Source organism: Megascapheus bottae, chromosome 2, assembly GCF_031878675.1.
Source record: "Megascapheus bottae isolate mThoBot1 chromosome 2, mThoBot2.hap1, whole genome shotgun sequence".
Lineage (NCBI taxonomy): Eukaryota > Metazoa > Chordata > Mammalia > Rodentia > Geomyidae > Megascapheus > Megascapheus bottae.
Window position 1 is genome coordinate 96557873 of NC_143510.1, and position 138200 is coordinate 96696072.

Genomic DNA, 138200 nt, shown 5'->3' on the forward strand with positions numbered 1-138200 from the left:
CAGACAGAGATGTCACTGTGAGCTTGCCCTTGTACAATTAATGATTGCGAATAAAAAACACTTAAGAAAAACCCAATCTTGTGGAAGATAAATGCCAAATGACACTGACAAAAATATCCGAGCAGTGTTCGTAAGAAAAGAGAAAGAACAGAAAGGCAAACCCAGCAGCCCCACAGGCTTTTCCGGGGAGGCAATCGCTTCCCTCCACCTTCTGGAGGGGAAGGGGTGCCGGCCGGCCTCGCGGGCAGGGCCCCTCCACCATGAGGCGGAAAAGGTGAAGTCAGGCCGGCCGAGGGAGGGGTGAGAGCGCACAGTTGTTGTGACTGAGCATTTTCAATGTCTCAGTGGCACCGGTGTCCCTCGGGACAGGCTCCCTTCCAGGACCCCGGTGCGCTCGTGCAGGGGGGAGGAGGGAAGATGCCTGGCGGATGTCAGGGAGGGGCCCGCCAGGGCTTCCAGCCCAGGCCATGTTCCATCAGCGGACAGCACTCAAAGGTGCTGGAAAAACTCAGGAGAGAGGCCCAACAGGAGAAGAAGGACACCCCAGGAGAGGAGGGCGGGCAGTGGGCCACCAGAATGGACGCCAGGGAGCACCCGGTCCCAGAACCAAGCTTCTGCGTTCACCCCACCCCACATAGACTCTTAGGCAGCTGTGCCCTGGCCTGGTCTCACTGAGGCCACTGGCCTCTCTGGCTTCTGTGTGGTCCTCCTCCTGGTCCTCCCCTCTCCCCAGCCTCCCATGCCCTCAGACAGGGCCTCCCCACCCAATGCAACCACCCCTTCTCCTGTCCTCAGCACTGGAGCCACATTACCTCCCTCTGGAAGCTTCTAGCTGCCTCCTGCACAGGGCCTTTGTCCAGGCGGAGTGAAAGACTTCCTTGATCCCTCCCCTCTGGGCTTCTACCTCGCAAGGGGTGGCAACCTGTCACGTTCTCAGGAAACAGGCGCCTCCCTCTGTAGCCCCCACTGCGGCCAGGTGCCACTCTCACAGCAGGTCTGTGAAGGCAGGTGCTGCCGCCGGGACCAGCGGTGTCCCCGACGACAGAGCCTGGCCCAACCCCGGGTGCACACAGACTGAACGGATGATGAGTGGTAGACTGGAGGAGGCTCCGGGGACAGCCACCAGGTCCCTGCACGCAGTCAGTCCACCGGGGGTGAGGTAGCAGGGGATGGTCCAGACGCATGGACAGAGCAGGGATGGGCTTCCAAGGACAGCCTGGAGTCCCCCCAGAGCCAGGCCAACAGCACCAGGATGGACAGCTGCCCTGGAGCGGGGGTCACAGCAATATAAAATCCAGACTCCTTCTCTCAAACTACCAAGAAACACTAATTCTGAAGCTTGAAAAAAAAATCACAGCCTCACCTACTGTCTTTCAAACTCAAATTGGAGTGTTTTAACATAAAACAATAAAGATCTAGAAAAATGTAAAGAACTCAATAATTACAGGAGGTTGCTAAATATAAAATTCATGAAATTACCCAGGCACAGTAACTCACGCCTCTAATACCAGCTGCCAGGGAAATGGAGAATGGAAATAGAGGATCTAGGCAACCTAGCCAAAAAGCTATTTCCAATCAAAGCAATAAGTAGATTGGAGGAACATGTACCAAACAGTAAACAACAAAGAACAGATAACTATTATGCACAAAGAACTCACAACAATCCACAGAAAAAAACATAGGTGATAAGCTAACCAGAAAGTGCAAAACAAACAAGCTATAAAATAGGAGGTCAGGGACTGGGAGTTTGGCCTCGTGGTAGAGTGCTTGCTTAGCATGTACGAAGACCCAGGTTTGATTCCTCAGTACCACATACATAGAAAGAAGCCAGAAGTGGTGCTGAGGCTCAAGTGGTAGAGCTCTAGCCTTGAGGAAGCCCAAGGACCGTGCTCAGGCCCTGAGTTCAAGGTCCAGGACTGGCAAATAATAATAATAATAATAATAGGAACTCAAAATGACCATGGGTCAAAAGCATCCAAAATGGGAGGCTAGTGTGATCACACAGGGTCCATGTCACCATCATCAGCTGTGACCTCTACACTGCACTGTGACCTCACCAGGTCAACGTCACCATCACTAGCTGTGACCCCACAGCTGGGCATGACCTCACACTGTCAATGTCAACCGCAGCCGCCTGTGACCTCCCAGGCATGTGGCCTCATGCTTGTCCCCCTGTGCTGGGAACCAAACAGCTGTTACCATGACATCCAGAAACTATAAGTTTCTGTAAACTGAAAGACCTTAGTAACTGTAAGACTCTGTCTGTAAGTTGAAAGAATCACTTATTGTTCCTACTCCCCCTTCCGTGACGACCTAACCGCAATATTCTGTAAGCAAAAAGAACTTGATTCATGTATCCTGTTTGGCAGAACAGTTTGACCACCTCCTGACCCCCTCCCCAGGTTTGTTTCAGGTACATGTTGTATAGAGATGGTTACTAAGCAATATCACCAGGCAACCTGCTTGCGTCAGTTACCTTTCTGCTAAACGTATTTATTCTGCTGTGCAAAAATAAAGATTGAGACCTTGATCAGAATACTGTCTAGGTGTCCCTCCTTGTGTCTGTGTGTCGCTCTCATTCAGGTCTGCTCCTCCTCGAGCTCTAGTTGACTACCCTGCAGGCCGGGGCACTCCTGGCAGGTCCTGCTTCTTCTCCACAAGGTTTTCAACTGCACCACCAGTCCTGACCACCCCCACACACACAGCTCCCGGTGACCTCCCAGACCCTGTCCCAGGCCCCGCCAGGACCCTCCGCTCTCCATGACATCAGAGGGTGAATGTGGGCCCCTGCGTGGGACAGGACCTCGTCAAGAAGAGCGCCGTCTGTCCTGGGTGAGGAAGAGCGCCGTCTGTCCTGGGTGAATGTGGGCCCCTGCGTGGGACAGGACCTCGTCAGGAAGAGCGCCGTCTGTCCTGGCGCTCGGGGCCTGGTGCACCCCTTGCTCCCCCACCGAGGGAAGATTCCCAGGGTCAAGGCCACAACACACCTGCTACCACCCCCTAGGGCTACAGCCTGGGGCCGGAAGGTCTGCTGGGTGAGGTCTCTGGGAGCCCGAGGCCTGGGGCAGCCTCTGTCCTCTGCACAGGCCTGGAGCTTGAGCCCGACCAGGGCCTCCAAGGCCATCTTGCTCGGAGGAGCCCTGCTGTAAGCCTCCTGCCCAGGACGTTGAGTGCTCTGCGCCTCTCCTTCCGGTTCACCACGTTGTAAGGCCAGTGACCTGCACAGGTGACAGCACAGGTGACGGCAAGGGGGAGGGCTGGGGGGGACCCGGGCCGCAGGCAGGGTGGGCGGGGATGGGCCGGGCGGGATGGGGGGCCGGGCGTCAGGCGGGGTGGGGGGAGGAGGGGAGGGCCGGGCCTCCTTGTGAGGTGCTTTCCTCGTGGACCTTGGGTTGTGGGAGTCATTTCTGTGCTCAGGAGTCAGTGTGTGAGGCCGGGAGTGTGGCCTAGTGGTAGAGTGCTTGCCTGGCAGGCGCGGAGACCTGGTACCACATACACAGAAAAGACGGAGTGCTGCTGAGGCTCGAGTGGTAGAAAACCCAAGGACAGGCCCTGAGCTCAAGCCCCAGGACTGGCAAACCAAAATAAATAAATGGATAAAAAAGAACAGAGAAAATCTAACCTGCTCCCATTTTCTTGATGGTCGACTCAGTCATTCTTTTTTGTGTGTGTCCTAGTTTCCATGCTTACCTGACACATCCTGCCAATTGCTGGATTGAGTTTTCTTTATTCTGTTTTCTCCTACATTTAGTTTCTAAGGGTATCCTAATCCTTAAAATTAGGTTACCTATATGTTTAAAACAGTACATTGCTCATTATTTTAAAAACTGGAAGGAATGCAGAAGCAAAAGAAAGTATTCAAATGTTCCAAATTAGGCCGGGAGTTTGGCCTAGTGGTAGAGTGCTTGCCTGTTGGGAGCCAGAGTGGAATCAAACTGTACCTTGATTTGCATCAGACAATTGCTTTATTGTCTTATTGTTTTCTGACCTTATTCTGTTTAAATGACCTGAGATTTACCATATGAATGTAACACCTGGAAGTTCCCTGGGTTTCAAGAAGGGAGAGAAGCCTGGAGTTGAGAATAAACAGGGCTGCAGTTTTTACCTGGGCTGCAGACCTCCCGGACCAGATGTGTTTGTCTCTCTTCTATTTTTTCCAGTCCCTGCCCCCTATTTCAGGAACCCCAATTTGCTGCCGGTAGGCCCCGGAACTTGCCTAGCATGCACGAAGACCTGGGATTGATTCCTCGGTACCACATACGTGGAAAAAACCCAGAAGTGGTGCTGAGGCTCAAGTGGTAGAGCTCTAGCCTTGAGAAAGTCCAAGGACAGTGCTCAGGCCCTGAGCTCAAGCCCAGGACTGGCACCGCCCCCCCACCAAAAAAAAAAAAAAGGAGTTTCCCTCTGTGCCAGCTCAGGAGTCCACAGCACCAGCTTTAATCACCTCACACACAGCGAGGCCTCAGCATTGCTGCCCTGCCACGGAGCAAGAACAAGGCAGGAAGCCTCCCCTTCCCAAGAGCAGAGCCACGGGGCTGGGAGCCAGATGAGGGCAGGGAGGCAGAAGGGAGAGGATCCTCGGAGTGCAGGGCACAGCCAGGCAACAGAGAGGGCACCTGGTCCTGCCCAGGCTGGCCAGGGCCCTGGCTCTGTAGGGAAGACCTCGCCGTGTCCAGAGATCAAGGCAAGCTCTGGAGCAGAGCCCAGGGACAGCGCCAGACCCCAGCCCGCTCCTCTGTGCCCACCACCTGAGCACCGGCACAGGCAGCTGTCCACACTCACCCCGGCCTCCTCCAATCACCCCCATCTCCCCGTCCTCCCTCACCCCACCCTCATCACTGTCCACCTGCTGAGCCTTGTCACGGGAAGCTGTTCTGAGGACCTGAGCCCGGATGAGCGGCGGCCTGCACAGAGCTCACCACCAACAGTCAGGCCTAGCAGCAAGGAATTGAAAGCTGTTCTTTGCAACGCCTGATCCCTGGCCACAGAAGCCATCAGACGTGGCTGGAACAGGGATGGCCATACAGACCCTTACGCCTTCCGTGCTGTGCCCAAGGGGGGACAGCAGGGAGGTCAAGGCCCAGGGAGAAAGGGGTGATGGGAGCCAGGGTGGGGCGGTGTAGAACTGACCTCCACCTCACTCCTGGGAGACCCTGGCCCCCCCCCAGCCCCCTCCTGCCCATTGCAGAAGGCTGTGGGCACAGCCAGAACCATGGGGCCTCATGAACAGCCCATCCTCCGGGCAGGAAGCAGCCTGCCACAGAGGCACAGGAGGAAGGGAAGGAGAGCCTGCAAGGGATGCTGCACTGGGAAAATGCCTGGGTTCCAGTGATGATTCCATTTCTGATCCACAGACCAGACTGAGCGGGGCTGCCTCCACCTGCCTGCCTGCCGCCTGCTCCCTCCAAAGCCCCGTCTCCACAGCTCTGCCCACCGGTGTTGCCAGGGCTCTGACTTGCATCCATGCCAGGCCCGGCCTTGGCTGAGAGTGACCTGACCTCTGCTGGTGAGCTCGCTCTGCCAGGGAGGCACACGAGTGCGCTGGGCCCAGGCCAGGAAGAGCTTCCTAGAGGGAGAGGCAGCCCCAGAGCAGGGGCTGAAGGGGTCCAGGGGAGAAGGTGAAAGATCCCAGGTCAGAACCATAGTGCTGTCATCTTAAAAGTTTAACTCATGCTTTTGCTAACTAAGGAAAGGTGGCAAGTTGGCCATAGATTAAGGGAGCTGGCAAGCAACTTGTTCACTCACACCTCAAAGCAGTGATGCTGTGAAGTGCAGGGGAGAGGCTGACAGTCAGGGTTTACACAGTCTCCTCAAAGGCAAATGTCACAGATTTACACCCATCAGGTGGTCGGATGAGATAAGATGGGGGTTGGGGAGCTTCCCAGGCTGGTGGAAACCAGCGGGAAGTTCTCAGACACCGGGTCCCATTCAACTGTCAGAGAGTAGTTTTATGGTTTGGGAAACTAATGTTATACAATGCTATACGTGCAGTCTAATTTTGACACCAAATAGGCTAGTTCCTGGAGCTTATGGACACCTGTGGAAACGGTGGTTGACTAGGGATCAGAAGTTCCTGTTTGTGCAGCCACTGGGTCCTTGGGGATTTTTATTCTGCTTACTGATGGGGAATAATTTTGGGTCTGGGGGTAGTTATTTTTCATCTCCATACCCTGGGCAGCTTAATGGACAACAAGACGGTTGCTGCTTCAGAATGAGGGCGCTTTTTAATAGTTTGTAAGCACGCCTTACTAATACCCGTACCTCTCATAACTGGGCAGGAACTTGTGTAAAACCCGACCCTGCCCCTTCCCCATGGTAGTAGTTTTTACAAGCTTAGCCCACGTCCTGCTTGTTCTGTTATCTGTAACGTCCCGTTTGCTCTGCTATCTGTAATCAACAACTAGCCGGCAGTAGCACCATCCAGGCCTTGAAAGGAGCTAATTCTATAACAGGACAAGGGACATTTTCCCCAGGACCCGGGCCCATTGGAATGTGCTACTCAGAGCGAAGACCCTGCTAACCCATATAGTTAAGGAGCAGACTTCTGTGCCTGACCAAGCTGTTTCTGGCCTCTGTAAACCCCGCCATGTAACACTTTCCCTGGGAGGTTGCTTGGAAGACCCCTCCTCCTCCTCGAGGCCTGGGATTAGGGCAAAGGGCAACTGCCCATGGCCTGTTATCTGAATCCTGCAGCTAACCAGCATCCTGGGCCACCTTGAAAAGAATAAACAACTAAACAACATGTGTTAACTAAATTAGGGTTGTTTTCCCATACCAGGGGCCGGAGATGTGTAACTCAGCACGTACACTCTATTGTACTCTATCTAAATGATAATTGGTCAAAATGTATAATTTGTTTCACAAGGATTGGCTGCCTGCGTGCAGACCTTGCTGTAATACTTTAAACTTATTGGCTGTAAAAGCGCGGACTCTGCTATAACGGACTGTAGAACTGTATAAAAAGTCACTCCCGAGACAGATCGGGGCTCTCGGCCACTGACTCGAACCTCACGGATCTCGAGGTCACGTGTACCTGAGAAGCCCGAGCATATGCCCGAATAAAATCCTCTTGCCTATTGCATCCAGTGGTCCCTGTGTGCGTCCTTGGGTGCGGGTCTCCGCGGGTCTTTCATTTGGAGGTTCCACCGAGATTCCACCGAGAACCCCATCCCAATGACCACCGGTCCCACCGGGAGGTAAGGCCGGCCATTGTCTCTGTCGTCTTGTCTGCCTGCTTGTTGTCTGTGTCTGTTCTTGTTCTATGTTGCGTGGGTTTGTAGACCACGTGGGGACGGAGTCCCCTGGTTTGTACTATTACGCGTAATAGCTTTGTATTTGGGCAGCTTGAGAAGGAGCTGACGAGCTCAGACTTCTCCCCTGCCACCCTGGGAGACGTCCCAGGGACTTGGGGGGGTCCGATTTTTCGGAGCCCCGAGTGGATCGGACTTTTGCCCTTCCTCAGCCGTCTGACTCTGCTTGTGATTTGGCGCCAAAGTCGAGCGGCGCATTTGGTGACCGGTCTGTTTGTCTTGTTCAGTGTTGTAGCTATTTGTTATTTGTTTTATTCAGAATCCAGAATGGGACAGTCTGTGACTGCTGCCATGCATGCCATCAAAAGTTGGGGTACTTAAAGGTCTCTGCTTCTGTCTTGTTTTGTGAGGTGTTTTTTTGTTGTATGGTTTTGTTTTCAAAATTGGTACCAGTCTTAAATATGGATCCTTGCAATTTTTGTGTGTGTATTTCTGGGCAGTTGTAACAAGCCCTGGAAAAATAAATCACAGCTAAGTTGCCATGTAAAAAGTTTTGTTTTAAACCTGGTTCTCATCTGCAAGAGTAAAATTGGCAAAGCTCTCTTGACACAAACTTCCAGAAAAATGAACGGCCGATATTAATTTTGCGCGCTTTAAGATCTTTGAGTATGAATGTGTGAATGAGTGAGTGAACATGTTCAAGGTTAAATTGTCAGCATGCTGTATAAAACAATGGATAAATTATACTTGAAACAAAAAGGCAATTGGGTAAATCTAAGTCTAAACTTCAAGAAAGTTATTAGGTTAAAATGTTTTACAATGTCTCAAAGGGTTATTGCATTGTTTTAAAGAGAAACTGGTAAAAAGTATTTTTCTAAAGTAGAAAAAGTATTTTCTAAATGAAATTTGCATTAAAAATAATTTGATATTGAAATGCATAGAGCTGTTTACATTGTAAACATTGTATCCTGTTTAGCCCAGAGGTATTAGGGAATTTGGAATCTATTTCCTTAAGTTGAAATTTGGAGATAAATATTAGGAATTAAAATGTAAATTTATTTATTAATGTCAGAGACCTTACCTATCTTTCAAAACTGTCTAGGTAATCGAATGCTAAGAGAAAGGATGGGAAAACTTAGGATAGTCCTGTGTGACCATCTTTGGGGGTGAGAGGTGAACTGGCAAAGGTGCAGCTCTGGGTAAATAAGCTGGAATGAAGGCTGTTCCCTTAACCTGGTCAGGTGTACTGAGATCCACATCTTCGCTCTTTTTCTTTGCAGACTAACACTGAAAATCTGATGGTAAAATCTGGGTAATATGATTAGCATTTTAAAAGGAATGAATGTTTAAAAGTTTATCTCTGTATGATTTGGGTTCATGCTACTGGATTGCAATTGGACGTATTTTAGAAAGAAAAGGAAACTAAGTCCAGATTTAGACCTTTGGTGCAATGATGATGTTTACAGTTCTTGCATTGAGGAAAAACTTATTTGAGTTTAAACTGTTGCTGGAGTTTTAGGCAGTAACCTAAACTGCAAAAAAAAAAAAAAAAAAAAAAAAAAAAGCCTCTCCAAAAAGGAAACCTGGAAGCAAAGGGAGTGCCTTGACCCCTAGGGGATCTGGGGGCAAAGGGAGTTCCTTGAGCCCTTAAAGATTTTTCAAATGCAAATAAAGGCTAAAGTGTTAATTGTTTAAGCAAATATCAGTAAAAGTTTTAAAGAACATTGGAAATGGGTTTCTGAACAAAGTTTGAAATTGAAGTTGTCCTAAATGTTTGTTTCAAGAAAAAAGAAAACAAGAAAAATCAGGACTACCAAAATGGTTGCTTAATTGCTATTTCAGCTTATTCTTGTAAGTTACTCTATAGCAATCTGCAGCAGGCCCATGGAGAAGGACAGCAGATCCTCATTCAGATGTAAATTTGGCCCTCACCAAGTTCCAGGTAAGATCATGCTTAGAGACTATTTCTGAGTTGACCACCTTGTTGCTTCTAATTGGAGTAAAGTGGCCTTTGTAGGACTCATTGATCTGAAAGCCACAGTTTTGAGCCAGCCCAGGCAAAGCAAAGTCCCTGTGAGACTGTGGTGTCCAATCTGTCAGAGTGCTATTGAGAGTTGCTTGGAGCTCGAAGTGGCAGAGTGCTAGCTCTGAGCTGAAAAGCTGGGGGACAGCACTCAAGCACCAGGCCCGGGACTCACAGTGGCAGAGTGCAAGCCTTGAGCTGCAGAGCTGAGGAGCGGCACTCAGGCCCTGAGTTTGGGACTTAAAAGTGGCAGGGTGCTAGCCTTGAGCTGGAGAGCTGAGAGACAGCACCCAGACCCTGAGTTCAAGTCCAGCAACCAACAAAGTGAAATGCCAATGGGACATTTATTCCTGTGTGGAGAGACACTACTGGGACAATGAAGCATCCAGATGCAGTAGGCCACAGCTTGGATGGCAGAGATGGTGTCAGATCCTGGCCATTCAAAATTAATCAGAGCCGGGAGGTCATAGAATAGTTTGTAAGCATGCCTTACTAATGCCCATGCCTTTCATACCTGGGCATGAACTTGTCATCATCTGTGATAGAGGATAGTTTAAAGTCCTAACTGAGTGAAGTTTGATTTGACACCAGCCACAAATTTAGGGTGGATCTGAGGCTTGTGTCCCTATTATCTGTTTAGATCTGGCAACTGAAGCATAGTTAGAGTCGCAGGGATTAAGTTCCCCAGACAATCAGGAAAATGCCTTTGCAAATGGGTGCTAAGTAAGCTACACTGTTGCAGCCAAAGAAAAAGTTTGTGCAGTTGTTAAATGCTTTACATGACCTCCAATTTGGAGTAGAATATCACTCCTGATATGTAATCTTGGCAACCTCTTGGTAAAATAGGCTAAGTTTTTAGGGTCCCTGGCTAGGTATAGAGACAACGCCCCTGAGTCAGCCTGAAGAAGTTATAGAAGACGGATCGTCGCCCATCAATCCTCTTTAGATAAAGGGACCAAAAGTTGTTTCTTAAAAATTAAGACAGCATAAGTTAGAGGCATGGAGAAAAATAGTAACAAATGTGCAAGAGTGGAGACTGCACTTGTGGGGAATGGCTACAGTTTCGAGTCTTCTGTGCTTGTCTAGAGAATCCTAGCCTTGTTTAATCTGGTTACTAAAAGTTGTCACCCTGGTATTACTTTGGATTCTCAACCCTATACTGTCTTAAAAACCAACGGGTGCCAGCCTGCAAAAATGAGTGTGCTCGGGTAAAGCAACTAGGAAAGCATTGGGAGAATTCACCAGAGTCAGGTCTTAGGTTAAGCTTCTTTAGAAATTTTGCAGGCGACCCAGCAGGAGGTGTGACATTCCATTGGAGCTGCTGTGCTGCCGGATTCAACCACCACCTCACAGTTGTTTCCTGAGAGGACTGGAACTAAACTCTTGGTGATGGGACATTCTATCTGTGCTAAGTTCAAAGTCCTCTAGATTTTTGCAGCCATTATGGTGACTGGATGACTGAAGGGAATTTTCTATCCAGTGCTGAACAGTCTAGACATGGGAGGTGCTAAATGTGAATGAGGGCTATAGTCAGGTAAAGGAGAGAAAAAAGTTTAGTAAATAAAACCTTTGGAAAGAATTGAGAAAACAGAAGAATAGTCTATGGAAAAGGGGGGATCTGGAAAGCATTGTCTTATGTTTGCCCTACAAAAAGGGAAAAAGACAAATCCTAGAAAGTTCCTGTATATAGTACATGGTATGAGCATGTCTTGAGAATGGAGCTTACAAGTAAAATTGGCATGTAATTGAGTCAACCATAATACAAACCGGGTTAGGATTGCTATACTGATGTGGAACCATTCTTTGTGCCCATCTGAGGAATTGCTGTGCTTGGATGTATATTTCCTAGTTGTGAGGGCTTTCTTGGGTGCAGAACTAGGAGGGCACGCTCTATGCCCCTCCAAACCAGAGAATGCTGTCTACCCGAATCTGATAACAATTGTTGCCCCCCGACCATGTGTTATCTCAGCTGGTACTGCTAACCATGACTCAATCCAGTCCTTCCAGGCCTTATGGAGACCCACAAAAATTGCCATCATGCACTGTCCCAGTCATCGAAAAGGGATTAACGTGGTGACCAGAGAAAATATTTGGCCGATCGAGGAGCCAAGATGATTCTGTCTCTGTCCCTACCCCCCATTTGTTCAGATCAGGTGACTGGGTGCTCATCTGGAGACACAATCCTAAGACTCTGAAACCATGGTGGAAAGGGCCCCACGTGGTGTTGCGACAGAGTCACCACCTGGGTCCATTACTCGCAAGCCAGACTAGCAGATCCCTTTGCCCTGAAAGAAGATTATCGTGGAGCTAACTAGAAGGCCAGCAGTAATGGTAATCCACATCTCCCCTGAAACCTTGCAGGAGAACTTCGGAATCCCTGGGATAGGACTCGTGCTCACCGCTCTACAAGAATCATTGACCTCCCTATCAGAAGTAGTGTTACAAAACAGGCGTGGGCTAGACTTACTGTTCATGAAAGAGGGAGGATTATGTGCAGCCCTAAAAGAAGAATGCTGTTTTTATGCTGACCATTCGGGGGTAGTAAGGGAATCCATGAATAGACTGCAGGAGTGCCTTAGAGAAAGGCAGAGAGAGAAAGAAGCCCAAGGATGGTTCGAAAGCTGGTTTAATAGATCGCCCTGGCTCACTACCTTGTTGTCGTCCATCACAGGCCCACTTATCATCCTGTTATTATCTTAAACAGACTAGTACAATTCGTTAAGGATCGTCTGTCTGTTGTTCAGACTATGGTCTTAACCCAGCAATACCAACTACTCAAACAAGCGGAACCTCAGACAGATTTACTTGAGGGACAGGGCAAATGGATATAGGATTTTATCCATGATAAAGAAAGAGGGAGGAATGAAAGATCCCAGGTCAGAACCATAGTGCTGTCATCTTAAAAGTTTAACTCATGCTTTTGCTAACTAAGGAACGGTGGCAAGTTGGCCATAGATTAAGGGAGCTGGCAAGCAACTTGTTCACTCACACCTCAAAGCAGTGATGCTGTGAAGTGCAGGGGAGAGGCTGACAGTCAGTGTTTACACAGTCTCCTCAAAGGCAAATGTCACAGATTTACACCCATCAGGTGGTCGGATGAGATAAGATGGGGGTTGGGGAGCTTCCCAGGCTGGTGGAAACCAGCGGGAAGTTCTCAGACACCGGGTCCCATTCAACTGTCAGAGAGTAGTTTTATGGTTTGGGAAATTAATGCTATACAATGCTATACGTGCAGTCTAATTTTGACACCAAATAGGTTGGTTCCTGGAGCTTATGGACACCTGTGTAAACGATGGTTGACTAGGGATCAGAAGTTCCTGTTTGCGCAGCCTCTGGGTCCTTGGGGATTTTTATTCTGCTTACTGATGGGGAATAATTTTGGGTCTGGGGGTAGTTATTTTTCATCTCCATACCCTGGGCAGCTTAATGGACAACAAGACGGTTGCTGCTTCAGAATGAGGGCGCTTTTTAATAGTTTGTAAGCACGCCTTACTAATACCCGTACCTCTCATAACTGGGCAGGAACTTGTGTAAAACCCGACCCTGCCCCTTCCCCATGGTAGTAGTTTTTACAAGCTTAGCCCACGTCCTGCTTGTTCTGTTATCTGTAACGTCCCGTTTGCTCTGCTATCTGTAATCAACAACTAGCCGGCAGTAGCACCATCCAGGCCTTGAAAGGAGCTAATTCTATAACAGGACAAGGGACATTTTCCCCAGGACCCGGGCCCATTGGAATGTGCTACTCAGAGCGAAGACCCTGCTAACCCATATAGTTAAGGAGCAGACTTCTGTGCCTGACCAAGCTGTTTCTGGCCTCTGTAAACCCCGCCATGTAACACTTTCCCTGGGAGGTTGCTTGGAAGACCCCTCCTCCTCCTCGAGGCCTGGGATTAGGGCAAAGGGCAACTGCCCATGGCCTGTTATCTGAATCCTGCAGCTAACCAGCATCCTGGGCCACCTTGAAAAGAATAAACAACTAAACAACATGTGTTAACTAAATTAGGGTTGTTTTCCCATACCAGGGGCCGGAGATGTGTAACTCAGCACGTACACTCTATTGTACTCTATCTAAATGATAATTGGTCAAAATGTATAATTTGTTTCACAAGGATTGGCTGCCTGCGTGCAGACCTTGCTGTAATACTTTAAACTTATTGGCTGTAAAAGCGCGGACTCTGCTATAACGGACTGTAGAACTGTATAAAAAGTCACTCCCGAGACAGATCGGGGCTCTCGGCCACTGACCCGAACCTCACGGATCTCGAGGTCACGTGTACCTGAGAAGCCCGAGCATATGCCCGAATACAATCCTCTTGCCTATTGCATCCAGTGGTCCCTGTGTGCGTCCTTGGGTGGGGGTCTCAGCGGGTCTTTCAAAGGGAGCTGCAGGGGGCGGGGGAGGAAGACGAGAGCAGGGCACTGTCCCCAGCAAGCCCAAGCCCAACACCGCTGTATTTCCAGGACACCCCAAAGTCAAGCCTCCACCCCCACCCCATCCCGACCGTGGGGAGGACCTGAGACCCCCAGAAGAGGAGGTCTGAGATGTGCGGGGGAGGGGAGAGGCACTCAAGCAAGAGGAGGAGGGCCAGCGATGCCAGGACAGCCGGGGGAGGGCGCGCCATCCTGGGCTTCACCAGCCCCGTGGCCCATGCCTGGGGAAAGCCAGCAGAAACCTACCCACCTGGTCACTGACGTCCAGACAGTGGACACACCCTGTGTTGAGCATGGGGGTAGGGGCATGGCCAGCAGGGAACCCAGATCCCTACTGAAGGCAGCATGGGTGGAAGGGCCCCGGGATGCACTGTCCTCACTGGGCCACTTGGAACTCCCTCGAGACCAGTGTCCTGGGGCCATCACCACTCACCTAACCTGTTACTCTACCAGCAAACCCCCAAGCCTCTGGCTCTCCCCCCCCCCCCCCCGCCTGGGGCCCACAGCCCGGAAGCCCTCCACAGGTAGCACAAGGCCACGCATGGCTTGGAAGGAGACCATGGAGGCGGCAGTGGGGTGGGCAGAGCCCCCTCCTGGGGCCTGTCAGGGGAGGAAGCCCCACTGGGCCTCCATTCCACAGACAGAGGATAGGACTTGCTGACCCCAGGACTGCCCCTCCAGCGTGCAGGTCCCCACCCCGGAGACCACATGAACCTTGGCCCTGCAGACCACACCCCTCCCAACAGGGTGCTTGGTCCTCAGCCCATCCCGGAGACAGGCCTGGCACTGGGCCGCCAACACTGGGGATAGCTTGCAGCTGTGTCTCCCTCGACCAGCAGCTGCCACCAAGCCTGGCTGTATCCCCTTCCAAAATGGAAATATGAGGAACTGTGTTGGCAAATTCAACTTTATTTCATAAAACACAGGACGGGGCCAACTGCAAGGGAGCTGGCTTCGGAACAGACCTGAGTTGCAGATTCGAGAAACCAGGTTTGCGCTCAGCTGCAAACACCATTTAGAGAAAATGTCTTGTTTTGCAAAAAGCTGTGTGTTGTGTTGACAAATCTCTTCACCTCAGGTTCTGGAAGGATTTCCAACTCCTGATGTGTGTGGTGGCTGCTGGAGGCAGGTGGAGACCCTCCTTGTCCCTCCCTGGCCCCACCTCCTCTCATCAGGGCCAGGCTGGGATGGGACAGGTCACACAGCTCCAGGCACCCTGCGGTCCATCTCAATAGAAGCCGGAGGCAGCAGTGAGTGCCTGCCATCCCAGCGACCAGAGAAAGCCTAGAACAGGCAGATGATGGTCCAGGGCACACACAGCCAGAGGCGGCGCCCGTCCACAAAACCAGGGTTGGAATTATATGGCTCACTGGTAGAGCCTGTCTAGCAAGCACAAGGCCCTGAGTTCAAGACTTACGGAGGGCCGGGAGTTTGGCCTTGTGGTAGAGAGCTTGCCTAGCATGCACGAAGACCCAGGTTCGATTCCTCGGTACCACATACATAGAAAAAAAGCCAGAAGTGGTGCTGAGGCTCAAGTGGTAGAGCTCTAGCCTTGAGAAAGTCCAAGGACAGTGCTCAGGCCCTGAGCTCAAGCCCAGGACCGGCAAAAAAAAAAAAAAAAAATTCTCCTGTTTGCGATTTCTAATTACCACTGTGCTGCTGGAATTGTACTCTGGATGCTTTCTGGCCTTGTACTACTTTCCCGAGATCTGCAGCACAGAGCTCCATTGTGTGTGCTCAGGATGTGGTCAGACTGGCTTAGCTGCAGTGTATCACCGCCCATCGCTGTACCTCACTCCAGCAATGGTGCACGGAAGGCTCCAGCCAGCTTTGTGGAGAGGTCACCTGGTCTCCAGTCCCACCAGGCTCTGGGTCACACGTTTTGAGATTCTGTTGCTAGATGCACATATGTTCATAATGGTTAGTTTTCATCAGGAAATATCCTTCTTTATCCCTAGTAGCATTTTTTTAAGTCGTAAAGGTTTTTCTTCCTGATACTTATTTCTATCAGAACTGTAGCTTTCTTATGGTTGCTGTTTTCATAGTACACAATTTTTGTATCTTTACTCTAAAGGCCATGTCTGTAAATGGCATGTGGTTGCACCCTAATCCAATCTCAGATGAGTTTGTCTGTTTGGACAAAGATACATGCCTGCATTTTATTTATTTCCTGTATTTCTCCAAGTACTTTTTTTGTTTGGGTTTTAGGAGTACTGAGATTTGAACTCAGGACCTCCAACTTCTCATCTCTGGGTCACACTACATCTACTTGGTCCCTGTCTTTCTCAGTGTCTACAGTCCTGTTCATGGTGGCAATGCTTTTTTCCTCTCACTTGTGCTGTTTGAACTCTGGATACTTTCTAGGGTGGCTTAAAATCCTTTAGTGTTTCTTTTTCACCGTTAAGTTTTTTGGTCTGAGGTTCACCATATATGTCGTACCACATCAGGGTTTCTATCTCAGCTTTTTATTGACTTCATCCAGAGACATGTTGAGTATTTTTATAATAGCTACTTTGAAGTCTCTGCAGCTGCACCTAGTGTATAGCTCACACTCTTGTCTCTACTTGTGCTGAAAACTGGGCATTGTACCTCATTTCTGTACCCTGGTCATCTCCTAGCCTTCCAGGGCTCGCTTTGTTGTTTGGGGTTCTGACCTGACGACTTGATGTGGTCTGTTTCCTCTGCCTGTGAGGTCTTTGGCCTCACTGCGGGTGGGCTCAGCCCTGGGACGGCAGTGGCTGCCTCTGGCTCTTCCCCTCACCTATCCAGCTGGCACTGCACCCTGGGGCATAAACTGCTCGGCAGGCTGACCCCTTTGGATGGGGGTGGTCTCTGAGGTGCTCAGGGTTTGCGCTGGCCCAGGGCATCCACCCCTGCTGTGAACCAGAGATTAGACACTCTCAGGCCACTCAGAATTCAGCTTAATCACACTGGATTTCAGGTCAAGTCCACTCCTTTGGGGGGCGCTGTGGAGTCATTTTCTGTAGTTGGATCTAGAGAGTCCCCCCAAAGCTCCTGTTGAAGACTAAGTCGCTACCCTGAGGCTGCATTGGGAGGGCAGGGGCAGGGGAGGAGAGGACAGGGGCCCTGGGTGCCCTGGGCCCAGGAAGTGGTTTCTCTCCCCCGTCCCGGGCCGTCTTGGGCTGGGCGCACAGGGGATGGACCGCAGTCCTTTGGTTGACCAGGAGGTGCCGGAGCCAGCTGGCAGCAAACCAGGATTCTGACTTTAGGGGTGAAGACTGGGAAGACAAGAAAAAGATGGGGTCGGGAGGACTACAGCCCAAGTCAGCAGCCAAGACTCCAGCCTAAGGCTGTGCCTCGTTTATTTCAAGTTCCAACCTTCAATACCTTTCTTAAAACCAGGACACTGCCAGGGGTTACATTCGTACAAAACAGCAATCAAGTCTCAAATAGGTTAAATGAGAAGCGATTGACACAGCCCAAAGTTGTCAAGATAACAGCTTACTTCCCTGTGTACTCAATTGTGCAGGTCCAAGGTCACTGACCCCACAGTTGGCAGCCGCCCCCCCCACCCCTCCCCAAGACCCAGCTTCCCCCCCAGCTCTCCAGGCCTCCTTCCCGCCTGGCCTCCCAGGATAAGGTCACCCTGGCAGCATGGAGGCCACAGCAGACTGTGGGGAGGGCGGGGCTGAGCAGAGGGAGGGGCTGAGGAGACTGGGGCTGAGGGGAGGGAGAGGAGGGGCAGAGCTGAGGGGGCAGGGCTGGCAGGCTCCTCCACAGCCCCCCCTGGGTGGTCCCCAGCAAGGATGGAAGGGCCCTGCCCAGGGACAGAGTGGGGGAGTGGGGGTCATGGAGCCCCCCCTCCCCGTGACCCTCCTGACTCCTCCCCCGGGCCAGCGCTCCCCACAGGACCCTCGCATTTCCACATCAGCTACTCACCAGACAAAAGTGCACCAGTCCAAAAGTGCCACCTGCCACACAAGGCCTTGCCTGCCTCGCGTGACCGCTGTGCGTGACTGCTGCACCCACCCCCAACACAGGGGCAATCTGCGTGCAGCCTGCGGTGTGCACAGGCAGCAGACAGCTGCGGGGTCTCCTGGGCAGTCCTGGGCGGCCCAGCCTGAAGCCACCATGGAGAGCTGGGTGGTGACAAACATGCCCCACTGGGGCCCAATGGGGCTGCTCCCGGGCCAGACAGACCTCCCAGCAAAGGCGGGCCCCACATGGACTGCACCTCCTCCTCCCGGCCTGCAGCTCAACTGTGCTTTGGCATGTCTGTCGTGGGAGTGCGTGGGCCAGGGCCCCGGGCTTGGCATGCCGAGGGTGCTGGAGGTGGCCTGCCTGGGAGGTTGGGGTTCCATGATGGGGGTACAAGTGCAGAGGACTGTAATCCTAGCTGCTCTGGAGGCTGAGGTCTGAGGATCGCTGCTCAATGCCAGCCCGGGGTAGCTGTCCATGAGACTCTTACCTCCAATTAAGCAGTAGAAAACGGGAAATGCACTGTGGCTCACGGAGTAGGGTGGTAGCCTTGAGCTGAAGAGCTCAGAGACAGTGTCCAGGACCAGAGTTCAAGCCCCACAACCCACCAAAAAAAAAAAAGAGCAGAGGACCCTTCCCCATGAAGCCCTGCATGTTTAAGTGAAGGAGGCAGTGTTACATGATCTGTGGCTGCACACACCTACATGCACAAGTACACGCGCAGGAACACCAACACTTGCAGTGACATGACTAGGAATGCTGCAGGCACACGTGTGAGCACACACACTCGGTATCTAACACACATCTCCTCACTCATCACACACGTGCACAAACGTCTGCACGTCCTCGCACCCCAATGTGCATGCTGCATGCACACAACTGTCTACCCATGTGCTCCCACTCCCCCCACATGTGCATACTGCATGTACACAAACCTTTACACGTCCCCACTCCCTGCACACATGCACACTGCATGCACACACGTTCTCACTCATCCCACATACGCACACACGTACACATGTATACACATGAAGGTTTAAGAACACAGAGCCCGACGGCACAGTCTTCACTGAAATAACAAGCATCTCTGGGTGGCACAGCATTATCTCCCTTTACAATCTTAGGTCTTAAATATTTGATAATTCAAGCAGCAGCCAAGCCGGCTCTAGTCGCTCATGCCTGTGACACTGAGATCTGAGGATTGTGGTTTGTAGCCCGCCCACCACACCCAGGTCCTGAGTTCAAGTCCCAGTACTGGCACATGCGTGCACGCACACACAAGCAGCAGCTGAGCTCTGTGCAGATACCGTGACTTCATCCTCCTAAAGAATGGCGAGCACACAGGGAGAAAGGGCGCAAGATCTGAGACAACCAGCTGCATTTCTCTATGGCAGAAGCCAGGAGTCCTCCAGGCCTCCTCCAGGCTGTCAGAACCCCACCGTCCCAAGACCCTGCTGGTGATCCAGCCAAGCCCCTGCTCTGTGCAGGGCCACGGTCTCAGGGTGCTGCACTGGGCAACCAGTCTGTGCTAACAGGAGCCAAGACAGGCACCTAGGGCTGCAGCCAAGGGCCAAGAGCGCTGCCTGGCGAGGCCCAGGGTTGCGAGGGACCTACCACCCTGAACCGCCCGAGACCAGCTCCAATGCTGCCAAGATGGCACCAAGGGCCCACACCTGTGTGGGGCATCAGAGACAGGGCCACAGCACAGCCATGGGTTTACAGGTACTGATGGTGGCCACGGTTGTAGCAATACCAGACTCCAGTCCCAGACTGCACCCATTGGCAAGCCCTCCCCACAGCCAAGCTCCCTCTGCTTGTGCAGCCAGCGGAGGCCAGGGGCAGCTAGGAAGGGGCTCCCCGGGAAACGGTGACTAGAGGCCTGAATGCCCTTCTACCCTGCCCACAGCACTAGGATGGCGGACCCAGGCCACTGCTCCTCCACCTGCCCCAGCCCTGAGCAGCCAGCCTTCCTTAGTGAGGGGCAGCAGGTACCCAACCTGCTGAAAGGAGACCAGAGCTAGGAAGAGGCAGGGGCCAGACACTGGACAAAAGCTACTAAAGGAAGACTTTATTTTCAAGTTTCTATGGAGATATTACAAACAATGTAGACTTTAAAAGAACACTTAAATATTGTAAGTAACCATAGCTCTAAAATGAGAATACTGTTAGGCAAAATAATCTGCAGGGCAGTTTTTCCAGTGGAGCTGTGTCCCCTGCCTGGCCCTGCCCCGTGTCCACTGTGCCCTCCCCGTCCCTCCCTGCCCCGCCTCCTAGTCCTGTAGGAATGAAAGGGCCACACCATCCAAATCTTCACTTTATTTTTAATATAAAAAAATGCAAATTTGGAAACCCACCCTGCTTTCTCCCCTAACATAATGCTTTACCTCTTAAAAATAAAAATAAAGTACTAATTCTATATACATCACATGTACCATACAAAAATGTATCCAAAGTTCTATTGCTACCAAAGTGTTCTAAATTAAAACAAGTTACAGAAAGCCCCTCATTGTAAACAAGATTACAAGTTACAAAATCAAAGTACTCACAGGCCAGTTGTGTAACTAACCGCCCAACACGTTCCGCTCCCAACTGAGTTGGATTTTTATGTGCTGTATAAAAATGCATATCAATATACTTTTGCAAATTTATTTTTCATTATAAAGCAAATGAGTACACTTCTACAATAAATAATCTGCTGGGAGGCACGCCCGAGGGGTTGGGGTGGAGCCGGAGCCTGGGGCAGACAGGACAGGGAGCCGTGGCCTGCCTGGCGCAGCTGGCGGAGTGTTTTTGGTGATTTGCAAGTGATGCACACAGCGTTAAGTTTTTATTCTCCTCTTTGCACAAAGTACCATTCAAAATAATGTCATTTTCTTTCTTAAAATACACATTTGTCATTGCAAATTTACATCCCGTCTTATTAAATAAGTGGCACTCTGTGCAAAGAGTATGATTTACAAAATTATTAAACATTCAAAGGTCTTTAAAAAAAAAAAAAAAGCTACAGGTCCAAGACAGTGAGGCCGTGGCACAACCAGGACGCCTGCCATGGAGCCAGGATGCCCCACCCCACCCCACCCCACCCACAGCGCCTGCCGCTCGGCCAGGACACCCGGCCCCTCCCACAGCGCCAAGATGAGATGGTCTCATAGAAAACTTGGAAATGAAACCTCCCCCTCCCCGGGGAAAAAGAATTACAGAACTACAGCTATAAAATCAGAATAAGTTAAGTTTTGAACAATATACAACATGTACAGCGTATCGACACTATGGACAAGGCTCAGGGCTGGCACGGAGCCACCTCAGTCGATGTCACTGAGGTCACTGGCTGGCTCCCCGTGGACTCGGCTCAGGTGGTTCATGGCGCGGTCGAAGGCGACCCGCACAGCCTTCCGGATGCTCGAGTTCCTCCCTTCCATCATCTTTAGCTTGTCGATGGTCTCATCAATACCCAGGGGAACCATTTTGGACTTGGGAAGCCACTGCCTTTTTAGACAAGAAAAATGGAAGAAGTAAGCACAGCGGGCCCAGCTGCCCCTCCGACCCACACAGGCAGGAGCTCGGCAACACTGTGGCTGACAGACCTGGCTGGTGGGGGCCCTGCAGCAGAGCAGGAGGGTGTGCGCTGCCTCCCCTCCGTCTCTCTGCAAACCAAAACTCCTGAGCAGCCACACGGGGCAGGCACAGAAACCAAACCTATGCCCTGTTTGTAGCACAGGCCAAGGTGGGTGGGGGAGACCCTAGGATAAGGGGATAAGCCCCAGGAAGCCCCCGCTCTGGGTCGAGGGGAGCAGCTGCCAGGAGCAATAGGACAGGTGAGAAGAAGGTGCCCAGTGCAGGTGCAGACAGGACTACTCTAGGGCCACAGGGGAAGGCCCACGTCCAGTAGGACTGACTAGGGCCACAGGGAGAGGCCCACGCCCAACAGGACTGACTCTAGGGCCACAGGGAGAGGCCCACGTCCAGCATGACAGCTCCTCTTGGCAGCACAAATCATCAAAGACAGTCAGTGTGCCCACTCTGAATCAGGGTATACTGGGGCCTCAAATGCAGAGCATCTGGGCTGGGCTAGGAGGAAATAAGAGCAGATTCTGGGGACAGGGGGTCCCTGAGTCCTGGCAAAGCACCGGACTCCAGGCCGGTGGGGCACTTTGGTGGCTTGAACAGGAATGAGGGAAAACAGCCTGGACCAGCTAGCTAGGACTTCACTGTCAGGAGAAGACCACCAGGGGGCAGCACAGCTCCCGCAGCAGCCCCTGAGTGCCGCTGCCCTTCTCAGCCCCCACCCAGACATGAGTCATGCAAGTACCCAGAGGCAGTGCAAACCACATCACCCTCGGCCCATAGCAGGGACCCTCAGAGGCCCAGGCAACACACTCACCAACTTCTCTTATTATCAAAGAACAGGACGAGAAACAGCTTCTCCTCAGATTTGGTCTGCATGTGGTCCCCGATCTTCAGCACATCCAGGGGCGGGGCGGGGATGGTGACACCATTGTGGTGGCCAGGCACTCGTGGCATCTTGGGGTCGATGATCTGCAGAGGACAGGCTCCAGTCACGCCAAGCACTCTCAACCCCCACGCACACGCCCCACCAACCAGCCACTCGCACACTGCCTCACTGTCCCCTGAGTGTGGGGAGGCGACGGAGCACAGGCAGGGCCCAGGGCCCCACTCACCAGTGCCGGGTAGGAAGGGTAGCCGCTGCACTTGGCCCACACCACTTTCAGAGGCTCCAGAGCAGAGGCAGCGGCGTCCGTGGAGATCCACATGCTGCTCTGCCCCACTTCTGGGAAAGAGACCCGGGAGGGGAACCATCAGCAGGAGAGCCGCGGTGCTCCCATGAGGCACAGCGCAGCAGCATGGGGCCCGGCCTCTCCAGCCTCCTGGAGCAACTGCCGCCACCGCCACCGCTACCACCACGGCACCACCACCACACCACCGCCACCACCACCGCCGCAGCTACCAAACCACCACCACCACCCACCACCACCAAACCACCACCAAATCAGCACCGCTGCCGCCACCACACCAGGAGGCCTGCAGGGAGGAGGCAGATGGCCACCCCGCTGCCCGTGCGGTGGGGACCAGGGTCCACCCTCTGGCTCTGCCTGAGGCCTGTCCACAGCCCACGTGTCCCCAAACAACTGGGAGAATCTCATGTCCTCCCAGGTCAAGGCCTGTGTCCGACACCAGCCCCTAACACCTGAGCCCCTCCTTCAAAGCCCCTTTAATGCCCTCCAGACACGTCTTGCGCACAGAAAAGCTGAATCCCAACCAGCACCCTGGCTCCGCCAAACAGCCAGCACGGGTTCTGAGCTTCGTTTCCCTGTGCACACCACCCCACACTACAGCCCCAGGGCCCACCATCTCCAAAGTCCAGACTCGCCACACCAGCGGTGGGGTGCCCAGCCGAGCTCCGCCCCTCTTCAAAGCAGCAAAACCCTGTGATCCATGCCCTCTCCTGACCCAGTGGCCTGGCTTCCCCCAACCACTCACACTCACACACTCTCCCTCTTCAGGTCTCTGCCCTGACACTCCACCCATCACAGCTGCCTCACAGAGCCCCAGAGACTCAGCAGTGAGTGCCCAATGACCTGAAGCGACCCTGCCTGCAACGTGATGACGGGGACGACACCCCATCCTCGAGGTGCTCCCACAACCCCACACTACCAGGTAGGTATCTGAAAGCCCCGCGCTGACTCACCAGCTGCAATCCTGGCCGCTTTGGCATAGTTCCCGTTTTCGATACAGGAGATGAGCTCACTTCGATCCTCCAGCGTGTGCCTTCGCACAAGAGCGGGCTTTCCACGCCCGCACTTCGGTGCACTGAAACTTTAGAACCAACAGAGCAGTCAGAGAGTGAGGCTGCACTGTGGACATCCCTGCCTGGTCCTTCACCCCACCAGCAGGCGCTGCACACTGCCCATGGCTGCCACCCACCAGGCTGGGCTTGAAGGGGCAACGCCCACGAGGACAGGCCTGCGGGAGGCTGCCCGTGCCAGCCCGGAGTGACTTCCACAAAGCAGTCAGGGCTGCACTGACGACCCCCTCACCGAAAGCAAGATGTGCGAAGAACAACACTCAAGCACAGCTTCTAAAGTTGCGCTCTTCCTCTGAGTTCTGTTTTGATGTATTTTTCTTTTCTGTGCCAGTACTGGGACTTGAACTGAGGGCCCCACGCTCCTGGCTTTTTCACTCAAGACTAGCTAGTGCTCTACCACTTGGGCCACATCTCCACTTTCCACTTGTTGGTGATTAATTGAAGGTAACAATCTCAAAGACTTTTCTGCCCAGGATGACTTTCAACTGGAATCCTCAGATCTCATCTTCCTGAGCAGCTACGATTACACGCAGGAGCCACCAGCGCCCACATTTTTTTTTTTTTTTGCCAATCCTGGGCTTGAGCTCAGGGCCTGAGCACTGTCCTTGGACTTTCTCAAGGCTAGAGCTCTACCACTCGAGCCTCAGCACCACTTCTGGCCTTTTTTCTATATGTGGTACCGTGGAATCAAACCCGGGTCTTCATGCATGCTAGGCAAGCACTTTAACCACTAGGCCAAACTCCCGGCCCCACATTTTTTTTTTTAATTTTACTATTTCCAGTTAAATTCTACAGAGCATTTCAAAGTATCCCCACAGGAAACTGTGAAGGGCACAGCACCCCAGATCAGTCTTTCTTGAGACCCTGGAAGAGAGTTGAGCTCTGAAGCTTCAGAAGCCAAGCAGGCAGCCTCCAAGGAGCTACACACAAGTAACTAGGGCTGTGCCCACCTTGAGGAGTAGAGAGGGCTGTTTGCTGTCAGGGGTGGGGTGTGTCCACCTTGAGGGGTAAGGAGGGCTGCTATGGCGGGGAGGAGTGTTCCCACCTTGAATCACAGAGTGGGCTGTTGCTAGAAGAGATGCTAGACTCTGATGCACAACGTCGCCGGGGTGCAGCTTTCCTTCCTGGGCCACTGCCTGGCTCCTGCTCACCCCTTGTGCCCCCAAAGCCATTGGTAAGACCTGGAATACAAGCAGGCAGATGGGCACCAGGTCAGCTCAACTAGAGCTTCCAGTGAAACCAAACTCATTCCTACGACTTATATTAACATTCTCCTTTTAACTTGGAATACATTTTTTTTTTCCTTTTGCCAGTCCTGGGGCTTGAACACAGGGCCTGGGCACTGTCCCTGGGCCTCTCCATGCTCAAGGCCAGAGCTCTACCCACCTTGAGCCACAGCACCACTTCTGTTTTTTTCTGTGTATGTGGTACCAAGGGATGGAGCCCAGGGCTTTGTGCATTCTCAGTAAGCACTCCACCACTAGGCCATGCTCCCAGCCTTGGAATACATTTTCCAAAGACCATTTCGTATACACAGCATGATCTCAATAGATAGAAACATTGTTGAGTAGAATAAACACAAATCACAGTTAAAGTTCTATAAGCACTTGCACTATTTTTCAACAATCTCCATTAAAACAGAGTTAGGGGCCCCTTGTAATCCCTTCCAAAATGTATAGCTTCTGAGAGCTCACCACAAAGCCCACCCCTTGGGGAGGGGCGGTGTCTGCACAGGCCCTGGTGAGCAAACCCCAGAACAAAGACGACCACCACCACCACCACCACCACCACCACCACCAATGTAGTCACACTGTGGGACTTCGGGAAAGGAGGCATTTGAGAAGAATGCTTATGGCTGGGCACTGGTGGCTTCTTCCTGTCATTCTAGCTACTCAAGGGGCTGAGATTTGAGGACTGTGGTTCAAAGCACAGGGGCAGGAGAGCCTGTGAAACTCATCTCCAATTAACCATCACTAAGTCAGAGGTGAAGCTACGGGGACGGTGCCCAGGCCCTGAGTTCAAGCTCCAGGACGGGCAACCAACCCCTCATTCCCTGCAGAAAAAAAAAAAAAGTTTGGAGCTGTTGCTCAGTAGTAGAAAACTTGACCAGTGTGTGTGAGACCTCAAGTTTGTGCCCAAGCACCAAAGGAAAAAAACTGTTTCAAAAGATTAACAAGAACCTAAAAAAAAAAAAAAAAAAAAAAAAAAACCCGTATTAAATACATTAGAACAATAACAGCAGCTCAACACCAGGGCTCACACTTATAACCCTAAGTACTCAAAAGGCTGAGACTTGAGAGTCACAGTTCTAAGCCTGGGCAGGTAAGTCCTCATCTCGAGTCACCCACCAAAGCTGGGAATCAGGGCTGAGCCTCAAGGGACAGAGTGCTGCCCAAGAGTGATAAAGCTCACCAACAGCCAGACGCCGAATTCAAGCCCCAGTCCTGGCACTGGCACACACCCACACACAAGCATGCAGGCACGCAAAAGAAAAACAGACAACCAATCAAAGAGGGCCCTTTGAATGTAGGTCAACCCCTAATCACCAGCCCTGTAGCACGTGGGACCGAGTGCTCCTGGAGGCCCCACACCAAGCTGAGCTCTCTTTCTGGTGTGAAGGCATCCCAATGGTTGAATAAACCACACAAATTAATGACCACGTCCCTACTGAAGAATCAGGAGGGTTGAACCTCAGGTCTAAGAGGGAGAGAGTTAAAAAAAAAACCACCCCCAATAAAGCGATCACTCTACTCTCCCTTTCCCACAAAAACCTATTTTCAAAGTAAAAGCTAACTTGTCAATGAAGAACTTTCTTGAGTGGCCAGATTATGCGGAAGCATTCTCCCCCCGGCTTGTGCAGGCACGTGGCGGGGATGCTGTCACCTTCCTATCAACCACTCACTGAAGAAGCAGGAGCCAGGAGAGGGGGCTAGACTCCTCACAAGCCATGCAGCCAGACAGCCCACTCAAACCAGATGTACCAGAAGCTGATGAACCTGAGTCTGAAAAGGGACTGCCAGCCAAGAGCTATCGAATGTCACTGAAGAGAGGGGAGATGGCTCCAGGATCACAGTCTGCTGACAAGTCCGGAGGTCTCTCACAGACAGGCATTCTTCCCCCAGAAATTCCGGAAGCCAGCCAGGTCCAGACGCCTGACTCAGTGAACCAAAGAGAAGACCCACAACAGTGTCCCCTGGAAGACCTTCGGTCCCCCAGCCCCAGGGGTGGGCACACAAGACTCCGGGGAGGAGACGAGCTGTGTGCAGCCCAAGCAGACAGGCGGGGCCAAGCAAGGCAGCCTCCCAGCCTCCCCACCTCCCCACCTGGACCAGCCCCTCAGGTAGTGGGACTGAAACCACAACAAGGAACTGGGAGAGAGGCACAGCCAGCCTAGCCCACAAAAGTGCCACTCCATAAAGATGGCACCAGATACACCCAAGTGCCTTGTTGGGTGTCAAGGTGAATGAGGAACGGTCCAGAACAGGAAAAGGACTCTTCTGAAAGAAGACAAAGTCTCACCCCCCACTCTTCCTGAGTATTTTACTGCAGGCACATTGCAGGTGAACTGATAGGCCACTGACATGCAAACACACTGGAAAGGGTTGCGGGAAAGCTGAGGGGGCATTCCATGGAAGACCCAGAGGCCTACTGGGCAGAGAAATGGGGTCGGACTCTGCAGGGAACACTGCAACTCAAGTGGGGCTGGAATGCTTGCATGGCTGCAACAGATCCCACACAACTTCTTGGCTCTGCACATGTCCTGAGAGGAAAACACAATCCAGGATCCAAGGCCCAGACTTAGATAGAAAGGACCCTGGAAGCCACAGACCTGTGATACAGGAGCCAGGAGCCAGGCCCAAGGCCCTCCCTCCACCCTCATGATGGCCTGTGTCCCACTTCCTGTGCGGAGCATCAGCTGTAGGCTCAGGGTGCAAGGCATTCTCGCAGCACTGGGTATGGCTTTGTTCTCATCAACCCTGCAAGGACATTAGGTCTGAAAGGTTCTCTAGTCCCAAGACCACCTCTACCAGAAGCCCAAGGCCTACAATCCACACAGAGACAGGTACCTGACCTACTAGGTACTTGCAAAACAGCAAGTGCTCACAGAGTCTGAGCCTCTAAACTGTGCAGGCTCAGAAGGGACAGATCTGAGCAACTGAAAAACCTAGTACTTGGGGAACTAGTAAGAAGAAAAGATGGCTCTTACACAGAGCCAATGCACTAATCCTGGGTGCATGCTTGCAGTATCCAGTAGTATCACCAAGACCAAACCAGAACCGAAATTCCCTGCTCTGGCTTTAAGGCAGCTGGGTCCCAAACACCTCAACAATGACAGTGTCCCTGGAGCTCCCCTCTGCCCAAGCCTTTCCATAACCTACCTGAACTGCATAAGATGGCTAAGAAGAAAGGGCCCAAGCCGGTCAGGAGACCACCCACAGTCCACTCAGAGGTCAAGGCCTGGCAGTGAGGAAGCTGGAGCCCATGGAACTGGATGGGCTCAGCTCCCATCCAGTCCCAGCCCTAGCCCACACGGCCACCAAGATGTGATAAGGACAGGGACACTGTAAGCGCGCCCACACAAGGACACGAGCCCTCGGTGGCCCTACTGCAGCCCCACCAGCTCACACGAAACCTGACAGAACACTCACACACCACCTGAGTCCCAACCAGCACCTCAGAGTGGCAGACAGTGCCCACTGCTTTCTGTTAACCTATTTTTTACTTCTGCTGTGACCAAAGGCATTGCATTATTTGGTGTACCTTTCCACCACCCAGTAAGAGCACAGCAAGCAAGAAGACTCCCATGACTGCCTGCTTCTGCTGAGACAGACTAAAGACTCAACTGTGGTAGCCAATGCCCACACAGGGGGAGTCAGGTTAGGCTGAGCTCCTGCAGGCAACTGGCCCAGCAGACACTCGGTGTACCACCAGTGCAGCAGGTATTAGCACCACATGATGGCAGAGGATGCAGGAAAGGGAAGAGAAGGGAGAAGGAAGCACAGGTAGCAAAGCAAATAACAGATGCTAACAATTGAGCAAGGAGACACTGGGCCCATCCATGTGCAAAGTTCCCTCAGACGGCCAGGCTCAACTGCCCCAAACCAGAACCCCTGGGCATCACAGGCCAATGCTTGGCACTCAGACAGTTGGGTCAGCCTACAAGTTCTCCTGGCCTCCTTCATAACTATCTGCAGAGAAGGCTGAGGCCCAGCGACGTCTCACCAGACATACAGAAGGCAAGGGCGGCAGCAGCTCTGCTCCCCTGCTGAGCTCTAAGCGGAGGGTGTGCTGCTGGCCGGGGCAGAGCTCTCCTCCAGGGGCAGGTATTCCTGTGTGTCTGCTTATGAAGACGCTCAATGGATGATCCCAGCATGGTGCACAACAACTACGTGCCAGGCAAGCGGGCAGCAACCGCTCTGCATCCAAAGGGCTGCTTAGCAGAACTCCAGTCCAAGTCGAGGTAAGAGAAAAGGATTAGGATCCAAAGAATAAACTACCCAGCATATTAGTAGGTAAGTGAGAACCTGAAAAACAGCGAAAAGGCCATCTAGTGTGACTGAAAAAAGAATGAGAGAGATCCACCTTTTTTCTGAAGACACCTTGCTCACTGGATGGCTCGCCCACCCACACAAGGGCACGAGAGTCTCTACCAGGAGTAGCAAAGGAAAAGCGAGTGGCACAGGGCCTGGCCTGGTGATCTGCTGCTGCTGGAAATAAATGAACAGTCACAGAGGAAGGAAGCTAGGGGACCAGATCCAAAGGTGTGCACCACACAAGTCTCGAGCTCGGAGCCTCCAGAAGGCCTAGCACACGGCACACGCCCAGCCCCACGGGGGTGGGGGGGGAGCAAGGCAGGCGTGTGGACGAGTCATCCAAGAATGAGCATGTCTGCTCTCAATCTAATTTGTTCTCTTGTAGCACACTGAAGAACTCCCTAAATGTCCACAGCCCATAGACGAATCTGGAAAAGATGGGAAGGCTCTGAATACTTCAAGTCCTCAGACTTCGAAGAATTGCAACTCGAAGCAAGAAATCCAGGTGCGCAGAGCACCAGAGGTTCAGGTGGAGGCGCGGCCAGCGGTGGTGGAGCTGGCTCACTCAGCCCAGGCCAGCCGCCTGGGCCAAGCAGCTGCAGTGGCGGCCGCCCCGCACTCCTGAGGGTCAGATCTTAGCACTAAGGCTCCCCAGCTGCTCAGGAGTGCGCGTCCACTGAAATCTACTGCCACTCTGGAATAAGAAAGCAGAAATCTCCATTTCAGTCAGAAACAAAGGAACACTGGGGATTACACGCACAACTGCTGACGACACCATGAGCACTGAAAACTGATAAAGTGCTCCAGTCAGGAAGTGAGAACGGACAGGGGCACACATTGCTCTATGCAAGGAATCCTGGTGAGCTGAGTAACGGAGGAGAAGTCCTTCCAACCACTCTGTGCTGGAGGCCCACAGGAGGCAAAGGCTCCAGCAGAGCCCAGAGCTAACAGGGCTGTCTAGGGGCAGGAAGAAGCCATGACTCGACTCCGATACCAGCTGTTCAGAGGGCCTGCCTCCACAGCACCCAGAGAGGGCAGCAGAGTCCGTGCTGCCGACAGACGGGAACTGCCAAGGTGGCGGTCAGCTCTGGCTGCAAGCTCTATGGAAATGTGACATGGGCACCTGGTCCTGAGGCCAGCACTGCACAGGGCCCACTGTGTTCATCTCACTGGACTTTTCAAGGTATAAGAGTCTTATCTGAAGTATAGTCAAGAGAAACCCCCAAAAACTAAAACAGGTTCACTATGTCACTCTCCTACAGAACATTCAAGCTGCTTCATATAACAATAACAAAAAGATACTTTCAGAGTTTAATAATGCCATTATAAATTGATCAGAATAAGAACACACGGGTAAGTTTTCGTAAAAGTGTATCTTCAAACTAAAACTAAATTTATCCCCAGGCCTTTGGGGCTCAAGCCTCATGTCTACACATACACACACATACACACACACCCCAAAAGAAACACCAGTACTTATGAAATAAATTATTTTGGCAGCAACAAAAAATTATTCTGTCTTTTGAATGCACTTCTGCTTGAAGACCCCTACGTAATGCTTTAGGCCAAGACGCAGCAGAGGGAGGGGAAGCCAGTCACCTGCAGCCTCCTCCCAACCCTACCTGTTAGACAAACCTGGCAAGCTCAATAACTTGGGAAGCATTTAGCAAAATGTGGGGAAATAAACAGCCCGGCCTTGTTCTCCCTGCTCCAAGGAAGGGAGCAAGCACCCAACCACAGGGCAGCCGGAGAAAATGCACTTCCTATCCAGGTGTAACACATGAACCGAGGACAGGACTCAAGCTTTGATCCAGGATCAAAACCAAAAGGGCAAAAACCCCACCAGCAATTTGTCCAGAAGAGAAGCCTCCTAGACACACAGGCATCCTGTCAACTATAATTCTCCTCTCCCCCCACCCCCCCACACCCCCCTCCTTGGGGTCCTGAGGCTTGAACTCTGGGATTGGGCTCTGTCCCTGAGCTTCTGCTCAAGGCAAGTGCTGTGCCACTTGAGCCACAGTGCCACTTCCAGCTCTTTTATTTTTTAGTTTAGTATTGGAAATAAGCGCCTCATGGAATGTCTTGCCCAGGATGGCGTCAAATCTTAAGTAAACAGGATGATAGGCACGAGCCACGGGGGACCTAGCTCAACTGTTAATTCTTGAAGGAACACAAAAAATTCCCTGGCTTTCACCTGAGGAGCTAGGGGCAGAGGCTGCAAGAAAGCCAAGATAGCTTCCTACAAAAATGCAGCACAGTGTGGTTTCACAGAAACGCCATAGATGTTGTCATGTATGGCACTGTCTTGGTAAATGAGACCCATTTATATTACAGAGAAGCTCAGTCACAAACGAGCAAGGCTTCCAGTTGTTGTTGAGCAGGTTAACGGTACAGATATACTAAGAGGCAACAACAGGAGCCAAACAAGTGGATGTTCAACACGTTGCCTCAGGGAAAGGTCGGCGTCCTCCCAGCCTCCAGGGCCTTGCTTGCTGTGTGTCTTCAGAAAGCGATGTCCTCTGGGCTTTCAAGGACGTCAGGAGGCGTCCAGAGGGCCAGGGAGTGCAGCGATGGCTGCTGGCCGGTCAGCGTGAAGCCAGGCACGCACACCACACTCAACGCAGTCTATCCAACCACATCACAAGTTCTACTGGGGCAAGCCTGGGCCTCAACTCTTCTGCCTGAAGCTGACTTTGAACTACAATCCCAATCTCAGCCTCCCCTGGGAGCCACACAGCCAGCCTAAATCACTCTCGACATCGGGAAACTCAACGGGAAGGAAGGGAAGGAGTGAAGTGGAGCAGCCCCAATCGACCGACGACGCTGCTACTTCTGCTTCCATGGCAATGAAGAGAACACTACCAGAACAAACGCTCCGCCGCAGTCGGCGCGCGGAAGCCGCTCCTGACATTTACCTGTGTCCAGGCGCTTTCCGGGGGACTCCTCCTCCGCCTCGGAGGCGCCACATGTGCTCCGCGACCTTTTCCGTGGCTGCAGTAGAGTCTCCAACCTCGGAAGGACTACAGACAAAAAGGTTTTGGTCCCTAGCTGAGGAGAAGTTGGCTGGGTTTCAGTGTTCTTGGCAGACTTTGGGGGGCTTACACTTTTCGATTTGCAGAAGAGAACAGAAGTGCGTCTGTTTACATCGCTTGATGGCTCCGCCACCGCGGAGGCCGCCGCTGCCGCCGGCACATCGCCACTACTGGCGAGGGTGGGCTCTGGAGGGTGTCCGCTTACCAGTGCGCTCTGAGTGCAAGTGCTATGTGATTCATTATCAAATGTGACTCTTTTGAATAGTTTACTCTGCTCGGGGTTGAGTTCTACTGGTTTGAGGGTTGGTGGTTCTGAATTAGTCTCCGAGTTTGAAGGAAGAGGTAATGCATCGGATGGTTCAAGTTTAGGGGGAGATTTATCTCCTGAAAAAATTATAAATAAAGTGATTTTTGAAAACTGAAGATTATAAAATCTATTATATAAAACTTACTATAAATGTGAAGTCCACCAAATTACTAATTCAATTAAGGAAACAAAAGCATCACACCCAATTGTCTAGTGAGCAGCCCCAGGGGCCGCAGGTCACCCTGTGTGCATCTCCCTGGGCAAAGACCAGGGCCTGTTGCCCTAGGCCCCGGTGCCCAGTTACTTTCTGGAAAATCTGTGAAAGAGTATTTCACATCGTTAGTATTCAATCTACCAGTTGAGTTCACAACAGTTTCTGCAGTCAGCACTCACTTACCTTGAGGAAGACAAGAGACAAAGAACTGAAGAGACCTGATGCCAGCCTACAGTGCTCTGCACTGCACCACGAGGCAGCAAACACAAGGAAACCAACATTAAACTGCCCGATGAGGACTTTCACAGTGGCAGCCAAACACGCGAGAGCTGTGTGGCTGGGAGCTTCCTGAGGAAGCCAAAGAGCCTCCCACAGGCCTTTCTATACTGAAACGAGAGCTTTCTTTTAGATAAGGAGCTTAACAGTCTGTGGAAGATGACTTCACTTTCTAAACCAACCTGACATGAAGCTGAGACTTTAGGTACAGCCCTAAAGGCAAAAACTGAAGGGCCAGCGGCACAAGCTTCTGCCTGGTTCTTTCCCAAGAAAGACCAATTCTGGCTACAGGAAGTGTGATGATATAAAGCCAACTAAAGTAGCATGCACTTTATTAAGTTGTTAACTTACTAATCCTGCAAACTTCCCAAACATTTGAAATATGCCAGGCTAGTATTTGAAATCCAAAGGTTATTTCAAAAATCAAAACTGACAACTTGCAAGCTTCACTTACATCTCTGAACCATTCAGTTAGCTCAGGGCAAAGGTTTTAGTACTGTGCCCGGTAAGACCTAACTACCTCCAGACAACAAAGCACCACTGGAAGCCAACACCAAACTGGAGATCCTAGGATCTCAGACTCCTCCTCCATTGTAGCTAGGACTGTAGGTATAAGCCACTGACACACAGCTCTGTCTAGGACTTTCAACAAAGGAAAGTGCAGGGCCAGGAGTTTGGCCTAGTGGTAGAGTGCTTGCCTAAGATATACAAAGACCCAGGCTCAATTTCTTGGTACCACATGCATAGAAAAAACCGGAAGTGGTGCTGTGGCTCAAGTGGTAGAGCTCTAGCCTTGAGAAAATCCAAGGACACAGCGCTCAGGCCCTGAGCTCAAGCTCAAGACTGGCAAAAAAACAAAAAGAACAAACAAAACAAAACAAAACAAAAAAAAAAAAAAAAAAGGAAAGGAAAGTGCACTGGGTTGGAGCTGGCTTGTTACAGGTGATTCTCATCACCACCAAGGGAAAGGAGCAACCTCAACAAAAGCCTGTTTTTTAAGATCTTAATCCAAGTGATATGAGCCTCTCTGATGCATAACCTCAAGCCACAAGGCTAAATTATTTGCATCTGAAGATCATTTTTATGGTATGGAGATGTTAAATCCTCAATTGCTGGCTTGTTAGGGGCTGACCAATTTACCTGCATCTACTGTTAAGACCCTTAAGTATCTGTGAAGCACCCAGGAGTAGGGAGCAGGTGGGGCAGGCTTGAGGAGGGCTCTGTGGTCACTGCATAACACGTCCCTGGTACACACACATGAAGACAGCAAGCTGAGGCCGGCTGGTATCCCAGGCTGGGGCTGGGAGCACAGAGCTGGGTCCCATGATTGGCAAAGCACACCTCAGTCTGACTTCTGCCTCCGTTCCTAATGTATCCGACTCTCATTCTGATCTTATCCTGGGGTACTTACTGCAACTCCTGTGGTCAATTCAGCCATGGCCAGCTGAAATGGCACTGAAAGGGACCTCCTGCGGGCCTTCTTCATGACTAAGCAGGCACTGCAGGCCCACCTCTACCTCAACTCAGAACCATCCCCACCCGCCCAAGAAGCGAGAAGTCATCCTACCCTACAACAGGCAGTTCACAGACTACCCACTGCACCAGGTGACAGACATGCTCACCACACACACACACACACACACACACACAATCAGGTGACAGACATGCGCGCACACACACTACACTAGGTGACACACATGCTCACCCACAGTCTCCCTTCTTGGTCAGCTCTGAGCAGGAGCCCGGGGCCCCAGCCACCCCCAATGGGTCACTGGGGAAGCTCCTGGGAGCTTTCCAGGCAGACAGAGGAGGGCCCTGGAAGAAACGCTGTGCTGAGGCCAGGTATAAAACCTCCATCAGCCATAGGACCCGCATAAGCCACTCAAATCAACCTCTGACTACAGCCTGTCTCCTCACCATAAAATGAGAAACCGCAATGCCAGGCCAAATGTCCACAGCAGCCCGCTGCAGTGCCACCTGCCAGCTATCATCCTCCCCCTTGTTCCTCACCAGTAATCTTACAAACAATAGGAAACAAGCCTGAGAATTTCTTTTTTCAAACTCACTAGCTACCAACAACTATGCTTAACACCTGGAATAAGCTCCAAGGATTCCACCGAGAGCCTCAGGTAACTATGAAAGATGGCATTCAAGGCCTCCTGGCCAGGGCTTACATGCACACAGCAGTAAAACCACTAACCACCATCACCTGCATGCACAGGTGTTCTACTCAAGGCCAGCTAGATCCCAAAACCTCAGTTTTGTCTACCATTTTACACACTTCGTCACTAGCCAATCGAATGCATCTACCAAAGCCACAGCAGCACAGTGTGCAGGGGCAGTTCAACCCATGGCTGACAACTGCAGTGTTCGCAGCGTCATGCCTGCTTCCTTTTCTCTGCCACCCTCCAGAACAAAGCTGCCCAGTGTGCACCGTATGCTGGGTTACAAGTCCTTTGGGCACACACACAGAGTGCGCCCCGCCACTATGCTGACACCCAGGAGAGGCACACCTCACAATGTCACTCACAGGCAAGGGGCCATCTTCATTCATCACACTTTGTGAACTCCTTGTTCTTCCAGAAGCCAACAACATCACTGCTTTGCCTCCAGTCTTCTGAAGCCTGGCTGTGCCTAAGACCTAAGATGTCCAGCCACTCCACATCCCAACTCGACTCCACAACCACAAAGGCAAGGCAGAGGTCTCCAGACAAACAGCCAGCGAGAGCCAGACCCCACTGGGGCATCCCGATCATGACCTTCCATCATCCAAAGGCTATTCTGAAATGTCTTCAAATGCAAACATATTGTATTTTAAATTACATGTCAATGTCCTTTCAACAAGAAACCATCAAGAAGACTGACATCTTAATATTCAGAACTTAGAAAAACATGCCAGACTAAAAGTTCTGATCTTGCCTGAGCTTGTTTCCATACTCGTTCTGTCGTACTTCCTCTGTCTCCAGGGATGGCTGTGCTCCCCACCTCCACACCTGGCTGTGCCTAGACAGACTGCCATGCTACTCCTTTCCCCCTCACCTTCCACTCACTAGAAGGAAAAATGCCCTTTTCTGGAGTCTGATTGTTTAGACACAGATGTAAAGATTTTCCACTACTCTAGGTACCTCTCTGAAAGCTCTGCGCTTGCTTTCTTCAGAGTGATGGGAGTACTGTTAAGTGGTGAGCATGACCTCCCATGGGTATCCTAGTGGAAGACAGAGTCCTCAGATCTACAGAGGAGCCTACGAGGAAGAACACAGGAGGCAGTGGACAGCTGGCAGGGGAAGGGCAAAACTCCAGGAGGATGCTCTTGAAAGCGAGCTCGTCTGCCTTCAGGGGAGCCAGCCTGTGGACAAACTCTCCTCTCACGTCAGTTTCAGGACAAACAGTCCTATGAATGGCAGCTGTGGAAAGCAGGTGATGACACAATCTGCAGTCCACCAGGCACAATGGAAGCAGTAGACTAGACTGAGTAGGTTTGGCTGGCTGTCAACCTCAAAAGGTTCGGAAAGCACAGGACCAGCGGGTGCACTGCCTCACATCTGTCATCCCAGCTTCTCAGGAGGCTGAGATCTGAGGGTCAAGATTCAAAGCCAGCCAGGGCACAGAAGTCTGAGATTCTTATCTCAATTAACCACCAGAAGACCAGAAGTGGTGCTGTGGCTCAAGTGGTAGAGCAATAGCCTTGACCTGAAGAGCTCAGAAACAGCACCCAGGCCCAGAGTTCATGTCCTATAACCAACAAAAAAACAAAAAAAGCAAAGTATAGGACTCCACAAAAGAAGAGGGATGCCAAGTGCTGGTGACAAAGGCTTTCTAAGAAGAGTCACACACTGAAAAGGGACCCCTGGCTGGAGTCTGGCCCAGTGGTAGAGTGCTTGCCTACCATGCATAAAGACCTGGGTTCAATTCCTCAGTACCACATACATAGGAAAACAAAACAAAAAAACAGCAAGTGGTGCTATGGCTCAAGTAGTAAGCTCCAGCCTTGAGAAAGCCCAAGGACAGGGCTCAGGCCCTGAGCTCAAGTCCAGGATTGGCACCCCCAAAAAAGGAATCCTGAGCTGGGTGGACCAATTAAACCTGTCATAGCCCACAAGACACACTTGCAGGGAAACAGGGTATGGACCAATGTTCTACTAGACACACCAGAAGTTCCAAGTCTTTCTGAAGCCAGGAATTCTCGGTGGTGCTCTTCCTGTTTTCTTTTGATTACCTAACCAACAGAACTCAAGTGGTACCCTCACAATGGGGACAGGAGACTGCAAAGTGTCCATTTGTGGAGAAGGGGAAAGCTTGGCACGTGTGCATGGGATGCAGGTGCCATGGCAGTATATATAGAGAGCAAGGCAGAGTCATGCCCACTGACCTCAGATGGCCACATACATTAAAAAGCAATGATGTCTGTCTCACTGTAGTCTCTTCTTATTCTACTTGTACGCTCCAGACAAGAAACTCAGGGAGGATATAGGCAAACTGCCAACAACGACAGGAGGAGGTCTGAATTTTCCCTCCATACTTCATGGAACTGAAATGTGGTGACAGTGAACAGAAAAGGACAGGGTGGCGGGGCACATAAGGTGGTTTCCCACCCAACACACACATACTGGATGTCATGCTCCCTTTCTGTTGGTCCCAATTCCACCAGCTCTCCCACTGACAGCCTGATCTCGTCTCCTGTACTTCCTCTGGCCAGCATTAAGCCATTCCTGCTGGGGCGTTACTGCTATTTCCCAGATGTTTTCAAGACAATTAGGATGAGGGAATCCACTGGGGGTCACCTTCCAAAGGAGCCGGTGACTTCAGACAGGAGGCTGGGGACCATGTCAGTGCTGAGTTTTTTCTAAAAAAGCCCTCTCAAAAGTTGTGTCTGGTCACTTAGCACCTAAATGGCTGGACACAAAAAACGTTTTGCTCAAGGCTAGTGCTCTGCCACTGGAGCCACAGCGCCACTTCTGGCTTTTTCTGAATATGTGGTACCAAGGAATCCGAACCCAAGGCTTTGTGCATGCCAAGGGAGCACTCTACCACTAGGCCCCATTCCCAGCCCTAGAAAACTAATTTTTTAAACTGCCTTTCTCTTACTACGTTATCCTTCACTTTTCTGAAGTAGGCTTTCAGGCTCAAGTAAGTGCTAAAACACAGTCCAGATAGACACCACAAACTGTAATGCCATTTCCAAAGTAAACAAAATCCTGATGCTATAGCTACTACCAGCCATCAGAGCTAAGGGAATTCAGACCCTATAAAATCAGTGCTGGCTGTAAGCACATCATGTAAGGCTGGCTAGCGAGCCCCGCCATGGGCCCAGCCCTCCTGCCGCACTATGCTTACCGTCCTCGCCTGTGTCTGGCCCCAGTGGAGCAGCATCCTCTTCAAGGCTGCCAGGACTGTGCCCCACGGGCGGGGGGCTGTGCTGCTGGCTCAACTTGTTCCGCAGGAGAGCAATTTCTTTTTTGAGCAGCTTTGCCCGTTTACTCCGTGAGCCACTGGACTTCATGGAGCAGGTGAGGTCCAGCTTATCCAACAGCTCTCTCAGCTGCTCCTCCAGGCTCAAGTGGGCCCTGTTGGCCGGGTCCAGCAATCTGTCCACTGAATCAAAGACAGTCACCATCAGTCATCCGATGAGAACAATAACACATTGGCCCCCTGTTCTTTAAACTACCCTTGGCAGCAGGGGCATCTGAGGAGCCACCCTCCACCTGTGTTCTGAACCCACAGGGGGCCCAGCCACAGAATCCAGGATGCTACTGAACAATTCCACCCTGCCCACCCAGTATAGGGAGAAAGTACAGCCACAGCAGAGGCCAATCCAGGGGACAAGTGTGGCCTCCTGGACAGACAACTCATTCTGTGTAGGACACTGAAAAACCACCGGAGATGTGTATGTTCTACCAGCCCACACATACAAGATGGACTGTGCCAGCTCGGTCAACACAAGTGACAGTATAAAAATGTTAAATCTAACCTGCTGTATAACAACAATTCATTCCAGCAAAGTCCTCACACATAAATCACTATGTGCTTTTCATTAATACCAACTCTAAAGTTTGTAAATGAATATGAATTTCAAGCACATTTAACTACAAAAGTTCCAAAAAAGGGCCTGGAGCGTGGCCTAGTGGTAGAGTGTTTGCCTATCGTGCATGAAGCCCTAGATTTGATTCCTCGGTACCATACACACAGAAAAAAAGCTGGAAGTGGTACTGTGGTTATGGTGTAGATCTCTAGCCCTGAGAAAGCCCAAGAAGTGTCCAGGCCTTGAGTCAAGTCCCAGGACTAGAGAAAAAAAATAAAAAGGAAAGAAAGGAATAAGAAAGTTCCAAAAGAAGAGATGATCAAGAAAAGAAAACATTTTAGAGATATCTTAAGGTAAGATCAGGAGCTAGATCCAATGTCTCGTGCCTCTAATTCTAGCTACTCAGGAGGCTGAGATCTGAGGATGGAGGTTCAAAAGCCAGCCCAGGCACAAAAAGTCTGTGAGACTCTTATCTCCAATTAACTACCAGAAAACCAGAAGTGGCACTGTGGCTCAAGCGGCAGAACACTAGTCTTGAGCTGAAGAGCTCAAAGACAATGCCCAAGCCCAGTGTTCAAGTCTCAGGACTAACAAATAAAAAAAATTAAGGGGTAAGACTGAGAACCAATCAGAACACAAAGCAGATCTGTTCAGTAGCCAGGGCTAGCCCAGCATACTCCAGACATCCAATCAAAGCACTCATCTGTGTAAAAATGTCAGAGTGTTTGGAACTGACCAAATCACTCATCACAGGCTGACTCAAGGTTTGCATCCACACCACGACTTGAATAAAGCCTTGCAGACAACACCACAAATGCGTTCACATGAGCCAAGATCTTGTTATTTGGACACTCAATGAAAACTGCCTTGTAATGTCGTGTGCGTGTGCGTGTGTGTGTGTGTGTGTATGTTGGCAACAGCACTAGGATTTGAACTAAGGGCCTGCCTCCTGTGCTCTACCACTTGAGTCACACCTCTAGCCCCATGTTCCTAGTTTTTATTTGTTTTGATGCTGGTCCAGGCTAGAGCTTGAACTCAAGGCCTGAGCACTGACCTTGAGCATTAGTGCCCAAGGCTAGTGCGTTGCCAATTAAGCCACTGCTCCACTTGGAAATTAGTGCCTGTGTACTTTTCTGCCCAGGCTGGCTTTGAAGGGCAATTCTCAGACCTCAGACTCCCGAGGAGCTAGGATAAGAGGCGTGAGCCATCGGTGCCCAGTGCTGCCTGTTTCCATTTAATGAGAGAACCAAGCAGCTACATCATCACAGTGCCCCATGGGCCCTCCGTGAGGACACTGGGGCCCGGGGGACCCTCTGTGAGGACAGCGTCCAGGGCGCCTCCCTGAGGACACTGGGGCCCGGGAAACTCTCCGTGAGGACAGTGTCCAGGGACCCTCTGTGGGGACACTGGAGCCCGGGGGACCCTCCATGAGGACACTGGACCCGGGGGACCCTCCGTGAGGACAGTGTCCAGGGACCCTCCCTGAGGACACTGGGGCCCGGGGAACCCTCCATGAGGACGGTGTCCAGGGACCCTCCGGAGGACACTGGGGCCCGGGGGACCCTCCGTGAGGACACTGGATCCAGGGGTCCCTCCGTGAGGACAGTGTCCAGGGACCCTCCGTGAGGACACTGGGGCCCGGGGGACCCTCCGTGAGGACACTGGACCCCGGGGGACCCTCCGTGAGGAGAGTGTCCAGGGACCCTCCGTGAGGACACTGGGGCCCGGGGGACCCTCCGTGAGGACAGTGTCCAGGGACCCTCCGTGAGGACACTGGGGCCCGGGGGACCCTCCGTGAGGACAGTGTCCAGGGACCCTCCATGGGGACACTGGGGCCTGGGGAACCCTCCATGAGGACACTGGAGCCCGGGGGACCCTCCATGAGGACACTGGACCCGGGGGACCCTCCGTGAGGACAGTGTCCAGGGACCCTCCCTGAGGACACTGGGGCCCGGGGAACCCTCCATGAGGACGGTGTCCAGGGACCCTCCGGAGGACACTGGGGCCCGGGGGACCCTCCGTGAGGACACTGGACCCAGGGGACCCTCCGTGAGGACAATGTCCAGGGACCCTCCGTCAGGACACTGGGGCCCGGGGGACCCTCCATGAGGACACTGGACCCCGGGGGACCCTCCGTGAGGAGAGTGTCCAGGGACCCTCTGTGAGGACACTGGGGCCCGGGGGACCCTCCGTGAGGACAGTGTCCAGGGACCCTCCGTGAGGACACTGGGGCCCGGGGAACGCTCCATGAGGACAGTGTCCAGGGACCCTCCGTGAGGACACTGGGGCCCGGGGGACCCTCTGTGAGGACACTGTGGTGCAACTGTTCTTCCCACCACCACCACTACCACCACTGAAGAAGATAAGAACAGGGATACTTCATTCTATTGAAAGCCTGACATAGAAACTTATTACCCATGTCTTTTTTCTCAAAGGCAATAGTGCCTAGAGCTCTCCAAGCCCTGTCCTAGAGGATCTTATGGCCAGAGAAAGGCCCTAGAGATTGCAGGGATAAACAGAATCTATGGGATTGAGGCTTCCCAGCAGTTGCGGGGAGAGGAGGGTTTGGGGTGGTACCCATTTCTTAGGCAGCCAGCACCATCCAGGGACAGTCACAGCCTGGGGGCAAGGATAAGGATCCAGCACAGACAGGAAAGGGTAAGCCAACTAGTTCTGTGACAAGGACTGAGTTCAACCCAGGACTTCTGAGTAACATTTTAGGAAATGGTGACTCTGACCCAACAAGCTCTACCTCGGCTTACAGAAATATCACCTTTGGGTCTTTACTTTCCAATTTTTCTGCAAGAAAACTTATTACCCACCAGACGTGGTGGCTCACGCCTGTAATCCTAACTATTCAAGGAGGCTGAAATCTGAGGATGGTGATTCAAAGCCAGCTTGAGCACTAGAGTCCAGGAGACTCTTATCTCCAATTAATCACTTAAAAACTGAAGTGGCACTGTGGCTGAAGGGGTAGGGCTAAAGTAGCCTTCAGCTGAAGAGCTCAGGGACAACACCCAGGCCCGGAGTTCAAGCCACGACCAGAAGGGGAAAAAAATATTACCCTTGAAATCAGAGTTTAAAAAAAAAAAAAATACAAAACAACAACAAAGAAACACATATATTTGTATCTGGAAAAAAACCCAAAAATGTTTAGAAGCTGGACATTCATGTCTCACGTCTGTAGTGCTGTGAGAAAGGCTGAGTTGTGTTAATAATTCTGAGGTGTCTCCAACCCTCTAGAACATCCATATCTTCAGCAAATGCTCACGTGAGCTTGATAAGCAAGAGCCAGTGAGGTTCCCCAAGAATCTGAGGCAGAGACTGATGAGCGGCAGCACACACGTGGGTCTACAGGGCTGAGGATGTGCCACTCCGAGGGCCCATCCTGAACCACAAGGAGGCCAGCAGCAAAGTGAGAGTTAAAAGCAAAAACAACCAGGCTCTGGTGCTCACGCCCATAATTCTTACTATTCAAGAGGCGGAAGTCTGAGGATCACAGTTCAAGGCCAGCCCAGACAGAAAAGCCTATGGTTATTATTATCACCAATTAACCACCAAAACACCAAACATGATGCTGTGGCTCAAGGGGTAAAGCGCTAGCCTTGTGCAAAAAACAAAACAAAACTCAGGGAGAGCATCCAGTCCCTGGACTGGCAGCAACGGCAATGAGAGTTCTTGCTTTTGTTAAACTGGAACACAACTGCCTTCTTGCCGCAACAGATCCTTGGGAACCAGCCCAAACACAAATCCTGACTCCCCAAGTCTACACCATGTAGACCTGGGCTCCACTGACCACCCCGACTCAGAGTCGGCTCCTGAAATGTGGTGGTGAGACTTGCAAAGTGCACAACCCACCAGATGGCAGACTAACAACCACCAGAAGATCTTGGGTGTTGCCGATGCAGAACGCAGGCCTAAGCAGCACTCTGTACAGTCTGCCAGGAAAGCCACCTCCACCATCACACCCCTCCCGGACCCAGTGCCCATTCTTACCATCTTCCCAGGAGAACGGCCGCCGAGGGGCCGCCACGGGCCGCTCAGGTAGGTGCATTCCGGAGGTCTCTTCCAAGCCAATGCTGTCCACTGCTCGCCGGGCCTGCCTCAGAACAACACCTCCCTGATCTCGCAGCCTCACTGCGGCTCTATAAAACACCGTGTCCTTGGCATTGTACTTCATACAGTTATCTACAATGAGATTAAAATCCTCCTCAAATGCATGGAGGTTTTTATACCCTTGAGCTTCTAACCGTTTCCTCATTGTGGCAAAGTCCATGGGATGTTTAATGTGATCCAGATAATCTGGTACCTGGTTTTAGAAAGGAAAATAATCATTTATAAACTTAAAACATGATTCTCAACTTATTCTATGCTATGCTATTTACATAATTAATCACACACACACACTTCGTGTGGCTAACAGGTGGCAACACAAAGCCAGTGAGAAAACCAAAACTCAATCCCTGCATCGAGCCTGACTACATTCCTTTTAGGAGTGGGTGGGAAACCCTTCTGTGTGTGTGCTGTGCTGGCCCTGGGGCTTGAAGTCAGGCCCTAGGCAGTGTCCCTGGGCTTTTTTGCTCACACCTGGTGCTCTAACACTTGAGCCACAGCTCTACTTCTAACTTCTTAAGTAGAAGTAGAGTCTCACAGGGGACAGAAGTTTGGCCTAGTGGTACAGAGCTTGCCTAGCATGCACGAGACGGGTTCAATTCTTCATCACCATATACATTAAAAAAAGCTGGAAGTGGTACTGTGGCTCAAGTGGTAGAGTTTTAGCCATGAGAAAGCCCAAGGACAGTGTACAGTGCTCAGGCCCTGAGTTCAAGGCCCAGGACCACCATTAAAAAAAAAAAAAAGGTCCCACACACAGTTTCCTAGCTGGGCTGGCTTTGAACCACAATCTTCACATCATCTCAGCCTCTTGAGTTGCTAGGATTACAGGCATGAGCCACCAGCACCTGACTAGGGGAACCTTTTTTGTTTCCAGGGTCATTTGGATATTTAAAACATCAGCAATACAAAATTATTAATGCTGGCAGACGGGCTGCAGGCAGCAGACAAAAAGCAGATGAGGGCTGGGAGTTTGGCCTAGTGGTCGAGTGCTTGCCTTGCATGCATGAAAACCTGGGTTGGATTCCTCCATACCACATACATAGAACAAAAGTCAAAAGTGGTGCTGAGGCTCAGGTGGTAGAGGTCTAGCCTTGAGAAAGTCCAAGGACAGTGGATCTCAAGCCCAGGACTGGGGCAGGGTTGAGGGAGCAGATGAGAAGAACGCTCTATCTGCCCTGTCATGTGCCAAGGGACTCCACATGCCTCATGTGCGCCCTCCACCCTCCCCGTCCCCCCACCCCAGTCCAATGCTCCTCACTCCCACAAAAAGCACATTTGTAGGCCAGTGGCTGAGCCAGTGCTGCCAAGGGCTGACAGCCTGAGCAGACTCAGCCCGGGACCTTCCATAGCTACGTATGTTTTACCAATCAAGTCCTCCTCAAGAGAAAGGCAGCCCCTGTGACACACACCTCCTTCAGACTCACGGGCTGGGCGAAGATCTTGGCAGGGTCTTTCTCCTGCAGCTGCTGCAGGACTGAGCGAAGCAGCACAGTGAGTGGGGTGAGCCGGAGCTCCATGGCCGTCTGCTCCACCTTCACCTGGCAACGAGGGTACACATCACCTGTCTTGACAGGACCTCCCAGCACAGAAGCTGCCCTTCCACCACCACTGCCAAGCAGCCGTGTGCCAGCCCTCCTCCAAGCACCGACACTCCTATCAAGACGGAGACCATGCTGCCCACCTCAAGGTCCCTGAGTCCAGGGGGCCTCACTGAAGCACCAACGAGGGTGCGGAGGGACGGCAGGGCTGTGGCCCAGAGCTACTACTTGGGAGCAGCAGGTGCGTGTCTCCCTGTATCCCGTGAGGTCAGCCAAGTCCTACATGCCCACAGGAGGTTCCGGAGACAGCACTCACCTGCTCTCGCTTGAGCTTTTCCCGTTTCCGCAGCAGTTCAATCAGGAGCCGTGCACGCTCGAGGTCATGCCGTAACCGCTGCCAGTACTTCAGCTTCTCCTTGGCAGCTTTCATCTCTTCATCATTTTCTCTCTGAGAAAACGAACAAATACTTGCTGTCAGTCAAGCACAGAGGCTCTTCCTGCTGTGGCCTCAGAGGCCCACACGGTCTTGACTCCAGGGTCCCAACATGCTGGAGCCGCAGGTTCCTCAGGCCTGTCCTGGCTGGGCCCAGGGCCCTGGTCTCACTAGAGCCCATGTGAGGATACCAGGATGAAGGGATAGGAGTCAGGGGCTGAGGGCACTGTGGGGTCCCATTTTGACTTCTGGGAGCTGAGAAGGGAGCACCTGCCAAAAGCAAGGTATACAGGAAGCACACGGCTCTGCCACCCTACCTCACAGCTCAACATACACAGGAAGCGCACGGCTCTGCCATTCTGACAACACAGTTCAACATCTTTGGGGCTTAGCAGGAAGGATGTGGAGGTGACCCCCCCCCAATCCCAGCTCCATGGCTGTCCATCTCAGGATGGGTGGTAAAGACCCTGACCTCACCCGACCACCTGGTGCAGCCTGATCCACTCTGCAGAACAGAACGGTGCTACAAAAACCTAGCACAGACAATAGCAGGAAGTGGGTTGCATGGAGGCGGCCCAGCAGCTTCTGCTCACAGCTCTTGTGGGATGAGGAGCCAACCCCCTCCTTCTAGCTACATCTTGCCCAGGCCTCGCCTTGGCCCAGATACCACAGACTACAGGGCCCCAGACGGGTCTGAGTCCTTGTGTATCTGAAGAGAGTAGAGGACATCCATCACAGCTGGGTGTCCCCCACAGCTGGGTCAGCATCCACTCCTATAGACCCCCTCTGTGGTTCACCCTGGTCTATATGGAGAAGCATCTCCAAACCAAAATAAAACCCAAGTTCTGGATCTTCCACTTCCTCACACAGCCCTCTCCCCTCATGTCTCCACCATCACAGAGGCAAACACCATGTTTGCCATGGGCTACCTTGGTTCCTGCCTGTCTGGCCCCAAGGCCACCTCCTCTGAGTGTGTGAGCCTCGTCACTGGGCTATAAGAAGAAAAGGGTGGGCCGGGAGTTTGGCCTAGTGGTTAAAGTGCTTGCCTAGCATGCATGAAGAGCCGGGTTCGATTCCTCGGTACCACATACATAGAAAAAAGCCGGAAGTGGTGCTGAGGCTCAAGTGGTAGAGCTCTTGAGAAAGTCCAAGGACAGTGCTCAGGCTCTGAGCTCAAGCCCAGGACTGGCAAAAAAAAAAAAAAGAAGTAAAGGGTGTAGAGAGACAGACGGCAGCATCACACAATGTGACGGCGTGGGAAACATGGCTGAGACATGAAGGCTCAACTCTACAAGGTGAGAGGTGGGCTCCAGAAAGACAAAGGTATCCCACAAAAAAAAAGGCAAAAAAGGAAGGGCCACAAGCATGGGAGCTCATACAGAATTAAGGACTCCACAAACCAGATCAGAACCACACACATGCTAGGTGTGATGGCTCACACCTGTAATCCCAGCTACTTAGGAGAGTGAGATCTGAGAATCGAGGTTCAAAGCCAGCCTGGGCACTAAATAAAGTCAGTGAGACTCTTATCTCCAATTAACCACCAGAAAACCAGAAGTGGTGCTGTGGCTCCAGGGGTAGGGTGGTAGCCATGAGCTGAAGAGCTCAGGGACAGCATCCAGGCCCAGTTCAGCGCCGCCGCCCCACCCCCGACAGACACACACCATAAGCTCCCAGGACCTAGGAGACTGGTCCTATGCAGACCCAGCAACACCACTCTTCTGACGGCACCACTGTGGCAGGAACAGCAGCCTGTTCTCACCCCTGGTAGCTCACAAAACACAGAGCTCATTCCACAGCACGGGGACCTAAGGAGTCTACAAAGTCACACCAAAGTTTCACCGCAGATCAAGCAATTCTACTCTGTGCCTGGACTGCAATAAACATGACAATCTAAGGTTCTGCCAAGGCCTCTGGCCTCTCAGCTCAAAGCAGAGCCCATTGAAATATCGACCTGCTCATGAGGCAGTCCTTCCTTAACAAGGAGTGAACAGTTTATTTTGTGACCTCACAGAAGACACTTCTTTACTTTCAAAATGAATCGTCTCAGAACTGTCTTACACCACCAGATGACTCCATAACCCATACTACCCTCTCTGTCGCTCACAGCTCGCTTAGGTGTATTCCTCTGAATAACACTCAGGTTCCCTCTCTCAGGTCCTCGCCCCTCTTGACTCACTCCACACCTTTGCTGTGGTCGAGGAAGACCCTCAGTAAGTGCCTCCTCAGGCACCAGTTGCTGCCAGGCCAGGCCTCCGTCCCGTCATCTCTACCCTGAACATCCCTGAGCTCAACATGCTGTGGGCCTCCCTTCTTCCACTCTCTACCTGGAGCTGGCAGAGCACTGGGCCCAGGTGGAACTACATCTGTGTATGCAAAGTAAGAGAAGGAAGAACGACACAGCCCCCAAGACATTCTAGGCCTACACTCCCCACATCTCAGCGTTCAGCGCCAGGCCAGCCTGGCCCGGGTATGTCTGCCCTGGGGGCTGCAGCCAGGACTGCTCTGGAAAACGGGAGATATGTGGAGTCAAGTGGGTCGTGGGCACGTACCTGCTGCGAGTTTCTCTGGGACTGCAGGCTGGATTGGAGCCGCCGCAGCAGGGGGGCGCCATTCCTAGACAGCCTTTTGAGTAGCCAGTAGCTGTGCACTCGCTCCACAAACTGCTTCTTCCGCTGAATGGCCACCTGATTCGCAATCCTATTTAATCTAAAACATGGAAAAACTCAAAGTTTAGCTTTGGAAAAGTACAGTGAAAGGCATCAAGGAAACTTTTAGCAAGACTAGTTGTGTTCATGCTTTTTCTCAATCTGAGACGCGGCAAACAGTTTCTACGATCGCTCATGCTGGAAGTTCAGCATCGCCACCTGTTTGAAGATTTCATCCACAAACTATTTGTCAAATCAAGCATCTAAAAAGAACAAAGGGCCGGGAATGTGCCTTAGTGGTAGAGTGCTTGCCTAGCATGCATGAAACTCTGTGGCTCAAGAGTGCTAGCCTTGAGCAAAAGACGCTCAGGGACAGTGTCCAGGCCCTAAGGTTAAGCCCCAGGACTGGCAAAAAATAAATAAATAAAAAGCTGCACTTCAAACATGTCCTTCTTCCTGTGGAGTTCTACCTGTACACAGGCTGGGCCGGCAAGCACAAGCTGAAATCACAAGCAGCTCAGCCCTGAGGAGACAGCTCCTTCTCTCATGTGGAGACCAGGAACCGCTTCAAGAGGGAGGCAGAGCTGGCACAAAACCTGTTCTCAATACATTGACAGCAAACCTCGCCAATACTTTGAGAAACTTCATTCTAAGCACTATAAAAAACAAAGCAGTAAAAACATACGCATGGAAGACTTTAAAAGACTAGCCAGAACCAGCACAGTGGAGCCTACCGGTAATCCCAAACTCTAACCCTACCTCTCTGGCAGTCAGAAATAGAGGACTGCTGGGCGCTGGTGGCTCATGCCTATAATCCTAGCTACTCAGAAGGCTGAGATCTGAGAAATCTCGGCTCAAAGCCAGCCCAGGCATGAAAGTCAGAGAGACTCTTATCTCCAAGTAACTACCAGAAAACCAGAAGTGGTACTGTGGCTCAAAGGCTCAAAGTGGTAGAATGCTAGCCTTGAGCTGTAGGGCTTAAAACAGGGCCCAGGCCCAGAGTTCAAGCCCCACAACTGGAAAAAAAAAAAAAAAAAAAGAATGCAGACTACCACCACTCAAATCTACAACAGATCTCTCCCTTAAGCACTGACTGGGAAAGCAGGGACTAGTAGGACCCATATGAAACCCACTCAAAGTAGTGTCACAGATCATCAGGGGCAGAAAAACAAGTCAGCAGTGACCAAAGGAATGGTGTCCACATTCCCAATAGAGCTAAAGACCTGAATGTAATCGAGATAGACTTGAGTGTGGTCAACATTTCCAACGGTCTGGGCTACTAGCCACTCCCATATTAGCTGGGTGGGCTAGATGCTGGAGTCAACCCTAACAGCAAGGAGGGGACCCCGCCACAGTCAGGGGAGCTGCCTGTGCACAGGAAAGCCGGAACAAGGAAAGGGGAGGCAAACAAAAGCTGCCATTAACAAACCAACCTCTGGGCTGTTCAGACATGACAAGCACCAGCCATACAAAAGGATTGCAAAGTGCTGGCTCCGACAGCCCACAGCACCTACAGGACTGCTGTATGCAGGCAGCCCCATTCACATCATTTCACCAGGGTCTCACCCAGGCATCTGGCTCAGTCAGTCTTCCTTGAAGAGACAGTACTGCCCCCCACCCCCCCCAAAAAACAGCCCAGAGTAGGAAAGGCAGGTCAGAAGCAGTGAGGAGAGCCAGTCACACTGTTAAGCTGGACAGCCGTTCTGTAGTCAGGACAAGAAAAATCATACCATGGGCTGGGAATGTGGCTTAGTGGTAGAGTGCCTGCCTAGTATGCATGAAGCCCAGGGTATCATTCCTCAGTACCACCTAAACAGAAAAATTCATAAGTGGTGCTGTGGCTCAAGTGGTAGAGCGCTAGCCTTGAGTACAGAGAAGCTCAGGGACAGTGCCTGGGGCCTGAGTTCAAGCACTAGGACTGGCAAAAAAAAAAAAGAAAATCAACTGGGGCTGGAAGCCTGGCTTAGGTGGCTGAGCTCCAGCCAATGAGCGAAAGCATCCTAAAGTGACTCGAGTCCTGATCTCAGACAACCATACACACTGAATTAAAAATTCTCTAAGATGAGGGCCGGGAGTTTGGCCTAGTGGTTGAGTGCTTGCCTAGCATGCACAAAGACCCAGGTTCGATTCCTTGGTACAACATACATAGAAAAAAGCCGGAAATGGTGCTAGGACTCAGTGGTAGAGCTCTAGCCTTGAGAAAGTCCAAGAACAGTGCTCAGGCCCTGTGCTCAAGTCCAGGACTGGCAAAAAAAAAAATTTCTAAGACAAGGCCAGGAGTTTGGCCTAGTGGTAGAGTGTTTGCCTATCATGCACGAAGACCAGGTTCAATTCCTCAGTACCACATACATAGGAAAAGCCAGAAGTGGTGCTGAGGCTCAAGTGGTAGAGCTCTAACCTTGAGAAAGTCCAAGGACAGTGCTCAGGCCCTGAGTTCAAGCCCAGGACTCGCAAATTAAAAAAATCTTTTTTCAAAGATAGCATATATAAAATGCAAAGGCAATTCACAGAATGGAAGAAAATCATGTATTTGATAGGGGATCTAATATCTAAAAGCCAGTATTAAACCTAAGTCAGATGACATTCCCCCCAAAAAAGAAAATTAAAAAAAAAAAGAAACAGAATTTTAAGTATTTCTCCAAAGAGCTGAGCGCCAGTGGCTCATACCCATAACCCTATTTATCCAAGTAGCTGAGATTCGAGGATCTCAATTGGCAGCCAGCCCAGATAGAAAAGTCTGTGAGATTCTCATCTCCAACTAACCAGCAAAAAGCCAGAAGGTAGGTTGTGGATCAAGAGGCAGAGCACCATTCCTGAGCAAAAGGCTAAAAGGCAGAGCCCCCGCCTTGTGATTCAAGTCCACAGTAGTGGCATGCATGCATATTCGTATGCACTCACACTCTTACCTACACACACAGTACTTCTCCAAAAACTCACAAACAGTTGACAAGCGTAAGAGATGCTCACATTTTTAGCCATCCAAGAATTATATATCAAAACCACGATGAGTTACACTTCACACTCTCAGGTGTGGAAGCTGCAAAGCATAGGGGGACTTCATGGAGTGTTGAAAACTGGATATGGCGATAAACATGAATATGTATGGAAACCCATGAGATCATTCACTGTAATGGGTAAAAACCTTATGGTGTGAGCTGCATCCCACAAAATGCTCCCCCCAACACAGAGCAGGGAAGGAGGGGCACGGGAAAACTTCAGGTCCACCCTGGAGTGCTGCGTGTTATCACATGGGTACTACTGCAGGTCATTATTTACACAAGCAATCTGACAATCAAAACTCTTTCAAGGGCCGGGAGTTTGGCCTAGTGGTTAAAGTGCTTGCCTAGCATAGTCGAAGACCCAGGTTCGATTCCTCAGTACCACATACATAGAAAAGGCCAGAAGTGAAGAGCTCTAGCCTTGAAAAAGCCCAAGGACAGTGCTCAGACCCTGAATTCAAGCTCCAGGACTGCCAAAAAAACTAAAACAAAACCTCATTCTCAGCCTAGTGCTCACATTTGTAAATCCTAGCCATTTTAAAAGGATCAGGGCTGGGAGTTTGGTCTAGTGGTAGAATGCTTGCCTAGCATGCATGAAGCCCCAGGTTCAATTCCTTGGTACCACATACATAGAAGAAAAAAAAAAAAGCTGGAAGTGGTGCTGAGGCTCAAGAGGTAGAGTTCTAGCCTTGAGAAAAATCCAAGGACAGTGCTCAAGCCTAGGACTGGGGGGGTGGGGGGGGAGAAGGCTGAGGATCTTAGTTCAGAGCCACCCTGGGTAGAAAAGTCTTTTATGAAACTCTGCATCTCCAATTAACCAACAAGTGGTAAAAGCTAAGAGACAGAACCCAGGCCCTATGTTCAAGCCCCTGTACTACCACTCCCCAAAACCTAGCTCTAAGACCATTCATGTCATGGCCCACACCTGTAATCCAATCCCAGCATGCATTAGGCCTGTGGTATATAACGAGACTATCTCAAAATAAAACAAAAACCCAAAACACAAGTACTTCTGATGGCTAAGCAGAAGTAAAAGAGAACTTCCTTAATTCAAAGAACATGTTAGGGTTACCACCCACTGGGAAGCAACCTGCTCAACTGGCAAAGGAAAGAAAAACAGAAAACAAGCCCACCCAAGTAGGTGTGCAACCAGGACAACTCTGAACGGCAAAGCAGCCTGCCCCAAATCACCTAAAGCTTGGCCAGATGCAGCTCCGGGCCTCAAAGGCTTGGTCAGCCCTGCAGACCAAGCAGCTCAGCAGGACGGCCCAAAGGGAAAATGACTCCCACCCAGGCATGGGGAACAAAACCGGATCTCCTCATGTCGCCCTGAACAACCAACCCCAGGACCCCAATCACTCTGTCCCAGATGGACAAAGGGAAAGCTTTCTGGACTAGGAAGAGGGAGATTTGTAAGCCAGATCCAAGAATGTGCCTCACATACCACTCACTTAATCTGACATTAGAGATCCAGTCATAGTTTTCAGGAATCTTGTATGTACTCCTAGGGTCAGAGAGAAGGCTGGCCAGGGACAGGCTTATTTGAAGCAGAGTTGCAGAACAGAATTGAAAGATTTCAAAGTTGGGAAATGGAGGTATAGCTCAAGAGGCAGAGTATCAGCCTTGAGCAGAAAAAGCCAATTGAGAGAAGGGGGACCTGAGTTCAAGCCCCAGTACCAGTGCACACACGCACACGCACGCGCACGCACGCACACACACACACACACACACACACACACACACACGCGCGAGTAATGATCTCCAAACTGAAGCCAGGCACAGGTAGTTCATGCCACCAGGATTACTGATCCTAGCTGTTCAAGAGGCTGAGCGCCAGAGGATTTCCATCAGAAGCCAGCCCAGACAAAAGGGACCAAGAAACTTAATCTCTAAGATAACTAACAAAAGGCCAGGCTAGATAGATGGCTCAGTGATAGAGCATCAGCCAAAAAAAAAAAAAAAAACCAACAATGGCCGGGAGTTTGGCCTAGTGGTTAAAGTGCTTGCCTAGCATGCATGAAGACCCGGGTTCGATTCCTCGGTACCACATACATAGAAAAAAGCCAGAAGTGGTGCTGAGGCTCAAGTGGTAGAGTTCTAGCCTTGAGAAAGTCCAAGGACAGTGCTCAGGCCCTGAGCTCAAGCCCAGGACTGGCAAAAAAAAAAAAAAAGCCAAGCAAGCATGAGACCCTCAATTCATATTATCACACTGGGAGGGGGAAGAGGGAGGGGGATCCAAGGTAAAAAATGAATTTTTATAGATATCACTAAAACCGAGATTAAAAGGCTAAGCCTTACATGTGGAGGCACAGCAAAGGGTACAACACACTCACCAACCTCACCAAGGTGGAAAGCAAGCGTGACACCACCGGCGATTGTCATCCACCTCAACACACACAGCTTCTGCAGAGGCTTGTGCCACACGGTCCCCACACCCCACCCACCACCAAGGAAAAGCTCCTTCATGCTGAATTTGCCGGCTTCGGTCAAAGGTGATCCAGGAGCAGAGACAGCACCAAAGGTCCACAAAGCCAGCAGGCGGAAGGACTGTGCTCAGGTCTGGAGACACAAGGGCATTCCACAGTGTGGCTGCCCGAAGGCAGCGTCTCCTGAGTACTGCTGCAAAGAGCAGAACGGGAAAGGGCGAGGGGCTGCAGGGTCCCCATGTGGCTTCTTGTACTCAAGTGTTACATGGTAACTCGGGGTACACTGGTCGCTACTCATTTCCTCGTTGGAGAACATCTTAAGCCAAAGTGATGAAAAATAGAAAACGATGCCATTACGGATACATCTGCACAGACAAGGGAAGAATCTCTGGTGATGCTCCAGCCTAGAAGACACCCTCCCTTTCCTCAGGACACTGTCTGATCTTTAGAGCCCAGTTCAACAAGTATCTCTGCTGGCTTTGTTCTTTCCCCATGTCGCCGCCTTTGTTGGCCCTGTCATACATTCACCCCTCTATGTAATATACCTTTGTCATTTGGTGCTCATCACAATTTTGATAAAACTCCCACTAACTTGACACATACTGCAGTGATTTTACTTGGAGTTCATCCTGTGTGGACTTCCATGAATTCCTTGGATATTCCGGTTTATGGTTTTAATAAATTTGACAGTTTCAAGTTTGTCTTTTTAAATCATTTTGCCCCTAAGGCCTCAAAAGAATTTGCCTCTAGATGATAGTCAGGGGAGGATTCTAATAGTTTAACTCCTCTGAACCAGAAAGCTAAGGCATTTATTTTGATGGGGTAAAGGGAAGAGGGGCAAAGAGAGAGAGGGGCTGGGAGTTTGACCTAGTGGTAGTGGTAGAATGCTTGCCTAGCATGCACGAAGATCTGGGTTTAATTCCTCCATACCACACACACAAAAAAAAACAGAAGCGGTGCTGTGGCTCAAGTGGTAGAGCTCTAGCCTTCAGAAAACCCAAGGACAGTGCTCAAGCCCTGGGTCCAAGTCCCAGGACTGGGAAAATAAATACATACATACATACATATATACATACATATATACATACATACATACAAACATACAAACAAACAGGCAAATAGTGATTATACTCAATGTACTTGTGTCAAATGGAGTTACCTAACTTCAGAGTGTGAGTGAAACTGGGAAAGGGGGACATTGATCAAGACATACAGAATCTGACTTGTTGAACTGAAACCCCTGTGTACAACTACTTAAAACTTAAAAACAGTAAAAATTGGAACGATGGACTTCTGCAGCAGTGCATGGCCAAGATCAGTTTCTGCTCCGTTGTGGTCATCAGGACAGAGCTGGTGGGCTAGGTGCCCCAACACTTACAACAGTCTAGTCACCAAGTACATGCCAGTAAGAAAGACCTTCTCAGAGTAGCCTACCTGACTTAACCGTCATTTTATTATAAACCCACCTGATGGTTGGGCTCTGCTTTGCACAAACCTCCCTCTACACACACACACACACAACAAACAACTTGTCCTAGGTCCCTAGGCCTGCTCGCCATGCACCTGTCTCGCTGTCATGGGAAACTTCCCCACCCCACTCCCAGAACTGACAGATCTATGCAATCAGCACCAGGAAAGACAGGCAGGGAAGCCAGGTGGACGATCATAGTCCTCACAAGCAAGGGCCCTCCAACAACCCCTCAGTCTGCGTCTCCTTATCTTCAAGCTTCCCTGGGCCACTGAAGAAACCTCCAGAGTCCACACCGCAGACACACTAGCAACAGCATCACCAGTAAGGGCAGGCCCACACTGTCTGCCTCCCAATATCCCCAGGTGGGAGGCCCACATCCTAACTGGACACAACCCTGTTGGCTACGAAGAATCACCACATTATTGAAAATCTGAACTGAAAAGATAACACTAAAATCACCAGTGGGTCTCAGCACACACCTGCAAAGGTGCCGGCGTTCCAGGAAAGGCCCTCTCACAGCTCTGGGACCAGGCCTACCCACTCCACAGTGAACCTCCCGTGGACTGAGAGCATACCAGGTCACACGAGAACAGGAAGGGTCAAGACTGTGGGTGGGCAATGATAAACCTGCTCATGTTGGTAAGAAGAAGAAGAAAACAAACCTCGCCAAAGATTGCCAAACCAGGATGGAAGTGAAAAGAGAAGGCCAGACACGCTGGAGGTGCCTCTGCAGGCCCAGATGGTGGAGGCCTGAAAGCACTAGTCCTTAGCTCAATGAAGAATCAGAGATCCAGTCCCAGAATACTCTTGGAGCACCCGGACCTTTTCACTCTGGTTCTTTGTACCAAAATAAAATCAGCTCATCTCGATTCCTGTCCTTCCACCTCAGCAAGAGGTGTTCTGTCAAGTAGTGTCAACTTCTCAACCTACAGCCGACCAACCTACCACAGGGCTGCATTCTCCTGGAAGTTGGTAAAATTGTAAATCAAAATTATTCAATGTACCCATCCTACAGAGCAACAAGTACCTACAGCATCAACAACAATGCCCACGGCATCAACAACAATAGCCACAGCATTAACAGGACTGGGTAGGAGCTGTGGCTCACTGCCACTGCCCAGCACCTCTCAAAATACTGTACTAGCACAGGAGTACAACAAAATTCAACATTTGGTATCTACACCAAATACATATCATTTCTGCATGCCTTGTTTTGAAAAATCCTAAATCAACCGCTGTAAGTCAGGGACTACATAATACAATTTACTGTCAGAAACATGGGGGAGGGACACAAAAATCCATGCCAGTACTGTCACACCCAAAATTCTACTATTACTCTACGTGGCAAGGTGGCTGCTCAGTCCTCATGCTGCACAGCAGGCCCTACGTGGTGGCAAGCCAGAAGGGACCTACAAGCAGCAAGCAGGGCCCCACTGTGAATGAATCAAGCGTGGTGGGAACCAGGTCTAGACCAACACAGACTGCAGCCACTTACTTCACCAGCTACTACTCCTCCACGGGAAAGAGACATTCACAACTGAGGTACCAGACTCAAGGGATACTACGGGAGGTCCCATTCCTTAACTGTCCCTTCTCTTCCAAACCCGCCCTGGCCTGCTCCCATACCCACCCCCAAGAGGCAGCAAGGAGGACCAGGCGACAGCAAACCCCCTCAGGAGCACAGAAAGAAAGGACTGCTCTACTTGGCACACAACAAAATGCTATTTTCCCCCCTGAGGAAAAAAAAGGGAATTCTTTTGACAATGAACTTTCCTTCTATTTTTCCCCAATTTGTAGTACACTGTCAATGATGAACTACCACACACAAGATGCTAAGACAAGCACAGAGCTGAACACCTGGACCAAGGCTCGAGGTGAGTCTGTGCACGGACACTGCAGTCAGTCCTAGAGAAGTGCAGCGGTAGATGACATACATGGCACAGCATTTTTAAGGACAACAGACAACCATTTACTAAACTGTATTTTTTTTCTTGCCAGTCCTTGGGCTTTCTTTAAGGCTAGCACTCTACCACTTGAGCCACAGTGCCATTTCTGGCTTTTTCTGTGTATGTGGTACCAAGGAATGGAACCCAGGGCTTCACGCATGCTAGGTGAGCACTCTACCATCGGGCCATGCTCCCGGCCCTCAACTTCCGTTTTCATATGAAGTCTACTGTGAAACACCAGCAGCCAAATCCACCCCATGCTGGCCACCACTTACATATTTAGGTCTGTCAGTGCCCACAATGGTGGCACAAGGACAAAACCACCCAAGAGCACATTTCCTAGAATGCATCCTACGGTTAGGTAGCGCCTGAATGTAGACCCTTCCAAAGTGAGGAAGGGGAAAGCCTGAGGACTAGCTCTACTCCCAAGTAGCTGGCCCAACCAGAAGGAAGCAGCCAGAGCATCAATTAGCAAGTGCAAGCCCCGAGGTCAAGAAAGCAAAGGCCTGGAGGCTGAGATACTCCCAGACAGAATCCTCAAGAAGCCTCCACAGATGCTCAGGGCAGAACACACCAGGTAGCTGCTAGCGAAGAGCTCCAGTGACAATTCCTTAATGGGTGAGTAAAGCCAGGAACATCCACATCTGATTTTCAGAGTGTGGCCTAAATCAGTGGAAGGCACAGGCTAAGAATGTGTCTTAGTGGTAGAGTGATTGCCTAGCATGTATGAAGCCCTGGGTTCCATTTCTCAGCACCACATACACAGAAAAAACCAGAAGTGGCACTGTGGCTCACGTGATGGCCTTGAGCAGAAGCTCAGGGTCAATGCCCAGGCCCTCAGCTCAAGCCCCAAGACTGGCAAGGAAAAAAAAAAAAAGCCAGTACCACAAAGAAAAGTAATGGTGATCTTTTTTTCCTACAATCTCCTAAACAACTGTGTGGATGGTCCCATGTCTTTCAGTGTGCTTCTGAGCTGGCCTGGAGTGTCATGTCTCCACTGCCTAGAGGCCAGAGTACACAGACACATAACAGCATACAGCAGCTCCTCCGAGAGGGTTAGAACCCACGCTAACAGGTAGCCACACCTGATGCTCTCTTCCAACAACAGGCCATCCTACCTGGCAGCAGTCTCCCATCCCAAACACCTGAACACCAGCACCACAGGACCTCCTCTCACCCGGAGCAGGGGAAGCATGAACCGTTCTGTAATAAACGTAGACCCTCTCTGTTTCTAGGCCTCTTAGCAGTAGCTCTCTATACCACGCCAGAGAGTCTGTGAGGTCAAGCTAACTACCCAACATGACGTCCCATGACGTGACGTGACGTGACACCCATACACCTTGGTCCACTCCCTGCAAGGGAAGGGTTAGTTAGGGCCCTTGCCGTGCCTTTTTTCCATGGGGAAAAAAAGCAAACTAAAATGACAAAAAAAGCATGTTTTGCTGCTGATACTTAGAGGGGCTTAAACTCAGGTCTTCACACTCGCTTAGCTTTTGTGTTCAAGGATGGCACTCTACCACTTGAGCTACAGCTCTGCTCTCCGCTGGTTAATTGGAGCTACGCATTACACGGACTTTCTGCTTGGGCTGGCTTCCCAGCAACCAACACTGCCTGGTGCTGGTGGGTCACACCTCCTCAACTGAAACCTGTCTTCACTCCCAACCTAGCTAAGTGAGCTCCAGCCACATAAACCTCTGACTCGGCAACATGCAACCCTACTGTGTATTCACAACATGCCGCTAAGGGAGTAACTTCAAAGCACAGCTACACAGAAAAAAATAACCCAAGTAACGAATGTTGAACATGTTAGAGACCACTTCTGTTCTGTACTAACAGAAGGACCCATTTACAGGGTAGCAGTAATGTTGTTCACATGTGTGCCCCTTCTGAAACACAAAGTCCATGTCACACGCGCTGTGCTTCCTACTCTCCAAGTGTCTGTCTGCCACAGCTCATTACTCGGGCTTCTCTTACCTAAGAGGACTGTGCAAAAGCTCATATCCCACACAGAAGGGCCATTTCTTCAAGTGGGTCAAGAGGAGGTCCACCTAGAAAGGATCACCGATTCCACTCACGGGGTCTGGTGTGAAAATTCACTGTCACTTACCTCATATTCTTAAAGAGAATAGAATAAAAACCAGCAAATCAGTAGTAAAAGGGCATAGATCAACAAGACACAGGGCAGGGTGCCTGCTCCACAAGCACAAATTCAAAGCCCCAAGTTCAAACTCCAATGCCAGCGAGCAAGGCAAAGGGAGGGCATCTGCAGCAGCTCCTGAGCAGGCCACACAGGACCAGGGAGGGTCAAAAACTCTCCTGAAGACCAGGCAGTGCGCACACTGCAGAAGAAAATCACCAGCAAAGTAAAGGCTAACAAAGCAGGGACTCAGCCCCCTCCTCCTGAGCACAGTCCCACCCTAACCTCTAGGGGCTGCCTTACAGACCACACACTTGGACTTTTCCAGCTATCAGGTCCCACACCCCGGTGACCAGAGCGCCATGTCTGACCCACGCACAAGCACTCAATCATCCCTAGTCAAAGTGGTTTACAGCATCTGTGCTCCTCCCAAAAAAATGCTGCTGGTGAAGAAATAGGGCCACACCCTGGGGCAGTGGTCCCATGTGACAGCCCTGTGGCAGGACTCCCTTGCCAGCCTGAGCCCCTGTCCCCTCAAAGACCTTCATGCCAGGCTCCTTCTCCAGCTGATGCCAAGATGTGCTTACCTCTGAGGGGGAATATATGGAGCACACACTGTCGGCAAGCCCGCACAGGGCTCTGCCACTGCTTTCTTGCCCTTCTTTGCTTTCTTCCTGACCTTGGATGTGGACCTGACTGCTTTGACTGAGCTCTCTTTTCTACAGACACCATTTTTCATCTCAACATCCCCATAAATGTTCAGAGGCCTCCGGGTGCACCCCGGAGGTGTGTGGACGTCACAGTACGCAGTCTTTCTGACGGAGAAGGTGGCGCTGCCGCCTGTCAGCTCCTTCACAGGCTCCATCTTCATGTACAGGCCGGCCTTTTGGGCACAGGTCACGTGGAATGCCGTGTAGCAGTTTGCTTTGTGGCACTGAATGCAAGCACCCACGCCCTTCTGCTTACAGAGGTAGCATGTCAGTTTCCAGCGGGCCGGGGGGATGTTCCTCACGCCATCGATGGGCTCGATGAACACCGTGTTGGCAAAGCCGACCTCCGGGATCCACAGGGCACACACCACGTGGCCCCAGCGGTCGTCATCGGTCTTTTTGAAGGCACCGCCCTTGTTGGGGCACAGCACACAGTCGGCAGGACGGGACCGGGACTGCAGGCAGTGGCGGCACAGCCACTGACCCTCGGGTATGTAGGGCACCCCATAGCACTCTTGGTGCACGGCCAGGTTGCACATGTCACAGAAGAGGATCACATTGCTGTTCTGACACTCCCCGTCCATGCAGATGCAGCACACGGCATCCTCATCAATCAGGGACTGCTGCTCACCCTGCTTCTGGTTCTCACAGTAAGACTCCTTCTCAAAGCGGTCCATCAGGAACTCAAACATGTTCTGTGACACTGCAGAGACGCAGTCGCTCTTCCTCTTCTCATTGATGATCTCTAGCCAGGCGTAGTCCTCCTCATCCATGTCATACTCCACCTCCTTGTCCAGCTCCTCAGCGGACTTCTCGATGAACTTATAGTACACGGGGGGCCTCCTGGGGGCCGAGGGGGGGCTGTATTCCACCACCCGCACCTTGGGCTCAGGAAGGGCACTGGCAGAGGCTGGTGTGCCATGGGAGCTTGGGAGGACTTCATTTTTCTTTTTGACCCTGTTGTTTTTGTGACGCTTAGTTCTTAAGCAAACAGGTGGCCTCTCACTATTTTCTTTATTGCTGTTGCATTCACTCATTTCTTGAGCAGTGAGGTCATCTTCTAATATGATCTCCAAGGGATCAAAAATACTGATGCGATGCAAGCGCCCTTCGATTTCTATCTCAACCATCCTTTGAGCCTGGGCGTATGTCAGTGTTTCTCGAGTGGGGGAGTGCTTAACACCAGGGGAGGAAGGATGCCTCGCTGTGGAGCCTCGATGACATCGTCCTTTCCTCCTCATTTGGCAATGATTACCTAAAACAAAGGAAAAAGGCAAAGACAATTTAAAGCAAGGCGATTGCAGGCGGGAGGAGGAAACCCGTGAGAATGCACTTGGGCAGTGCTACCTCCTCATCCACTTCACACCCCAAGATGCAACTTACAACTAACATGTTTCTGAAGCAAGCTACTCCTCCCGGGACTCCAGGAACCACCCCCACTGCCCCGCCTGGGCCGGGCCGGGCCAGACAGTGGGCAGGCAGGCCACCAAGGCGGCGGGTGGAGCAGCAGCATGCAAAAACAGCACTCGGAGGCGCCTGCTGAGCAGCCAGGTTTCTGATGCCCATCGCTCGCTTGCCAGGGATGGCTGGCTCACCGTGGCCTTTACGGAGCCACCAACAAGTGCCTGGGAGGCACCGGCGTGCCACCAGAGCAGGGGCTGGCCGCTCAGCTCACGGGAGTAGCAATGCACAGACATACTGGGCGGTCGTTTCCAGACCTCCTATTGCCACGAGCAACACTCCCTGCTGGGGGCCGGAGGGGGTCCCGCGGAGGAGGGGGGGGCTGGGGCTGCGCCACCGCTGCCCTCAGCCGCTGCCCTCAGCCCCTGCCCTCAGCCGCTGCCCTCAGCCGCTGCCCTCAGCCCTGCCCTCAGCCCCTGCCCTCAGCCCCTCAGCCCCTGCCCTCAGCCCCTGCCCTCAGTCCCTGCCCTCAGCCCCTCAGCCGCTGCCCTCAGCCCCTCAGCCCCTGCCCTCAGCCCCTGCCCTCAGCCCCTGAGCCGCTGCCCTCAGCCCCTCAGCCCCTGCCCTCAGCCCCTCAGCCCCTGCCCTCAGCCCCTCAGCCGCTGCCCTCAGCCCCTCAGCCGCTGCCCTCAGCCCCTGCCCTCAGCCCCTGCCCTCAGCCCCTCAGCTGCTGCCCTCAGCCGCTGCCCTCAGCCCCTCAGCCGCTGCCCTCAGCCCCTCAGCCCCTGCCCTCAGCCCCTCAGCCCCTGCCCTCAGCCCCTCAGCCGCTGCCCTCAGCCCCTCAGCCCCTGCCCTCAGCCCCTCAGCCGCTGCCCTCAGCCGCTGCCCTCAGCCCCTCAGCCGCTGCCCTCAGCCCCTCAGCCGCTGCCCTCAGCCGCTGCCCTTAGCCCCTCAGCCCCTGCCCTCAGCCCCTCAGCCGCTGCCCTCAGCCCCTCAGCCCGGCGGCGGCGCGCAGGCTCCGTCTGCAGTAACTCCACGACGCGCGGCGGCCGCGGGCTGTCTCCGCGCGTCCCCTGCCCGCTGGCTCCACCACCGGGCCCGGCTGCGGCTCGCGCACCGGCCTGCCAGCCTCGGCCTGCGGACCGGCCTCCCCCCGGGGCCGCGGGGGAGGAGGCGGCGCCCGGCCTGCCCGGGAAACCCGCGCCGCCCGCCCGCCGCTGTCCGGGGCGGGGGAGGCCCGCGGAGCCGAGGCCGCCGGAGCCGCCGCTCACAAAGGCCCCGGAAGGCCGCGCTGCGCCGCGGCGTTTCCTGCGAACACCGGCCGGCGGGCGGCGGGCTTCCTGCCCCGGCCGGCCGGTTACATAAGGCGGCCGCTCCGCACGGCGGGCCGGGCGGGGACGGGGCCCACGCGAGACCCCGGCCTCCCGCGGCCCTCGCCCCGGCCCCGCCGCCCGCCCCGGCCTCCTCCTCGGCCGCCCCGGCCCGGTCGCCCGCCGGCCTCTTCCTCAGCCGCCCCGACAGCCCGGCCTCCTCCTCGGCCGCCCCGGCAGCCCGGCCTCCCCGCCGGCCTCCTCCTCAGCCGCCCCGACAGCCCGGCCTCCTCCTCGGCCGCCCCGGCAGCCCGGCCTCCTCCTCGGCCGCCCCGGCAGCCCGGCCTCCCCGCCGGCCTCTTCCTCAGCCGCCCCGACAGCCCGGCCTCGTCCTCGGCCGCCCCGACAGCCCGGCCTCCTCCACGGCCGCCCCGGCAGCCCGGCCTCCTCCTCGGCCGCCCCGGCAGCCCGGCCTCCCCGCCGGCCTCTTCCTCAGCCGCCCCGACAGCCCGGCCTCGTCCTCGGCCTCCCCGCCGGCCTCTTCCTCAGCCGCCCCGACAGCCCGGCCTCGTCCTCGGCCGCCCCGACAGCCCGGCCTCCTCCTCGGCCGCCCCGACAGCCCGGCCTCCTCCACGGCCGCCCCGACAGCCCGGCCTCCTCCACGGCCGCCCCGACAGCCCGGCCTCCTCCACGGCCGCCCCGACAGCCCGGCCTCCTCCACGGCCGCCCCGACAGCCCGGCCTCCTCCACGGCCGCCCCGGCAGCCCGGCCTCCTCCTCAGCCGCCCCGGCAGCCCGGCCTCCTCCTCAGCCGCCCCGGCAGCCCGGCCTCCTCCACGGCCGCCCCGGCAGCCCGGCCTCCTCCTCGGCCGCCCCGGCAGCCCGGCCTCCCCGCCGGCCGCCTCCTCGGCCGCCCAGGCAGCCCGGCCTCGTCCTCGGCCGCCCCGACAGCCCGGCCTCCTCCTCGGCCGCCCCGACAGCCCGGCCTCCTCTTCACCCGCCCCGGCCCGGTCGCCCGCCCCGACCTCCTCAGCCGCCCCGGCAGCCCGGCCTCCTCCTCGGCCGCCCCGGCCCCGCCGCCCGCCCCGGCCTCCTCCTCGGCCGCCCCGGCCCCGTCGCCCGCCCCGGCCTCCTCCTCAGCCGCCCGGGCCCCGCCGGCCTCCCACCGGGCCCGGGTCCTCCGGGTCCTGCGGGTCCTCAGGGTCCTCCGGGTCCTCCCGATCCCCCCGGTCCCCCCGTCCGCCCGGCCGCCCGCGGACAATGCCAGGCCGCGGCGCCGCAAACATGGCGCCGGAGCGGCGGCGGGAGCGGAGGCGCCTCACCTTCGGGGCGCCGCGGCCGCGGGAGCCCGGCGGCGGCGGGCGGGCGGGCGGACGCGGAGCCGGCGCGGCCGGGGCGGCGCTAATGGCGCCGCGGCTCCTCCGCCAACGGCCGCGCAGCCGGGCCCCGCCGGGCTCCAGGCGCGCTCGGCGGCGGCTCCGGCCCGCAGGGCGCCGCGGCTCGGGCGGGGTCGGCGGCGCCGGCTCGGGGCCCGGCCGGGCGGCGGGCGCGGGCGCTGAGCTGCTCGGACGCCGGCGGGGCGCTGCTCGCTCCTCCGCCAAGCAAACAATGCGGCGGGCGCTCCGCCCCGCGCGCTGCGTGCAGACGCCCCGCCCGCCGCCGCCGCCGCCTTGACGCGCGCAGGCCGGGGGGGGGGGGGGGGGGGGGGAGAGGGAGGGGGAGGGGAGGAGGGAGAGGAGGAGGAGTAGGACCTGATGGTGAGTGTGATGAGGAGGGAGGTGGAGGTCCTGAGGGTGAGTGTGATGAGGAGGGAGGGAGGTGGAGGTCCTGAGGGTGAGTGTGATGAGGAGGGAGGGAGGTGGAGGACCTGAGGGTGAGTGTGATGAGGAGGGAGGTGGAGGACCTGAGGGTGAGTGTGATGAGGAGGGAGGGAGGTGGAGGACCTGAGGGTGAGTGTGATGAGGAGGGAGGTGGAGGTCCTGAGGGTGAGTGTGATGAGGAGGGAGGTGGAGGTCCTGAGGGTGAGTGTGATGAGGAGGGAGGGAGGTGGAGGACCTGAGGGTGAGTGTGATGAGGAGGGAGGTGGAGGTCCTGAGGGTGAGTGTGATGAGGAGGGAGGGAGGTGGAGGACCTGAGGGTGAGTGTGATGAGGAGGGAGGGAGGTGGAGGTCCTGAGGGTGAGTGTGATGAGGAGGGAGGGAGGTGGAGGACCTGAGGGTGAGTGTGATGAGGAGGGAGGTGGAGGTCCTGAGGGTGAGTGTGATGAGGAGGGAGGGAGGTGGAGGTCCTAACGGTGAGTGTGATGAGGAGGGAGGGAGGTGGAGGACCTGAGGGTGAGTGTGATGAGGAGGGAGTGAGGTGGAGGTCCTGAGGGTGAGTGTGATGAGGAGGGAGGGAGGTGGAGGACCTGAGGGTGAGTGTGATGAGGAGGGAGGGAGGTGGAGGTCCTGAGGGTGAGTGTGATGAGGAGGGAGGGAGGTGGAGGACCTGAGGGTGAGTGTGATGAGGAGGGAGGGAGGTGGAGGTCCTGAGGGTGAGTGTGATGAGGAGGGAGGGAGGTGGAGGACCTGAGGGTGAGTGTGATGAGGAGGGAGGTGGAGGTCCTGAGGGTGAGTGTGATGAGGAGGGAGGGAGGTGGAGGTCCTAACGGTGAGTGTGATGAGGAGGGAGGGAGGTGGAGGACCTGAGGGTGAGTGTGATGAGGAGGGAGTGAGGTGGAGGTCCTGAGGGTGAGTGTGATGAGGAGGGAGGGAGGTGGAGGACCTGAGGGTGAGTGTGATGAGGAGGGAGGTGGAGGTCCTGAGGGTGAGTGTGATGAGGAGGGAGGTGGAGGTCCTGAGGGTGAGTGTGATGAGGAGGGAGGGAGGTGGAGGACCTGAGGGTGAGTGTGATGAGGAGGGAGGTGGAGGACCTGAGGGTGAGTGTGATGAGGAGGGAGGTGGAGGTCCTGAGGGTGAGTGTGATGAGGAGGGAGGTGGAGGTCCTGAGGGTGAGTGTGATGAGGAGGGAGGGAGGTGGAGGACCTGAGGGTGAGTGTGATGAGGAGGGAGGTGGAGGACCTGAGGGTGAGTGTGATGAGGAGGGAGGTGGAGGTCCTGAGGGTGAGTGTGATGAGGAGGGAGGGAGGTGGAGGTCCTAACGGTGAGTGTGATGAGGAGGGAGGGAGGTGGAGGACCTGAGGGTGAGTGTGATGAGGAGGGAGTGAGGTGGAGGTCCTGAGGGTGAGTGTGATGAGGAGGGAGGGAGGTGGAGGACCTGAGGGTGAGTGTGATGAGGAGGGAGGGAGGTGGAGGACCTGAGGGTGAGTGTGATGAGGAGGGAGGGAGGTGGAGGTCCTGAGGGTGAGTGTGATGAGGAGGGAGGGAGGTGGAGGACCTGAGGGTGAGTGTGATGAGGAGGGAGGGAGGTGGAGGACCTGAGGGTGAGTGTGATGAGGAGGGAGGGAGGTGGAGGACCTGAGGGTGAGTGTGATGAGGAGGGAGGGAGGTGGAGGTCCTGAGGGTGAGTGTGATGAGGAGGGAGGTGGAGGACCTGAGGGTGAGTGTGATGAGGAGGGAGGTGGAGGACCTGAGGGTGAGTGTGATGAGGAGGGAGGGAGGTGGAGGACCTGAGGGTGAGTGTGATGAGGAGGGAGGGAGGTGGAGGTCCTAACGGTGAGTGTGATGAGGAGGGAGGTGGAGGTCCTGAGGGTGAGTGTGATGAGGAGGGAGGGAGGTGGAGGTCCTGAGTGTGAGTGGATGAGGAGGGAGGTGGAGGTCCTGAGGGTGAGTGTGATGAGGAGGGAGGGAGGTGGAGGTCCTGAGGGTGAGTGTGATGAGGAGGGAGGGAAGTGGAGATCCTGAGGGTGAGTGTGATGAGGAGGGAGGGAGGTGGAGGTCCTGAGGGTGAGTGTGATGAGGAGGGAGGGAGTGGAGGTCCTGATGGTGAGTGTGATGAGGAGGGAGGGAGGTGGAGGTCCTGAGGGTGAGTGTGATGAGGAGGGAGGGAGGTGGAGATCCTGAGGGTGAGTGTGATGAGGAGGGAGGGAGTGGAGGTCCTGATGGTGAGTGTGATGAGGAGGGAGGTGGAGGTCCTGATGGTGAGTGTGATGAGGAGGGAAGGAGGTGGAGGACCTGAGGGTGAGTGTGATGAGGAGGGAGGGAAGTGGAGATCCTGAGGGTGAGTGTGATGAGGAGGGAGGGAGGTGGAGGTCCTGAGGGTGAGTGTGATGAGGAGGGAGGGAGGTGGAGGACCTGAGGGTGAGTGTGATGAGGAGGGAGGGAGGTGGAGGTCCTGATGGTGAGTGTGATGAGGGGGGAGGTGGAGGTCCAGAGGGTGATTGTGATGAGGAGGGAGGTGGAGGACCTGAGGGTGAGTGTGATGAGGAGGGAGGTGGAGGACCTGATGGTGAGTGTGATGAGGGGGGAGGTGGAGGTCCTGAGGGTGAGTGTGATGAGGAGGGAGGTGGAGGACCTGAGGGTGAGTGTGATGAGGAGGGAGGGAGGTGGAGGACCTGAGGGTGAGTGTGATGAGGAGGGAGGGAGGTGGAGGTCCTGAGGGTGAGCGTGATGAGGAGGGAGGTGGAGGACCTGAGGGTGAGTGTGATGAGGAGGGAGGGAGGTGGAGGTCCTGAGGGTGAGTGTGATGAGGAGGGAGGGAGGTGGAGGACCTGAGGGTGACTGTGATGAGGAGGGAGGTGGAGGTCCTGAGGGTGAGTGTGATGAGGAGGGAGGGAGGTGGAGGTCCTGAGGGTGAGTGTGATGAGGAGGGAGGTGGAGGACCTGAGGGTGAGTGTGATGAGGAGGGAGGGAGGTGGAGGTCCTGAGGGTGAGTGTGATGAGGAGGGAGGGAGGTGGAGGACCTGAGGGTGAGTGTGATGAGGAGGGAGGGAGGTGGAGGACCTGAGGGTGAGTGTGATAAGGAGGGAGGGAGGTGGAGGTCCTGAGGGTGAGTGTGATGAGGAGGGAGGGAGGTGGAGGACCTGATGGTGAGTGTGACGAGGAGGGAGGGATGTGGAGGTCCTGAGGGTGATGAGGAGGGAGGGAGGTGGAGGACCTGAGGGTGAGTGTGATGAGGAGGGAGGGAGGTGGAGGTCCTGAGGGTGAGTGTGATGAGGAGGGAGGTGGAGGACCTGAGGGTGAGTGTGATGAGGAGGGAGGGAGGTGGAGGACCTGAGGGTGAGTGTGATGAGGAGGGAGGGAGGTGGAGGTCCTGAGGGTGAGTGTGATGAGGACTGAGGGAGGTGGAGGTCCTGAGGGTGAGTGTGATGAGGAGGGAGGGAGGTGGAGGTCCTGAGGGTGAGTGTGATGAGGAGGGAGGGAGGTGGAGGACCTGAGGGTGAGTGTGATGAGGAGGGAGGTGGAGGTCCTGAAGGTGAGTGTGATGAGGAGGGAGGGAGGTGGAGGACCTGAGGGTGAGTGTGATGAGGAGGGAGGGAGGTGGAGGACCTGAGGGTGAGTGTGATGAGGAGGAAGGTGGAGGACCTGAGGGTGAGTGTGATGAGGAGGGAGGGAGGTGGAGGTCCTGAGGGTGAGTGTGATGAGGAGGGAGGGAGGTGGAGGTCCTGAGGGTGAGTGTGATGAGGAGGGAGGTGGAGGTCCTGAGGGTGAGTGTGATGAAGAGGGAGGGAGGTGGAGGTCCTGAGGGTGAGTGTGATGAGGAGGGAGGGAGGTGGAGGACCTGAGGGTGAGTGTGATGAGGAGGGAGGGAGGTGGAGGTCCTGAGTGTGAGTGGATGAGGAGGGAGGTGGAGGTCCTGAGGGTGAGTGTGATGAGGAGGGAGGGAGGTGGAGATCCTGAGGGTGAGTGTGATGAGGAGGGAGGGAGTGGAGGTCCTGATGGTGAGTGTGATGAGGAGGGTGGTGGAGGTCCTGATGGTGAGTGTGATGAGGAGGGAAGGAGGTGGAGGACCTGAGGGTGAGTGTGATGAGGAGGGAGGGAAGTGGAGATCCTGAGGGTGAGTGTGATGAGGAGGGAGGGAGGTGGAGGTCCTGAGGGTGAGTGTGATGAGGAGGGAGGGAGGTGGAGGACCTGAGGGTGAGTGTGATGAGGAGGGAGGGAGGTGGAGGACCTGAGGGTGAGTGTGATGAGGAGGGAGGGAGGTGGAGGACCTGAGGGTGAGTGTGATGAGGAGGGAGAGAGGTGGAGGTCCTAACGGTGAGTGTGATGAGGAGGGAGGGAGGTGGAGGACCTGAGGGTGAGTGTGATGAGGAGGGAGGGAGGTGGAGGACCTGAGGGTGAGTGTGATGAGGAGGGAGGGAGGTGGAGGACCTGAGGGTGAGTGTGATGAGGAGGGAGGGAGGTGGAGGTCCTGAGTGTGAGTGGATGAGGAGGGAGGTGGAGGTCCTGAGGGTGAGTGTGATGAGGAGGGAGGGAGGTGGAGATCCTGAGGGTGAGTGTGATGAGGAGGAGGGAGTGGAGGTCCTGATGGTGAGTGTGATGAGGAGGGAGGTGGAGGTCCTGATGGTGAGTGTGATGAGGAGGGAAGGAGGTGGAGGACCTGAGGGTGAGTGTGATGAGGAGGGAGGGAAGTGGAGATCCTGAGGGTGAGTGTGATGAGGAGGGAGGGAGGTGGAGGTCCTGAGGGTGAGTGTGATGAGGAGGGAGGGAGGTGGAGGACCTGAGGGTGAGTGTGATGAGGAGGGAGGGAGGTGGAGGACCTGAGGGTGAGTGTGATGAGGAGGGAGGTGGAGGACCTGAGGGTGAGTGTGATGAGGAGGGAGGGAGGTGGAGGACCTGAGGGTGAGTGTGATGAGGAGGGAGGGAGGTGGAGGTCCTAACGGTGAGTGTGATGAGGAGGGAGGGAGGTGGAGGACCTGAGGGTGAGTGTGATGAGGAGGGAGGGAGGTGGAGGACCTGAGGGTGAGTGTGATGAGGAGGGAGGGAGGTGGAGCACCTGAGGGTGAGTGTGATGAGGAGGGAGGGAGGTGGAGGTCCTGAGGGTGAGTGTGATGAGGAGGGAGGTGGAGGTCCTGAGGGTGAGTGTGATGAGGAGGGAGGGAGGTGGAGGTCCTGAGGGTGAGTGTGATGAGGAGGGAGGGAGGTGGAGGTCCTGAGGGTGAGTGTGATGAGGAGGGAGGGAGGTGGAGGTCCTGAGGGTGAGTGTGATGAGGAGGGAGGGAGGTGGAGGTCCTGAGGGTGAGTGTGATGAGGAGGGAGGGAGGTGGAGGTCCTGAGGGTGAGTGTGATGAGGAGGGAGGTGGAGGTCCTGAGGGTGAGTGTGATGAGGAGGGAGGGAGGTGGAGGACCTGAGGGTGAGTGTGATGAGGAGGGAGGGAGGTGGAGGTCCTGAGGGTGAGTGTGATGAGGAGGGAGGGAGGTGGAGGACCTGAGGGTGAGTGTGATGAGGAGGGAGGGAGGTGGAGGTCCTGAGGGTGAGTGTGATGAGGAGGGAGGGAGGTGGAGGACCTGAGGGTGAGTGTGATGAGGAGGGAGGGAGGTGGAGGACCTGAGGGTGAGTGTGATGAGGAGGGAGGGAGTTGGAGGTCCTGAGGGTGAGCGTGATGAGGAGGGAGGGAGGTGGAGATCCTGAGGGTGAGTGTGATGAGGAGGGAGGTTGAGGTCCTTAGGGTGAGTGTGATGAGGAGGGAGGGAGGTGGAGGTCCTGAGGGTGATGAGGAGGGATGGAGGGAGGTGGAGGTCCTGAGGGTGAGTGTGATGAGGAGGGAGTGAGGTGGAGGTCCTGAGGGTGAGTGTGATGAGGAGGGAGGGGGGGAGGTGGAGGTCCTGAGGGTGAGTGTGATGAGGAGGGAGGTGGAGGTCCTGAGGGTGAGTGAGATGAGGAGGGAGGGAGGTGGAGGTCCTGAGGGTGATGAGGAGGGATGGAGGGAGGTGGAGGACCTGAGGGTGAGTGTGATGAGGAGGGAGTGAGGTGGAGGTCCTGAGGGTGAGTGTGATGAGGAGGGAGGGAGGTGGAGGTCCTGAGGGTGAGTGTGATGAGGAGGGAGGGAGGTGGAGGTCCTCAGGGTGATGAGGAGGGAGGGAGGGAGGTGGAGGTCCTGAGGGTGAGTGTGATGAGGAGGGAGGGAGGTGGAGGTCCTGAGGGTGAGTGTGATGAGGAGGAGGGAGGTTGAGGTCCTGAGGGTGAGTGTGATGGGGAGGAAGGAAGTGAGGGAGAGAGGGAGGTGGAGGTTCTGAAGGTGAGCATGGTGGACTAGGTGGCTGGGAATCCTGAGAGTGTGGGTGCTGGGATGCCAAGGGGTTTGGGGAGCTTTTAGGAGATTCCTAAGTCTGGGAGTGCTGGGTAAGTAGTAATGGGCCCCACCCAAATGTCCCCCTTTGGGTGACCAGGCTGGGAAAGGGGTATCTGCACCCCGAGTGGAAAGGACACTCACCTGCTCTAGCAAGGGTGAAGGAAAGACTGGTGTGCCCCTGACCAGGACAGAGGCCAGAGGACAGCCCGGTCTGGGGCAGAATCCCTGGTAACCACTGGTGCCCTAGTGAGGGGTAATTAGGTCCGGGCTCCTGGCCTAGGATGCAGGAAACCCAGACACCCTTGAAGATTTCAAAAGCACAGCCTTGTAGGCTGGACCTTAGAAGTCTAAGCCTTTACTCCAACTTACTGCTTCCACTTTGGCTTAAGCCATAAAAATTCAGTTTCTTGACCATTTTTCCATTTGGAGATTAACTCCAAAGTGATTTAAGAGAGAAACCTCCATGTCCCTTTGGTTTTGTGTGGTTTCTTGTGGATGAAGGCTAGGGTGGTAGCCATGAGCTGAAGAGTTCAGGGACAGTGTCTGGGCCCAGAGTTCAAGCCCCACGACTGACCAAAAGAAAAAAAAAAAAGAAAAGAAAAGAAATATCAGATAAGTGCCCTGGCCCATGCCTGTGATCCTCGCTACTCAGGGGCCTGAGGATCTGAGGATCTCAGGTCAGAGCCAGCCTGGCCACAGAAATCCCTGAGATTCTTATCTCCAATTAACCACAGAAAACGGAAAGTGGCGCTGTAGCTCAAATGGTAAAGCACTAGCCCTGAGCTGAAGAACTCAGGGATAGCACCCAGCCCATAGTTCAAGCCCCACGACTGACAGAAGAAGGAGGAGGAGGAGGAGGAGGAGGAGTATATGAAGGGGCAGCAAGAGAGCAAAATGCACAGAAAGTTTTAGAGTCCACAGGAAACAAGGTTACAATATTAAAATATCAAAGTTTCAGTTAGAGAACTGAAAATATTATTTACTGTTTTCAAACTAAATGTGAGAAAAAGATGAAGAAAAGATAGCAGAAACAAGCAGCAGGTCTAAGGTAAAAGGCTGAGCACAACCAAGAAGAAGCACGACAGGGTTCAGCCAAAATAAGTTTGAACACAGTAATTGGAGACCCGATTGAACTCGATTCTTTTTTTTTTTTTGAGAGTCCCAAGGCTTGAACTCAGGGTCTAGGCACAGTCCTTGAACTTCTTTTGCTCAAGGCCAGCACTCTACCCCTGGCTTTTTCTGTGGTATAGAACCCAGGGTTTCATGCATGCTAGGCAAACACTCTACCACTAGGACACATTCCCAGATCCTCAATTTATTTTTAAAGAACAGCTTTATAAAGATTGTACACAGTGTTACAAATACTATTCCATCACCTACACCTGAGGAGTGTCACAAATCCTCAGGTTCTGGTCACTTCACTGTAAGCCCACTACTGGCCTCTGCTTCCATCCAAACTTGTCAAGGACTTAGAACTCACTTGTTTGGGCAGGTGTGGTGCTTGGTAATCCGAGCACCTGGAAGGATGTGGCAACAGGTCTTAAGTACAAGAATACCTTTGGTTAGCACGACTTAGTTAAATATGAAAACAAAAAAATGAAAAACTCATTTTGTTCTTGAAACAATTTTATTTGTGAAAACAACACAACAAAAATGCGCTTGAAATAGGACAAAAAGTATGAATCCCTATCTTGTTTCTCATAAGGTGGGGTAGAAAAAGTGTCGGTAGCTCATGCCTGTAACAGCTGTTTGAGAAGCTGAGGTGAGGAGGATTTGGTTCAAGTTGACCTCACTTCTCAGCCAGTGGCATTGTGGTGTATGTTTGGGAGGCTGAGATGAGGAAGATCAAGTTTCTAGACTAACCCCAGGAAAGAAAAGTTTGTGAGACTCCATACCAACAGACTCTGAGGTCAAACTGCAGTGTCCCCAAAGGCATGGAGGGAGGGGAAGGTATGAATAGAATGAAGAATGAAAACTAGAACATACTTGCAACTTAGCACACCTCGCAAATGACTGTTTTTAGTCAGTCATGGGGCTTGAACTAAGGGCCTGGACACTGTCCCTGTGCTCTTTTGCGCAAGGCTAGCACTCTACCACTTTGAGCCATAATGCCACTTTTGACTTTTGAGTGGTGAATTGGAGGAGATAAAGAGTCTCACAGACAGCAGCCAGGCCCCCAGAGTTCAAGTCTCATGACTGACGACAAAAAAAAAAAAGTCTCACAGTGATTTTTTTTCTACTTAGGCTGGTTTTGAATCACAATCCTCAGATGCAGCCTCTGGGTAGCTAGGATTTACAGGTGTGCCCAGCTACGTCCTGAATGTATAAAGAATACTTCCAAACCCATTAGAGACAAACTGGCCACGACAAGGGGGGGAAACCCCACAAAGAGCACAAATATCCAGGGCACAGTCAGTTTCCTTGCACAGAAGAGCATGAAAAGGCCAATGACCTAACAAGGAATTTGGACACACACTCAGGACAAATATTAAAGTGGGACAAGACTCCCTGGTGCACAGAGCAGAGCAGCTAAAAACACACATATCTTGCTGGCCCACGTACACAGTAGTCCCCATTCTCACCCAATACCATGGCATTACCTAGTGAAGTTGGACATATCTACTGCTGTACAACAAACCACTTCAAAGACTCTACAGCCTGAGACATCACCAAAATGGCATACTTGCACCACTGCTGGCCTGGCTCAAGCCATGGGCTCAGGGCCCTCAGAGGCTTCCTTGTGCTCCAGAAACAAGATAGTCCCAAGAAAACCAGATGGGACCCGACCCACATTCCTTCTCATACTAGCCTTGGAAGGCACAGCAATTGAGTCTGCGGCCCACACTCCCTTCCCTTAAATCTGGACACACTTCCCTAGGAAGCACGAGTGTGCGAGTCTATGTTTTCTAAAATACTATTTAATACTATTTTTCTTTCTTTCTTTTCTTTTTTTTGCCAGTCCTGGGGTTTGAACTCAGGGCCTGGGCACTGCTCCTGAGCTTCTTTTGCTGAAGCAAGCACTCTACCACTTGAACCACCGAACCACTTCTGGCATTTTCTCTGTATGTGGTACTGAGGAACTGAACCTAGGGCTTCATGCATGCTAGATAAACATTCTACCACTAAGTTACATTTTCAATCCTCTTAAAATACTAGTTTTCTTAATTTGGGAAAAAAATATGTTTTACCAACCTTTCCTCTTAATAGACATCAGACCTCATTTTCATAAGATTATTAAATTGTGTGACTAAGGCCCTAGGCAGATATCATATTTGAGAATAAATTTCAAGTGAGCCAGACCCACTCTGGCTAAATAAAGAACAATCCATTCTAGAGAATAAATTTCATATTATACTCACAGCGAGAGCCAGGATTGAAACACAGTCCCACACGGGCTAGGACTTACATTCTGATATACAGTATCTCAGTCCCACAAGTAGTAAGGAAGGTTCTTGCCTTGGTAAGCCAAGAACCCTGGCAGACACTGAGGCCCAAGAGAGGTTATGAATGAACTTACCTGAAGAGCCAGGTGCCAGTGGCTCATGACTATAATTCTAGCTACTCAGGAAACTGAGATATAAGGATCCTGTCAGACTCTTAACTCCAATGAACCACTCAGAAAAGCCAGAAGTGGCACTGTGGCATAACTGGTAGAGGGCTAGCCTTGAGCAAAAGCAGCTTGGGGACAGCACCCAGACCCAGAGATCTAGCCACAAGACCAGCAAAACAAACAAACAAACAAAAAAACCTTACCTCCATACACAAGGCAGGCAGGCAAAAGGAGGGAGGTTAGTTTGGTTCCATTTCCTAAGTGAGGTGGAGCAGAGGAAATTAAGAGGTTCAGCCCTGCATTCCTCATAATGACACTTCTAGACTGAGTTGATTTTCTGGTCTTGGTCTTTCGTAACATACAGCTTAGATGTGCCACATAAGGAGAAGCTTCATCCACATTAATTACCACTTCTTACAGCACCCCTGTAGATGAATCAGATCAGCATACAAGAAAAGTGGCTTTCTGAAGCCAGCAGGAACAAAGAACTAAAAAGCTGGGCAGAAGGCAGTGTGTGTCCTCTCAGCAGTCTACTGAACGTGGTCCAGTAATCACACCAGCCAACCTACTCTCGCACTACTGATTAGACAGTTTACAACTTTGGTTTGATGGCATAGAAAAGGAATTCTTCTCACTAGTGTGTTAGGAATTACTTTTGCCTGGAAGATACATTTAAAAAAAAGAATCACAGGGGGTTGTGGAGGGGGGGGAGGGAAATGGGTACCAAGACATGTGAAAGGGTATCAATGTACGTGAATTAATGCACCTTCTACCTGGCAAATATCATGTAACCCTTTTACTAATTACAATTAAAAAAAAAAAAAGGAATCACAGTTTGAAGGCCCTCTAAAAACACTAATGTTGTTGTTCCTGTTTTCTGTTTTTGTGTCCTAGTCCTGGGCTTGAACTCATGGCCTGAGCTCTGTTCCTGAACTGTTTTGCCCAAGGCTCGTACTCTACCACCGGAGCCATATCTCCATTTCTGGCTTTGGGGGATTAGCTGGAGGTTAGAGTCTCAGAGACTTTCCTGCCTGGGCTGGTGATACACCACAATCCTCATCTCAGCCTCTTGAATAGCTAGAATTACAGGTATGAGCCACCAGCACCTGGGACATTTTATTTCTTTTTTAATATAGATTAGCAAGCTTCTTTAGGAAGCTTTTTTTTTTTCCAATATTTCCCTACCTAACCCAGCACAGTGGCTCACATCTGTAATCCTAGCTACTCAAGAGGCTGAGATCTGAGGATCAAGGTTCAAAACCAGCCCGGGCACAAAAGGACCAGAGACTCTTATCTCCAATTAACCCCTAGAAAATGAGAAGTGGGGCTTGGCTCAAGGGTAGGGCAGTAGTCTTGAGCTGAAGAGCTTGGGGACAGTGCCCAAGCCAAGGTCAAGCCCCATGACCCACCAAAAAGAAAAAAATGTCCCTGTCTGGTCTCTGAATCAGGCTGGCCATCGTGCTGACCTTCCTCATGGATGATTAAGTAAGCCTCTGAAGCAGGCTCACTCTGGAGTTGTATGAGTCATGCTCTTAACTTCTTGAAAATGATGCATTAACAGTTTCTGAATCCAGCTACATCCTCAGCACCTACTCTATGTCTAATAAGCCTCTCAGACTCTGTCCCCCCTGCTGTGAGCAGAACTGGGTCTCCTGGGATATCTCCAAGTCCTCAGCCACGGATTTTTGAACCCCAACTTTGTTTGGAAACAGACTTTACACATCTAGTCAAGATCAGGTCACTGAGTCTTAACCCTGTGGCTAATGTCCCAGAAGTCAGCCAGGTAGGCACAGATTCTGGAGTAAGGAGCCACACGCCACAGACCAGGAGTTGAAAGAGGCAGGGAAATCAGATTTCAGGGGGCAGTCCTTCCGACATTCATTTCAGGCTTCTGGCCTCCAGAGGGCAGGGCAATCCACTTCTGTTGCTTTAAGAACACCTAGCCTGTGATGCTTCATCACAGCTGAAAGCATGAACGCACAGTGTCAGTGACATCTTCATGCTTTCCACTGAAAGGCAACCCCACTGCTCACAGGGAACCCACAGTGCCTCCTGAGCAGCCCTACATCATCTGTCCCCCTTTACCCTCTATCTCCACACAGCAGCCCAGGTGACCTGCCACTCCTGGGCTGGGAACTGCCCAACGATCATGCTCCTCAGAACGCAAATCAGAGCCTTCCACCCAACAATCCCATTAAAGACAGGCAACTTGGCCAGGCAGTGGTGGCTTAGGCTCATGCCTGTAACCCTAGCGACTCAAAAGGCTGAGCTCTGGGAATTAGTTCAAAACCAGCCCAGCCCAGGCAGGAAAGTCCAGAGGTTTTTATTTTTATTTTTATTTATTTATTTGCCAGTCTGGGCTCTGTCCTTGGGTTTTCTCAAGGCTAGCGCCCTACCCTTTGAGCACCACTTCCAGTTTGTTAGTGGTTAATTGGAGATATGAGTCTCACAGATTTTTTGTGCCCAAGCTGGCTTTGAACCACAATCCTCCGATCTCAGCCTCCTGAGTAGCTGGGATTACAGGTGTGAGCTACAGGAACCAGCTCCAAGTACCTACCAAAAAGCTGGAAGTGGAGCTCAAGTGGTAAAGTGCCAGCCTCATTGAGTCCAAAAGCCCAGGGGCAGCTCCCAGGACATTAAAGTTCAAGCCACAGGACCGCACGCACATCCATGGGGGTGTACGTGCAGGCACGTGCAGGTGCATGCAGGTGCGTGCACACATGCCAGCACACGGACTCCCCCCCCTCAAGAACTTAAACAGACTTTTCTCCAAAGGAGACATACAAAGGGGCAATGAGCAATAGAAAGATGGGCACATCATCAACCCCAAGGCACCCACAGTGCAATCCACAAAGATGCTGCTGCATGGCAGAAAGACAGGAGGCAAAACTCCAGGAACACACCAGGACCTTCACACAGCTTCTGTGCACCACAGGGAGCAGTCCTCAAAATGCTATGCATGAAGTGAATGCATGATGCTGCATTAAGAAATGGAAAGCCATGTCTTGTATGAGACAATTCTCATATATGTGGACATTATCAGCAGTACTAGTCACAGTAGCTGAAGTGTGAGAATGACTAACGAATAGGGAAATAAGACAGGGTGTATCCATGGATACATACTATATGACAATAAAAACAAATGCAGCCAGGTACCAGCTGTTCTGAATCACTACAAAATTACAGTTGCCTGTAATTCTTGCTACCAAGCTACTAAGGAGGCTGAGATCTGAGGAGCAAGGTTTGAAGCCAATCAAATCCAGGAGCTACTTATCTGGCAAAAAGCCTGAGGTGGAGATGTGGCTCTCCTAGTGTTACTAAGTTTCTCACCAGCCTGCCTTTCTGCAACAACTCAAATGGTGGCCCTCAACCTTGAGCAGAAGAGCCAAGTGAGAGAACAAGTCCTTGAGTTCAAGCCCGCACACAAAAGCCCAGAAACCCAAGTGTAATGGACTTGGAGAATGTCTCCAAAATAAAAATTAAAAACCCACCAAATAAAACAAAATAAAGTGGTGATGTGCCTTGAGCACAAAGAGGATCAGGCACAGCACCCAAACCCCGAGTTCAAGCCCACAAGCCCCCCCCCCAAAAAAAATACTTTGTTTCAATTGGGCTAGGAATGTGGCTTAGCAGTAGAGTGCTTGCACAAAACCCTGTCCTCAACACCACATAAACAGAAAAGGCTAGAAGTGGTGCTGTGAATGAAGTGGTAGAGTGCTAGCCGTGAGCAAAAAGCAGCTCAGAGACAGTACCAAGGCCTTGAATTCAAGCCTCAGAACTGGAACAAATAAATAAACAAAACAAAACTGGCACATGCTCAAACATGGTTAAACTTGGAAATTCTGCTCAACAAGAGAAGACAAAAGGACACCTACTGTATGATTTCAGAATGGTCTGAATGGTCAAGTCCACAGACATAAACCAGGTTTGGCCAGGCACCAGTAGTCCATGCCTATAATCCTAGCTACTCAGAAATGTGATTATCTGGGGCAGGGAGTTTGCCCTAATGATAGAGTGCTTGCCTAGCATACACGAAGACCTGGGTTGGATTCCTTGGTACCACATACATAGAAAAAAGCTGCAAGTGTTGCTGTGGCTCGAGTGGTAGAGCTCTAGCCTCGAGAAAAATAAGTCCAAGGACAGTGCTCAGCCCCTGAGCTCAAGCCCAGGACTGGCAAAAAGAAAAAAGAAAGAAAGAAATATGATTATCTGATGATTATGGTTCAACGCCAGTGAGGACAGACAAATCCCTGTGAGACTCCTATCTACAATTACCTGGCAAAAAGGCAAAAGTGGAGCTTGAGCTCAAATGGCATAGCTGTCAGCCCTGGTAGAAAAAGCCACGGGAGGGGGAGGGAGGTTGGCTGGTTTAGGAGCCAGAGCCTCCAGAAAGAAATGGGACATGACTGTGGGCAGCCAGGGGCTTCTTTTGTGGATGATGAAACTGCTCTAAACATGACTGTGGACAAGGTCACACGATCCTGTAAGTACACGAAAACCATGACCTGGATGCTCTGAATGGGTGAGCTGGGTAGTGTGAAAGTTACAACTCCATGAAAAAGGTTAAAATAAAACTAGAGACTGACAGTTCAGGATTAGATGATGAAGACTCAGTCCTCCCGCCTCATAGATGACCCAGCGGGCACTTACAGGATGCTGATCTGGGCTTGGGAAGCAGGCTGGCCAGACGGGAGCATGGCAACTCCCAGCCCAGGCCCCAGGCATCACTCCCAGGGAAGTCAGCGGGGACCAAAGCAGGACTGAGGCAGTGTCTACCTCGCAGCAGCCTCTTCCCCCGGGTCAGCAGCTCTGGGAGAAGTGAGAAGCACCTCCATCCCTCAGGCAGTGCCTGCTAGGGCCCACGATGGGTACACCAGACCAGCACAGGGAGGGAGGGGCGCTTGGCCAATGACAGGGAGGCACAGACCCCCAGCACACATCCCCAACGTCTGCGCGACTGTTAAAGACGCCAACAGGGAGATGGGTCCACGTTGAAGTGTACAGCTGCAAAGCTGGCAAAGGAAAGCGTGCCGACGTAACGAACGGTCCGGGCCGTCCTCCTCTTGCAGTACCGGGGTGGGACGCGGGCGGGCGGGCGCGGCGGCTGCCGCTGGCTTCCGGGCCGCTCCCGCGGGCCGGGTCCCTCCCACGGGTCGGCAAGGTCCGCGCCCTGGGCGGAGGGCCTGAAACAAACCCAGGGCGCCCAGCCGGCGGCGAGGAGGTGACTGCTGCGTGGGGCAGATCCCGCCGCAGAACGCGGCGACCTGCAGGCTGGGGCGTACGAGCCACACGCCGCGCGAGCGACGCGGCCTGCGGGCCCGGGCCCCGCGCCGGCTGCCCGCCGACCCCCCGCCGGCCGCGCCCCCGGCCCGGCGTCCGCCCTGGCCGGCGGGGCGGGGCCCGACGGGCGCCGGCAGCCCGCCCGCCCGCCCCGCCCCGGAGGCCCGCGGCCGGCCGCGGGGTGGGCGCCGCGCCGCCGCCCAGCCGCCGGAGCTCGGGCGTGAAGCCGCGGCGTCGGGAGCGGCCCGCCCGGCCGGCCCGCGCCGCCGTACTGCGCTCGCCTAGTCCGGGCGACGACGTGAGGCCCGGAAGCGCGACAGCGCCTGCGTCGTCTCCCGGAGGCGCTCGGCGGGCGCCTGCGTGATGTGCCTGCCGGGCCGAGGGGCGGGGCGAGAGGGTGGGACTGCGCCTGCGCGGCCCCGCCCGGCCCCGCCCGGCCCCGCCCTACCCGGGTCCTAAGTGTGTTGGCGCACCCGGTCCACGCCGCGGACTCGGGGCGGGGCAGGTGCGCCAGACTGCGCCTGCGCGCGGCAGCCCCGCCCCGGCCCCGCCCCCGGGCCGCGCGGGGCCCTGGGAGGGGCGCGCAGCGTCCGGCGGCGTCGCGGGCGGCGGGGCCGGGGCGGCGGGAGGGGCGGCGGGGGCAGACAAAGCGGCTAATGAATGGGCGCGCCCTCCGCGGCGTCCGCCGCCTGCCGGCCCGCTTCGCGCCCCGCCGGCGCTTCAGGTGAGTGCGCGCGCGGGGCTCCGCCGCGATGCGCGTCCGCCGCGGGCGGCCTCGCGGCCGGGCCGGGGTGGGGGGGGCGCGCCATTGTCCGCCGGGGCGCCGGGCCGGGCCGGAGCGGCCTCCCCGCCCCGCCGGCTGACAGCTGCGGCTCCCGGGCCGCCCGCGGGGCCCGTTCCCGCCACGCCGCGGCGCCCGCTCCGGCCAGGCTCGCCGGCCGCCGCGTCACGCGTGCGCCCGGCCCGGAGGACTGGGCGTCCGCCGCCGCCCCGGCTTCCCGCCCCGGCTTCCCGCCGCGCCCCCGGGCCCCCGCGCCCCTTTGTCCGGGGTCCGCGGGGAAAGGGGAAGTTACTTGTGTTGGGGCGAGGCGGGGTGGCCCGGGCGCACGGCTCCCCCGGACGGCCGCTCGTCCCGGCGCTCCACAAAGAAACGGAGGCAGGACCCGGAGGGCGATTTCCGTGTGCCAGCGCCTCCTCCTGATGACGAGGGCCCTGCGTCCGACGGGGTCTGTCCGGCCGAACCCCCCACGGGCACGGAGCCGAGCACCGCTGTCCAGGCGCCGCGCAGGTTCCGCGCAGGAGGCTTCCTGGGCGCTCTGCACACTTTGCCTTTCCTCCAGAAAGACCTTCTACAAGGAAGAGTTTGCGAGTCTCCACAAAGTGTCAACGAGCGAGTGCTTTCTTTAGGCGGGGCGGGGAGAGAAGCCGAGATTTCTGAGTCCACTGGACGGTACATTCACTCCAGGGGTCCTAGGCCGTGTTCCTGGAGGGGTGGTGGATGTTCACGCACTTGTCTTCTGACACCTTGGAGGAGAGTTTAAAGGAAAGGATGAGTACAGGTGTTGGCCGCAGTTTCTTTTGTGGCCCTTGGGTTTGCAAAGTGGGGAGAGCTGAGAAGTGAAGACAACTGTCCACAGTCAGTGCATTTACCTCTTCCTGTCACGGCTGCATTCCCTCCCTGTCTGCCTTCAGCCGCTTCAGCTTCTGCTGTCCTCCGTTACTGGAGAGTTGCTGTAGTTCACTCCAGAGTGAATTCAGGCAAGACCCAAACATAGTGAAAATGGTAGAAAGAAATACAGCAGAGAAAGGAGATGTGTGTGTGGCTTGATGTGCACTTGAGATCATCACGTTCAGCTATCTCCAGGCCGAAGACATGAGCGTCAGGGTGAGCTAGAGGAAGATGGTGGGGCCGGGACACTCTGGAAGAGTTCTAGTACAGGTGTGACGGGGCGGTTATTATCTCTGTCCTGGTTCCCTCAAGTCCCAGAGAAATTGTTATCACTGTCATCAATTTCAGGGAGCAGTCTGGTTCTGTGAGATTCCTCCAGCTTTAGGGTGCAGCCTGGTCATTAGAGTAATCTTCCCTATTTTGAGGTGATCTTTCCTACAGGCTCTGCTGTTCTTTTAGGTTAGGTATAAAGATAGTTATCTTTTTTTTTTCTTCTTGAAGCCAAGGTGATTGCAAAGTGACTGTTAAAAGAATGGCCTAAAGGGGTGACATTATCCAAAAAGAATTGTAATCTTTACCTGACCATGTTAACTGTAACTCCTCTGTACATCATTTCTTTTTTTTTTTTTCTACCTGTCCTGGGGCTTGAACTCAGGACCTGGGCACTGTCCTTGGACACTTTGCTCAAGACTAGTGCTCTGCCACTTAAGCCACAGCAACACTTTTTCTAGGTATGTGGTACCGTGGAATTGAACCCAGAACTTCATGTATGCTAGGCAAGCACTCTACCACTAGGCCAAACTACCAGCCCCTTATTTTCTTTTTTTTAATTGTTATTATAAAGGTGATGTACATGGACAAAAAAAAAAAAAAAAAAAAGCTCAAGGACAGTGTCTGCACCCTGAGTTCAAGCCTCATGACTGGATAAAATAAGAAATAAAAAAGAATGACCTAGAGCAAAGACAAATGTAAAATAGAATCAGAGATGCCAGGCTTTTGTGACTACAGCAAAACAAAAGCCAGTTAAGTGTCCATTACAAATAGGCACTTAAATAGATTGAAAGTGTGTCCTGTGAGTGAGAAGGATAGCATTCGCCTTTGGGGTTTGAGTACATATTTTAAGATTGCTTGTGAGAGCCAGCATGGTGGGTCACACCTGTAATCCTGGCTACTCAGGAGGCTGAGATCTGAGGATCCCGGTTCAAAGCCAGCCCAGGCACTAAAGACTCTTATCTCCATTTAACCACTAGAAAACCCAAAGTGCCACTGTGGCTCAAGGGGTAGGGTGGTAGCCTTGAGCTGAAGATCTCAGTGACAATGCCCAGGCCCAGAGTTCAAGCCCCATGAGTGACCAAAAAAAAAAAAAAAAGTTCAGTGGCTCACACCTATAATCCTAGCTACCCTAGAGGCTGAGATCTGAGAATCATGGTTCAAAGCCTGCAAGGGGCACTGAAGAACATGAGACTCTTATCTCCAATTAACCTCTAGGAAATGGGAAGTGGGGCTGTGGCTCCAGGGGTAGGGCAGTAGCCTTGAGCTGAAGAGCTCAGGGACAGTGCCCAGGCCCAGAGTTAAAGTCCATGACCCACACACACACACACACACACACACAAAAAGATTACTTGTGAGAAATTCTCTTTTTTTTTTTTTTGCCAGTCCTGGGCTTGAGCTCAGGGCCTGAGCACTGTCCTTGGACTTTCTCAAGTCTAGAGCTCTACCACTTGAGCTTCAGCACCATTTCTGGTTTTGTTTTTTTTTTTCTATGTACGTGATAACCGAGGAATTGAACCCGGGTCTTCATGCATGCTAGGCACGCACTCTACCACTAGGCCAAATTCCCGGCCTACTTGTGAGACATTCTTTCCCCTGCATCCGGTCTGTAGAACCGAGGTCACCTGTGAGTTGGAAAGTTCATTACAGTATTGACTTTGAGACCGTGTGATCTCATGTTTTAAGTTTCCTTCTCATTTCCCTTTGGCTCATGACAAACTGCTCCCTGTTGGGGTGGTAGTGACTTGCTGAGAGGAGGGTGCAGGGGAGGGAGAGCTTGGTGGCTCGTGCTTAGCCCTGTGGTGGGGGCCACTGAAGTGTGAAGTCACACCTCTGACTCTTCTATCAGATTGTCTCCTCTGCACAGAAGAGTTCAGTTACCAGCTGTTCTTATGTCTTGAGCATTTCCAAGGCATGAAGACATGAAAGGCAGGGATTTGTGGTTCTGACATACAGAGGCTTGTATGTCATGCAGTTCTCCATAAGAGTCACAGTGTGTGCTTAAGCTGTTCTTCCTTTCTGAGCGCCTCCACTCCGGCCTTCATTGTGCGTCTGTTGGGTGTACCAGCACGCTCCCTCCAGGAGCTCTTGCTTTCTGTACTCCAGTCTTCTGTAGCCTACTTTTCAGTACCTAGGCTTTTCTTAAGTCATTTGTTTGCTAATTATTTCCTATATTGGGATTTGAGCTATGATCTTACACTTGCTAGACAGGTATTGTGCCACTTGAACCATGTCCTCAAGTCCTTTTTTGCTATAGTTATTTTTCAAATAGAGTCTTATATTTTTGCTTGGACCAGACTTGGACCACAGTTCTCCTTCCTAGCGGACCTTGCAGGTACATGCCATCATTCCTAGCTTGCTTATTGAGATGGAGCCTTAGTAAGTTTTTTCCTGGGTTGACCTTGAACTAGATCATTGCTTTTTGAATAGCTGGTATTATATGTGTGTACAACCATACCTAGCCCTTCAGCTAGTTATTTGATATGTGCTGTTGGTAGTCTAAATAATGGAAGACATTTCTGAAATAAAATCTTCCCTGTTTCTGAGACAGAGGGCACCTGATGAGACAGAGACATTTGGTTCTGTGTACCATGTACATTCTACATCAGTGTTTTTTGTTTTTTTTTTTCCCCAGTCCTGGGGCTTGAACTCAGGACCTGGGCACTGTCCTTGGACAGTTTTGCTCAAGGCTAGAGCTCTACCACTTGACCCACAGCACCACTTCTGGCTTTTTCCGTGTATGTGGTATCAAGGAATTGAACCCAGGGCTTTGTGCATACTAGATGAACACTCTACCTCTAGGCCATGCTCTCAGCCCCACCAGAGTGGTGGTAGGAATCCATGTAAGCCAGAGCAAAGGCCCTGTAGCTGGTGTGCCTACCGCCCTACCTACTCAGGAAATACACTTGAGCAGAAGAGTTCAAAGCCAGCTTCAGCAACATAGTGAGACCCTACCTTTAAAAAGAAAGGAAGGATGAAAGTTAATGAATGCTCCAAAGAGGAATACCAGCAGGTCAAGGCCAGAGTTGGAGCTGGGTCTGAGGAGTATGCTTTGAACACCTTTGCTAGGAGACAGAAGGCCGGGCCCCCTGAGAAGCATCAGAATGGGCAGTCAGCCCCACCCTGCTGCAGCCTGCTCCCGGCTCCTTGGGCATACGTTCTGGGGATTTACTTGTAGCTTAAGTTACATGGGGTGAAAAGGCTGGGCCACTGCCCAATAAGGTGTGAGCTTAGCTTCCAACCTCTGCAAGTGGAGGCTTCCCAGCAGACATGGCCCCTGTTTTATGAAGTCTATACAGTAGTGGCAGCTGAGGCAAGACTGTGGCTGTCTCCTCCGTCCTGTTCTCGTAATTGCTCAGCTGCCTGCCCACTGGTCTTGGTGGGGGGAGGCCCTTGACCAGGTGGCCCCACAGCTGCTAGACTGCTGTATCCTCCAGCTCCACCTCTACAGACAGATGTTGTCAATAGATGCCCATTGAGGCTCACTGTGGGCTCTGCTCCACCTGCCTAACTCAGAGAACAGGGTGGGGACTGTGTCACAGAAGCCAGGTTCCACGGGGAGGGAAATGGGGACCAAGACATGAGAAAGAGTATCAATGTATGTGAAGTAATGCACCTTCTATCTGGTAAATATAATGTAACCCTTCTATTAATTACAATAAAAATATATGAAAAAAAAGCTAGGTTCCTTAATCTGTAGTAAAAAAAATAATAATAATGTTTAAGGATTTCCAGCAGCTTTCAGCCACAGCTTCAATTCCGGAGCTGTTAGTGGTGGAGCTGCTCAGGACCCAGAGGAAAGGGAAGGTGGTAAGGGTGCTGGTGTTGAGTTTAGGGCGCCCACAATCTGAGCAATCCATGTTCTGGTATGTGTCCTAGAACATTTCAGGAACCAGTGACCTTAATGTGTTGTTTGCTAGCTTTGGAATGTGCTTTGTTTCCAAGGTAGCCTTATCTGGGCTTCTCACGTGTTTCATGAAGTAGCTTTGGTTCTCAGAATCTGAAGTTTAACCCTTTGGAGCGGCCTGTGGCTTTTAGCTTTGGCTACTCCATCTCAGGTTGGCCCCAGGCAAGATGACAGATTTTCTGCGAGTAGGCACAGAATTCTAGTGGCAGAGCTGGTTTGGGCTCTTGATACTGTTGCTGACCCACAGATGTCCATGGTAGGTTAAGACTGTTCTCTGGTGACCTGTCCAGAATCCACATCCTTCTCCTGGTTGGAGCCAGGCAGGGGCAACCTCGAGGTCAAGAGTTCCTTGTGGAAGGTCAGTATGTCCCCAGTCGAAGGTGAATATGTAGTTAGGTTTTCCGAGATTGTGCAGTGAAGTCTCAGCGTGCCTTGATTTTTTTTTTTTTTTCTTTTTCAGTACTGGGGATGGAACTCAGGATGTTGTACTTTGCCTCTGAGCTATGTCCCAGCCCATGCATGACCTTTTTGAAAGAAATTGTAGACATCAAGACACTTTACCTCCAAGGGTCCTTTCCTCCTAAAAAGGAGTCTCACAGTCTCATTGTGGGATAGGTGTCCTGTACACGGACACAGAGAGCCCTGGTTTCACACAGCTAGCCAGCCGCAGTCTCCTCCTCCTCCTCCTCTTCTTCTCCTTCTTCTCCTTCTTCTCCTTCTTCTCCTTCTTCTCCTTCTCCTCCTCCTCCTCCTCCTCCTCCTCCTCCTCCTCCTCCTCTTCCTCTTCCTCTTCCTCTTCCTCTTTCCAGTCCTGGGGCTTGAACTTACGGTCTGAGCACTGTTCTTGGGCTTTCTCAAGGCTAATGCTCTACCACTTGAGCAAGAGAACCACTTCCGGCTTTTTTTTCGTATGTGGTACTAAGGAATCAAACCTAGGGTTTTGTGCATGCTAGGCAAGCACTCTACCACTGAGCCACGCTCCCATCCCCCAGCCAGTCTTGATTTCCCAGTGTCCCCACATCTTGAGGAGCTGATTTTTTCTAATCTCAGCAGGGCGGGGCCTTCTGTTACTCTCCCTGTGTGTTCTCTGTGTCCGGACAGTGGCAGCCTGAGTGGATCTTGGTGGCCCGCAGCTGGTGGGTGATGTTGTGAAGATGAGATTGCCCTGTCCTGGTGGTCAACAGCCCGTGGACTGTGGCGTGCCGTCCTTCCCAGTGCCTTCTCTTGAGCTCTTTTCCCTCAGCCAACTCAGGAGACCCCACTCATTCTTTCTTGTGAGGACCAACTTTGAGGAGGCATTTGGTAACCATTACCTCTCATGGCAAATGTTGTTTGTTCACAGCAAGGCAAGCTGGTGGGTCTTTACTCATTCACAGGGTCAGCCATTCACTGTCTTTTCCCTGCGCGTGAGCAGGGTGCTGCATCCTCTCTCACCTCAAGTCTTCTGAGGCCTTCAACTAGCCGTTTATTATTGAAGAAAGATAGCTGACAAATTGGTATGTTTTATTTATTTATGTTAATTTCATTTAGATTACTTTTTGTTGTGTTTTCAGTGCTGAGCATAGAAGCCAGGGCCTTTTACATGCTAGGCAAAGAGACTATCAAAGAGTTATACCCCAAACCTGAGTTTGTATATTGCTTGTAGCCCTTTAGATAAACAAAGCTAGAAAATACATTTTTAGGGGCTGGGAGTGGTAGAGTGCTTGCCTAGCATGCACAAAGACCAGGGTTTGATTCCTTGGGACCATGTACATAGAAAAAGCCAAAAGAAGTGGAGTGCGGTAGCTCACACCTGTAATGCTAGCTACTTGGGAGGCTGAGATCTGAGGATCCAGGTTCAAAGCCAGCTCCGGAACAAAAGAACCTAAGACTGTTATCTCCAATTAACTACTAGAAAAACGGGAAGTGAGGCTGTGGCTCTTTGAAAGTAGAGCAGTAGCCTTGAGCTGAAGAGCTCAGGGACAACACACAGGCCCAGGGGAGGGTGGTAGCCTTGAGTTGAAGAGCTCAGGGACAGCGCCCAGGCCGAGTTCAAGCCCAGTGAACCACAAAAAAAAGAAAAAAGCCAGAAGTGGAGCTGTGGCTCAAGTGGTAGAGAGATAGCCTTGAGCAAAAGAAGCTCAAGAATGGTGCCCAGGTCCTGAATTTAAGCCCCAGGACTGACTAAAGAAATAAATATCCTGAATTCAGGCTGGGATGTAGGAATGTTGATCCTCAGATCTCAGTCTCTTGAAGAGCTAGAGTGACAGGTGCAAGCTACTGGTGTCCATTTGTGAACAGGAAATCTTGATCCTTGAAGGCTCAAGTGTCTCTCCACAGTCTTAGCGCAGCGGACACAGCCCCCATGCTGGGGTGTATGTGTGTGTGTGCAAAGCTCCAGAGTGCCTTCTTCACACTCATGTGACAGCAGTCTTAGGATCAGGGTCTATTTATGTGAAAACAAAAGCCAATGTGATTTTTTCCCCCTTAGGAATTTGGCACCAGAGAGTAGAGAACATTTTTTCTAGTAGTAAACATTAGAGCAGTTGACAAATATATAAATAGTTTGCTATGTATAGTACAGAAGTAGTCAAGCAGTAGGAAAACATAAAGTAGAAAGCGAAGCCCTTTCTTAGTTTCCATAGTTAACTTGAACTTGACCTTCTAGATGCTGAGGTGCATGCACCCTGTTGACCCCAGGAGCCCTGTGTAGCAGCGGGGCTGTGCAGCCCTCTGGCCAGCTGGTCTTGGGACTCGGGGAGCCAAGCTGTCTCCGCAGGACGTGGTACAGGATAAGAAAGTCTGTCAGCTTCAAGTGGACACAGGTGGCTCCTGGGGAACACACGTGCGTGTGCACACATGCACATCGGTGATGTGTGGGGGTCCAGGCCTCCCTTTCTAAACAGCCTTCTACGTAGGGCTAGCATTCTACCACTAGAGGCAGGGTGAGGCCTGACCTGCAAAGTAAAAGCAAAAAGGATGGGGGGTCATGGCTCGTGATAAAGAGTACTGCAGAGAGAGAGACTGAAGGGCAGTAAACCTCAGCATATGGCGCACAGCCACTACAATAGGAAGCCAATTTAAGTATTCCAGCTACCTTCAGTGTACTAACCTGAGCTCTAGGGTTAAACAGAGACAGAATCGGGGCAGGAGTGAGAAGTGTACGTAATTAAGTGATCCTAGGCTGAGTGTGGCCTCAGATCTTTGCATCAGTTTTGGTTCCACATTCCCTTGAGAGGGTTATTCCTGCTCCAGGGTAGCCTATTATAAGTAATTGTCAGTTGGGGCCTGCCTGTCCCGTGAGGTTCTAATGTTGCTTGGAGGTAGTTTCCATCCTTGTTATAAAGATGTCATCCATCAGTTCTGTCCTTAGAACCCAGGGTGACTGTAGGAGAGAGAAGAGCAAAAGGGACCAAGTGCAAAATGGAGGCAGAGATGCATCAAAGCAGTTCTAAGCACCTCTTCTAAGAAGGTGTCATCTGTGAGCCAGGAAATGAGAAAACAGACTGAGGCACAGCGCACCTGTGCAGGGCAGTGTGTGCCTTGTTCTGTGCCAGAGGACGCAGCAAGCTGTTTGTGTTGTGGCATTGCCCAACCACAGAGCTTCACAAGCATTTTTGCACTGTTGGGGGGTGTCTCATTTCAGTGTGCGTCTGTGTGGGTCTATGGTAGGCAGTATGTGACCATCTCATGAGTGTAAGAGCCCTAGCCACACTGGCTTTTATATCAGACCCAGGCAAGACAACCAGAAATCCAGTAAATTCATGAGTGGATTAACTCACTCACAAGGACAAGGCCCTGCTCACCTTCCAAAGGGGACACCTGGTTCCACCTCTTAATAGCTAACTGACAGTGGGGATTTAATTTCAAGGTAAGTATCCATGGGCACCAAGCTGGATTCAAACAGCATTCACCTAGCACCCAGCACCACTGTCCCTCCGCAGCCCTGAGCTAGCAGCCTCACTGTTGTGAGATGTTTTGTATTTTTTGGTCTGTTGGCTGGTTTGGTGGGCCTTGCTGTTGTCTCTATTTAAGTGCAGTGCAGTGGTGACACTGAGTAAGCAGGAATGGCTCCTTCACGCCCAGGCTCTGACTTCCCAGGGCTGGTGGGGCTGTTTCTTCAAGTTTGGCCTGGTTTTTAGTTGTTTTCATTTGCGTATGTTCATTGCACAAGGGAGTGTACACACTACCCCACCCCTCCCTCCTCTCCCTGCCCCCTTCAGACAGTCTCCACAGCTTTCTATCCCCCACACTGCATCCCCTCCTAGCTCTCCCTGCTCCCAGTCCTGCCCATGCCAAGCCCATCTTACTTTACTGGTTTTGGTTTTTTTGTTTGTTCATTTGTTTCTTTGGTCCTGGGTCTGGAACATTGAGCCTGAACACTGTCCTTGGGCTTTTCCCAAGGCTAGAGCTGTACCACTTGAGCCACAGCACCATTTCTGGCTTTTTCTGTGTATGTGGTACCAAGGAATGGAATCCAGGGCTTCATGCATGCTAGCGAGCACTCTACCACTAGGTCACACTTCTGGCTCTGGCCCTAGCTATTCAGGAGGCTGAAGTTGGGCTGTGGCTCAAGGGGTAGGGCAATAAGCCTTGAGGTGAAGAGCTGGGACAATGCCCAGGCCCAGAGTTCAAGTCCTACAACCAGAAAAAAAAAATACTGAACGCTGGTGGCTTATCTTGTAATCCTACATATTGGGGAGGCTGAGATCTGAGGATCAAGATTCAAAGCCAGCCAGGGCAAACAATTCCTTAAGACTCTCATCTCCAATTTACCAAAACAAAAACAGAAGTAGAGCTGTGGTACAAAATGGTAAGACACAAGCCTACAGGGGAAAAAAAAAAGGTTCAGAGACCTTGAGCCACCAGTAGCTCACGCCTGTAATCCTGGCTTCTCAGGAAGTTGAGATCTGAAGAGTCTCCAATGTGACAAAAAGCCACAAGTGAAGGTGTGTCTCACGTTCCAGTCTTGAGCAAAAAGCTAAGCAAGAATGGGGGCCCTGCACTCAAGCACCACTATCAGCACACACTCACTCACACACACACACACACACACACACCACTATTGATTTTGAGATGACACTCGAGCATATTTATGAAGAAACAAGTCAGTATACAGTTTATTGAAGCTGTGGAATTACACAAGGTGGCTATCAACTGATGAGCTCCACTTCTCCTTTGTGTGTATGTGTGTTCAAGCCGTGGGGTTTGAACTCTGGGCCTGGGCATTGCCTAGTAGAGATAAGAGTCTCACAGTCATTAGTGCCCGGGCTGGCTTTGAACCACCATTCTCAGATCTCACCTTCCTGTGTAGCTAAGATTACAGCTGTGAGCCACTGCTCCCTGCTCCAGTTTTTGGGTTTTGTTTTGTTTTTTGCTTTTTATGGGGGGTTTTTGTGGTTTGGGTTTTTCTTTTTTCTTTTTGTAGTATATTAGAGTTAAGAGTTTCACAGACTTTCTTGTCCAGGCTGGCTTCAAACGGCTATCCTGAGATCTCAGCCTCCTGAGTAGCTAGGATTACAGGCGTGAGCCACCGTGCCTGGCTAAGGATTTTTAATATACTACATAGGACATGGGAGCATGAGACAGCTATGTAGAAGAATGGAATTGTTTGTGGGAAAATGGAGCAACAGAGTCAAGCTCAGAAAAACATCAGTTTTTCTCTTACATACAGAATCTAGACCTAGAAAACTTAAGACATCCTGAGGCCAGCTTAGGAGCACAGTGGCAGACCCTGTCATTTGGAAGGTTATAGCCCAGGCATAAAGCAAGATCCAACCTGGAAAGAATGTAGAAGGGTACTACAGGCATGGCTCAAGTGGTAGAGCGCCTGCCTGGTAAGTACAAGGCCTTACTTAATAAAGGCCAGAGGGTGAAATGTATCCAGGCATTTCACCCAAGAAAAGAGAAACAGTAAGTGAGTCATGGTGCCAGTTCTGGGGCCTGACTCAGGGCCACATGCCTCACTTGGCTTTTTCACTCGAGGCTAGCACTCTACCACTTGGCAGTCTACCCCCACTTCTGCTGTAAAGATATGGAGATAGACTGAGGATTTGTCTGCCCCAGCTGGCTTTGAACTAAGATCCTCATCTTCCCAACACGAGTCTTTCTCACTACTATTTAGATGACTCCACTCTCTAGCTTTTTGGTAATATTAATTGGAGGTAGGAGTCTTATGAACTTCCCTTCCTGGGCTGGCTTCTGACCACAATCCTCAGATCTTAGTTTCCTGGGTAGGTAGGATTACAGGTGTGAGCAACCAGCACCCAGCTTTAATTAGTTCTCTGAGTTAGCTATTAAATACTTCTATGAGGTACCTCTGGCATACTGAAGGGTGAGGGTGTAAATCTACTGAATGTCAGAATAACTTTTTGTTGTTGTCAATTGTGGGGCTTAAACTCTGGGGCTGGGCGCTATCCTGGGCTGTAGCTCAAGGTTGTTACTGTACCACTTTGAGGCACAGCATCACTTCCTATTTTCTGGTGGTTAATTGGAGATAAGAGTCTCACAGACTTTAGTGCCTGAGCTGGCTTTGACCCGAAACCTTCAGATCTCAGCCTCCTGAGTAGTTCGGTTTATAGGCGTGAGCCACTGCACCCAGCTAAGCATAGTTTTTTATTCCTTTGCACCAGTCTTTTTAACAAGGGCCCATTTGATTTTGAGTTTAACATCTACTTTTCGCTGGTTTATTACAAAGTAAACTTTGTATTGCAAAAAGAAAAAAGCCAGAATGTCAGGAAAGGAGTTTTTCCTCCTACACATACTCAGGTGTATAAGTCCTTGACAGTATTGATTTGAATTGCATGCTTTAATTCTGGGATTAATTTGGTATTTTCTTTTATAGGAAATCCAGAGGGATGGAGTGTGTCTTGTCAAGATTTGGGGGATCCTGTCTTTAAGAGTAGAAGCAGGTCTCCCCCCCACTGCATCCGTCCTATCCACACAAGAGCAGTCAGTAGCAGTGGCGGCGGAGGGCAGCGCTCTGTGCCCTGAAGATGGTCTCTGCTGCACACTCTGTGTCCACATAGAGGGCATGTTGGGTAGGAGCATGCGCAGAGGGCAGTGTGCTCCCCTGAGCTTGGAGCTCGGCCTCCCCGGGCCAGTCCTGAGAAACACCCAGGAGGGCAGAGCTGCTATGAAAAGGTGAAGAAATCTGCATTTGGGGACACGAGGAATTTAGACCCTTTTTTTTCTATAAGCCTAAGATACTCCTTGATGAAGCAGCCCGGCTAGTGATGGTTGGACATGGAGAAGAAGCAGGAAACTTGTCCCCCAGGGGACAGGGATTTTATTTCTGATAGAGGAGACTTTAAATCAGAAGAGGAAGATGACAACCAAACCCCTGCTTGTGATGTGGGAAGAGTGGAGGTTAAATGTGAACCGGAGCGCGCAAGGCAGGCAGCCTGTGGGGCTGAGCGGGCGGCTGCCCGGCATGCCGGGCCCCGGGTGGACTGCGCCTGCCAGCCCCCTGCCGAGAGCGAGGACGACTACGGCTCCCTCTTCTCCCAGTACAGCAGCACGCTGTACAGTGTGGCCATGGAGGCCGTGACCCAGAGCCTTCTCTCTGGCCGGCACATGAGCTCCAGGAAGAAGTCTCCCGCATGGAAGCATTTCTTCATCTCTCCTCGAGACAGCACTAAGGCAATCTGCACGTACTGCATGAAGGAGTTCAGCCGGGGCAAAAACGAGAAAGACCTGAGCACCAGCTGTCTCATGAGGCACGTGAGGCGGGCCCACCCCACCAAGCTCCTGCAGGAGGATGGAAGTCTGTCATCAGGGGTCACCTGCCCCTCCCCGTCGGCCCCTCCCTCATCGGCTGACATTGGGGACCTCAGCACCACGCCATCGCCCATCAGGCTTGTCCAGAAGATGGCTGCAAAGATCCCATCCCCTGACCGAGTGATGGAGGAGTCAGTGTCTGTGATCTCTTCTGAGGAGATGTCCTCTGATGTGTCCATCGCTGAGAAGTATGGCCGAGATGAGGCCCTGGTGGGGTCCTTTCCCCCCCTTCCCACACTCCATTACGACGACGCTGCAGAGAACGTGGTGGAGAGGAGCTTGGTCCTTCCCAAGGGCTCGTCGGGGTCCAGGCGGCGGTCCGCTGTCTGGAAGCACTTCTACCTGTCTCCACTGGATAGCTCCAAAGCAGTGTGTGTGCACTGCATGAACGAGTTCAGCCGAGGGAAGAATGGCAAGGATCTGGGCACCAGCTGCCTCATCAGGCACATGTGGAGGGCACACCGCTCCATTGTGCTGCAGGAGAATGGGGGCGGCCCCAGCATTCCGCCCCTGTGCCCCACACCCCCCACCCTCCTGCCCACCTTGCTGCCTCCTGAGGCGGATCCAAACCCAGGGACACCACCATCGCCAGGGAAGCTGGTCAGAGGGTGCCCCTCTCTCTCCTCCTCCCCCGACAAGCTGGGTGAAGACCCTGGGGACGTGTCCATGCTGTCTTCCTCGGACGAGCTGGCCGAAGCCTCCCTGGCGTCTTCTCCGGAGAAAATGCCGCCAGGCCCAGTGAGTCCCCAGCAGGAGTCAGGGGCAGTCTTCCAGCAGAACAAGAAGGTCATGCGGAGGCTCAAGTCAGAGGTGTGGCACCACTTTTCACTGGCCCCTACAGACAGCCTGAAAGCCGTGTGTCGGTACTGCGGCTGCGTCATCAGCCGGGGGAGGAAGGGGGGTGTGGGCACCAGCTGTCTGATGCGGCATCTGTACCGACGCCACCCAGACGTGGTCGGGAACCAGAAGGACTTCCTGGGTGCCAGCTTGGCGAACTCTCCCTATGCCACATTGGCTTCCTCAGAAAGAGCCTCCAAACGGACAGACATGCCGACAGTGGCCAGAAAAAATCACCAGGTTATCTTCCCTGTAAGCAGCAAGAAGACTTCAAAGCTGTGGAACCACTTTTCTGTTTGTTCTGCGGACTCCACCAAGGTGGTGTGTCTCCACTGCGGCCGGACCATCAGCAGGGGCAAGAAGCCCACCAACCTGGGCACCAGCTGCCTCCTGCGCCACCTGCAGCGGTTCCACAGCCACGTGCTCAAGGCAGATGCTCCCGAGGCCGCAGGGCCCCGTCCTCCAGGCGCCCCGGCGCGCCTGAGCGTGGAGCCCTCGGGGCCTTCCTTCAGGGACCCTGCGGAGAAGTTTTACGACTCTCATCCAGTTGCCAAAAAAATCACAAGTCTCATAGCGGAAATGATTGCACTTGACCTCCAGCCATACTCTTTTGTGGACAACGTTGGCTTCAACAGGCTGCTCGAGTTCTTGGAACCCCAGTACACGCTACCCTCCCCCTCCTACTTCTCCAGGACCGCCATCCCAGGCATGTACGACAGCGTGAAGCAGGTCATCCTGTCGCAGCTGAAGGAAGCCGAGAGCGGTGTGGTCCACTTCACCTCTGGAATCTGGATGAGTAGCCAGACCCGCGAGTACCTGACCCTGACGGCTCACTGGGTCACCTTCGCGCCCTCCGCCCGTCCGCACTGCGAGGACCACCACTGTTCGGCGCTTCTGGACGTGTCCCAGATTGACTGTGACTACAGCGGCGGCAGCATCCGGCGGCAGCTGCAGTGCTGGTGGGAAGCCTGGGTGACCTCCATCGGCCTCCAGGTCGGCATCACCGTCACTGACAACCCCAGCATCGGCAAGACGCTGAGTGAGGGCGAGCTCTCTAGCGTGCCGTGCTTCAGCCACACGGTGAACCTGATGGTGACCGAGGCCATCAAGAGTCAGAGGATGGTGCAGAATTTGCTGAGCACCGCCCGGAAGCTGTGCGAGCGGGTGCAGCGCTCGCCCCGGGCGCGCGAGAAGCTGGCAGAGCTGCAGAGGGAGTACGAGCTGCCGCCGCACCCGCTGCTCCAGGACACGCCGTCCAGGTGGAGCACGTCCTTCCACATGCTGGAGCGGCTCCTGGAGCAGAAGCGGGCCGTCAACGCCATGTCCGCCGAGTGTGACGTCCGAGAGCTCATCAGCGGTGACCAGTGGGAGGTGATGCGGTCTGTGTGCCACGCCCTGCGGCCCTTCGAGGCAGCCAGCCGGGAGATGCGTGCCCACGTGTCCACCCTGAGCCAGGTGATCCCCATGATCCACGTCCTCAGCAGGAAGGTGGACATGCTCTCTGGGGAGACGATGGGCATCGACACCATGCTGAGGTCGCTGAAGGAGGCTGTGGCCAGCCGCCTGTCCGCCACCCTCCACGACCCCAGGTACGTCTTCGCCACGCTGCTGGACCCTCGCTACAAAGCCTCCCTCTTCACCGAGGAGGAGGCGGAGCAATACAGGCAAGACTTAGTCAGGGAGCTAGAGATACTGAATTCTACCTCAGAGGACACAGCTGCCTCCAACGGCTGTGGCTCAGGGTCCCCGTTGAAAGACGGTGGTGCAGAGGAGAGCCTGTGGTCGCTCGTGGCCAAGGTGAAGAGGAGGGATGAGAGGGAGAAGCTTCCTGAAGACATGGTGCTGGCATATTTGGAGGAGGAGGTGCTGGACCACAGCTGCGACCCGCTCACTTACTGGAGCCTGAAGCGTGCCTCCTGGCCTGGACTGTCCACCTTGGCTGTCAGGTTTCTGGGCTGTCCACCAAGCACCGTCCCTTCGGAGAAACTGTTCAGCACACCGGCAGGGGCCGGCAGCTGCGGCCAGCCCAGGCTCTTGACGGAGCATTTTGAAAAACTCATCTTCTTAAAAGTGAATCTCCCCTTGATATACTTCCAGTATTGAACTCGAGACGGAGCCTCCAACTAGAGATGCTCTCAGTAGCACTAGCTGTTTTCCGGGGGCTGTGACTCCCCCCAGCAGGGCCCTGAAGGACGCAACTCCAGGCATCCGGGCCACTCGCTGGCACCCCCTCCCCCGTTTCCTTGCCATCCTGTCTGCGCCATCCTGCCCACACGTGCCTTACTCCTCCTGCGGGCGGGTGTCACGGTGGTTCCAGACATCCACTAGACACAGCCTGTCTTGTCTCTTACAAAATAGGATGATCAGGTTTTAATTCACAACTGTAAAATGTTTAAAAATTAAGGAATAGTCGTTTGTTTTCTAGAATGCAGAGAAGATGTAAACAATTTTATTCTATAGGCTTTTTATTCAGTTGTGTAAAGAAAACCCCCCACAAATCAGGTGCTGTATTTTAGTTAAATGTTGCTATATTTGCAACAAGGCAGCTTTTGTGCTGTCGGACAAACCCTGTGAGCAGGAGGTGGCGGTGAAGCATCCTGACTGAGCGGTTCCTCGCTGCTGGCCCCAAGTACGTGGTGGGTGGAGAGCTAACCCTGTCCGTGTGCGGCAGCCCTGACACGGCGTTTGAACTCAAAGCTGAGCTTAGACGTGCAGCGTCAGTGGTGTGGTCACTTGGTCACAGCACGTCCCCATCACAGGTGTTTACTTTCAGGTTTTACAGGTAACTCAGAGATAACCCAACTATTTATCATGAGCTCCTTGAAATTGGATCCACGTCAGTAGCTTCCTCCCTAGGAGTTAGCCAGTGCGTGGCACATTACGTTTACAGCAGACGGCCTGTGGATCAAATCTCCATGCCTCTGACGGCGTCTGTGCGCTGTCACATAGCCGTGTGTGCACTGACCCCAGTGTGCTCAGATCCAGCCCCCGTCCCCCGGGAGGCGATGGCTGCTTAGCAGGGAAGGAGTGCGCTGAGCACAGCCCAAGGCGCTTGGACTTCCCTGTGACCGGAAGAGCAGCCGTCACTGGGGAATCTAGAGTCCACTGGGATAGCATCTGTCAGGTTCTCTTAGCGTTGTCTTTATTTTCTCATTTCAGATCAGTTACATAGTCCAAGCGAGATACTTCACTCGCCTGCCATGACTTTCTAAAGTCATTTGGTTAAAATACTGTACCTCTGCTCAATGAAATTTGCCTGGACTATGCTTTTGTGTATTTATAAATGGTGGACTCAGTTTCTGAAATTAAACTTTTTATTTGCAATTTTCTACTGCTGATGAACACTTGAGCTTTGTTTTGTTTTTCTCGGTCGAGGGACTTGAATTCTGGGCCTGGGTGTTGTCCCTGAGCTCTTCAGCTCAAGGCTACTGCCCTCCCCCTGGAGCCACAGCACTTCTGGTTTTCTGGTAGTTAATTGGAAATTAGAGTCTCAGGCCTTTTGCCGCGCGCAGGGGGCGGGCGGTAGGTTGGGGTAGCTCGCGCTTGTAATCCTAGCTACTTAGGAAGCCAAGATTACAGGTGTGAGCCACTGCACCCAGCCTCTTTTCACTTATTTTTGAGATGAGGTCTTGCTTTCTTCCACTCTGCACCCAGACCCTGATCTTCCTACTCAAAGGGAGCTGGACCACAGGTGTGCCTAAAACACACACCTCAACCTTGCCACCCGAAACAGCTGAGGCTGCGCATCCCAGAAGCCCAGAGGGACACCGCAGTTCCGAAACTCAGGAAGGAGTCACGGCGCAGGGCAGCCTGACAGGCAAGTTTCCTACCACATAGACACCAGGAGTTTAGGGATGGTGCAGGTCACAATCCACCTGTGCATACCAGGAATACAAACCTGGACAAATAGTACCAGATGGGTATGCCCACATGGATGTCTTAGACAGGCACACAAACATGGGTTGAGAGCACCTACGATGGTAAGAGGGTGGGGTTTACCATCTGTGTGTGGTGTCAGGGGCTGGAGGTGGGGTCTGGCCGCCCAAACCCTCTAGCCCTCGTGTGGAGCTGTGGGTGGAAGCCTCTGAGATGCAGAAGGAAAGCTGTAATAGCTGGGAAAAGCACCTGAGGTGCTCAGGAGCCAAGGCCCTCTGAACGCAACATGCTCCCAGAGGCTCAGAAAAACATGTGCAATGTGGGGTGCACACATCGCCTGTGTCCATGTATGTGGCATACATATTCACGTATGCGTGTGCGTACCCACGGCCTGCATGGTATGTGCGTATACCAAGCAGCCCGTCCTTGGCACACACTGCTGGACATGCTGCACAGAGAATGTGCACTCGGTGAAGGTAGTGGTGCTAGCTGCCTCACCACGACACCCAGGCAGAGGCAGAGGCAGAGGCCATCCCCAGACACCACCTAAGGAAATATTTTATTCATTCCTTTTTGGACACCTTTGTCCCCAAACATGGCATGTACTGGAGGTGGAGTGCTGCTCTAGAGAGCCTGCAGTCACAGCCTGGCCTACTTTCCTGTCTCAGTTACAAGGGACTAGTCTGGCCCTAACTGACCTTGCTCCCCACCCAGCCACATTCAAGCCAAGGTCACCCTTGATGGCTCCCGGGAAGCCCTCGAGACCCAGGCCTTGCAGTCATGCGCCAAGTGTGGCTGAGGCAGGGCCAGGTCTGCCCCGTGGGTGCCACTATCCAGAGAACAGCGTGTGCATGGCGCCGCAGAGGTCGGGATGCCACGGGCTGCTCTCACCCCATCAGGACGGCCTGTCGAGCCTCTCTAAGAGCACCAGCTTGGTCTGCAGGTTTATGTCAAAGGGAGGCAGTCTGGTGAGGTTCAGACTCACACCAGCAACGCCCGCAATGCTGGCCAGGACCCGGTGCGAGTGCCTGTAGAGAGCGAGGTGCCCAGGGGCTGCTTCCATGAGGATGTGGGTGTAGGCCAGCATGCCAACAGCTCCCGGCTGCACGTCTTCCCTCTTGTCATACCTGGGGGAGAAGAGCCAGTGTCCCGCCCCGTCCAACCATGCAGTGCTGCAGAGGAAGTCACGGGTATCAGCCATGGAGCAGGCCCACCTGCAGCAACACGCATGTACCCACACCTATCCACAGCAACGTGTGTACCTGCAGTGCCACGTGTATACCTATGACACTCAAGCACCCACAACATGTGTACACCCACAGCAATACCCATGTCCCTGCAACGACAGGTGGGCTCCCGCGGCAGCACGGGTGCAGACACACCTCCAGGCACCGTTGACTTGGAGAAACCGTGACACGCCAGTCTGGGCGGCTGCCACATCGATGTGCAGGTGGACACCTAGAAACACGGTGCCTGGTCAGAGCGCAGCCCCACACCGGGTCCCCAGCGGCATGGCTGGTCCCAGCAGCACCTGTCACTGACCTGTCCAGGCTGGCACCAGCTGGTGCAGGCGCTGCATTGCAACGCCGCCGGGGTAGTTGAAGTGGGACACGTAGAGGGATGTGGCCGTGTAGGCAGCGTTCACCACGAGGTGACCCAGCACCAACACAGCCCCCGCCCTGTACAGCCAAGACTTGGTACAGTTGTTCAGCCTGAAGGGAAAACAGAATGAGGACAGCAAAATTAAAAATGCCTAGTAGAGCCCAAGCCTGCCCACTTCTCTTCAAGATACTCGTGAACGACTGGCCACAGTGCCCACCATGCCACCCTAGAACTCAGCCAAGCCCACCCAGGACTTGTTTCGTCACAGCTCACATGGGCTCTTAGGTACACACGCCAGTCAGAGGCCACCAGGCAAGCCCAGCTCACTGCCCACTCCTGCAGTGGAATAACCAGCCCAAGTAGAGCAGGTCAGGGAACCACAATGCATCTCTTCCCTTTCTTTTCCTGGCCCAGGCATGGCAGCCTGGGGCCAGCACTGCTGGGGCTGCTGAGGACAGCCTGATGGGGCGGTGTCTTCTCCCACTCTCAGACTGGCTTAGTGTGCTGTCATCCCGCTCCGTCTCAGGGTCAGCATCTTCACGCCTGCGCCGCCCAGAGGCCATCCCAGCCCCACTGGAGGTGCTGGCCAAGACCTGTCTGTAAGACCGCAGCACCTATGTCATATCTCTGGGCTGTGGGTCAGGTCAGGTAGTGTGCGCCTCAGTTTCTTGAAGGGCCATAAAGCTTTGATGGGGCACGGTGCCCCCTGGCTGACTGCAGCGTGGCATGTGGAGGGCCAGGCTCCCGTTCACCCCGTCAAGCCTGCTCCCAGCACCCTGGGGCCGCGTGGAGGCCTGGCACAAAGGCGCCCTTGCCCACCACGCTCAAGGCCTGGGGTTGACCCCGCCAGCATAAGGCAGACGAGGCTGGGATGGAGGCTGCAGGCAGGGAGGGAACCCTCACAGGTATGCGCAGCCCCTGGCGGCCACCACGTTGAGGGCGGGGAAGGCGTAGATGATGAAGCGCAACTCCTTGTGTGGAAGCAGAGAATACACAGCTACGAAGCCCAGCGAAGACAGGGTCAGCGCGTGAGTCCTTCTGTCCACCATGCCCAGGGGAACGAAGACAAGACTGCAGCCCAGGCCACGGGGCAGGGCTGAGTAGAAGTACCACAAGAGCGGGGAAGTCTGGATCAGAGGTTAAGGAGGCGACTCTAAGGGCTGGGATATGGAACCACAGCGTGACGGGACGGGGGCTGGAGCAGCCCTGAGGACAGCCGCGCCAGGAGACGGCGGCGGCCTCTGCAGGGAACACAGGGACAATGGACAGCTCAGGTGACCGGCAAGGAGGCCTAGACTTCAGCGGGGCTGGGAGCCCTTTGGTATTCACCATCTTCTTCCCCGAGAAACACGACCATGGTGCCACTTCCAGCAGGGAGCCGTGATAACGCTGTCCCTTCTGTCTGCATCCAAAACACTCCATGAGGAGCGTGCGTGAAAAGCAGATTACAGCAAGGACCAAAGGCAAGCTCCCACAGGGAGGGGCAGAAGGCGGGGCACGCCAGGCCACTGGGCTTCCCACAAGAGGGAGGGGCCCCACCTCCCAGAGAACCACAGAGGATACACCCCAGTTGGAACTTTTGTTCAGGACAGTGTTGTACCAAAGCACCTCACCCTCTGGCCACACAAGGTGTCGCCAGAAATAGGAGTCCACAGCAACTGTCAGTCCTACAAAACAGCAAAGCTTCCGGGTAGTGTACACGGGCCCCACACACGTGGCACAAGATACTCGAAGGCACGGAGCCCCACTGTGAGGGCACTGCCCTTCCCTCTCAGCCCAGCTGGCTGTCGGCTCCTGGACCCCTGCCAGCCAAGCTGACCCAGGACAGCGGGGCAGAGGGAGGTTCCCAGCCCTCTCTAGAGATGCTCTACTGTTGAACATACCCCCAGCCCTTTTACGTCTTAGATTTCTTTTTTTGTTGGTTCTGCAGCTTGAACTCAAGTCCTGAGCAAGCCCTGTCGCTGAGCTCTTCGGCTCAAGCACAGCACCACGTCTGGTTTTCTGGTGATTATTTTCCCACCTGGGCTGGCTTTGAACCATGATCCTCAGATTTCCGCTTCCTAAGGAGCGAGGATTACAGGTGTGAGCCCTCAGCATCTGGCCTAGTTATTTTTTTCAGATAGGGTTTCCTGCTTTTTTTGCTTGTGGAAGCCTTGCACTGCAGATCTTTCCACATGGTAGTATATAAGTCTGCTCCACTCCACCTGGCTTTTTCTTGAAATGAACTCTTGCAAACGTGCTGCCCTCGATGGCCTCAGACCTGCATCTTCCTAGTCTCTACCTCCCACATAAGCAGGATTGCGGGTATGAACTGCTGGCACTAGAGCTTAAACTCAGAGGCTCAATCGTCACTTGTCTTTTTTTTCTTTTGCTTAAGGCTGGCACTCTACCACTTGAACCACAGCTCTACATTTTAAGACTGTGCCAAAAGTTCAGGTGATTTCACTTGATTTCTTATGGGAAGAATGCCCAGCGAGGGTGACTTGCCTAGACAGAGCAGCCCGGCGGGCACGGCGTGCTGCAGAAGCCGGGCCATGGGTATCCTCCGGTAGTACAGTGCCAGCAGCAGCATGAGGCCCAGGAGCACGCAGAGCTCGGCCCTGAAGACGATGATGGCGAAGGCCGAGAGCCAGATGAAGCGGGCCCACTTGTGCTGCAGCCAGGCTGCGAGGGCTGGCAGCACTGCAAGACACAGGCACCATCACGGTCACTGCCCGCAAACACACCCCTCACACCAAGTGACTCCAGGAGCCGGAGAACCGGTCCTATTACGGGTAGCCAGAGAGGCGTGTCTGAGGAGCCAGGCAGGCAGAGGTGCGGGGTGCGGCACAGCCCAGGTACTTACCCACAGTCAGGGCCAGGACATTGGGCAGGGTCCGCGTGCAGTAAAACATCAGGTGGAACTGCGTGGCCGTCACCCAGCAGAACATGGTGGCCACGGTGGCTCCAAACTGTCTCCTCACTTCCTTTTGCAATGTCCACAGTCCAAAGATCACACCAAGCCCCAGAACTCCTCTCACTACAGAAATAACGGCAGTCGGCGAGCAGGGCCGGGGCGCAGGCCGAGTGGCTCCAGCAGCTGCCTGCTCTGCTCCATTACAGCCAGTGCTGACAAGGGCCAGCTTTCCTCAGTGCCAGGCCGGCCAGCCTGGACCTGGGTTTGTGCAAGGTGTCCATCATCCAACCCTGGTTTTACCCCTGGCTCTAGGGCTTGTGTCAGAACTGAGGGCAGTCCTTGAAAGACTCTGACCAGGAGTCCTGCCACAGGGCCAGGCCAGTCCTGGCTGAACAGCAACTAAGTGCCAGGCCCCTGGGAGACGCAAGGCAGTCCACTCAGACAGCCATGGCCCATGACCCAGACCCCATGGTGGCACATGTGAGCTCCCCCTCTCTTGAAGCCTCTCCATCTCCACAAGCCTGGGTCCAGCTCAACCTCTCCCAGTGCCTCTCCATCCCCACGTGAGCCTGGCCTGTGGCACTGGAGGAGGCACAGAAGATGCTGCCCAGTAAGCTGGAGACCCACCCTGCAGCTCCTCCCCAAACCAAACCCCCAGCCTTTCCCACTTGGGGCTCAGTTTGCTATCTTACTCTGCCCCTCAAGAAGCCAAATTGTGTATTTTTGTGTGACAGTTCAGGGGTGTGCGCTTGGAGCTTTGAACTCAGAGGCAGGTGATCTACCACTTGAGTTCCACCCAGATCTTTTTTTTTTTTTTTTTGCTGGGTATGGGGCTTAAAGTCAACCTGGGTGCTGTCCCAGAGCTCTTCAGCTCAAGGCTGAGCCAAGCCCCACTTCCCATTTTCCTGAGGTTAATTGGAGATAAGAGTCTCAGGTCCTTCTGTGCTCGGGCTGACGTTGACCCTAGATCCTCAGATCTCTGCCTCCAGAGTAGCTAGGGTTACAGGTGTGAGCCACCGCACTGGCTTTGTGGTTTTGTTGTTGTGGGGCTTGAACTCAGGGCCTGGGTAGTGTCACTGAGCTTTTTGCTGAAGGCTAACACTCTACCACTTTGACCACAGTACCACTTCCAGTTTCCTAGGGGTTAAATGAAAATAAGAGTCATGGACTTTCCAACCTGGTCTGACTTTGAACTGCTATCCTCAGCTCTCAGCCTCCTGAGTAGCCAGGATTACAGGCGTGAGCCACCAACACCTGGCCAAATTACATGTTCTTAAAAGCTTTTGTGTAGCCCTGCATAGTGGCTCATGCTGGAGGCTCACGCCTGTAATCCTAGCTACTCGGGAGGCTGAGATCTGAGGATTGAGGTTCAAAGCCAGCCCAGGCACTAAAGAACAAGAGACTACTAAAGAAAGAGAGACTCTTATCTCCAATTAACCACCAGAAAACTGGAAGTGGTGCTGGGGCTCAAGGGGCAGGGTGGTAGCCTTGAGCTGAAGAACTCAGGGACAGCGCCCAGGCCCAGAGATCAAGCCCCACGACAGCAAAATAAAACAGTTCTCATGGAAGCTGGATAACCTGGCTGCAGGAATGCAAAGAAATTAGAATAAGATCTGCATTAGACCCAATAAGAATTTATATCAAAGGAAAAGTGGTTGTTGACTAAAAAGTCAAGCTATAGAACAACATGCATAAAATGTTCTCAACTTTTTTTTGTTTGGCTTAGTTTTAAAATGTAAGTCTGGTGTCTACAGTATGGTAAAGTCAATAGTTTACAATATGAAAATAACCAGAATTTCCAGTAATTTTAGTACTTGTGAGGCTGAGGCAAGAGGAGCTCAAGTTCTAGGCCAGATGGGACTACCCTGCAAGCCTCTATGTCAAAATACATAAATAAATAAAATTCCAGTAAGTCAAATAAGTTTCCCAATGCCTAGAAATGCTGAGCTGGGACATTACACATCTGATACACATGTCAAATTACCAAGCAGGAATAAGCACGGTACCACGTTCTAATTGGGCCTTGTAGACAGCCCTCATGGTGGTATGGAGATGCCTAGAAGGATCTGTACTCAGACCGATGCAGGGAGCTGGGAGATAGGAGTATGCCGGCTCAAGGGGGCCACACAGGTTAAAGGGCTCTGTGGTCAGCTGTGGGCTCTGTAGCACCTGCTCTCCCACTGTCCCCGCTGGAAGGCTCTGTCACCCTGATGCCCGTGGAGTGCAGAGACTGGGAAGCCAAGGGGAGGAGGGCCGGCAGAGCGTAATCTGGACCTCCAAATGAGGAGGCCGTGCAGCTGTCCCATCCCGAAGGCTCCTTACCTATCAGCTGAGAATAGAACTTGGACAGCTCCAGCAGCGAAAGCACACAGACCACAGGGCAGGAGAAGGCAGCAATCACCAGGGGCCCAAGGAATGTCCTGGGGACGACTCCAGGAAACTCATGGTGGTCGTACTGAGTGGAGAATGAGCGGTCAGCGCAGAGGCCTAGGGCCAAACCAAGATTTACATTCACAGGCAGCAGGGCCCTTACCTTGTCCACATCCAGCCGGTGGTAGAGCAAGTCATGTGTGGCCTGCAGGTTAAAGCTCTCCTCCACCTTGGTGTACGGACAGGTGACCAAGTGGACAGAGGCCACCATGACCAGCAACCCCAGCAACAGCAGTGGCCGTCGGCCCCATGACCTCCTGCCAGCCATCAAGAGCTTTAAACCTCAGCTCCTTCCTGGAACTAAGGTGAGAAGAAGAGCCCCCCATTAGCAATGACACGTGAGAACCTGCATCCTACGCGTGTTCCAGAGATCACCAGGGAAGAGGAAACAGAAATCCTAGGAGCTGCCCTCCTAGCTCCTGCACATGCCAAACAGGAAGTTCAGAGAAAAGTCAGCCCGAGAAGCGTTCCTGTGCCAACAGCTCCCTCCAGAACCCTGAGGTCTGGTGGGAGCCACTGGCTTTGTGCAGATGTGGGCACCCAGGGCCGTGGAGGCAACAAGCCGGGCCAGTCCTCGGGTCACTTCTGCTAAAGGGCGGGACAAAAGCTGGGCTCAGAGACAGACGGAGCTCGGGAGGCCCACTGGAGGTCCACCAAGGGATGGGCAACAGGCCTGCATGCTGGCAGTGACATGGAGCTTGGGGCAGCCGCAAGCCTGGGTCCCCAAGGACACCTGCTGCCCTCTGAACTGAACCCCAGGACTCGGAGGACGGGAGCTGAACCAGGCACTAAGGAATGGTGGTCAGAATCTTGGCACAAAGGTTCTCTTGTTCCTGTCAACTCAAAAGGCTGCTACCAAAAATCACTGCTTCAAAATGACCGCTGGCAGCTGTCCACTGGGGAGGGGTCCAGGGGGAGGGGTCCGCGGGGAGGGGCCCAGGGGGAGGGGTCCACGGGGAGGGGCCCAGGGGGAGGGGTCCACGGGGAGGCTCCACTGGGGAGGGGTCCAGGGGGAGGGGTCCACGGGGAGGGTCCACTGGGGAGGGGCCCACGGGGAGGGGTCCACGGGGAGGGTCCACTGGGGAGGGGTCCACGGGGAGGGTCTATGGGGAGGGGCCCCGCGGGGGGCCCACGGGGAGGGTCTATGGGGAGGGTCCACTGGGGAGGGGTCCACGGGGAGGGTCCACGGGGAGGGGTCCACGGGGAGGGTCCACTGGGGAGGGGTCCACGGGGAGGGTCCGTGGGGAGGGTCCACTGGGGAGGGTCCACGGGGAGGGGTCCACGGGGAGGGTCCACTGGGGAGGGGTCCACGGGGAGGGTCCGTGGGGAGGGTCCACTGGGGAGGGTCCACGGGGAGGGGTCCACGGGGAGGGTCCGTGGGGAGGGTCCACTGGGGAGGGTCCACGGGGAGGGGTCCACGGCGAGGGGTCCACGGGGAGGGTCCACTGGGGAGGGGTCCACGGGGAGGGTCCACTGGGGAGGGGTCCACGGGGAGGGTCCACGGGGAGGGGTCCACGGGGAGGGCCTATGGGGAGGGGCCCCTCGGGGGGTCCACTGGGGAGGGGTCCACGAGGAGGGTCTGTGGGGAGGGTCCACTGGGGAGGGGTCCACTGGGGAAGGTTCACGGGGAGGGTCCACGGGGAGGGGTCCACTGGGGAAGGTCCACGGGGAGGGTCTATGGGGAGGGGTCCACGGGGAGGGTCCACGGGGAGGGGTCCACTGGGGAAGGTCCACGGGGAAGGTCCACGGGGAGGGGTCCACGGGGAGGGTCCACTGGGGAAGGTCCACGGGGAAGGTCCACGGGGAGGGTCTATGGGGAGGGGTCCACGGGGAGGGTCCACGGGGAGGGGTCCACTGGGGAAGGTCCACGGGGAGGGTCCACGGGGAGGGTCTATGGGGAGGGGTCCACGGGGAGGGTCCACGGGGAGGGGTCCACTGGGGAAGGTCCACGGGGAGGGGTCCACTGGGGAAGGTCCACGGGGAGGGTCCACGGGGAGGGGTCCACTGGGGAAGGTCCACGGGGAGGGTCTATGGGGAGGGGTCCACGGGGAGGGTCCACGGGGAGGGGTCCACTGGGGAAGGTCCACGGGGAAGGTCCACGGGGAGGGGTCCACGGGGAGGGTCCACGGGGAGGGTCCACGGGGAGGGTCCACTGGGGAAGGTCCACGGGGAGGGGTCCACGGGGAGGGTCCACGGGGAGGGTCCACGGGGAGGGGCCCCGCGGCGGGTCTCCGGGCCCAGCCTCCAGCTGAGGCCCAGCCCCGGGTTTGAGGCCGATCCCCAGCCCCGACGCCCGAGCACAGATCTTGGGTGGGCCTCGCTCATCCGGCGTCCACCGCTGGGCCGGGCACCCGCCCCCCGCCCTCGGGCAGCACAGTCCCCGCGGAGAGCGCTCACCAATCCCGCCCAGCCGCGGCCACGCGGGACGCGGACGCGGAGCCCTGGCCAGGGCGTGGTACGGCCTCAGATTCCGGCGGCGGGGCGGCGGGGCGGCGGGGAGGCGGGGAGGCCCCGCTGCCCTGAGTAAAGATGTCCGCCGGCGGGGCGGGGCCAGCGGAGCGGGGGCGGGGCCTGGGCGGCCGGGAGGCGGGGAGGCTCCGCTGCCCTGAGTAAAGATGTCCGCCGGCGGGGCGGGGCCGGGGCGGCCGGGAGGCCCTCCTGCCCTGAGTAAAGATGTCCGCCGGAGGGGCGGGGCCTGGGCGGCGGGGGCGGGGCCTGGGCGGCGGGGGCGGGGCCGGCGGGGCGGGGCCGAGGCGGCGGGCGGCGCGCGCAGCCGGGCGTCCGGCCCGCCTCCTCATCGCGGGCGCTGACCCGGGGCCTCCCCATTGGTCGCCTCTCGTGGCGAGCTCGCATTGGGCCACATCCAGCCGGAACGGGCGGACCAGCCAGTAACGGCCGCGGCCGCCGGCTGGGCGGGGCCCCGGCGAGGCTGTCTAGTAGCCGGGGGAACGGCCGGCGTGCTGGCCCGGGGGGCGGAGGCCGAACGGTCGGCCGCGCTTCGCCGGCTACAGTCCGCCCGCCCGCCCGCCCGCCATGCGCCTGCCGCCCCGGGCCTCGCTCGGGCTGCTGCTGCTGCTGCTGTCGCTGTCGTCGCCCGCCACCGGCACTACCCGGAAGCCGACTCCCTGCCAGCAGTGCCGGGACCTGGTGGACAAGTTCCTGCAGGTGGGTGGCCGGCGAGGCTGGGGGCCGGGGGCCGGGGGCGGGTGGCGGGCCCGGGGGCCGGGCCGTGGGCCGGGGCCGTGGGCCGGGGCCGTGGGTCGGGGCCGTGGGCCGGGGCCGTGGGCCGTGGGCCGTGGGCCGTGGGCCATGGGCCGGGGCCGTGGGCCGGGGCCGTGGGCCGTGGGCCATGGGCCGGGGCCGTGGGCCGGGGCCGTGGGCCGTGGGCCATGGGCCGGGGCCGGGGCCCAGGCCGGGTGTTGGGCTCACGTCGCCGCGGGTGGCCGAGCCGCCTCCACCTTCTCCGCAGGGGATGGCCAACACGGCCAAAAAGAACTTCGGCGGCGGCAACACCGCCTGGGAGGAGAAGACGCTGTCCAAATACGAGTTCAGGTGAGCGCCCGCCGCGTTCTGGCCGCAGGGCAGCAGACCCGAGGGAACCCCAGGCATCGTGGATCCCCCCCTGTCCATCCAGACCCCTGCCCTGCTGAAGGCACCGACCGCCTTGTGACCCAGCCTCCCCGGGTTAACCCCACACAGACTTTTTCTTTTTTCTTTTGGTCAGTTGTGGGCTTGCACAGTCCCTGAGCTCTTCAGCTCAAGGCTATCACCCTACCCCTTGAGCCACAGCACCACTTCCGATTTTCTAGTGGTTAATTAGAAAGAAGAGTCTCATGGACTTTAGTGCCTGGTCTGGCTGTGAACCACGATCCTCAGATCTCAGCCTCCTGAGTAGCTAGGATGACAGGCGTGAGCCACCAGCCCGGCTCCACACAGACTCCTGGTGCTGGGATGGTTCAGGGTGTGTCTTCAGTAAATGAGCCTTGTTCCACACCTGCCCCAAGCTGGCCTGTAAAGAAAGCAGACTGAGCTGGGCACTGGTGCCTCACACCTGTAATCCTAGCTACTCAGGAAGCTGAAATATGAGAGTCAAGGTTCAAAGCCAGCCTGGACAGTGCCCAGGGTTCACATTCAAGCTCAGAGGAGGGGAGGGGATGATCAAGAGCGTGCCCAGACTGATTTTGGGGTGCTGAGCTCCACCTGAAGGTACCCGGGTGTGTTTCAGTGAGGTCCGCCTCCTCGAGATCCTGGAGGGCCTGTGTGAGAGCAGTGACTTCGAGTGTAACCAGATGCTGGAGCAGCATGAGGAGCAGCTGGAGGACTGGTGGCTGCAGCTGTAAGTTCCCTCCCACTCCTCCATCCCTCTTCACACAAGGTCACTTCACACTGGAGAGGCTCAGCCTCCTGGCTCACACACTTTGAGAGCACACTGGTCTGCAGAAGACATTCGGTAGTACCCCTGCGCAGTGCTGCTGCCTGAGTTTTGTCATGGGAAAGCCAAGGATAGGTAATTCATGAGTGTTATTATAGCGTACCACTCAATCTGTTATATTTGGTTGTTAACGTTCATCTAGTTTGTAAGCCAGACTTCCTCGTACATGCACATGATTCTACCCAACAGCTTCTGTGGGGTCTGGTTCCGCTCCTGGGTCCAGGCACAGACCTGGACAACGCAGCCTGTAGGTGTGAGAGGGATATCTGTGTTCTTTGGAGCTGGGGATTATACTTGGGTACCTTAACAAGTGCTTGGCCACCCAGCCATCAGTTTTATTTGAAAGAAATCAGTTACTTGAAGCTGGGCACCAATGATCCATATCTGAATCTTTACTCAGAAAGCTGAGACCTAGAGGATCAAGATTCAAAGCTAGTGTGGACAGAGAAGTCATTGCATCTCCATATCTGATTAACCAGCAGAATACCACCAGATTAGAGGCAGGGTTCAGTGGTATAACATCAGTTGAGCAAGAAATCCAAGCAAGAGTATAAGGCACATATGCACGCACACACGCGCGTGCGCACATACACACACACGCGCACATACACACACACACGCACATGCACAGAGTGGCTTAAGAGTTAATCAGTGTTTGTAAATCCTTAGGAAGAAGGCACAGCCTGACCTATTTGAGTGGTTCTGCGTGGAGACGCTGAAAACATGCTGTGTTCAGGGTACCTATGGGCCAGACTGCCAAGGTACACTCTTCCCCAGTGCTCCTCCCCTCCTCTGAGTCCCCCATGTTTCAAGGCTCACAGGGGACCTGGGCTGTATTCGCTCCTGGCTTCTTCCCTGAGACAGCAATGGCCACTCTCCTCTGAGGCTCTGGACGCTTCCGGGGCTTTGGGAATTTTCACGTGGTATGGAGACCCCTTCAGTCCTCAGAGCCATGTGGCTCCTCGTGAAGGGATTGTAGACTGGGTTGCCAGTGTGCAGAGAGTGTCCCAGACCTGTATTGGAGGGTGAGAGGTAGTGGTACGTTAGCCCGTCCCTGCCTGCAGCCAGTCTAGTTTTCAGTTGGACTGCAGAAGCTTGTTGTGCAGGCGGGGTGGGCTAGACTAGGCAGCTGCCTGTTTCTGTTTTTGCTTTTGTTTTTGTTTTGGCTAGTCCTGGGCTTGACCTCAGGGACTGGGCACTGTCCCTGAGAGTTTCTGTGCTCAAGGCTAGTGCTCTACCATTTGAGCCACAGTGCCACTTCCAGCTTTTTCTGAGTAGTTTATTGGAGGTAAGACTTTTCTTCTTGGGCTGGCTTTGAACCACGATCCTCAGATCTCAGCCTCTGAGTAGCTAGGATTACAAGAATGAACCACCAGTGTCCTTTTGTTTTTTGTTTCTTAATGTGGGGCCTAAGCACTGTCCCTCAAACCTAGCACTCTACCACTTGAGCCGCAGCTTTGCTTATGGCTTTTTGGTGGTTAGTTGGAGATGAGAGTGTTACAGATTTTCCTACCAGGCTGGCTTTGAACCTTGACCCTCACATCTCTGCCTCCTGTGGCTGGGATTACAGATGGTTGGCACAGGGCCCTGTATGCTCGCACAACAACCCCTCCCTCGCTCACGCAGCACCCCCACCCCTACCCCTATCCCCTTGTCCCTTTCCAGTGAGGCTGTCCACAGCCATGCCCGGTCACACAGCCACTCCTGTGCCAGCGGCCCTGTGTTCTCCCCAGTGACAGTGCCCCTGGCATGCTGAGTGTGCGTTTGTGTTCTCCAAGCCTGCCAGGGCGGAGCCCAGAGGCCCTGCAGCGGGAACGGCCACTGCAGGGGAGATGGCACCAGGCACGGGGACGGGTCTTGCCAGTGCCACATGGGCTACAAGGGCCCGCTGTGCTTGGACTGCGCAGATGGCTATTTCAGCCTGCTGAAGAACGAGACACACAGCATCTGCAAAGGTAGGCCCTGGGGACTCAGCCCACCCTCCGGGTGCAGCCGTGGGGAGCAGTCCTGTCAGAGCTGCATACCTGGGTACTGCGGGCCCAGCTCCAGGGGTTGGGGGATTAGACCTGAAGATGGGCCCTTGAGCAGCCCCTAAAGGGAAGCTTCCCTAGGCCCTGTAGGAAGGACTCGAGGTTAGCTGTGTGGGAAACAGGTCTGTCCTCTGTGATGCATGCCTTAGGCTTTCTGTGGGAGCTGGAGGTGGGGGTTTGAGCTCTGGTATGGCTTTCTCGCTCCTGGCTAGTGCTTTCCCTACCACTTGACGCGTTCTAGCCTGGAATTCTCCCCCTGTATGTCTGTAAGCAACATTACTTTGTATGTGGTAGTACTGGGCTTGAACTCAGGATGTCATGCTCCCCTTGCCTGCTTAGTTAGCTGGAACTCTGCCGTCTGAGCCTCTAGAATAGTCCTTGGCTCCTTGACCTGGCTCCCGGTGTTCGGCCACACACCTAGAACCTTACCTAGAACCTTCTGGCAAAAGCCTTGCTCCCCTGGCTAATGGACAGATTCTCGGACGTGGGGAGCAGGAGCCAGGGTGGGAGAGCCACCGCTGAGAGGCCCGCGGGAGAGCCCTGCACACACAGTTCCCTTAGCAAGCACACCAGCTTACCCAAGGACGGTCCTTGCTCAGCGCCAGGGCCAGCGTCGGCACCATAGCCACAGCCACCTCTTGGTGCCACCCAAGCGGTGTGAGCCTGCGAGACAGTGTTGCCAGCGAAAAGCCTGCCCGTGTCCGTGGGGGACAGCAGGCAGCATCTGGTATGGTGTGGCTCTTCCTGCCACTGACAAGAACCACACTCACAAGGAAGGGCTGCTCTGCGGCGGAGGGAGGTGGCAAAGAGACCAGAGGCAGGCAGCGGGGTCCCTCGCTGACACCTCCCCCACCAGGACAGCTGGTGAGAAGATAGATGGCCTCCAAGCCCAGAGTGGGCACTGTGGTCCCCACTGTGGCCCCTGCCACTGTCCCCTGACAGTATCAATATCTTAGAATCGCAGCATGGGGTTTTGGGTTCTTTTGTGTTGTTATTTTTGTCCATCCTGGGACTTGAACTCTGGGCCTAGGCTTTGTCTCTGAGCTCTTTAGCTCAAGGCTATCACCCTGTCCCTGGAAACACAGAACCACGTCCCCTTTTCTGGTGATTAACTAGAGATAAGAGTCTCATGGTCTTTAGTGCCCGGGCTGGCTTTGAGCCTCCGTCCTCAGATCTCAGCCTCCTGTGTAGCTAGGATGACAGGTGCAAGCCACCGGCACCTGGCTCCTGTTTTGTTTTAGTTTTTTTTTTTTTTGTACTGGTGTTTGACTCAGGGCCTTGTGTCATTAAGCAAGAGTTTGAACTCTTAAGCCATGATTCCAGTCCCAGAAGCTCGTGGGGTTTTTCTGCTAGGAATGTCTTGTTGGCTGTTTACTGTGTGTCCACTGTTCTGAGCTCCTCACTCCTATCGTGAGAGCGCGCCTCTGGGGTCAGGTGAGCCCTGCTAAGTCAGCCGCCTGTGCCTGCCCGCAGCCTGTGATGAATCCTGCAAGACATGCTCAGGCCCGACCAGCCGAGACTGCCACAAGTGTGAAGTCGGCTGGCTGCAAGTGGATGGCAACTGCACAGGTGAGGTTGCTGCATGCATGCCTGTGTGTGTGTGCGTGCGTGTGTGTGTGTGTGTGTGGAGGACTCCCTGCACACATGAGGTTGCTGCATGCATGCCTGTGTGTGCGTGCGTGCGTGCGTGCGTGCGTGTGTGTGGAGGACTCCCTGCACACATGAGGATGCTGCATGTGTGTGGAGGACTCCCTGCACGTGTGAGGATGGAGGGCTGCTCTTTACCATTCTCCTCATTGCTCTCCATCTCTGCCCATGGCCCGGCAGCTGGGCTGTGTTCCTGTGGGTTCCCATCATAACTGCCCGTGTTGGTAGCTGCTCGGAGCTGCTGATCTGTGCTGCCCCGGAAAAGCTGATTGCACAAAAAAAAAAAAACAAAAACACTCTGCCTCTGACCCTGTAAGGAGACGTCAGGCATGAACCCAGCCCTGTCTGGAGCATAAAGGGAAACTGAGGCACTTCTTCCCCAGGGAACTGTGAGCCAGCAGGTGGTTAAGTTCTGAAGGTGCCAGCATGCAGACTCTGAGCCACTTGAGGCTGGCTCCAGGCCTGGCCAGGGACACCCAGGTCTGTTCCACTGCACTCCACCAGCCGGGGTGGTGGGGAGGGAGGGGGGAGGAGTCCCAGCTCTATCCTGGCACTGTTCGCTGGGCACCTGCCTGTCCTTGTACCCTGCCTCTTCGGGGCATTTCTTTTTGCCACCTGCCACCCTCTGCTTAGAAGGGTTGCCATCACCCTCAGTGGGCTGGCACTAGCCTAGCATGGCCTCTCTTCAAACCAGGTGCCCAGTGGCCGCTCTGGTGCTGGTTTTAGTTTCCACCTCAGCAGCCGCGGGGCCCTAGGCAAATGAGGGGCCAGCTGGGAACTGGTTTCATACTTTGGGCAGGGCAGGCAGGCCTAGATATGGCAGCAGCACGTGCTGGCATGCCTTCTGTGGACAGCATGAGGAGCAGGCTCCTCCTGCAGTGGGCAGGGCCGGCCAGGGGAAGGCGCGTCCTCCCGCAGAGTCGAGTCCTCCCTCCCATCCTCAGTGCTCCTCACGCCCTCACACACAGCCCCGCTGTCCTCTTCCAGACGTGGATGAGTGTGCGGCAGAGACGCCTCCCTGCAGCAACACGCAGTACTGCGAGAACCTCAGTGGCTCGTACACGTGTGAAGGTGCGTGTCTTCTTAGCAGAGCCGCTAGTACGCCATAGCTGGCGCGCACGCCTGCTGTCAGCCGAGCTTCTCAGGAGGCCCAGAGTCCATGAGACTCTTATCTCCAGTTAACCTCCAGGAAACTGGTGCTGTGGCTCCAGGGGTAGGGTGGTAGCCTTGAGCTGAAGAGCTCGGGGACAACGCCCAGGCCCAGAGTTCAAGTCCCACGACCACCAACAACAACAACAAAAAGTGTGGCTCTCCCCAGCTCCCTGCTGTGGAAGGTGTTCTGATACCTGTCCCTGTCTTTCTAGCATGTGACCCCACCTGTGTGGGTTGCACAGGAAAAGGCCCGGCCAAGTGTAAAGAATGTGTCACCGGCTACACAAAGGAGAGTGGAGAGTGTACAGGTGAGTACATGAGAAAGTGGGACCCCACCAAGGACCCCCTATGGGGGCCTGGGATAGCCCTGGAGCGGGGGCCACCCCACCCCTGTGTGGATGTAGAGCCTCACAGCCCTGCAGGAGGTCAAGGCTCTGTTGAGCTCAGGTAGCCCTGTGCAGGACTCAGCTCCGGCTCAGCCACCTGCACCTGCTGCCTGGACTGTCTGCTCTGCCGCTGCGTAGTCCGGCCTCTGAGGACCGAAATCCCTGCCTCAGAGAGAGCTGCCTTCTCTGCTCCTCCTTCTGAGGCAAGCCTGGTCTCAGGGCTTCAGTGGATGAACGCTGAATGAATTTATAATCTGCGATGAGCTTGCTTGCCAAATGAAGCAGTTTATTGAAGTGGAGTATTTGTTTCAGATATAGACGAGTGCTCGCTAGCAGAAAAAGCATGTAGGAGGGAAAATGAAAACTGCTACAATACTCCAGGGAGTTTTGTCTGCGTGTGTCCTGAAGGCTTTGAAGAGACCAAAGATGCATGTGTGCGCACAGCAGAGAGCGGTGAGTGGTGCAGCCCCGGGGCTGCAGCTGGGCTCCCAGGGCCAGGCTGCCCAGGTCAGGAAATGCCAGGTGAAGCCAGCGGAGACTGAGCACCCAGAAACCAAGAAGCTGATACCCTCCTGTGGGGTGTGGCAGGTGTGGCCAGGGAGCCCTCCCCTCTGGCGAGGACACCCTGTCACCCTGATGTGGCCGCCTCACCCGCAGACGTCCCATTTCCAAACAAGGCCATGCGCACAGTTGCCGGGCTGGGACTGATCTCCCTGGTCTCACAGAAGTTCCAGTCTGAGTGGGGGGCAGGGGCGGGCCCATAGAAAGAATGGCAAGGTTTTCCAAACGAGTAAGAGGAATGGGGCGCCGGTGGCTCACGCCTGTGATTCCAGCTACTCAGGAGGCTGAGAGCTCAGGATTGTGGTTCAAAGCCAGCCCGGGCAGGACAGTCTGTGAGACACTTGCCTCCAATGAGCCAACAGACAAATAAATGGAAGTAGAGCTCTGGCTCTGAGGGACACTACCCAGGCCCTGAGTTCAGGCCCCATGACTGACAGAAAACAAGGAAAGTAACATGGAGAGGAGACGGATGTCCAGCTTCTGGCAGCCACATTCTACCTGGGCGAACCAAAGTGGGTCTGTGCCCAGGAGAGCTGCAGAAGGGAGACCCCGCGGCCAGGGGAGAGGCTGGCTGCCTTGTACCCTGCCCTCTGCCTCCATTTCCCACTGTGTCCTCCCCCACTGCCCAGCCTCTGATGTGGCACAGGCCGTGGGAGTGCCAGGTGCTAGAGCTTGTCCCGAGCTGCCCAGAGGCCCCTGTGTCAGGAGGAAGCCACGGTGCAGTCCTGTGGGCCCGTCCACAGTGTCAGGACGTGAGCACCGCCCCGGCCCACCACGTCCCTGCAAGGCCCTCCCTTTGGCCTCAGTGCTGTCACTCAGTGGCCCCTGTGTATCTTCTGACAGAAGTCACAGAGGAATACCCCACACAGCCACCTTCCCGAGAGGACTTGTGACATGCACCAGGCTCCCCCGCTGACGGCGCCCTGAGAGAACAGTGCTGTGGCCATCTCAGGAGAGGCTCCCGGCTCCGGAACAACTGATGCCCATTGGCCCTTCGAAAAGCTGCATTCCCTGGTTGTTGAACAGATTCGTATATTTTGCTACTGTTCTTTATAATAAAATGGACCGTTGAAGGTAGGAACAAGATTGCGAATCTGCCTCCTTGAAAACTCACCATTTGCTTTGCACCTGTCCTGCTGTGCCTGGGAGACAGACAGACAGACAGACCGACAGGACCCACGTCTGCAGGAGCAGGGCAGCTGGCAAGCTCGGCGAACGCTCCACTCAGAGCAGGGTCTGCCTGCTGTGAGGCAGGGGGCCTCCGGCCTCTCCTGCCCTTGGCAGCTACCTCAGGCCAGCCACAAGTGGTGGGGTAGCTGGCTGGCTTCAGGGCCAAAGGCCTGGCCTAGCCTGGGCGCCAGCCAAGGTGCTGAGAGAGGCAGAGCCCTGTCCTCCTGCATGGCACTGCCGCAGCCACATCCAGCCAAGGTGCTGAGAGAGGCAGAGCCCTGTCCTCCTGCATGGCACTGCCGCAGCCACATCCAGCCAAGGTGCTGAGAGAGGCAGAGCCCTGTCCTCCTGCATGCCGCTGCTGCCGCAGCCACATCTAACCCTGGCCCCTTCTCTTTCCCTCTTCCTCTCCTTGTAGCCATGAGGTGAGCACCTGGCTCTCCCATGTGCTACTACAGGCCCCAAGCAGCCGGGCCAAGCAGCCAGGCACGGATGCTTCTGAAACACCCACAGTGACCAGAAGTGGTTCAGGAACAGCTGCTGGGCGGGCGGGCACTGTCGTGGCCCGGGCCCGCTGTATTGGGTCTCTAGCCTAACCGCAGACAGCAGACAGGCTGCCACTCTGGGCACCCCCGGGCTGCAGTTCCAGCCCTTCCTGGCCCTGTCCTGCTCATCCTGCAGAGCTCTTAGGGCCCACATGGCCACCCTAACCCCACTCCCCTGCCTTGGCACCCACCCCCATGACCTCTCAGTGCCTGGGAGGTGCCACTTGCTGAGCCTTCCCCTGTGCTGTCCTGGCACTGCCACACAGTCTGCTCTTGTGGTCATTCTCTCCTGGACACTGGTCATGAGACCTGGGCGGGCAAGGAGGCCGCCGCACTGATGGGCCCAGCCGGCTTGACCACACAACTCCACATAGGCAGGAGGCCGGCGTGTCCGCCTGGCTTCCTGTGTGCCTGCAGGCTCTATTGCTCGGAGCAGAGCGCAGAGGGCGGGGCTTCTGACCAGGAGGGGTGGCCGGCCGCTCACATGGGAATGCAGTGTCACCAAGCCATCTCTTCCCCAGGCAGGACGGCAAACACCCCCACGTCCTAAGGGTGGGACTCCTGAACACATTGCACCTGTGAGCACATGGTGACGGGGGGGGGGGGGGATGCATCAGCAGCTCTCTAGTCCTGCTCCAGGATGGCGTCACCGCCCCACACCACTTCCTCTCCAGGTTAGTTGTCAGTGGACCAGCAAGGACACCAGTCAGGGTTCTGGCCGCAGGGCTGGGTGGCCAGCAGGGGGCGCTGCAGGCCGCCGGGTTACTCCTGCCCAGCTCTTGTGGCAGCACCTGCTCTGCTCAGCTCCCTGGGCCTCTGTCTTCAAGGACAGGGTGTCCGCTGGAGGCTGTTGTCCAGCACAGCAGGCGGAGCGTCCCTGTCCTTCCCTGGTGACCGAGTACCAGTCCTGGCTCTTCCCAGCCAACCCCACTGGGATTCCTGCCCCGCTCAAATCAGGACAGCCCGGTGGGAAGTGTCAGGGCATAAGCCCGTTGCCCCAGGAGACAGGTGCCCTTGCTGGGGACACTATGTCTGTCTCCCCATCCCAGAGGGCGAAGAGCGTAGCCACCTCCAGGAGCACCCATGGCTCTCACGCTGCCCAGCTGGCCGCCCAGGCTCTCTACCTCCACCTGCTCTGGGGCCAGCCCTCGAGGGTCCCTTGGAAGGATCCTGAGCCGTGGCGGAGCTCTGACACCTTCACTGGCCACTCATGAGAACGAGGAGCTGGCCCTCGTCAGCGGAGGCCATCTCCGCAGGGCTCGTTAGATCCAACCGCACTGAGTCCCGGCTGGGCCGCTGCTCAGCTCCTGTCCATTCACGTCCCCTGCCGACAGCCAGCACAGCCCACAGCCTTGGCCTGCCCCGCTTGGCTTCCACCAGCCAACTCCTGCCTGTTCCCGCGGTGCCATGGCCCCAGCCCCACCAGCCTCAGAGACTGAAGAGGGCCAGACAAGTATCCTGATGCTTCCTGAACTGCCTGGACACAAAGGCGCGCCACTCGCCAGGCACACTTTATCCTTGCTACTCAGCAGACTGAGATTGGAGGACCTCAGATCAAAGCCAGGCAGACAAATCTGAGGCGTCCTGGGGCTTGAACTCGGGCCTGGGCACTGTCCTTGGACACGTTTTGCTGAAGGATAGCACTCTGCCAGGGAATCAAACCCAGGTCTTCGTGCATGCTAGGCAAACACACTACCACTAGGCCACACTACCGGCCAAAACCTGACACTTACCTCCAACAAACATGCAAAAAGCCAAAGAGAGGGAGCATCTCGGTGGTAGAGCACTGGCTTTGACCACCTAAAAGAAAGAAAGGAGGTGAGATCCTGGATTCAAGTCCAGTCCTGGCTGTGCAAACACAAGTCTGCACGCAAGCACGAACACTCACGTGCACACATGCATTCACATGCATACATGCACAGATTCACTGATGCATGCAAGCACACACAGTCCATACATCCACCCACGGCCTCACTGCAGCCCAAATGCTGGGGCGGGGAAGGTAGCTGGCCTCCTGGCCAGATGGGTGCACTGTCCACAGACCCTAACCCACGTCTCCTGGTCCAGTGGAGGAGGAGGTGGACTGTCCACAGACCCCAGCCCAGGTCTCCTGGTCCAGTGGAGATGGAGGTGGACTGTCCACAGACCCCAGCCTGGTCTCCTGGTCCAGTGGAGATGGAGGTGCACTGTCCACAGACCCCAGCCCAGGTCTCCTGTTCCAGTGGAGATGGAGGTGGACTGTCCACAGACCCCAGCCCAGGTCTCCTGTTCCAGTGGAGATGGAGGTGCACTGTCCACAGACCCCAGCCCAGGTCTCCTGGTCCAGTGGAGATGGAGGTGGACTGTCCACAGACCCCAGCCCAGGTCTCCTGTTCCAGTGGAGATGGAGGTGGACTGTCCACAGACCCCAGCCCAGGTCTCCTGTTCCAGTGGAGATGGAGGTGGACTGTCCACAGACCCCAGCCTGGTCTCCTGGTCCAGTGGAGATGGAGGTGGACTGTCCACAGACCCGGCCTGGTCTCCTGGTCCAGTGGAGATGGAGGTGGACTGTCCACAGACCCCAGCCTGGTCTCCTGGTCCAGTGGAGATGGAGGTGGACTGTCCACAGACCCCAGCCTGGTCTCCTGGTCCAGTGGAGATGGAGGTGGACTGTCCACAGACCCGGCCTGGTCTCCTGGTCCAGTGGAGATGGAGGTGGACTGTCCACAGACCCCAACCTGGTCTCCCTGGGCAGGAACCACACAGAGCTGCCTGGAAGTGGCTGTCCCAGGCCCATGTGGCAGGCTTCCTGCAGAGGAATGCAGATAGGTACCGGGCCTGGGTGAGGGAAGATGGCAGGGTGGGTGGCTCTGGAAGGGTTTGGATGGAGTGTGGGTGCTCTGCGGGGTGTGTAGGTGGGTAGGGGTGGGGACCTGTGGGGACCTCTGCCTGGGCCCCTGCACCCTTCCTCGAGGCTCCCCCAAGGGCGCCCCACAGCCCTGGAAAGCACTTGGCTGCCAGCGGCTGACGGCTCGGGGTCCACCCTGGACAGATCCAGACCGGCTGCCAGGACTATGTGTGGAGACACAGGGTGGCCCCCTCTGTCCTCGAGGCCAAGGCCCAGGGTCACAGCCGTGGTCATTGCTGTCCCTTGCTGGGGCCCTGGCCACAGGGCTGCCACCTTCTTCTTGGTGGGCTGGGTGCGGTCTGACCATTCACTATCTGAGTGTTGGCTGACATTTCTGGTATTTGAGGGATGAGCTGCAGTCAGAGCAGTTGCAGGCTGAGGGCCAAGGGCTGAGGGTGAGGGGCTGGGGGCTGAGAGACTGTGGGCTGAGAGCTGAGGGCCTAGGGGGCTGAAGAGCTGAAGGTTGAGAGGCTGTGAGCTAAGGGCTGAGCGGCTGGGGACTGAGGGCTGAGCTGCTGGGGTGCTGAAGGGCTGAGGGCTGAGAGGCTATGGGCTGAGGGGCTGAAGGGCTGAAGGTTGAGAGGCTGTGGGGTGAGGGCTGAGAGGCTGGGGGCTGAGATTCTGTGGGCTGAAGGCTGAGGGCTGAGAGGCTGAGGGCTGAGAAGCTGTGGGCTGAGCGGCTGGGGTGCTCAAGGGCTGAGGGTTGAGGGCTAAAGGGCTGAAGGCTGAGGGATTGTGGCTGCACTTCCAGCCACATTCATCCCTGATTCCCCGCCGCCACCACCACCGCCGCCATGACTCAGGCTCAAGGTGACTTCGTCCTAGGGTCTCCTGGCTGTCTTGAATCCAATGCAGACTCCACTGGACCCCTCATGGAAACCACGACAGCAAACAGCAAAGCTTGCTTCCTGGAGAGCCCTCAGGTGTAAGTGACAGTGCCACGGCAGTCCCTCGCCTCTGGGGAGGTGGCACCAGCGCCCTGCTGCATCCAGGGCTCTAGCTACCCTGCCCCCTGCTGGCCCTGCGCCTGCCAGCAGGCTCCCCTGGGGCAGGGGGCCTGGGTAGCTGGTGTATCACCCGCCTGCTGCCCCCAGTGAACCCCGCCGCCCACACAACGGTCACCCTTGTCTGGGCAGCTGGGCAGGCTGGTACCAGCCCCCAGTGTCCCCAGCAGAGCCCGCCCCCCAGGCTCAGGCACGTTGTCCTTTCCCCTCGCACTGCCCTGGCTATGAATAGCTCTCCCCTGCAGGAGCTGCTATAAATACCCAGCCCCCCCCCCCCCCCCGCCCCCGCACACAGGCCCATTCAGGCCCCGCTGTGCGCACAGAGTCACCACACAGGCGGCGCCTGCAGGCGCCGTGCCGGCTTTGCCCCTCTGGAGCCAGGCACACGGAGGCCGAGTGCCCTCCCCTCTGCCTAACGGACAGATGGACTCTGTCCCCTGCAGGGTCCTCCCGCAGCAGGGGCGGGGCTGTCGTCCCCCCAGCCAGCTGAGCAGGCCAGAGGGCGGGACCTCCCTGCTGAGGCTGCTCTGCCTGACTTCCTCCAAGCCTAGTCCAAGGCTGGGGTCCCCGCAGGAATGTGGATGTGGTGGGGTACCCCAGTGCTCAGCACTGAAGCAGTGCACCCAGAGAGTCCTGAACCCCCAGGGGTTCTAGTCCAGGCGCTTCCAGATTAGGCCACCAGGACATGGTCCTACCAGGTGGGGAGTGGTACAGAATTCTGTCCCCACCCACCTGGCTCTTGGGCTCAGAGATCCCAAAGATGTCCCTTGCTCCCCGACCCTCTGGTGACAGCTTTGACTCCCCGTTCCCGGCTTGGCTTCAAGGTGGCCGTCTGGCCGGGGAGAACCTGCCTGCTGCAGTCTGCTCGGCTCAGACGCTCAGACGGCGTGGTCCCCGGGGTGAGGGGCCACAGCCACAGGACAGAACAGAGGCCCATGTTATTGTGTAGAGAGGAAAAAAAGAAAACAACCCTGTTTACGGAAAAGGCGCTTCCGTAGCCGGCAGCCAGCAGCCTTCCTGGGGGGACAGAGGTCCTTTGTTGGAAAAACAGGGGTTGAGGATTTCCAGGATCCACCAGGCCACCCGCCCGCCACCCACCCAAGCTTCCGCCCATTCTCAGCTGCCTCAGCCAGCCCTCGGCCACCATCCATTCACTCCTCTCCGGGCCTCTAGACTGTGGTGCCCAGGCTCCCGGCTTTTGGTCCCACATCCCCCGTGGGGTCCAGGACCACTTGGATGCAGAGGAGAGTGGACTGGTCTGACCCTTCTGGTCCCTGCCCTCCCTCCATCCATGCCCAGCCCCTGACAGCAGGGCCCTGGCCCTGGGGCCTGCAGCTCCTGCAGGGAAGGGTCACTGCAGGGACGGGCCAGCCAGGCTGACAGCTCACCTGCACCCTCACATTTCAGTTCTGTAGCCTTTGTAGACAAAGATGTGGAGACACACCTCTACAGCAAGGACAAAGCTGGGAGATGAGAAAGCTGGGACAGGAGCAGGGGAGGGCCCTGGTGCCTCTCAGAAAGCAGGACTTCTGCCTGCAGCGAGCGTACGGGCTCATGGTCGGGGGCCAGCGTCTACAGTCCCAGCTCTTGGGTCCAGCCCTCTTGGGTATGCGGCGTCTGCAGCCTGTCCCCCTTATGAAGGGCCAGGCATGTTGTTGGTGATGGGGGAACGGGGGACATGGCACATGTCAGGGTCAGTGCTTCATGGCCCCCTGAACCCATGGGTCTGTGTTCTGAGGAGGGAGGCAGAGCCAGTGTGCCTGGCACCTATTTGATGAGAAGAAACCAAACCAGCCACTTGCCTCTGTCCATGCACCAAGGCCCCGCTGGAGTCATCCGTCCCCAGGACAGCAGTACTCACCGAGCCCCAAAAGAGTGAATGAATGAGGGAGAAGCAGCTGCTTGAATGGTGAGTGAGTGAGTGAAGGAGTGGATAAGCAAAGAGCGGAGGAGTGAATGGATGAATAAATGAGTTATGAATACGGGAATAAATAAAGGAGTGGAATGATTAAACGGATGAATGTGTGTGTGTGTGTGTGTGTGTGTGTGTGTGTGTGTGTGTGTGTGTGCGTGCACAGGCTTTTGGCCCCCATGCCGCTCACTGTGGACAGAGCCTAGACAGAGCCACTGAGCCACCCTTCCAGCCAGACCCGGGTGTGGAGACACAGCGAACTCACTGCATCTCCTTGAGCCACAGGCACTGCCTGGGTGTCTGGGGCGGCCATGGCTACAGCTTCCGGTGGCTGCAGACAAAGCCAGAGCTGTTCTCGCTGCCTGAGCCCCAAGCAGGACGGCCCAGCTAGGGCTGCAGAGTGCAGGCCCCAGGCACAGGCAGCATGGGGTGGGTAAGGACCCCAGCTAGCTGTGTGTCCTAGGAGAATCGGCCCCCGCACGGCTGCTGAGCCAGGCTTCCCCAAGGAGCCCCTGGAGGGTGTGTGCCTGCTCACAGACCCCAGACAGTCTCATGGGCATCAACTCCTGAAACCCATTCTCCAGAGTCACCCTCGGCTGACCGGCTGGCAGGGGCCATGAGCAGGGGTGGAGGGGGACATCAGCCTCATTGCCTCTCTCCATCCCACCCGAGCACTCTGGACTGACGCCCACCAGGGCCGGGCAGCCTTTGCCACAGCTCCCATGGGCACTCCCCTGCCCAGTGGGCGAGCACGGACAGGAGCCCAGAACCCCAGGCCCTGGGTCTCTGGGGAAGGACCCTGGGCCCGTCAAGAAGGAGAGTTAGCCAGGTGCTGGGCTCATGTGTGTTATACTAGCTCCTTGGAAGGCAGATCTCTGAAGACTGAAATAAATCAGCCTCAGCAGAAAAGTCTATGAGACTTCACGTCCAATTGACCAGCAAGGTGCCAGACTGGAGGCGTGGCTCAGATGGTAGAGAGCCAGCCATGTGCAAGAAAACCAAGCAAAGGGAATGCAAGGTACTGAGTGTGAGTCCTAGTATGGCGTGCACACACACACACACACACACACACACGCACACACACACACACAAAGGAGGGTTTTCTCCTTTTTTTTTTTTTTTTTTTTTGGTCGGTTGTGGGGCTTGAACTCTCAGCCTGGACAGCCTGGACGCTGTTCCTGAGCTCTTCATCTCAAGGCTACTGCCCTACCCCTGGAGCCAGGGCACCCCTGCCCCTTTTCTAGTGATTAATTGGAGTTAAGAGTCTCATGGACTTTAAGTGCCCGGACTGGCTTTGAACCGCAATCCTCAGCTCTCAGCCTCCGAGCAGCTAGGCTCAGGCGTGAGCCACCGCGCCCAGTGGGTTTTCTCCTAATTAAATCTCTGCCCTGCCTTTGGGGCGTCCTGGCTTGTGATCTAGTGAACAGCATCAGTCCTTGCCAGGTGGGCACGGCCAGGCTCCTCCCGTCAGAAGTGAGCAGTCCACCGAGAGCCAGGGCCAAGAGCACGGCCAGGCCCGCGGCGGGGAAGCCAGCAGGGGAAGGCTGAGCGGTGGGGGCAGCAAACCCCTCCTGGGCAGGGCTCCAGAGAGTCCGGAGGTTGTGAGGTGGCCCCTGGGGAGTGTCCAGGACAAGTGTGCCCCCTGAGATGCCTCACGGGGGCTCCTTGGAGACCACAGGCGCCAGGACTGCCCAGCACGTGTCCTGGCCAGGCTGTCTTCCCTGCTGGCCCCCAGCCACGGCCGGCTGGGGACACGGTGTGCAGCGGGAACAGGGTGTGTGTTTGCACAGGGTGCTTGGAGGCCAGCAGCATGGGACAAGGGCCCATTGTGTCCCCGGCCACCCCTCCCCGTTGGCCTGTCACAGTGCCTGCCCCCTACCTGCTCCTCTAGCCTTGTCTTGGCCCCTGTGCTCTCTCCCCACGCCCATGTGGACTCGGGTACCAGGCCTGAGGCTTTCTTTATGTTCTCCCCCTTGAGAGCATGCAGCTGCTGCGGCTCAGCCGGGCTGCCCTCTACAGGACCGGCTCTTCCCAGCCGCCCATCCTGTGGGTCACTGCTCCCTGTGCCTGGCCACACAAGAATCCACGTGACCTCCCAGCAGGCAGGGCAGCCCCGGGGCAAGCGCCTGTCCACTGAACACGGGCCAGGCCCCCAGGACCACGCCAAGGCCAAGGGTGCCCCATCCGGGAGTGGAGGGATCCAGCAGCTGAGGGGCCAGGCTGCGCCCGCAGAGGCACATTGGGATGGTGACTGGACCCTAAGACCGCAAAGTCCCAGCTGAGGAGGCAAACGTGGACTTCAGGGGGCGGCTGGGGGGCTCCCGGGAGGGGGGCATGTCACAGCATGCATGCACACCACCCCCGGGGGCCTTCCCCAGGGACTGAGCTCAGGGGAGGAGGGCCCGGCTGGAGTCCCCTGAGCCCAGAAGGGCTCCTGAAGGTGGGAGTAGAGGGGACACTATGATGAGTGGGCATACACAGCTTCATACCCACCCTGCTATACCTGGACCCCACAGCCCCAGGCCTGGGCTCTGCCTCCCTTCCCCTCCCCAGCCCAGAGACTCACAGAGGTCTCAGGTGAGCAGTAAGTGAGGCTGGAGGCCACAGGACAGGAGCCGGGACAGGGACAGAGAACATGAGCCCTGCGCAGGCCCAGAGCTAACTGTGTACAGATAGACTGGCTGGGCAGAGTGTGTGTGTGTGCGTGCACGTGTGTGTGTGTGTGTGTGTGTGTGCACACGTACGCGCGCCTCTCACGTGGACAGCATGGCCCAGGGCCAGCCAGGAGGCGGGTGGAACAGGCCTGGACCTGCGTCACAGGCATCGCCTGCGACAGCAAGGGTGGGCAGGCAGCCACCTGCTGGAGGCGCTGGCTCAGCTGGAGGTGGCTGGGCAGGGACAAGAGAGGGGGGCAGTGCCCAGCCACTCCACCCGCATTCCCAGGCCTGAGATGCCAAGATGGAGCAAGGCCAGAGTGAGGCACCAGGCCCGGGTGGGAGAACCCTGAATCTGCCTGAGCCCTGGGTGGGCCAGGGCCTGGCCCACGGCAGACAGCCAGTGCCTTCCAGAGCCCTGGATCTGGGTGACAGCAGGGCTGGCTGACTGGCACACCCAGGAGCCAGCGGCCAGGCTAGCCCATGCCAGGTCTGACCATCACCCAGACAGGCAGGGCCACCCCACGGAGTGTGGGTCCCCCCACAGGGGACATCACGAGCCTGGCAGGGGCCCCGGCTCCCCACCAGCCTTCCCCAGTGCTCCTGGCTGCCTATGTGGAGAGTAGGTGTGGCCACCACCCCAGCACCCTACCTCCAGCCCCAGTTTCCCCACATGTAAATAAGGACCAAAAGGAGGATGACCCTGGGGCATGGAGGGTGGGTAGGTCCTGCCCCTCACCGGCTGGCTCCTCCTCTTCGACGGGAAGCCAGGGTTGGGGGGAGCCTCCGCCCCAGGCCTGAGCTCCCGCAGCCCCCATGCCATCCAGCCATTCCTGGAGCCCCACATTGTGTCCTGCAAGTGAAAGGTGGATGGGGTCTGGGAGGAGGGAGGCAGCCGCCGGGGCTGGCTCACTTCTCCTGAAGTCCTACCAGGTCAGGAGAACGGAGGCCCGCAGGCTCTGCAGTGAAACCACCCGTCAGCAGCTCCCTCCCTCCCCGCTCCCCACCCAGTGAAGCCACTGGCAAATGCCAGGCAGGGGCTGTGGCTGAGAGGAGGGTGGGCATGGGGCCTGGCTTCTGCCTCCTGCTCTCTGGGCAGCCCCTAGGTCCAGGCGTCCTTGGTGGGTCCCGCTGGGAAAGTCAGTTGCTCAGAGAACACGAAGCCTCGTGTCACTCCAGACCGGGAACCCCCTCACCATCACCTGGTGTCCACGGGGCCAAGGGGGGGCAGCCCTGCAGCCCTGACAAGGTGTTCTCCCTCCTCCTCCCTCCTTCCCGCACTGCCCATTCCTGAGCCTGACTGGAAGTAGGGCCAGGGGAGCCGTGGCCCAGCCTCACAGCTCTCCGTGGGGCTGGACCAGAGCTGTCCACGCGGCACCCAGCCTCCAGCCTTGCAGCCATCTGCCCCGGCTCATCTGCCTGCAGCTCAGCTTCTCAACCCCACCCACGCCCCAAAGCCTGAACGTCGGGCCTGGTGGACCTCAGGCCACTCTGGGTGAGGCCCCAGTCAGGAGCGGCAGGAGGTGCTGCTGAGATGGGCGGCAGGCAGGCAGGCAGCATGGGCAGGCAGGAGAACCAGCCCTCCAGCCTAGCCCGGGACGCCCTTCTGTGGCTGCCGTCCAGGATGCATGGTGCAGCCGTCCCCAGTTCAGGTACCGCATACGGGCGGTGGTCGGGTGGGACTCTCACACTCGCCGGGGTCGGGGGGCCGTGGGAGCTGTGGGGAGGCGGGGGCGGGAGCGCCTCCATCCCAAAGGCTGGGGGGAGGACAGGGCAGCTGGAGCGGGGGTTTCCTGGGGTGGGAAGCCCGCCCACCTCGAAAGCACAGGCTTCCTCTCGCGCCTCCCATCCGCCTGCACTGGCAGCCGCAGGGCTTCCTGGGACACTGGCCGACCGAGCCCGGCAGGACTGTGTCTGTGAAAGCCCCCGTGCCCACCCGACTCCGCTGAGCCTGGCTGTCCCTCCAGCTCTCGACCGGAGCCTCTGAAGTGAGCTAGGCCCTGTCCCCACCACCCCAAGCTCAATGACCCTACTGGGCGTCAGACGCACAGGCAGCGGCTCCTGAGCCTCCCAGCACCCCATCTGGACAGTGGTAAGTCCCAAGTGTCCAGCCATGGCCACCAAAGGTGAAGACCACCCACCTGAGGTCAGTGGCTGTGTCACCTGGCCTAGAGGGCCGCTGAGGTGAGCCTGAGTCTTTACAGCCCGGGGATTCGAGCGGAAAGCAAGGTGTGGAGTGTACACGCAGTGAGAGACAAGGTGACCACCTGCGGGTGTGGTGTGGTGTGTGTGTGTGTGTGTACTCCACACACTGCCTGCCCTCCAGGCTCCGACCTCAGCTGCTCAGCCACTGCCACACTTTGGGATGTCTTCCAGGCCAGACGGGGTCCTTCGGAGAGCCAGGCCACAGTGCCTTCTCCAGGAAGTTCCTGCCCAGTCTGCGCAGGGCGAGGAGGCAGCAGGAGCAGCACGCGGGGTTCAGGCTGAGCTGTCAACACTTGGGGCGTGCACAGCCTGGGCACTGGCCTGGCGTGCCCCACCTGTCACGGCCCAGGAACAGGGAAGTAGCCTCGCACTTGGCACGGAGCCCAGCCGCTCCTCAACGGTGCCCCACCCAAGCCACCTCACTGCCCAGGGTGAGCGAGGGCGGGAAGGCTTCCTGCCCGAGCCTCCTCCAGCCCCTGCAGCTCTCCTCGAGGCCGGGGCCGGCTCTGGAGCCCTGGACACTGTTCCCTCTCCACTCATGCTCCAGCCCCTCCCCCAGAACAACACAGGAGCCCAAAGAGGACCCAGGCTCTCGTGAGGGCCAGGCCGGGGCTGGCAGGCCAGGCCACAGTTCTGCATGGCTATACCACCCGGCCCAGGACCAGATCAGCAGATCTGGACCTGAATGTCTCCAGGGGGCTGGGGGGCGGGGTGTCCTTCTTAGACTAGGGTCCCTGGATCCAGGGTGTCCTGGGGCAGGGCCCAGTCTGAGGAGAGTGCAGACCTGCCCCAGCCTGGCCCAGCTCCAGGCCACGCGGTGGCTGCCAGGTTCAGCCTCTACCTGAAGGTTTGGCCTACTCCCAGCAGGCCTGAAAGAAGCAAGGGGCAAGGGCTGGGCCCTGGCAGCCTCCTATGCCAGCATGCCCCTCCGATCCTGACACAGGGTCCTTTCCAGTCCTTTCTCTATAGGCAGAGCACATTCCTTCTTCCCCAGAATCACGGACTATGCCCACATGCCCAGGCATGGGGACCTGCCCCTCACTCCCCAGGTACGCTGCCTAGGCTGTTGGGAGCGAGTGGAATCAAACTGTACCTTGATTTGCATCAGACAATTGCTTTATTGTCTTATGGTTTTCTGGCCTTATTCTGTTTAAATGACCTGAGATTTACCATATGAATGTAACACCTGGAAGTTCCCTGGGTTTCAAGAAGGGAGGGAAGCCTGGAGTTGAGAATAAACAGGACTGCAGTCTTTACCTGGGCTGCAGACCTCCCGGACCCCATGCGTTTGTCTCTCTTCTATTTTTTCCAGTCCCTGCCCCCTATTTCAGGAACCCCAATTTGCTGCTGGTAGGCCCTGGCACTAGGCCATCTGGAGTTGTGTGGGAGCCACTCAGGGCTGTCAGGGAGGGGCTGGATCAAGCCTGACCTGAAGCCTGTCATCTGCTCTGCCCTGCTTCTGTCCAAGCGTGACCTGTTCTTGGACACAGTTCACCTTCTGGCAGCAACGCTCCTGCTGGAGAACTTGGCAGGGCTAGGTGCCACCCCTATGTTTGTCTTTCCCCTAAAGCCCCCACTCCTGTGAAGGTCACTGCTCTCTCTGCACAGGCACACACACACAAGCACGGGATAGCAGTGTATCTCTAAGCTGACGTGCCAGGCCCAGCAGACAGCCGGAAGTGCGTGTGAAAGACCATCTCTAGGCCACCATCGTCCCCAAGTCCCTGTCCCTAGTCTGGGGGGCTGTGCCCCTTGAGGAGGCCAGGAGGGAGCTCCTGCAGAAGGGGCCTCCATACCCCACAGGGGATCCACGCAGGACACGGGGGCGGGGAGGGAACTCCCCCCTCGCTCTCCACACCCTTGGCCTGCTTGGCCTGAAGGTCTTCCTAGAGGTGGAAACGCAGCTGCTGGGACCCGTGTTGGTCCTCTCCCCCAGGCCAGCTCACCGTAGCGAGCCCCGAGAGTGTGGGGGTGAAATCGCCTGCTGTACGGCTGGGCACACGTCCCATGTGAGTTCTGGCCACAGAGGCCCCATGCCGCCCACAGGGCAGGGGCCGAGGTGGGGGGGCTGGAGCCCTGACATTTGAGGCGGAGACAGCGGCAGAGCCAGGCCTTGGCCGTGGGTGGGGGGAGTCCGGGCTGGGACCCAGGCCAGGCCCTTGGCATGGAGGGACCAGCAAGGTGCTGCTGGCGGAGCCAGCCGCGACCACAGGCTGGTGCTGGATGAGGAGGGGACCTTCAGCCCAGCTGGCTGCCCGCCAGCCACAGTTCCAGCTCAGGCCGGCCTGGGTGTGGAGACAGCAAGGTAGCCTGGCTCACCTGGCTCCCGGCTGCCCTGCCTGAGGTCCACTAGCGGAGAAAGCTGGAGGCTGCCTGCAGGGGCCCCTGGGATTCCCAACCCATCACTCCCGAGGCCAGCCCGGCAGCCTCGTCGCCTTTTCAGGGTCTTTTCTGCCGAGGCCCAGGGGCCTTGTTTGCGTGTGGCAAGTCCTCTTCCATGGCGGGAGGGGCCTGGTGGAGGCCCTGGGACAGGACGGGGCCTTGGGCAGGGAGGCGCTGTCCATCAGCCTCACACCGCTGGCGTCCCTCCGCTCTGGGACGCCTTTAGTGAAGCACTGCTAAACCCTGGCTGGCTTTGCCGGCTTTGCTCCCCACTGGGGAGAGGCCACACCCCAGAGTTTGGGGCAGGAAAGGGCGTCACCCTGGAGCTGTGGCTCAGGACAGGCAGGGGCACCTGTCACCACTGGTCCAATTGGCCAGGCCCGGCCTCAGCCCAGGGCTAGGGGTCAGGGGTGAATAGGAGCCTGTGCGGTGCCAGCTGTGTCCATCTGTTGACTGTCCAGCTGAGCTCAAGGACCGGTAAAGGACCAACCGGGCGTGGCCAGTAGCTTCTGTAGTGGACTTGAGGTTAGACTGGTCAGGACACACGTGGACTGCCCACTGCTGGGACTGCTCCAATGGCTCCAGGACAAGGCCAAGAGCAGAAGACAGTGGAGCAGTAGGGAAAGGGTGATGGAGCGTGAACAGAGCCACGGGCCTTGGTGAGGGACGAGGGGCAGGGGAAGAGACCCCAGGCATGGCCCAGTCAGGAGGAAGGATGAAAGATGGCCAGGACAGAGTCAGGAAGTCCCGCAGGCCACCCAGGGACCCTCTGGACACAGGCTGATTGAAGTGGTCTTGTCACTGCCATAGGCACTGGCAGTGGACAAGATGGCCAGGGAAGGAGAGAAGATGGCCAGGGAAGGAGAGCGTGGCTGGGAGCCAGCTCCGTGGGCATGTCTCAAGTGGGTATGAGCAGATGCACGAGTGTGCAAGTGCACTTGCAGGCTGTTCTGAGCACGAACACCTGTGTGTGCGTAGGTTTTTGCAGGCTGGTGAAGGAGGGGAGACTGAGATGCAGCCCTGTCTCACTCTGCCTGGCTCAGGGAGGTTGGCTTGGGTGGGGTCACCCCCGCCACAGCACAGCCCCCCACTGGGCGGACAGGGGACCTAGCCAAGATCGCTTCACATGGCGTCCACTGCGTGCAGGGCTCACTGTCACGAGCAAAGGAGGGCAGAGTGGCTGGCTCAGGGCTGGGGAGGGTCGGGGGTCTGCCCTGCTCACCTGCTGCGAGAGGGACAGGCAGGTGAGACCCCTGCCCTAGGCTGAAGTCCCACTCAGCAGGTGGTTCACTGGTCGCAGTTTCTGTGCTTCACTGGCCTGGACCTTGTGGTCCAGGGTCTGGGCCCCTAGACACACTTCAGCCCAGCCCCCTCTCCTGGCCCCTCCCTCCAGGCTGGCCCTCTTGCTGCTGATGGTGGGCTGGTGGACTCTTAAGGCTCAGAGACATTTTCAGGTCCTCCAGCTGGCCTCCAGGAGCCTCCAAAACAGGGGCAGAGAGTGTCCTTTGCGGGACCTGCAGGGCGAGGATGGCAGAAAGGCCAGAAGCCCTCAGGCCTCCCAAATCTGGCCTGGCCATCCTGTGGTGAGGAGGGGGCCATCTCACTGCAGGGACCTTCCAGGTAGTGTGAGGGTTTGGGTCTCCCCCCCCCCCCCCCCCCCGGGACTTGGCCTGAGGAGGGAGAGTCTGTGCCAGGCCCTGCCTCAGGCCTGCACTGCAGCAGAGCGCCAGACACCGCTCCAAGAACCGAAGGCCCTTTCTTTCCCTTACAACAGGCCAGAATGACCAGGCCCACAGGGCAAGAGGGGTAGGAGAAACGAGAGAGGAGCCACGTCAAGTTCAGCCCGGCCCGGGCACCGGGGGTTTCAAAGCAGGCGGGGAAAGCGGTGGAGAGACGGTGAGGGGTGAAAGGCCAGGCAGGCTGAGGCAGGCGAGGGTGGCCGCCCCACGGGCCGCTCAAGCCCTGCGAGTGTGTAACTCCACGTGCACACACGTACGTGCACACAAGTCCCCGGCCGCCCAGCCGTCGGCCCCGAGTGGGTCATCCCATGGCACAGGTCCAGGGCCAGGGCAGGGCACTCGGGCTGGGGGTCCCGACAGCGGCGGCGGAGCGGTGGGCAGGCAGGCGCGAGGGCCCTCAGGACAGCACGGGGTCCAGAGGGCAGGGCCGGCCCGGGCCCGGGCCCGGAGGGGGGGGCGAGGGCGGCGCCGCGGTGCCAAGCCCGGGCCAGCCCGGCGCGAGCTCCGGGGGGCACCGGGCTCTCCCTGCCAGGCCGCGGTGACGCTCGCGCGCGGTGTCCCCGCCGGCCCCGGCGTCCCCACCGCGTCCCGGAACCCCGCTCCTCGCGGCTGGCGGCCGCCCACTTGGGGGTGCGGGGAGCGGCGCGCGCAGGCCGCGGAGCCGCGGTGACCTTCGAGCGCCCCGCCCGGGGCGGAGCCCGGCCGGCCACGCCCCCACCCCGGGCTGCGCCGCGCTCCTCCGCGTCCTCCCCACACCCCGGCTCCCATTGGCTCCCGCGGCCCCACCCGCGCCGGCCCCGCCTCCGCCGCCCCCCTCCGCCCGCCCGCGAGCCGCGCCTGCGCACGGCGAGCGCGCACGGCGAGGACGCAGCGCGCCGTGCGCCTCCGCGACTCTACTACGGGGAGCTAGTCCCGGGGAGTCGCCGCCTGCGCCTCGCCGCCGCCGGCTCGCCGGGCCCCACGGCCCACGCCGGGGGGACCGCGGCGTCCCGTTGGCCGGCTCCGAGCCGCCGCACGTCGGGGCCGCGGAGGCGGAGGGCGGGGTCGCCCCAGGCCCCGCCCCCGCGGAGGGATCCGGGCCACCGCGGCCCAAAACCCCGGGGCGAGGCGGCCGGGGCGTCGGAGCCGCTCGGCCCGTGCGCCTCTCCGCCCTCCGCGTCCGCGCCGGCCGGGTGAGAGGCGGCGCCCGGCGCGAGGCCGCCCGCGATGCTGCTCTCCAAGTTCGGCTCCCTGGCGCACCTCTGCGGGCCGGGCGGCGTGGACCACCTTCCGGTGAAGATCCTGCAGCCGGGTACGCGGGCGGCCGCGGGCGGGGGGAGCGGGCGGCCGGGCGGGCCGGCGGGGTGGGCGGCGCGCGGTGCCAACCCGCCCGCCTGTGCCCACAGCCAAGGCGGACAAGGAGAGCTTCGAGAAGCTGTACCAGGTGGGCGCCGTCCTGGGCAGCGGGGGCTTCGGCACCGTCTACGCGGGCAGCCGAATCGCCGACGGGCTCCCGGTGAGTCGGGCCGCCGGGCGGACCGGGGCTGCGGCGCGGGGCGAGGGCGTCGCCGGGACGACGCCTGACCGCCCGCCCGCCCGCCTTCCCCCCGCAGGTGGCGGTGAAGCACGTGGTGAAGGAGCGGGTGACCGAGTGGGGCAGCCTCGTAAGTCGGGGGCGCGGGGGCCGGGGCGCGGGGCCGGGCGGCCGGGGCCGGAGCCCCGCGCTGACCGCCGCTCCCGCGTCCCCAGGGCGGCGCGGCGGTGCCCCTGGAGGTGGTGCTGCTGCGCAAGGTGGGCGCGGCGGGCGGCGCGCGCGGCGTCATCCGCCTGCTGGACTGGTTCGAGCGGCCCGACGGCTTCCTGCTGGTGCTGGAGCGGCCCGAGCCCGCGCAGGACCTCTTCGACTTCATCACCGAGCGCGGTGCCCTGGACGAGCCGCTGGCGCGCCGCTTCTTCGCGCAGGTGCTGGCCGCCGTGCGCCACTGCCACGGCTGCGGGGTGGTGCACCGCGACATCAAGGACGAGAACCTGCTGGTGGACCTGCGCTCGGGCGAGCTGAAGCTCATCGACTTCGGCTCGGGCGCGCTGCTCAAGGACACGGTCTACACCGACTTCGACGGTGAGCCGCGCGCGCGCCCTTCCCCCGGGCGGGGGCCGCGGGGAGCCCCGGGGTGCGCGCGTGACGCGGGCGCCCCCCCTTTCCGGGCGGGCCTTCCCGGCGTGCGTGCGTGCGCAGCGCGGGGGCGCCGCCGCAGAAATCCCCGCATTGCGGAGCGCGGGGAAGCCGGGGCTTCCCGCTCCTCCCCCTCCCGCGCCTCGGCCCGCCCCTTCCCGCTCGCCTCCCCGCCTCCCCGCGCCCGGCCGCTGGCAGGGGCGGGGCCGTGGGCCGGGCCGGGGCGGGGCTGGCTGGGCGACCTCCCGGCTCCTGTTTGTTGTGAAACCGGAGCCGAGGGCCCCGTGACGGCCCCATGACGCGCTCCTCCCGCGGCGGGGCGGCCGGGTCGGGCTGGCACCGCGCCTGCCCCGCGCCTCCCGCCCCTGCCCCGCGCCTGCCCGGCGCCTGCCCCGGGATTTCCCACGATTGGCAGGGTCTGGAGTGAATTCCCCAGAACGCACAGCCAGCGCCCCGGTCCTGACTCCCCGCTCCTCCCTGCGTGTCCCCAGGCACCCGCGTGTACAGCCCCCCCGAGTGGATCCGCTACCACCGGTACCACGGCCGCTCGGCCACCGTGTGGTCCCTGGGCGTGCTGCTGTACGACATGGTCTGCGGCGATGTCCCCTTCGAGCAGGACGAGGAGATCCTGCGCGGCCGCCTGCTCTTCCGAAGGAGGGTCTCCCCAGGTGCGCCTGGGGCCGGGCCGGGCCGGGCCGGGCCGGGGTCGCCGAGGCCGCCTTCTTCCTGACCCTCGCCTCTCTTCTTCACAGAGTGCCAGCAGCTCATCGAATGGTGTCTTTCCCTGCGGCCCTCGGAGAGGCCCTCGCTGGACCAGATCGCTGCCCACCCCTGGATGCTGGGGGCAGATGGAGGGGTCTCCCAGGGCTGTGACCTCGGGCTCTGCGCCCTGGACGCTGATGATGGGGCCAGCACCACATCCAGCAGTGAGAGCTTGTGAGCGGGGCCTGACTTCCCGGTTTGTGATGCCTCCTGCACAAGCAGTGACCCTCGACCCATGGTGACCTTCGCCCTTGGCACCGGGCCTGTTTCCTCAGCTTTGAGTGCCTTTTGAACGCTGCTCCATGGGGCTGGGTCTCCTTGAGCTCTTCTGTCCAAAGATGGCCGGGCCGACGGGAGGTCCCGCCTGCTCTGGGTGGATACTTGAGCCAGAGCCCTCTCCCTCCCTGCTGCTCCAGCCTGGGGCAGCCAGCCCTCCTGTCAGACCCGGAGCTGGCCCAGGGTCCTCCTGACCACCCACCGCCCTCCAGTCTCCTGGTGTCCATCTGGGCTGTCCATGCACAAGCAATGCAACAGCGGGGCGGGGCTGCCCTCCCGTCTCCCTCCCTGCGGTGGCGTGACCCCCACCCCGCGGGGCACCCAGTCCTGCCGGGGTATTTATTGCTTAATTTATTTGTTGAGGTTACTTCCTCTGAGCGGGGTGGCTGGGAGGGGGAGCTTGTGCAGGGACCGAGGGGGGGCGCCTGCCGTCCGGTGGCACTCTGCACGGGGTGGGGTTTAAGTTATTGACCTGTACAGTCTGCTTGCTGGCTCTGAAAGCTGGGTGGGACAGAGTCTCAAGCCCTTAATTTATTTTAGCAGCTGTTTCTGACCCTGGTGTGATTAGCACCAGGTGGGGTTCTTTCAGTTCAGAAACGTGAGATGTCTGGAGATCCTATTTTTTATACAAGTATTTCAATACATTTCTTTCTTTCTTTTTTTTTTTGTACATTATGAGTGTTGTGTGATTTGCTCTGGTGATCTTTCATATCTCCCCTGGGCCCTGCCTTGGTCCCAGATATCCCCTGCTTGCCTTGAGTGAGCCCTGGCGCCTGTGCAGGTGGCAGCCCACGGCTGCTGTGCCCCTGCTCCTTCCTCTTGGGGGAAGACGAGGGGGGGGGGGTCCTGGCTCCCCACACTCCCAGCTTTCATCCCCTGCCCTCGTCAGGACTTCCAGTCCCTACGAAGGCCGCCCACAGCAGTCCACGCGGGGGAATTTCCAGTCTGACATGGGCGCCCACCCATCTGTCCACCCCCCTCCCCACATAGCTAGCCATCCCATTCAGTGTGTTCCCAGCCCCTGGAGGAATGTGCTGACGTGTGAGCCAGCGCAGGGTGAGGTTCAAGCCCCCCCTGAGGACCCTGGTGGAAGAGGGAGGGCAGGTTGTGGAGTTAGGATCCCAGCCACTCAGGTAGAAATGACTGGTTGAAGGCCGGTCCCAGCAGAAGTTAGAGAACAGCCAGGAACACGCTTGCCTGCACTGTAGCACCTACCTCACCCCGCCCAAGGCCCCAGCTGAGGCCCCTCAGCTACAGGCGTAGACTACAGCTGCGATGGGCAGAAGTCCAGGATGTGGGGCCCGGGTCCCTCCCTGACCCTGCGCTGTCCCTGCAGTGAGCTTCCAGAAAATGGCTGAGGAGATCATCCCAGGCAGGATTCCAGGTTGACTGCCGGAAACATCCTCCTAGCTTTCTCACTGCAGCCAGGCGCAGTATGGCTGTTTGCGCCTGTCACACCTACAGTGTGGTAGGGAGTGTGAGCCGCTGTCCCTCGTGGCCAGGCAGCCCCGATCCTGGGAGCGGGGAGCAAGCCCTTCAAGGAGCAGCCCCAGGACCACTTCCTGTTAAGGCTTCTGTCACCTTCCACCGAGCCACTGGCGGCTGCGCGGGCCCTGGACTGGGCATGTGGAATGGATGACGTGGGGCCTACCCACTGCTGGGCTGGCTACCTCCAGGGCCCCCGGCCCTGCCCCCACCCCGGCTCTGAAGTCTAGGCGCCATCCTTCCTCCAGCTCAGCCCCTGTCAGGGCCCTGGGGTACTGGGTGGCCTCTGGCTGAGTGACTCCGTGAGTCCCTGTGACAGCCTCCAGGAAAGCAGCACCGCTGGGTCGCCTGGGGTCCACTGTGCCTCGTGCTCTTGAGGCTGGTGGGTGGGCAGGCCAGCCTCCAGCACCTCCATGCAGGGCGCCCTGGGGAGACTCACAGTGGAGGCAGGCCCACACTTTGCCCTTCGCCTTTGTTTTGGGAAGAGGGTCTCAACTTGGCAGTCCAGACCGGCCTGCTGAGATGGCAGGTGGGAGCTGCGGGCCCCTCTCCTCGCTGCTGGGGCAGTGGAGGAGCTGGGCCCCTGGGACCCAGTATCTTCAGGTGTCTTCAGGCCTGCAGGCCAAAATGCTGTGGAGATTCAGGGCCAGCTCTACTAGCGAGGCTTGCTGTATGGCGCACCCCATGTCCTTCCCCCTCCCCGGACCCTGGCTTCATTCCTCCCAGCCTTCCTCAAGGCTGCTGGCTCTGGGTTGGAGCAGGGGTGGCAGCCTGTCTCAAGCTCTGGCCGGGCCCCACTCCCGCAGGCTTCCAGCTCCTGGGCTCCTCCCCTTGGCCTCTTCGGGGCCTGGTCCAGGGGCCCAGGTTTGCTAATTCCATAGCTAAAGAAATACTTAGGACCATTCTGGAGAATCCGGACCCTTGGGGGCAGCCTGGGGTGAGGGAAGGTCATGCCCCAGACACACGGCCCTTAAAAGACAGCTGGTCTCTCCTAACCGCGGTGGGTGATTGTCTCTTCCAGGGTCGAGGGTGTGGCCTCGGTCTTCTGCCCCTGCCCTTTCTCCTTCCTTGGCCTCCTTACCTACTGGGCCCAAAGCCAGCTTAGTTTCCCATAGAGGAAGGCTGGCCACAGAGCAGCTCCAAAACTCCCCCCTCCTCGTGCTGGGCCTCCTGGGTGTCTCCACACACACCACAACTTTGCTGTGCGGTGTGAAAGCTGTCTCTCCCCGCTGACACCCAGGGCCAGGCCAGGCCAGCCCTCAGACGGCCTCCAGGACTGGAGGGCAGACTCAAGGCCCCAAAGGGAGAAGGTCCTAAGGTCCTGACAGGTCTCGAAGGTCAGAAGCTGGAGGCTGGAGTCCTCCGCCTGCAGGAGGGCCGAGATGTCTGCCCTGCGTCCTGCTCCTGCCTAACTAGGCTGAGGGCCCGGAGCCTGGCCAGCCATTCAGGAGTCTCTGCGGGGAGTTCTCCCGCCACGGGCGAGGCCACGGGCGAGGCCCGGCCTCCGTCAGCTCCCCTCCGCTTCTGGAGCCAGATCTGGTGTGGCAGGAGGGGTCCAGTCTAAGACCCCTCGCCCCATGACCTAGCAGCCCGGGCACAGACTCAGGCAGGCAGGGGACGTCCCACACCCCTGTGGCCTGGGCTCCTGCTCCTGCAGTCAGGGAGCCTCGGGTTTCCACGGTGACATGCGTGTGCGTTGTGTGCCTGCATGCACGTATGTGTGCATGTGTATGTGTGCATCTGTGCACATGTGTGCTTGCGTGTTGCTCTGTGCACGCATGTGTACGTGTGCCGTGTGTCTCGGTGGGGTTTCAGGAGGGCTGGGCACTCTGGTGGCTGAAGCAGGGCAGACATCTCTGGGGAGGAGAGGGGTGGCAAAGGGGATGGGAGCCTGTTTGGAGCAGAGGAGGGGTTGCATGGGGAGGGCCAGGCTGGGTGGAGGGTGAGTGGCCAGCGCCGTCCAGGACAAGAAGGAGGCGGAAGGTCGTCGTGACCTGAGCAGGGCGGGAGGCCCCCCCTTCCCAGCACCAGGCCAAGGCCCACGAAGGCCAGGGCAGCTCAGACCAGCCGTGGTATTTGTGTGGTGGAAGGAGCCAGGGGAGGACCACACATGGCTGGGACAAAGGTGGGAAGGGCTCTGCGGTGTGACAGGCCTAAACCCCCACCCCAGAAGCAGGGTCCAGAGCATATTCTTTCCGTTGAAAAAAGAAAAAAAGAAAAGCACACTCCAAAATTAATACTGAGTGACCTCAGACATTTCTCTCAGAATTAAATGGAAATGCTAATAAAATCTTCGAAAGGCATTTTTAAACCGTTTTATGGAGGCACGATTTGCATACCATAAAATCCACCTACTTGAAACGGTTTCAGCGGTCCTCCCACCATTTATGATTTTAGTAAATTTACTAAGTTTGCCACCACCATCGCCATCTGATTTTAGAATAATCCCATCACTTCCAAGCTCCCACAGACTTATGAGCTGGCACTTCCTCTTCCTACTCCAACCACCATCCTGCCTCCCATCTTTACAAATTTGCCTTTTCTGGCAATTTCATGTAGACCGCAGTCTACAAGCGTCCCTGTTGGGTATC

The 138200-nt window shown here is 55.6% G+C and overlaps 5 protein-coding genes across 16 annotated transcripts; 3 read left to right on the top strand and 2 right to left on the bottom strand.

Moving 5' to 3' along the window:
- Positions 1–19946: 19946 nt before the first annotated feature.
- Brd1 (bromodomain containing 1) lies at positions 19947–63395 on the bottom strand. 10 transcript variants are annotated; one of them, XM_090328912.1, is made up of 14 exons: positions 63306–63395; positions 59151–60528; positions 47489–47645; positions 44820–44951; positions 44390–44503; positions 43100–43158; positions 42846–42994; positions 38165–38422; positions 31917–32417; positions 24513–24648; positions 23351–23478; positions 22323–22432; positions 22025–22179; positions 19947–21129 (listed from the first exon to the last, which is right to left on the bottom strand). In XM_090328912.1, the coding sequence occupies exons 2-14, from the start codon at positions 60512–60514 to the stop codon at positions 20946–20948; spliced, it is 3447 nt and encodes a 1148-aa protein (XP_090185038.1). In that variant the 5' UTR covers positions 60515–60528; positions 63306–63395; the 3' UTR covers positions 19947–20945. The 10 variants fall into 10 exon arrangements, with proteins under 10 accessions (XP_090185038.1, XP_090185037.1, XP_090185036.1 ...); XM_090328911.1 differs by having other exon boundaries at positions 44375–44503; XM_090328910.1 differs by having other exon boundaries at positions 43085–43158; positions 44375–44503.
- A 16209-nt stretch (positions 63396–79604) lies between these two features.
- Zbed4 (zinc finger BED-type containing 4) lies at positions 79605–96766 on the top strand. The gene is made up of 2 exons (XM_090328917.1): positions 79605–79707; positions 91653–96766. The coding sequence occupies exon 2, from the start codon at positions 92054–92056 to the stop codon at positions 95525–95527; it is 3474 nt and encodes a 1157-aa protein (XP_090185043.1). The 5' UTR covers positions 79605–79707; positions 91653–92053; the 3' UTR covers positions 95528–96766.
- A 1054-nt stretch (positions 96767–97820) lies between these two features.
- Alg12 (ALG12 alpha-1,6-mannosyltransferase) lies at positions 97821–106728 on the bottom strand. 2 transcript variants are annotated; one of them, XM_090328919.1, is made up of 10 exons: positions 106626–106728; positions 104332–104528; positions 104121–104253; positions 101748–101921; positions 101390–101584; positions 100466–100569; positions 99806–100029; positions 98843–99012; positions 98683–98758; positions 97821–98427 (listed from the first exon to the last, which is right to left on the bottom strand). In XM_090328919.1, exons 2-10 carry the CDS (start codon positions 104494–104496, stop codon positions 98196–98198), a joined length of 1473 nt encoding a protein of 490 aa, XP_090185045.1. In that variant the 5' UTR covers positions 104497–104528; positions 106626–106728; the 3' UTR covers positions 97821–98195. The 2 variants fall into 2 exon arrangements, with proteins under 2 accessions (XP_090185045.1, XP_090185044.1); XM_090328918.1 differs by having other exon boundaries at positions 98629–98758.
- Positions 106729–107112: 384 nt separating this feature from the next.
- Creld2 (CRELD disulfide isomerase 2) lies at positions 107113–115514 on the top strand. Of its 2 annotated transcripts, XM_090328921.1 has the most exons (10): positions 107118–107393; positions 107698–107780; positions 108454–108564; positions 109330–109421; positions 110439–110615; positions 112164–112259; positions 113325–113408; positions 113702–113797; positions 114188–114328; positions 115280–115514. In XM_090328921.1, the coding sequence occupies exons 1-10, from the start codon at positions 107262–107264 to the stop codon at positions 115327–115329; spliced, it is 1062 nt and encodes a 353-aa protein (XP_090185047.1). In that variant the 5' UTR covers positions 107118–107261; the 3' UTR covers positions 115330–115514. The 2 variants fall into 2 exon arrangements, with proteins under 2 accessions (XP_090185048.1, XP_090185047.1); XM_090328922.1 differs by lacking the exon at positions 113325–113408 and having other exon boundaries at positions 107113–107393.
- Positions 115515–132063: 16549 nt separating this feature from the next.
- Positions 132064–134794, top strand: Pim3 (Pim-3 proto-oncogene, serine/threonine kinase). Its single transcript, XM_090328923.1, has 6 exons — positions 132064–132225; positions 132320–132429; positions 132527–132577; positions 132663–133032; positions 133578–133754; positions 133839–134794. The coding sequence occupies exons 1-6, from the start codon at positions 132141–132143 to the stop codon at positions 134024–134026; spliced, it is 981 nt and encodes a 326-aa protein (XP_090185049.1). The 5' UTR covers positions 132064–132140; the 3' UTR covers positions 134027–134794.
- The last annotated feature ends 3406 nt before the right edge of the window (positions 134795–138200 follow it).

Excerpts from the sequence above, each read along its gene's own strand:
- Brd1 (XM_090328907.1), bottom strand. The coding sequence starts at position 60,514 with ATGAGGAGGAAAGGACGATGTCATCGAGGCTCCACAGCGAGGCATCCT. Across the intron at positions 43,159-44,374 it reads AGCCCGTGAGTCTGAAGGAG|GTACCAGATTATCTGGATCA; the intron begins GTGTGTGTCACA and ends TTCTAAAACCAG. Across the intron at positions 24,649-31,916 it reads CGGAAAGCGCCTGGACACAG|GTCTTACCAATGGCTTTGGG; the intron begins GTAAATGTCAGG and ends CTTGTATTCCAG.
- Zbed4 (XM_090328917.1), top strand. The coding sequence starts at position 92,054 with ATGGAGAAGAAGCAGGAAACTTGTCCCCCAGGGGACAGGGATTTTATT.
- Alg12 (XM_090328918.1), bottom strand. The coding sequence starts at position 104,496 with ATGGCTGGCAGGAGGTCATGGGGCCGACGGCCACTGCTGTTGCTGGGG. Across the intron at positions 104,254-104,331 it reads ACCGGCTGGATGTGGACAAG|TACGACCACCATGAGTTTCC; the intron begins GTAAGGGCCCTG and ends TTCTCCACTCAG. Across the intron at positions 100,030-100,465 it reads ACAAAAGTTCCAACTGGGGT|ACTTCCCCGCTCTTGTGGTA; the intron begins GTATCCTCTGTG and ends CCTCTGATCCAG.
- Creld2 (XM_090328921.1), top strand. The coding sequence starts at position 107,262 with ATGCGCCTGCCGCCCCGGGCCTCGCTCGGGCTGCTGCTGCTGCTGCTG. Across the intron at positions 108,565-109,329 it reads GAGGACTGGTGGCTGCAGCT|GAAGAAGGCACAGCCTGACC; the intron begins GTAAGTTCCCTC and ends GTAAATCCTTAG. Across the intron at positions 112,260-113,324 it reads AGTGGATGGCAACTGCACAG|ACGTGGATGAGTGTGCGGCA; the intron begins GTGAGGTTGCTG and ends GTCCTCTTCCAG.
- Pim3 (XM_090328923.1), top strand. The coding sequence starts at position 132,141 with ATGCTGCTCTCCAAGTTCGGCTCCCTGGCGCACCTCTGCGGGCCGGGC. Across the intron at positions 132,430-132,526 it reads GAATCGCCGACGGGCTCCCG|GTGGCGGTGAAGCACGTGGT; the intron begins GTGAGTCGGGCC and ends TTCCCCCCGCAG. Across the intron at positions 132,578-132,662 it reads TGACCGAGTGGGGCAGCCTC|GGCGGCGCGGCGGTGCCCCT; the intron begins GTAAGTCGGGGG and ends CCGCGTCCCCAG.